Source organism: Talpa europaea (assembly GCF_964194135.1).
Source record: "Talpa europaea genome assembly, chromosome: 10".
Classification (NCBI taxonomy): domain Eukaryota; kingdom Metazoa; phylum Chordata; class Mammalia; order Eulipotyphla; family Talpidae; genus Talpa; species Talpa europaea.
Window position 1 is genome coordinate 74,822,498 of NC_140077.1, and position 143,317 is coordinate 74,965,814.

Below are 143,317 nucleotides of genomic sequence, written 5' to 3' on the forward strand. Positions count from 1 at the left end.
TTCCACCCATTCCCTCCTCTGTGCCCGGGGGGTTGGGGTGAGGGGGAAGCGCTCCGTTCTTGTCCCATCAGTGTCTGGGATGCTGCTGGTCTTGCAGGGCTGGAAGACTGTGAGGTGTACTATGCAGTCCACAGGGGCCCACAGTCCAGGTGAGAAGCACTATTGCCCACGGAGATCACTCACACCAAGCCCAGATGAGCGGCCCAGATGATGGGCTTGGGGAAGGGAGCTGAGTGAGGGGCCTAGCCAAGAAGCAGGGGCTAGAGATCACTTAAAAGGGAAGCAACATTTGTTAAGCACGCCTGGCACTGGCAGAATATATGTCGTTAAGGACAAGGCGTTGGTGCCAGGAAGACGTGGGTTTGAGACCCACATCTATCTCTTACCAGCTGTGTGGTCTTAGCCATAGAATTTCCTGTTCTGTAAACTTGTGATAAGATATCATGGTGTCCTGAAACTCTAACGAGCTATTGTATTCAGCATGAGCAGTGACTAGCACACATCATTCTCTATGAATTTTAGCCCTATTTAATCATAACCCTTATTAAAGGCCTCTAGATAAGGCTGGCTCATTATTCGTTCAAGGATGTCTACCTAGGGATATGAGATCAAGGGTGATCACACGGCCCGGTGTGAGAGTCCTGGGAGGCAGGAGACATCAACGAGACAGTCCAGAGACACAGGAGCTCCACAGGGTAGGGGGTGGGGTGCTCACAGCTGCAGAGGCCAGAAAGAAGTGCCCACCTGCCTTCCGATGATGGGGTGGGACAGGACTTCTCTGAGAGGTGGACTTGAGCTGGTGGGCGGAGGAGAGGGCACTGGAACCAAGTCAGGACGACTTCTGATGCCACACCATGGAGGTGATCTAGAGGTGGGGGGGGGGGTGCTGCGGAAAGTGGTTGTAGCACAGCAATGTAAGCAGAGGGCACTTAGGAGAGAAGTACCTGTGGAGCAGCAGGAAAGGCCCAGAGTAGAGTGACTCCTGGCCCGGAAGGAGAGGGGAAGGGAGGGGAGGAGAAGGGAAGGGAGGGAAGGGAGGGAAGGGAGGGAAGGGAGGGAAGGGAGGGAAGGGAGGTCAGCCCTGCCCGGGAGCCGGCTGCCTTTTCACCCCTTCCTTTCCTTTCTCCCTTGGCACAAGCTGCCCAAGGTCAGCCTCTATCACGCCTGTGGTTATGGACACAGACACCTGGTTACTGAGTCATTCAGGCAGATATTGACATCCCAGATGACAGCAGCTCTTCAAGTTATGAAAGATCAGAGATCATCTGGTATTTTTCTTTTCTTTCTGGCTTATTTCGCTGAGCATGATCCCTTCCAGTGCCATCCATGTTGCTGCAAATTGCATGTGTTTATCTTTTTTGAATGCTGAGTAATATTCCATGGTGTATATGTACCACATCTTCTTGATCCAGTCATCTATTTTTGGGCATTTGGGTTGTTTCCAAAGCTTAGCTATTGTAAATAGTGCTGCTATAAACATAGGGGTGCAGGTGCCCTTTGGAATTAATATTTCTGTGTCCTTTGGAATTTAGAAAACCTAAATAAGGAACCAGGAAAAAGACTAATTATAATAAAGTAAAAATCAAAATCAACAAGCAACTATAAACCAGAGACACACTACGGGGAGTGGGGGAGGAGGGAGGAGAATCAATACAAGGGGGGTGGGAATTGTACAGGGACTATAACCAAGATGAAAATGCATACGTTGTGCAAAAATGAAAAATGATGTAAAAAATATATAAAATTGGGCCTTCCTGGTGGCGCAAGGGGTTAAGCACCACACTATGAAGCAATCCGCATCCTCTGCAGCATGAATTCGATCCCTGGCTGGCCAGGGAGAAATGCACATGGTGAGGCAGACCTTTCCTGTCTCGCCCGCTGCTCCCCTCAGCAGTGTATTTCAGTCAGTCTGCCTGTTCTGTTCCCCACTCTGTCTCTGGTGAAACCTCTCCCCCCTTCTCTGGCCTGTACCCCAGCTCTTGTATGCATAAATACATAAATCTTTAATATATATATAATTAAAATATTACAAATATAATAATGCAAAATTTAAAAAAAGAAAGAAATACCAGAGCCAGTTGCACGTTGTCTTAAAACCAGGTTGTTTATTGGCACACACACACACACACACACGCACACTCGCACTCACACACACCCACACTCCTGCTCCCGAGGCATGGAGCCAGCACGGGGCTGAGAGGAACCTGACGGGAACCAAGCTGCTGAGGGGCTCGGGTCCTTGGTGACTCTCCAAATAAAAAAGGTATTGACTGTGAGGTCAGGGGCACACCAAGACCACAGCCTCCGGCCCTGTGACAGGGTCTCTGCTCCATGGGCTCCCTGCAGTGCTCCCCGAGCTGCCCTGAGTGGCCGCAGCCCCAGCTGTGCCTCTGACCTGACCAACATGATGGGGTGAGTTGCAGAGGGGAGGCCAGGGCTGCGTCTCCCCCTGAGCTAGCCCTTCGAGAGTCCCCGGAAGGAGTCAGATGGCCTCGGGTTCCCCACCTTCTCCCATCTTAGAATCTGGGGTTCCTCATAATCTTAGTATACATTGCCCAGGAATAGGGGCTCTTTCTCTTTGTCCGATTCATTTTCTGCTCAAGAACTGCTCCAGCTCTATCCCCAGCAGCCTGAGGGGAGGGAGCACTGACAGAGCAAAGCAGGCAGCGGCCTTGGCCTCACCTCGGGAGCCTCCCAGGCCCTCACTGGTGCACCTCTCCTGCACTGAAAAGCAGAAGGCTCTGAGCCTGGCACCACCCCACTCCTTCTGGACCGGGTGCTCTGGCCCATCACCCCACCTGCCACTCAGAACCCAAGATGATCAGGTTGCAGACCAACTGCTCAGCCGCCTGTAGGAGGGCACAGCCCTGGCCCCCTCCAGAAAACATGCTCCAGACACCTGTGCTCTCCTCCCACGTGGATGAAGCCCTGCGTGGCATCAACCACTCGCCATCAACTTGGATCCCAAACCCTTCCAGGCACCTTGTCAGGCTGAGGAAGTGAGAAGGAAGAGGGATGTCTTGGGCGTGACATTTCTACCAAACCAGGACCTTTATTCCTCACCCCAGTTGCCACCATGCAATTACATGGTGCAGGCTGGACAGGTCCCGGATTTGGAGGAGGCACCGTACCTGCACACCAACACAGCCTTGAACTCGGGTGGGTGATTTGGGGACAAGCAGGAGAATGACAGCTGTCACCAACACTGGATTTCTTGGACCTGGGACATGAGTCACTGACGGGGATACTTTATTTTCTTCCCAGGAGGTTGGGGGAAGGAAGCCTCAGACTATCTCTATCCCAAATTTTACTTTAGGGTCAATATATATTCAATCCACTCATCGGGTATATTCTTACAGGGCTGGGGTTCCTAAAGAAGTGGGGCAGAGGGGGACAGCAAGGAAGGGATGCTTGGGGGCACCGTTGGCAGTGCATGGTAAGCTCTGAGCTGCCCCAGAACCAGGATCCACGTAACCCCCTCTCCCGTCCGACCACAATGCCACTTATGGTTGGGCCAGGTGGCACTCCGGCTGCTCTCCGGCCACTGGCTCGCCCTCTAGCTGGCCTCCTACTGTCACCAGGCAGGAGGGCTGAGATTTCCCCTTCCTCAGCCTTGGCTCACAGCTCAGCAGCCACTTCTCGCAGATCCTTCCCAAACTCACATTTGGGATTCCACCTAAGCGGGGACCGGGAAGCTCCACCTGGCCTTCCTGCCAGCCTCGCCATCTTGGGTGCATGGGCCTGCTGCAGCCCTCCAAGCCCCAAGGTGGTCCCAGAGGCAGGTGTGCCAGCTGTGGAGATGAGTTGGGGGAGGGAAATACTGTGGGTGCCGAAACCAGATGTCAGGCCAATGGACACTGTCAGGAGGTGGACAGGGACCAGATGGCCAAGTAGCCCAAGCAAGGCAGAGTCTGATGCACCCCCTTCCGGAAGGGCCTTTCAGCCCTTGGCGAGGTGTCCTGGTCCCTGGTGGAGGTTGCAGCCCAGACCAGGGTAGGTCCAGAGACCAGGAAGGTGTCCCACCCACCAGGGTGTCTGTCCTCTCTCTCCTGCAGACTCCCAAGTATGGAACCTTGATGCCTCCAGGCCAGGAAGTCCAGCAAGTCCATGGGAGACGTAGAGAGGACGCAGAGTGGGCCTCGGGCTTGCCGAGGAAAGAAGGGGACGAGTATATTCTGAAGTCCAGGGCTACTGGAAAATCAGGAGACTTGGAGCCTGGGGCCAAGGGGAACGAGCTGGAGGGGTGGGAGCCGGTGAGTCTGTGAAACTCAGGAGGAGGAGGAAGCCGGCCTGGGCCAGGGCTAGTCCCGGAAGGCGGAGAGCATGTGTCCGTAGAGATAGTGGGAGTGAGCTGAGGGACAGAGAGACAGACAGACAGGCATCGCGCTGTGAGTTGGGACTCAGTCCCTGGAAGAGCGGTTTGCAAGGTGTGTGCGGGGGGGTGCTAGCCAGTGCAAAGCGTCCCAGGCCCCAGGTCGGAGGAAGCGGGAAGGGCAAGCCGGCAGCCAGCGAGCAGGACGCGAGCGGCAGGGCCAGCCAGCGTGGGGAGGCGTGCGCCCAGGCGGCAGCAGAGCGCCCGCGCCCACTTACCCCGAGCCACGGGCACACCCCGTCAGACCCGGGGCGGGAGGGGGGGTCAGCAGGAGTAAGTCCGAACCGTGGAGGTCTCCAGTCTCTGCGCCCCCGCCGTCCCGGCTGGGAGGATCGGCAGCCGCGGGAGAACACACAGAGCGCGGGTTAGTGCGCGCACGCTCGGGGCCTGCAGGCCGCGCCGGCCATGGCAGCGTTAGTGCAGCGGGGCGCCCAGGCTCCGCCGCGGGCCGCGGACCGCCAGCGCCCGCCCGCCCCCGAGCCCGGCTGCCGGCTGCCCCGGCAGGACTCAGGCTCCGGCTGGTCCCTGGCGCAGGTCGCCGCCCAGACCAGGCCCAGCCAGCCTGTCACTCACCTTCCGGCATGATCTTCTTTGGAGGGGTCGGGGGAGGCTGCAGGGGCCCCAGGGTTGACACGCGGAAGCCTGCGGGGAGCGTCTCCGCCGAGGCGCTGAGCATGCCTCCGTGGGGGTCCCGCGGCCGGAAGCGTTTCCTCCAGGAGGGCGCACGGCGGAACACCTTCTCCTCCCCCTGCACGGAGAGGACAGCTTGGGATGACCACCCCCACGCCTGGCCTGGAGGGAGGGCAGTCCTGACTGGGCCTGGGGGTTACCACCCCATCCCTTTAGAAAGAAGGTTACAAGATCGCGTGCCTTTTCTGGGCCTCAGTTGTTCTGCCTGTAAAATGAGTCAAGCTGAAAGAGATGACTTCTCTGGCCTCACGCGCAGCCAACTCCGTCTGTAGGTGGGATGGGGCCCCCTCTGGTGGCATCTATCGTCACTTACAGCTGAGCGCTGTTTCCCTGCCCAAAGTGGGCTTCGGATGGCCACTGACCTCTTCTCAGCTTCATCGGTGGAAGTGGTCACTGGCCAGTGCCCACCCACCCCTCCTGCCCATGGGGCCTGAGTCCTGCTGAAGCCCCAGGATGCCCGAAGAGCACTGGGTCAGGAGTCAGAAGACCTGGCTTCCATTTTTCTAGCTCTGAGACCCCATGCAAATCAAGAGCTCTAAGCTTTAGTTCCCTTATTTAAAACAGAATCATCATCTGATCTACCTGTTTCCAAGGCCTACCCCTAACGGGATCAGCAGATAGCCAGTCAGAGGCAGACTCCTCCATGGCACATGGTGGGCATCCCCCTGCCATCTGTCAGCCAAGTCTCCAAAATCAACAGCTCAGCCATAGGGTACGGGGGCCATCACCCCACAGGCTGCCCCTGTACACGAGCTTTCTTCAGAACATCCGCAGCCCTTCTGGCAGTCATGCCTAATGTCCATCCGCCCCCATGTTCTTGGAGCTGGTGCAGGCAGAGGGCTCCTGGCAGGAGTGAGCCACCACCCACCAGTTCTCTCCTCAACCACCCCTTCGAGCCCCAATCCCAGGCCAGCTGCTTGTGTACCCAGGAGGGTAAACGCTCCCATCAGTTCTTAGTACCATGGGCCTTACTTGTAAGAGTAGCATTTTTACATGTATTTATGAGATTATTTCATTAGCCCCCCATTCCTACTTCCTCTTCCCTTCCCCTCCCTTTCACATTCTAGGCTCCACAGACAGACACTGTGATCCTTTTTGTACCAATCAATGTCACCCCAGTCCCTGAGTAGTGCCTGGGGACACTGGGAGAACTAGGCAAGCATGTGTTAAATGAAGCCTGTAAGACTTCCCACCCCTGAGTGAAGCAGGAACTGTCCTCAGTGCTGCCCTCCCTGGGATCCTGTCATTAACCTAGCCCATGCACCCCGCCCCCCATTTCCACCTTCAGCCAAACCTAAGGATTTGCTTCTGTATTTCTCCTCTAATAATCAGATGTTCGTGTCCCCTCCTTCCTGTTTCCCATGAGTCCTGCTTTCCAACCAGGGAGAATTGGATGCAGCCCTCTAGGACCTTGAAGCCTGAGAAAGGAAACTGGGAAGCAGAACGGGCAGAGAGAAGAGGTGCAAGAGACAGCTCAGGTCACTGCGGATGTGCTAGGAGGTGGGGCAAGAAGCCAACCTTCAATCCCAGACGTCCCCCACCGCCCCCATCACCAAATTTCATCGTATTCCTCGCACCTAGCCTTCTCCTTTAAGCTTCTTACAAGAACAGGTCCTCGAGCCCCACACCTAGTATGTCACATGTCCCATAGCACTGCCAAGATGACGTCACCTGCTCGATAACTCCACCCCATATCTGAAGTCTGAGTGGCTAGGCAGCCCATGTGCTTCCAGGAGGCAGTGGGAGGGGATACAGGGTAGACAGCAGGTCAGACACACATTTGCTCCAGTCCTGCTATGCCACACAGAACCTAGGACAGCAGGCACGTCACCCCTATGAGGTACCCTCATCTGTAAGGTGAGCTCATAACCTGTTACCCATGAGGACAGTCGGAATACAGTGAGAGGGATGTCTCCATCCACTACCATATTCAAAGAACGATGGAGTACTACTCCGCAATCAAAAAAGACAAAGTCATGCCATATGCAGCAACACAGAAGGAAGAAGAGAGAGAAATACCAGATATTGTCACGTAGAGATCAAATATGGAGAAACCAAAGGATCAGACAAATACAAACTTTAAAACCAACCCTTGAAAGCTGACCATAGATCTGTGGCTTTCCGAGGGGGGAGGGGAGAATGGGGGGACAGGGTGGGGGACCATGGACTATGGGTGCTTTGGTCATGGGAGTTCTGTGGTGAAGGGAGACTCTTATACTGTCAAAACACTGGCAAGGATGTAAAATAATGGTATTTAAGTAACAAAAATAAATTTTAAAAAAAGAATACATTGGTTAGGATTGAAGGAATAAATAACCTTGCACATTAGAAAGCAGGGTACTGAAATACACGGGAGTCATTTCTCCAGACAGCATGAGAAAGCTAAGATCCTAGGTATGAGAGGAGCAAGTAGCAGGGTCCTTTGTCACAGGGACAGAGAGAACACTAGGACCTCTGAGAGTGGGGACAGCTGGGGGGTGGGGTGGGCACTAGCAGTTTATCTCCTTGATTGGAATATTCTCACGCCAAATGTCAAGGTACTTCTGTGAAGCCAAAGCTCTTCCACAAATTCAGTGTATTCCTGAGCATGTCCCATCCACTGAGGCACAGCAGTTATTCTACAAAGGTGGGTTTGGGTCCGGCTCAACCCAACAAAGAAGACACCCATGAATGGGGTCCCACAAGGAGACCCAGGGGACTACACAGAGGAATCAGTGGGGGCAGGGGTGGTGGTGAAAAGAGAGCTACCCAGAAAATGGAGATCGGAAACAATGATCTGACTGAAGATGGAGAAGCTAAAAATAAACTGTCTAGGCTCGTTTTTAACTTGTTTGGAGCCAAGGCACAGCTACGGCAAACCGGACAGGCAAGGGCAGGCAAGGTCGATAATAGGAAAGGGAGCAGGGAGGAGGGAGGAGGAGGAGGCGGGGCAAGGCGGGGTCTCAGGAAACAGGTGCATTTGGCAGGCATCTCTAACGGGAGTACGGAACTCAGGATGTCGTCCCAGACAGGATTCAGCCTGAACTCAAGGGGAGGCCTACCCATTTGCTCCAAAGGCAAATGGAGGGTACCTGGAGGGTAGAGGGGGGAACTTTAACTTGTTATGCATAACTTTAACTTGTTATGCAGACACAGAGTGAAACTGGGGAGGAAGCCAGGCTGATCGAAAACTGAGCCGTGTGTTTAGCTGTGTCAAATGGCTGAGGAACAAGACAGCAGACCAGTCATAGGCTGTCACCTGTCATATGGTGTCACTGTGCAACCTCACAGCTCTAGGAGGGCTGGGGATGTGATTGAGCAGGCTGCAGGTAAGCTGAGCTGATGACACTGAAGAGCTGGGGTCTGAGACATGAAGAAAATGCTAAGATCCAAAGAGATGACCTTTGGGGGAAACCTCTGACCCTGCATGGTTGGGGCAGGGGGCCACAGTCCTGGAAGATGCCGGAGGGAGAATATATAGGAGCCTTCAGCTTTTCTCACAAGGCAAGAGTTTCTAGTGACTTCCATGGCCATTGCTGGGCCTGGACACCCCAATGCCCTAACATCACACATATCCCTTGGCTCTCCACTTCAGGCAAATCCACCAATCGCCAGCCCAGGCAAAGCAGAACTCATGAACAATAACCCAGTGAATCAACAGTGAACAAACCCCAAAGTCCCCAATTCACAGCAGTGACTCACATCATCCAGCTTCCGGTCGGTGCCCAGAGCCAGCAGGTTGTTGAACTCTCTCTCCATCACCTGGCGTGCCTGGAGTCCACAGGGAGAGAGGGAGGGGGCGGGCATTAGTGACCTCTATGCCACCTCTCCCCTGCGCCCTAGGGTCCAAGAGCAGTTGGGGTTCTCAGTGCATTGAGCCCTAATATTAGCCCTGACACTGCTCCTTCAGGTGAACTTTAGAGTCCTCCTAGAAGTAAAGACTCATGAGTCTTTCAGATGGAGAAAATTAGAAAATTATCCCTTTTTTAAAAGTGGGATCACAGGACACATGGGTGGACAGGCTTCACCTACTGGAGGGAAAAGACATTTTGTCTATAAGGGAAAATCTTGCCTTCTTGCCTGCCTAGAGGGGTATATATACTAGTGGGCCATGGATAATAAGGATTTAACTTAATTCAACTGATGCAAACATAAGGTTCACGTCAAAATTTTAACTTAGGAAGATGGCTCAGTGGTGGATGGTGGTGGCCCCTGGGTTGAATGTGTACATGGAGACCTTCTCTGGGCCTCTTGGGAATTGAACTCTGTAGGGGATTTGAGAAATGCCAAAAACAGCAAAATTTTCAAAACTGCCACCAGATAATTTTAACCAATTTTAATGGATCCATCCCACCCGCGTCATGTCCCCTTCCCCTAATGGTGAAGCTAAGAATGTGCAGCCAAGTGAGAAAGGTTAGAAGATAATAGCAGTGTTTCTGCTGCTGCTTGTAGATGGCCCACAAGCCACGGACACTGGATGGTATTAAGATAGGGAAAACACAAGGCAGAAAACGAAGCACATTTGTGGGTGGAGAAAACCTCCATAAGGACAGCCTGTGTCAGTCCTGGAAATGGATCATTCTTATCAATAATCAGAAAAGAGCAGCCCAGTAAATTGTTAGCAATGCAGACACCACTCCCCTTGGTAGTGAAAGGTGAAGATGATGCTTAAACTTCAGAGACATCTCAAAGCTGTGAGCGAGCAAGGAGCCAGCAGGTGAGGCTGGAGGTGGGCAAGTATGGGAAATGCCTGGGGGGTAAGGCAGGCTCTTCTTAGAGCCCAAGGATCTGTGCTAGCCATCTGATTAGTCAGGGGGCTTACTGCAGGGAGCCTATAGGTCACACTCACCCTGTCTGCTGCGATCAACCCCAAAAGGCCAACATGCCACCCAGAATTTTGAGACAACACAGCTCTGCCCTCTCACAAGCCAAAATGCATCTGCTCCCGGAATAGCTCCGTAGCTCTGGTGGCTGAATTTCAAAAGAGACCTGACAGCTGCAAACAGTCCAGACAAGGGCAGCTAAAGTGATCAGGGGCTGGAGGCCCGTCTATATGAGGAAAGGCTAAAAGAATTAAGACCACCCCATCTGGAAAGACAAAGGCTGGAGCCCAGAGGCAACACAATCAGAGTTTATGAAATCACAAAAGTGAGAATTGGTCAAGCACAACATCCTTACCAAGTCTAGAAGATTATGTCGAGGTAGCGCCTGTCCCCAGGGAGAGGCCCGCAGGGCACATTTGGGACAAATAGAATCAGGAAGTGCTTACACCAGGTAGCAGGACTTCTAGAGTCCATTACCCACAGGAAGTGAGAAAGGCCAAACATATAAATAGGTTCAAGAGAATTTAGATATATTCTTGGAGGGCAACTCCATAACAATTATGAAATGTAATTTAAGGCGATGTCTGATCTTTTGAGCTGCTGACAGGGAGACAAAGACCCGGCTGGAGAGGCCCTGGCTGTGTGATTTGGTATATTTAGCTTTCTTAAGCCAGGAGGCCCAGGAGCAGATCCCTAGGGGTGAGACAGAGGAGAGACATGCTCTCTGGCTTCTTTGGACCCCAGGGTCAGTTGTCCTTCAAGAAATGTCAGATCAGGAAAAGACCTTGAGGGACAGGTAGGCACAGAGTTTTAGCTACCAAGAGAGGGTTGGGGAAAACAGAAGAGGGGTTTAAGAGTCTCAGGCCTGGGCGAGGTGCTAGGTGTGTTCCTTATGTGAAGGGCACTTGTTCCCTAGGGAACCTGGCTATGCACAGGGGCCCCCTGGAGGTAATCCCCTCCCACAGACCCCTAAGCCTGGGCATGTGGCACACATGCTGGCGAGAGCCGGTCACGGACGGATGGCAGGGGCACCCACCTGGGTGTTCTGCGTGGGGATCTGGAGCACCAGGGCCAGTGTGTTGTGGTCAAAGTTCTCGTCCAGGGCCAGTAGGGCCCCATGCACACCGCTCTCGTGCAGATTTCCAGCATAGTCCCGAAGCCCAATGGACTGGACCCAGTTAACCACCTGGTCGTTGGTCCAGACAAGCACATCTGGAGGATGGGGGGAAAGGACATGAAAAGACAGGTTGGACCAAGGCCCCTCCAAGGACAAAAGTGGAACTCCAAGGCCCTAGACCCTGCCCTCAGGCTCCCAACTTTACATGCCTCTCCCTGGCACCTGGGTGCCTGGAAAACCAGCACTACCCCATTCTATCCCTGCCAGCCTGCAGGACTCAGGGTCCAGTCAGCAGGCTCCCACTTTCTCCTCAAGCCCTTGCACAGACCACCCCCTACCCAGGCTAGAAGGCCCTCTTATTCCTCCCACCGAAAGGTCTTTTCTGAGACTGGCCCCTCTTTCCTGCCCAACTTCACTCAGATCCTGAATGCGGGGGCATGGGCTCACACCCGTCTAGAGCTGTCCCCAAGATTCAGCGCATTTGTCCAGTGGGTGTCCACTGTCTGGGGTGGGAGTGGGAGTGTTTCTTCTGGGCAGGGGCTCTTTCTTCTCCCCAGATGGTGACATCGCCCTCATCAGGCTGGAAGCTGCCTATGGTGGGGTCAGTAAGGCAGCCCTGCTCCCCCAAGATAGCTCCCACACCCTTTAGAGGAGGCTCCACTGAGCCCAACAAGCTTACCCTTGATCTCATGCTGGCTGTCCTCCCGCCTCTTCTCTAGTTCCTTCCGGTCATAATTCAGCCTCTTCAGACACATAATACCATACTGAAGACTGGATCTGCAGGCACACGGGCCCCTTGAGCCTCAGCGGGGCCACATTCCCACCACTTCAGCCCACGTCCAGCATGTCCCCCTACATCCTCCAGCAGAGAGCACCACCCAGCGCCTGTCCCTCCCCTCCCCATCCCCCGGCTTGCACATAACCCACTCCATGGCTGCTTCCCTCTCTGCCTTCTCCACATCCTTCCGCTGGCCAGGGTATGGACCTAATTGGCAAATACAAAGTTCTTTGAATGAAAGCAGCATGTCCTTTGTCTCCAGCTGCTGGAATACAAAGACTTTTACTACTTGCAAGTCAAAGAAAAAGCAAAAACATGAAATGAATCCTTATTTAGTATCCAAGATGTTATCCCCATGTCACTCAGAGACTTCACAGTGGTCTACAAAATGTTTCGTGATCTGCCCCTTGCCTGCCTGACCTATGCGGCAACTACTCTCCTCCCCTCTTCCTGCGGCAGCCACACCGGCCTCCCCTTGCTGTTCTTCAAACACAGCAGGCACAGGCAACATGCCTCAGGGCCTTTGCACAGGCTGCCCCCTTTGCCTGGATGGCTGCCCCCTCTGCCTGGATCCTTCTTCGAAGTCTGCTGAAGTGCCCTGTGTCTCCTTCAAGCCTCAGCTCAAATGTCACCTTGTCAGTTCAATAGTCACCTTGCCTGCCTGACTTAAAACCACAGCATCACCACTCCCAGCCCACACTCCCTATCACCCTTACCCTGGCCTAATTTTTTTCCCTGGTATTTTTTTATTCATTAACATATGACACATTATTGTCCCGGTTAGAAAGCAAGCACCATAAGGGCAGGAAGTTTTGTCATGAGGGCAAGCATGTTTTGTTCCGGATCTATCTCAAAGCCCTAGAATAGAGCTGGCACAAAATCGACATAATTCACATAAAGTACTAAAAATACTTAAACAGCACTAGGGCATAGTCAGGATACTGTAAATAAGCCAGAAGCACAGACTGTAGGTTAGAAGGGACCCCAGAGGCCAACTGCAGGAGACACCTCTGTCTCACCCTTCCAAGAACTGTGAACACTTGTGCCCGATCACCTCTGGGGATAGGGAATTCACAAGGTCTCCAGGCAGCTCATTCCTGTTGGGCACTTTCTCCTCACCTTGGACATTACACTGTCACTCAGGCTCTTTGGGTTTTGTCATGGGAAGAACACAAGTTTCTTCCAACTCTAACTACTTTCCACTCTATTGTTGAAGCCATTGCTTTGTAAGATTAAAACGTGCAGGGGGTCTCCCTGGTGGCGCAAGGGGTTAAGCGTCAGCACTATGAAGCTATCCGAAACTACTGCAGCACAAATTCGATCCCTGGCCAGGGAGGTGACCCACATGGTGCAGCAGACCTCTCCTGTCTCGCCCGCTGCTCCCCTCAGCAGTGTATTTCAGTCGATCCACCTGTTCTGTTTCTCGCTCTGTCTCTGGTGAATCCTCTCAATCCCCACACCTCTGGCCTATACCCCAGTTCTTGTATGCATAAATAAATAAATCTTTTTTAAAAAGAAAGGATTAAACCATGCAGATCATTTCCTCCTTTTCTTCCCTGAGTCCAACCAGACAGCCCTTCTGCCTACAACAGTCCCTCCTAGGGCAGACACCACCAGTATACCAGACACCCACTTTCCTGGGTCTGCAGGTACCCACTCACTGCTCAAGCCACAGGCTTAAGCCTTGGTCCCTTCAGAGGGCAGGAAGACACACTACCTGCTTCCTGGATATGCCTTCTGTCTAGTCTCAATCTCACTTATTATACTTGTCAGTCCGGTTCCTGTAACTTTCAAATCTGTCGCACAGCACAGCCACAATATAAAGGCCTTTAAGTCAGATCAAGCTGGGTTTGAATGAGGCTCTGCCACCGTCCTGCTGGGTGGCAGTCAGCCTAAATGAGCTGAGTCCTACCTCTCTTGAGAGCTGCTGTGAGCATTAAAAGTGATACTGCATGGAAGGGCACAGCCCAGCCCCTGGAACATCATGGGCACTCAGCAAGGGCGCCGCTACTAGGAGGACATTTCTGATTGTTGAGTGTGCTTGTTCTCCCTTGAAACAGGAGACGCTCAAGGAGAACCTGCTCGACAAAATGTTGTTCTAAGGAAAGAGCTCCGAGCTAGGTGTCAAGAAGGAAGGATGTTGGCTCATTCTGTACATTCCTGGTTGGCACCTGACCTCTATTGGGTGGGTTTCCCTCTCTGTAAATTATTTTTTTAATTTATTTATTTATGCATACAAGAGCTGGCTGGGGTACAGGCCAGAGATGAGGGGGATGAAAGGATTCACCAGAGACAGAGTGGGGAACAGAACAGGCAGACTGACTGAAATACACTGCTGAGGGGAGCAGCGGGCGAGACAGGAGAGGTCTGCTGCACCATGTGGGTTGCTCCCTGGCCAGGGATCAAACTCGTGCTGCAGAGGCTGCGGATTGCTTCTTAGTGCAGTGCTTAACCCCTTGCACCACCAGGGAGGCCCTGTAAATTATTTTTTTTTTAAGATAGGCCTTACTTGTCACAAAAATATAATTTTTAAAAATGTTTACAGACCTAAGAACATACTTAGGAAATGTCAAGTGGAATAAAAGCAGGTTTTTATATAGTTGAGGAAAGGAATGTGGAGAAGCTTTAGAAACTCTGAAGTCATCAAAATTCAGAGTTGACTCTGGAACCATTTGTGCAGCTGGGAGTCCCTCCTGGGCTTGGGCAGAGGGTCAAGGGGGGATTTTCATAAAGCTGGGTGGGGCCAGGCCGACTGGTCCCCCAGCAGCCTGGTTCATCCTGGCTCTCACCAGCCCTGTCAGTCACCGGGGAGGGAACAGGTGCAGCTCAGCCTGCAGCCTCCCCAACAAAGACAAAAGATTCCCTTTCAGCCCAGTGGGAGGGAGGACACAGCTGGGAGTCCCAGAGCAAAAGGCTCTGCTGTGCCGAGGCAAGAGAACTGGACTCGGGACCTGTCGTCCCTGGACGACTCTGGCTAGTTGGATCTATTCAGATTGACATCTTTAAGGAATGGCTGGGCAGTCATTTATACCCAGCACACCCGTGTGTTTGTGTCTGGAGAGACCAGGGGACAGCCGCAAAGCCCCAGAGAACCTTAAATGCCACACTGCAGCCTCACCCCAGCTCCCACCTCTGTCCCATTATCCACTCAAGGCAAAAGACCTGGCTCAAATAGCAGCCTATGCGACTTGAAATTGGATGTTAAAAGGGACTTCCTAAGATCTGCCAGAACCATTACCACCCACCTTGCGCTCAAACCCAAATGCCTACTGGGTTAACTGGAATGAGCCGAGCAGGTAGGAGGAGGTGGGAGAGCCTGGGGACACCACCCGGCTTGGGGGCTGCCGCCATCCAGCTCCAGCTGCCTGTCTCATGCTAGAATATGTCAACAGAGCTTTCAATTCTTCAAGAGAAGCCAGACATCCAGAATTTTGTGCAAAATTTCCTAGTGTTTAAATACTGGCAACTGATCACAATTTTTAAATACTGTCTGGGCCAAACAAAACACATCAGTGGGCCAAATTCTGCCCACGGCCTACCAGTTGGGGACTGTGCTACACTTTAACAGAAAATCTTTTCAGCGGAAGGAGGAGGACTGGATGACATCCTGTGCAAATGGACGGGGATTCAACACTGAGGGGCCCGGATCTGGGGTAACGGCATGGCAGGTGTCCAGAAAGAACTTTCCTCTCAACTTGGAGGAATCAGACCCCTAAATCTGACTGTGGGTTGAGTTTGAGTCTTCTCAGGGCAAAGGCAATAAGTAATGAAATTCAGACCTGGGAGCAAGTTTCCAAGAAAGTGAGGCTAAAAGAAATGACTTTGTATCGCAAAGGTTGGAGGCGAAAGCATCAAATCCTCAAATTGCAGATGAGGGCCTCCCTGGTAGTGCAAGGGGTTAAGACGCAACCTATGAAGCAATCCGCAGCCTCTGCAGTACAAGTTCGATCCTCAGCCGGCCAGGGAGCAACCCACATGCGCAGCAGACCTCTCCTGACTGGCCTGCTGCTCCCCTCAGCAGTGTACTTTGGTCAGTCTGCCTGTTCTGTTCCCCGCTCTGTCTCTGTTAAATCCTCTCAGCCCCTACACCTCTGGCCTGTACCCCAGCTCTTGTATGTATAAATAAAAATAAATCTTTAAAAAAAAACTACATAAAATCTATAAAAGAGAAATTTCATAAAATCAACTACATTAAAATCTTTGTTTAAAAAAAAAAAAAATTGCAGGGCCTCCCCGGTGGCGCAGCGGTTGAGCGCTGGGCTGCGAAGCTGCCTACAGCCTCTGCAGCGCCGGTTCGATCCCCGGCCACTGACGAGGGTCCCACATGGCGCGCAGACCTCTCCTGCCGCCCGCTGCTCCCCTCAGCAGTGTACTTCGGTCCTTCTGCCTGTTCTGCTCCCCGCTCTGGCTCTGGTGAATTCTCTCACCTTACCGTGCTTCTGACTGTAACCAGTGCTTGTATAAATAAATAAATAAAATTAAAAAAAAAAAAAAAAGCTATGTTACTTTAAAAAAAAAAAAAATTGCAGATGAAATGAGGACTCAGCTTTCCCAAGAGGGTGACTGTTACCCCCAGACCTAGCCATGGACAGAGGTGGGTGCCTCTACTGTGTGCTGGGCCGGGCCCCCGCTGCGCTCACCGGTGGAAGCTGTCCACCATCTTCAGGTGCACCCGCAGGTCCTTCTTGGTCAGATGGTCGAGCATGCGCGCGTCCACCAGGCACTCCATGAAGTAGCTGCGGTACTGGGGGAGCCCCAGGCTGGGAAGCCACTCGTTCCCGATCCACTCGTGGTTCATGTCTCCGTAGGCTAGGGTCTGCAGGAACGAGACAGCGGAAGCTGTGGGGGGAAGAAGGCTGTGCCAGCAGGGCACAGCTCCATCTTCCATGGCAGGTCAATCAAATTTCAGCTTATTTTCACCAAGGGGCTGGTAGCAGTGGGAGGTGGGGATTTTAAATGGAACTTCTCAATGCCCTGAAATGATATGGTTCCACTCACATATCAATTATCTACACTAATGAACAGAAGCCACTATCAGGCAGCAGATAATCGGAAATCCCTCCTGTTGGCTCTTGAAAGCATGTGTGTTGTCACCCAGCAGCCTCGCCTTTCTGATTCTGTCAGCCTCAAGCCCGCTGAGCCCAGGGGACAGGCTTCATTACAGAGGACCTGAAGAGCAGCAGAGGAAGCCAGTCTCACTTGAGACACCGGCCTCACCGTCCACGGGGCACTGGGCAGTGTCCAAAGGCAAAAACATAAAGAAGTGTGTTCTGCCTCCACACACATGCTCCCCCCAGGGGTGAGTTTTCCATCATGCCATTAAAAATATTTTAGCAGGGTGTCCCTAGTGGTGCAAGGAGTTAAGCACTGCACTATGAAGCAATCCACAGCCTCTACAGGACGAGTTCGAACCCCGGCCAGGGAACAACCCACATGGCGCAGCAGACCTCTCCTGTCTCACCCGCGGCTCCTCTCAGCAGTGTACTTCAGTCAGTCTGCCTGTTTTGTTCCCCTTTCTGTCTCTGGTGAATCCTCTCAAACCGCCCCCCAACCCCCGCATCTCTGGCCTGTACCCCAGCTCTTGCAAGCATAAACAAATAAATCTTTTAAAAAAAAGATCTTTAGCATTTTTTACAATTACAATGTATATTTCTTTAACACCATATATTGTTAACTTTGCTTGCTTTATTTTTTTTTTTTTGAGTTTTAGTATAGAATTCTATGAGTCTTTGGGACTTGTCTCTTTCACTTCACATTGTATTTCTAAGATTCATCCACTTCCTGTGCTGAATAGGGTTTGACTGTGTGACGACACCACAGCTGATTTGTCTCATCTCCTGCGGATACACCTCTCCCTGTTAGGCATCAACAGTGCAGCTCCCTGCTACCTGACACACTGGCCATTTATCTGTCCATTTGTTTACCAGCTGTCTCTCCCCTAGAACACAAGACCCAGGAGGGCTTAGTTTGTTCACTACTGTATCCAGAGAGCTAGAAATGCCCAATACCTAGTAGACACTCGATAAATATTTGCTCACTAAATAAATGAATGAATGAAAGACCTTTGCTCGGTGCACCAGGGGTGTCCCCAAGGACCCAGAAAAGAAGAGGATTAACACCAAATTAAGGCTCATCGTTCTTGGGAAAAGAGATAAGCTGAATGAAAGAGGTAGACCTGCTGGGGGCACAGCCCGAGTAGCGCTCCCCACCTGCCACCCTGAGAAACCAGAACAAGTAGCTAAAGGGTAATGGAGGGAAGGGTCTGCAGGAGGAGGAAGGAACCTGTGTCTATGGCTCTTCATGGAAGAGGGACACAAACAGACACAAAAAGTCTGCAGGGAGCAAAACTGCGGGGAGAATACTGTCCTGAACTCCTGAGAGTTGGTTCTGAACAAGGAGGGGTCTTACCTGAGCCCAGCTGCCCTCCTCACTGTCCTAGCAGGAACGAGTGCAGCATGTCAGGGGAAACAGGCAAAGTCAAGGACCAGGCAGCCTCCAACCAGACCCCATAAGATGAGGGAACAGACAGCCCATTACTTGGGCAGGGGAGTAGGGAAAGGTTGTTGGGATGAGTAAAAGAGATCAGCGGGCTGTTGCAGGTGCCCACATTTTCAGTGACAGGGGGGCAAATGCAGGGGTGGCCACCCCTCACTTCCATTCTTCCCAGCTTGGCTGGGAACCAGCAAGGTGCAGGCCTCCCTATCCTTCCCTATTCCTCCATCAAGGGTCAAGCTCAGGGACAGGGACTGAGGCTTCAGGCCCATGGCAGAGCAACATGCCCCAAGCCCAGATCTTCACTGCAGCGCACCAGTGGCCTAGGATATGCCTGCCATCCCTGGAGTAGGCCGCCAACACACACACACACACACACACACACACACACACACTCAAAAACTGTGTCACATCTCATTTCTTTGGCATCAAGTTTCCACCCTGAAAACAGAACCCAGTCACATGTCAGGGATGTCAACCTCATATTAGATCACCTGCAGCGCCCTCTGGGTCCCCACACCTTCCCCTTCCCCTTGTGGGACTCACCAGCCCTAACACCAGACCTGGGGCCCAGGGTCCGACTCACTGTTTTAGTGGATGTTGCCAGAGTTTCCATCTCTTCATGGGTGACCCAGACGTTCCCGGAAGACTGTAGGCAGAGGGGAAACTTAGCTGGTCTTCTGTGCGGGTCCCCAGGATCCTTTTCTGGCTGGGAGCCCCAAGTACAAGGACAAAGCTCCCCTCCCAAGTCCTCCCACGAGCCAGGTCAGGACTCTGCACACCGTCTAGCTCCGAGCAACTCTCCTTTATCATTGTACCCACACTGCTTAGCACATTGCCTGTCACAAGATAGTGTCCAACCAATGTTTCCTGAATGAATGAATGGTGTGGATCTGGAATGAGGGCTGACCCCAGTCATAGAGATGAACTATGATAGAAGCTTTTACCCTGGGGGACCAGGGTATAGTCTGCAGTCCACAAGGAAAAGTCTGGAAAATCAGGACAATTCACAAGTACCCTACTCCCTCTGCTTCCTCCAATCTGGCAACAATATAGAGACCCAAAAATCCTGTTCCAGAAACTTCCCCAGAGATCGAGAACCGTTGGCAGAACTAGAATGGGAAGATGGGGCCCAGAGGTGGTATGTAGGAGGCAGAACTAGGCCTCCTAGAGTCAAGGCCACTCTTCATGGACCCCAGGTGGAGTCCCCGTGGGATGGGAGGGCTGGGGGAGGACTCAATGCTACCATCTCCCCAAAGCCCAGGAGAGATGTGAACACCGCACTGGGGTCTCTGAAAATGTCCAGCTGAGAGAGTGGCCACTCACCGTCCTGGAGGTGGGGGGTGCCGAGGGGCTGGTGAGGGACACCATCTCCTGGATGGCCAGCCGGAGCTTGAGCCGGTGCAGGGCGTTGCTGATGCCGATCTCACGCTGGATCTCCGTGTCCGACAGGGCTGACATGATGGCGCCGCTCTTAACGTTGGCTCGGCAGGCTGCCACATACCAGGCAGGCATCCCCACCCAGAGCTGCAGACAGAGGGCAGGGGTGGTAATTCAGCCCCTTGCCCAAGACCTGGACTCTGCCACCAAGAGCAGAATCGCAAACGCAGACCAGCGGAACTGTGTAGGGGACCATCCTCAAAGGCCTCTTTCCCATCTTCTGGATGAGACATCTGAGGCCTGGGAGGATGAAGGGATTTTCCTAATGTAATATAGTGATTTGCTCCGGGGGCGAGCCCACAGAAAAGCGAACTGCCTGTGGGCATCTTACAGCTCAGTAAAAGTTAGTGTGCCTTATGCAAACAGCTACCCATAGGCCTCCACAAGCAATACCAGTTCTGCACCCCAAAGTAACTGAGGGTGTCTGTGGGAGGAGGGGCTACGTGCTATGCGTGCCACCCATGCACTCATGGGGAGACGCACGGAGAAAGCTCCGGGGACACCATCCCTTGCCTGAGGAGTCCTCATCTCAACATGCACATCCTTCCCGCCCCACCCCAGAGTGGACTGCCCTTGGCCAGCCTTACCTCCAGCCAAGAGACCACAGTAGGGCCGTCCCACTGGGCAAAGGGCATTCCTTTCCTGCGGGCATCTTCAAGCAGCTGGTGCCTGGCAGGAAGAAAGACAAGAGGCCCAAAGTCTCCTCTTCTCTCTCAACCATGCTTACTCCCGGGGACCACAGGCTGTGCTGGGGCTGGCCTCCCCACCCTTGCCCCCCACCTGGGACTGCCACCTCTGCTCTATACCTAAAGCAAGACATGGGCAGAAACATGTCTCCATTCCCAGAGGGCTAGGGGCTCTTTGTTTGCACTTGGGCTGACACACAGACACTTCAGTCTGCTCTGCCAGAGACTCTCCCCGCATCCCCGTCCCCTTCTCCCGAGCCATCATCCTAAGAACCACACTGTGTCCACATGGACCAGGCCAGCTCAGTTCTGGTAGGGCCTCACTGGGTTCTGGCTGCCTGAGCTCAGTCCCATGGCAGCCCAGGGGAAGGACAGTGGGTAGGGGGCTAGGCTCCCCCGGTAGACCCTGGCCTGTGGCTCCTACTTCTTCTTCAGCCGCCGGTCCTTCTCTGCCTGGGTTCCCAGCTTGGCAGGCACCATGGGCTCCTGCAGACTGAGCTCCGAGTCGGTGAGCAGAACTAGAAGGAGAGAGATGCCACGTCAGCCGGGCGCTCTGCTCCTGTTCCCTTGGCCTTTGTCAGCACTGGGGCACAGACCAGCAGGAGGCTCCCCCAACCCAGAGGGCACGACAGACCCAGTCATTATTTCTGGAGCCCCTGCTCCATGCTCCTGCATCCAAGTGGTCCCAGAGTGGCATCATGTGGGCCACCCCCAGCCCAGAGAGTGTCCCCATGAAGCCTCAGCCCAGGAGGTATCTGCCAGCTGGTAAATCGACACCATGCCACTAGAGTGGCAGCAGAATCCTAGACAGAACTTATTCCTCCTCCAAACTCAGGGGCAGACGCCAGTGGGCTACAAGGCCCAGAGAAGGCCACATCAGCCTGGGTCAGGGGAGCAGAAAGGGCACGCTGTGTCCTGGCCCCTTCCTCGGGGTGTGCTCACTTCCCCAAAAGGGAACACGCACAGCTCAGTCCTCTTCCACTGGGCATCTCCTGACCCAGTCCCAGAACCCTGCAGAATTCATTGATGCCTGGTCACTCCCTGCAAGCCCAAGAGGCAGGGGGTATAGGTAACCCAGAAACCCATGCAAGATACTCTGGTAGGCATGTTGGTTTCAGCCTGGTGTGGGGAATACAGGAAATCACACATAACGCTTTCTTACTGACAGGGCCTGCTCAGCTCGAGCACCCCCTTCTGTGACGGGCCCTACTCTCCACAGCAGTGGGCTGGGGCCAGGACGGCCCACCTCACTCCAACTGAGGCCCCCACACATCCTGAGCAGAGATCCTTTCTGACAACAACAATTTCTCCTCCTCCTCCCTCCTCCTGCTCCTCCCTCCCCTCCTCTTCTATCAGCTAACTCTGTACTAATTCACACCTTCCGGAGATGAAGGTTATTTATGCATCCGGGTTTAAAGGTTTCTCTCTTCTGGTAGATCAGGTTCCTTCCCTGCATCAAGAAGTACCTGCCTGGGGGGGCTTCAACCCCCTTCAGGGCAGACCCTGGCGAGTGTGCCCAGCCCAGTGGGCCCAAATCTACCCCCACCTCTCTACCCCCTCTCTTCCCTTCTCTGAACAGACTCAACTGTACACAAAACTCTCACATCCATGAACCTGCCTTTCTTATAAGCCCCTTCCCTCTTGGCTAACTCCTATTTGGCCCTCAAGCTTCAGCCCAGGAGTTCAGTCCTGGCAGAGGAATCCAATCCTGTCAGCCCAGCACTCAGGACTCAGTCCCAGCCTGGGCCTGTGCCCATATGACATTGTTTCGAAATCATCTCTATTTTTCCCTTTTCATTAGACACTGGACTTGAAGGAATGGACTGCTCCCCAACACCCAATACTAAGGCTTGTCTACAACAGTTAATAAACATTGAACAAATGACTGGATAGATGAAGGAAAGAGAAGAGGGAGGAAAGAACAAAGGAATGGGGAAGAGAGAGGAAGACAGCTAAAGTGGACGGTACAAGGACCCCTGCCACCCATGAACTTGAACTTCGCATTAGCACATAGGTGAAAGAGATGCCCCTGCATAACGTCTACAAAGCCCTACTTAGGCATTATGATATTTTGAGTCCTGCAGGCAAGATGCACTAGAAATAAGTTCTAATCAAGAACTGACTCTCCGAAAGGAAGAACAGACCTTTCTCCCGAGGTCCGATGCACAGTGTGTCAGAAAACCTCCAAGTCACAAGAAAGCTCAGAGGTCCACTCTTTCGCTGCATATAATAGGAACCCCTTGGGCAGGGAACCAAGTAAACAGCCATCCGTCTGCTTCCCAACGCTCCTAGCACACTCCCAGCGGCAGAGCTGACCCCCTCTGAGGCTACTTCTCACTGTGATTAGCGCTAACAGAAACTTGCTTCTGAGCTGATGTCTGCCTGTCTGTGGCTTCCACCCACTGGGCCCAGGGAGGCAGGCAGAGGAGGCCAGATCAGACACCCTCCCGCTTCCGGCTCCCTACCCACACCCATTGGCTAGGAAGAGGAAAGAGACCCTGGCCCGTGGCTCCATCCCGGCTCAGCTGGATCAGCCTGCCCTTCTCCTTCTTCCCGAACAGCCGGCCGAGCGATGACTTGATGCCCTTGCGCTTGGCGCCCTTGTGCAAGGAGTCCTGGCTGCTGTTGCTGCTGCTGGGGTTGCTGCCCTGATCTTCCAAAGCACTACAGGGTGGGAGGTGGGGGCGGGGTGAGAAGAAACATAATTACAACGGGAGGGAGAGAAGGAGGGCACACCTCTGGAGGACTCAGACACTGGGTCTGGGGGGGGAGGAGGGTACTACAATCAGCAGATACCCAAAGGAGATCCAGGACTGTCCTCCCCGAATGGCATTTCTGAGAGAAGTGAGACATTCAGAGTCCCTGGAGGCGTGAGATGCAGGGAGGGACAAGGCGAGCTTGGGGACGGAAACTCGAGGTGGTGCCTGTTCACCTACCTCTTGCCTTCTTCCTGGCTCAGGGCTGGGTGGCCAAGCTTCTCTAGCCGCAGCGTCCTGGGTGAGGAAGGAGGAGAAGTCTCACATTTTATGGTGGCTTTATCCTCTCGGTTCTCTTCCCGAGACACTGGCGACTGAACAGACAGTGGAGCTGTCAGGGCATAGAGGGAGAGCTCCGGGGCCTGCCGACCCAGCCCAGACAGGCAGGAGGCCCTGAGGGCCTCGCTGAGTTCAGACTCAGGCTCAAGGGCCCAGGGAGAAGCCAAGGACAGGGCCCAGGAGAGTTAACCCGTCACTCCCTGGGTCACAGGCAGAACTCACCAGCAGCTTCCTCCTATGCTTCCTTAAGTCACTGGGCTGGAAGAGAGAGTGAAGGGCGAGCTCAGACTCACGCTATGGACGCCCAAAAGTCAACCCCAAGGGAGCCCAGTGGTCTTAGGATGAGAAGATAGGATTCAGTATCTCACACAGGCCTGCAAAGAATATCACAGCAGAAAAAAAAAAGCTGGCCTGAAAAGATAAATCGGGCTAGCTCTGGAAAAGAGATGTGGGCAGTGGGTGAGTTTCTTAAGCTTTCCATGCTTCTCCGAGGCTAGGGCAGGCAAGATACTACATAGGCCCTTTCCCAACCCAGAAGACACGGTGGCCGGACCTGCCAGGGTCCACGCATCCTGAGAAGCAGCAGTCCAGTCCAGCTGAGAGCGGGGGAGCTCTATCACACCCCAGCAACTCCCCGCAGTCACCCCCCAAAGTGGAGCCCAGTGATGACAACCCCAAGACTCTCACCAGGGTCATGACCCCCATGCGGTCCAGGTCCTGGGCAGCACTGCGGGAGGTAAGCTTGGGTGTCGAGCGGCCGCTGAGCGGTGGGGACGCGCTGGCCAGGGACAGGGCTGTCAGGGACGTGGGGATGGAACCGCGTTTGCGCAGTTGTGTTAGGTTCAGGGCCTCCATGCTGCCACTGGTCACGCGGGTCTCGATCTCCTCAGCACGGAGCTCTGTGGACTCTTTCTCTTCCTGGATCATTCTGGATGGCAAACAAAACCAAGCCAAGTCATTGACCCCAGTGAGGACCAGCAGGAGGCAGGGGCTGCGCTCACCACCCCATGACCCCAAGCAGAAGGCAATGCCCAGCTGAACCCCATTGTTTCTGGCATTGCCAGGACATAAAGGCCTGTTGGGCATGGCTGGTCCTTTTCCAGTGTCTTAGAAACATTTTTCTCTCTTTCTTGTTAGCTGGCAATTTAGAAAATGAAATAGAAACCGTCGTATGGAATACAAACCCAGAAGTCAGAATTCCTGACTTAACAAAAACAAAAGGGTGACCTTGGCCTGTTTCCAGCGTACACAAGGCAGGAGAGGTCTGAGCCAGCAGTTCCCAAACACAGGGCCTTTACCTGATGCCAACACTGAAGGAGTTTAGTCTGTTCCATGGCAAAATGAAAGAAATCACAATAGTGGTATATGGGGGAGGAGGGTACGCAGAGGAGAGTGCGTGCATACTCACACACATACACATGTGCACAAGTACTCACACTGACACAGAGATGCCAACTGTCACCAAGGGGCAGGACTTGACTTTATTCTAAAAGTATGTCTTTAGGGGTGTTAAAATGTTCTTTCTTTTGCAGAATGGTTGTGATGGGAAATGGCAGTTATCTTTAATGTTTTACTTTGTGGAATAAACATTGGCAGTCCTAATTAGTATCTGTGTATGTGCGTGTGCATGTGCATGTGTATGTGTGAGAGAGAGAGAGGGAGAGAGAGAGAGAGAGAGAGAGATATTTTCTTTTTGACTGGTCTATGAAATCCAGAGGTGTGCAAACCAGATGCCAAGAGAGCCCATGAAGCTATGATGTACTCTAGCTCAGAATTTTCCTTGCTGTTGGCCATGAACAGTATATAAAGCGGGGCAAAGTGCAAGCCTTGGTAACTTTCTCGCCACTGGTTTCTGTTTGATGCCTCATTAGGGGTGTGAGGCTTGGCAAAGGGACTGAACTTAAATCCAGGTTTAAATGCTGGCTCTGCTACTTGCTATGTGGCTTTAGGAAAATCTCTCGACGTCTCTGGCTTCTATTGCCTTCTCTGTAAGATGGAAATTATGCTGCTTCTCTCAGTGACTATGGCAAGGCTGACTATAACATTATAAAGTTCTCCACCGGAATAGTCAGTGGAAGCTACACTGTTAGTGATTATGCTGAACATGGTCTTCCAAGCCCCCTCACCAGCTCTGGGAGAGAAAATGAAGTCAATGTGAGGCCCTACCCTTCTCAGTCCAGAACCAGATTAGAACCTTGCCTGATGACCCACATGGGGCCATACAGGCCAACACCTGTAGGATTTTTCTTGCAAAGCCCAGAGGCAAAAGGGGCCTCCCTCCTCCAAGACAGCTCCCATTCCCTGGGCCCCTGCCTGACCTGATCTCCTCGTTGATGGCGTCCAGCTGCTCCTGTAGCATCATGGCCAGGGTCTGGGCGTCAGAGTGGCCACTGGGGGAGACAACATCCACAGAGCCCACCAGACCCCCTGGCTCATCCTCATCCACATCCGAGATTTCAGGGTCACTGTCGAAGGCAGTGGCAGCTGTGGGGGCCAGCACCCCAGGCAGTGGAGATGGCTCCCAGTCCTTAGCAAAGAAAGAGGGTAAAGGAGCAGTAATAAGACGTGCCAGACAGCTGGGGGCAGGCTCTTCTGCCCTCCAACAAGCTCTGGCATCTCCCGGGAGCCTGCTGTGACTGGCATCATGCAGGCCCCATCCCAGGCCCCCTGATTCTGAATCTGCATTTTTAACAAGATCCCTGGGTGGTTATCTGCACAGTACAGTGTAAGAAATGCTGCTCTAGATCAAGGAGTTAGACAGCACAGGGGTTGGGAACAGATTCAAGAGAGTCGTGGCCTTGCTTTAAATCACCCCTCTGCCCAATATTAGCAGCTAACTATTGAGAGGTTGTTTGATGTCTTTGTGCCTCAGTTTCTTTGTCAGTAAAATGGGGACAGCAGTAGTACTGACTTCACAGTATTTGTGAGGGCTGAATGAGGAACACATGCAACACACTTAGCACAAAGGAAACAGTATGGAAGGGCTCTATGTAATCAGGAGATGACTTCTCAGAAATCATCCTAACACCTCGTTATGCAAAGACCGGAACTGGCTGGGGGATCTGGAGGAGCAGGGGCAGGGGAGGGCGGGGACCAGGGATGGACAGGGGCGCTAACCCCACCTTCTGTGACCCAACCCCAGTTCCTCTCTGGGTTCTTTTCCAGCTCCTGAGAAGTTGCTGTGTTCTCATAAACAGAAAGACTGAAAAGGGTAAGGGATAAGAGAATAAGAGGTGCCTCTGACTGACTCCCCCATCACACTAGGGGTTTCCTCGGAGAAAGGGGCTCGTCCCCTTCTCTGCCCACGTCTCCTAGAGCCTAGAGCACGCAGAGGACGTGAGCCCAGGACAGAGCACGGTTAACAATTATGAGACTAGGAAGAAATTATAACTCCCCAAAAGACAAAAGTTGCTTACTGCTGCCCTTCCTCTTTCCTGTTGCCCGGGAATCTCCCCAGGCAGACGCAAGCGGACCCACCGCTGCTCCTCAGAAAACTTCAGTTGCCATCCCAAGGGCCAGTTAACCTGTCATTCCTCCCTCCTCTCCCCCATAAGCCACAGCATTGGATCCAGAAAGCTTTCCAACTCCAGCTTGCCCCTGTATCCCCCACCCCAGCTCCCGAAACGCACGCCTGCACACCCAGGCCCACGCTTCAGTGGGGCCTCAGGGACCGGCTGACGCCCGCCAGGCCCTACCTCTTGCCTACCAGGAGGCCGAGGTGAGGGGGGCCACAGCTGTTGCAGCTGACGATGGCCCCAACCCCAGGGCTGCAGCTGTCGTGGACACCAGGGAGGGCCGGGGGGATTTGCACCACACGCCAGCCGTCTGTGAAACTGGAGCCAGGCACGCGGCCGAACTGACCCCAAGCTCCCTGGGGAGACCCCCCCTACACTCCCCTCAGCCCCTCACCTTGGAAGACTCCTCCCGCAGGGCTGAGTAGCGGCGGTGCAGTCCCGGGGGCACGTGGGAGAACCGCACGTCCGCTGCGCTGCCCACGTGTGACCTTGAGTGGGGTGGGGAGGAGAGACGAGCCCTGAGGACTGGGAGCCCCAGCTCACACCCACTGTGCCCAAACTGGTAAGGGAGCTTCAGCTTGGAGAAGTCTTAGCAGGACCTAGAGCTGTCGCAAAAGTCTGAAGGGTGGCCATGTAGCGAGACGTTAGGGTTATTCTCAGGTGCGCCAGGGGTCAGAGGGACCCACTTCTAGGGAGCAGCTTTCCGTTTAACACAAGAAGGATTTGGAGTTGGTTTGGTGGCTGTGAAAAAGCTAAGCCCTTCTGAAGAGGATTCAGTGGAATTGAGACCCCCTGGCCATCTGACAAGAATGGTGCGGCGCTGAGAGGGGTATGGGGGTGACCTGTGAAGGCCCCTCTAATTCTGAGGGACTTGGTTCCTTGCTCATCTTCCCAGCAACCTTCCTTGGCTCTCCCCATTGCCTAGACTGTGCATCTGCCCCAAACTCAACCCAGACAAATGATCTGTAGGAAACTCCAGCGTCCAGACACTGTCAGCGACGTGTGCTACAGAAACCACTGGTCACCCCAAAGGCCATCTCAACTCTGAGATGTCAGGAGCTCTGGAGTATCTGGAAGGCTCCCCTGGTGACACCTCTCCCCTCCCCAGGAGGATACCTTGAAGGAACCCAGAGCGAAGGGGTAGGTATGAATTCCACATGGATTACACAAGGTGGCTGGAGGGAGAGGGCATTTTCTGCTTATCCCCCTTTTCTCCCCTGTAGCTCAGTCTCAACTCCACGATGGGGCCAGTGTTCTGCAGTCAAAGTCAACATTCCCCAACCATCAAGGAAAGCAAGCAGAGGCAAAAGCTTGGGGGGCTTTGGGCCATGTCTTATTAGTTAGGGGTTTGGTCTCTGCTGCACGACCTACAGGAAAGAAGAAGTAGGAGGCACCCCAATTACTGTTTTCTGCTCCATTCCCTGATTCTCTCCATATAATAATCCCTGAGGGGCTTGAAGAAGGTACTTAAGTCTCTCCCGCCCCAGACAGCCACAGGCTTCTCTTCAAGTGCATCGTCCCTTTGGTAATTCGAGCCCTACCTCTCCATGTACACATTTCCTCTCTTCATGGCAGCTGATCCCCACTTCCCTGGTATAGCAAGAGCACAGCCAAAGGGCTCAAGGATTCGGATCTAAGAGACTTTGGTTTGGAGAGAAAACAGCCAGGACCATGGACCTGGAGCCACATCACCCACATCAGTCTCCCAGGTCTTCACCTGCCTCTCCGGGCACAGAACTGAGGGCTGGCTCCAGGTCTGAGTTCAATGCCAGTTGCTTCTTCGCAAATGTGTAGAAAAAGATCCAAGAACCTCCCTTACAAAGTGGACCTAATTTGAGCACTAGCTAGAAAGCTCTGCTCACCATCTCTTAAAATGTTTTCAGGAGAAAGGAGATCTCAACTTTATGAGCGGTATGGCAATTCAGCCTCCAACAGTCAGGAAGTTTCTGGGGTCTCCTTTCAGTCTCTCCTGCTGCATTCCTGCTTGCGGCCTATTTCCCAAACCTAGGTGGCCCTCGATTCTCACACAGCGATGCTTCAGAGCTCTAAAGACAGTGTCTCAAAAGAACTAGAGTGAAGTAGATGCTCTCCTGGGCCTCTCCTGCCCCTGGGACACGAGTGAGCATCTAACTCAGCAGACCCCTCTCCAGGGCACACCGTCTGTCAAGGAAGTGGACCCTGGCCTGTGTCCTACAGCGCCCGAGAAGGAGCAGCCTCTGTTTTGCATGCCCCTTAGCTTCCCTCAGAGGATAGCTGCTCCCTTCTAACCTGCCCAAGTGAGCTGAGGAACTCTGACCAAGTTATCCAAGCCTCAGTGTCCCACCCTGAACAGGAGCAGGACCCCAAGGTCCAGGCCATCTTTGGTGGGAGGAAGTTTCCTACCTCAGGGTCCATCCAGACCCCGTCCCAGCACCTAGCCTCCCGCGCTCCAGTACCTGGAGTGGACGCCATCCACAAACGGCCCCCCTCGACCCTTCAGCTGGTCCACCTCTTGGCGCAGCTTCTCAATCTCTTCAGACAGGCGGCCCTGTGCCAGGCAGACCCAGGGTGGGGGTGGGGGCCAAGGAGGGGCAGAGAGGGGAGAGAGGGACAAAGAGGACAGCAGAGTTGGGGAGAAGCAGAAGAACACACTGCAAAGTCCAAAGCCAGGGGCCCAAGGCCAGGCCCACTGACGGCATCAAAAGAGAAGCAGTCCAAGGGGAAAGTGAGCAGAAGGGTCTGCGGGGGGCAGGCAGAGGGGCAGAGCCAGGAGAGGGGTCTGTGGGGAAGGACTCTACGGGAACAGGCCTGCGGAGCCCTCACCACCACACAAGTGCATGGCAAAGGAGGCGTGGCCCCCCGGAATCCTGTAGAGCCCTTCGCTGGGCTCTGCCTGTCTGATGCCCACCTATGCCCTGTGCTCTGGCTCTGGATCTCTTTACATGTGGCTGGAGACACATCTGCTGTGACACTCTAGTGAGGATGAGTGAAATAACGTATATTGGGGATTAACAAATGGGCTGCGCAGTGCTGGGGCTCAGAGCTGCTGCGTGAGAAACAGGCTTGCTCACAGCAAGCCCAGCCCTCCCAGGATGGCTGTGCAGGCCGCAGCTGGGTACCTTGTGATGATGCTGCTCCTCAATCTGCCGCTGGGAGCTCTCCAGTTCCTGGATCAAGGTGTTCTAGGGGAGAAGGGCTGTGAGCCATGGCCCTTGCCTGGCTCCTCAAGTCCCGCTCGACCCCCACCCTGTCCCCCGCGGTCATAATGACCTTCAAATCTGTCCATTTAGCCCCATCTCCCCAACCCTGCCCACGCTCCAGGCCCACTACCTTCTCCCTATCCAGCACCTTCCCTCCAGGCTCCACCCACCTCTCACCCGCCCCGCCCTTCCTGCAACCCGCCCACCAAGCAGCCCCGCCCACCCAGTGCCCAGCACCTTCTCCTCCAGGGCGGCCATGCGCTCTTTGAGGTGGAGCTGCAGGCGCTCGTTAGACTCGCTAAGCAGTCGGTCAACGGTGTCTGACAGCCGCTTATTGTGGTCCTCGTTCATCTTCTCCCGCTGGCGCACCTGCACAGCCAGCCCACCTCGCACCAGGTGCCCAGGACCCTCTTACAGCACCTCTGGGCAGAGGGTCTGCCCCACTCGCCTGTCCCCTTGTCTCGTCCTCCCAGAAACCCTCTCTCCAGTGCGTTGACCGCCCCCTCCAGCACCTCAGTGTCAGCCCCAGGCCAGGCCCTGCCCCTGTCCCACTCCTGCATCCCCACTCCCCTCCTCGCAGACCTCTTGGGACAGAGCCCTGAGGGTAGGGAGGGGGCCCTGGAGCCCAGCCCAGTGCCCTCACCCTGGCGAGCTCCTGGTTCTTCTCCTCCAGCTGCCCCTCCAGCTGCCGCAGGTGCTCCTCAATGTTGCCATGCCGCTCTTCAGCCTGGGGGCAGGGCTGGTCAGTACAGGCCTGCCCTCCTGCCAGGCCTTGCATACCAGCCACCCTGGGGTCAGGGTGCTCTCTGGGGACCAGGGCCTCGGGTAGCAATGAAGCCCAGCCCTCCACCTGTCATCTCGGAGCAGAATTGTCATCATCACTGACTTTCTTCCCAAGCACCCTGACCCCTGCCAAGTTTTCCCTGAGCTCCCTTCTTCCTGTTAAGGGCCTGGCCTAAAACATCCCAGTGCCAGCGAATCAAGACACTCTAAATTCTCCCCCATGATTCCAGAAAAAACTCCCTTTGAATACACTGCTGAGAGGAGCAGCAGGTGAGACAGGAGAGGTCTGCTGCGCCATGTGAGTTGCTCCCTGGCTGGCAGGGGATCGAACTCATGCTGCAGTGGCTGGTGAAAGCTTCATAGTACTGTCATAACCCCTGCGCTGCCGGGGAGGCCTGGTTTTGTATTCTTTAGATAGATATTCAGAAGTGGGATTTCTGCATCATATGATATTTCCATTTTTAGTTTTTTAAGGTGAGCCCAGATTAAAAATGGCAGTACCAGTTTACATTTCTACCAACAATGTATTAGAGTTCCCCTTTTCCTGCATTCCCTCCTGCATATGTTATTGGTGGGTGGCCTTTTCAATGTATACCAGTCTCACAAGTGTGAGATAATAACTCATTGTGGATTTCATTTGTGTCTTCTTTACTAAAGTATTAAAAAAAAAAAAAAACTCCCTTTGAAAGCATAAGCTACCATGAATCTCATCTGTGCTGGACCTGCTGGACCAGCACTAAGATGGACCCAAGCATGGCTGCCTGGGTTCATATCCCAGCCCCCTTCTTCCCAGCTGTGTGACCCTTGGCAGTTTACTCAACTGCAAATTGTGGATAAAAACAGCACCTAGAGGGCCTCCCCTGGTGGCGCAAGCGGTTGAGCACCGGGCTATGAAACTATCCGCAGCCTCTGCAGCACAAGTTCGATTCCTGCTGGCCAGTGAGGGTCCCACATGGCGCAGCAGAACTCTCCTGTCGTGCCCACTGCTCCCCTCAGCAGTGTATTTCGTCAGTCTGCCTGTTCTGTTCCCCACTCTGTCTCTGATGAATCCTCTCACCCTCCCGTGCATCTGGCCTGTACTGTGGTTCTTGTATAAATAAATAAATAAATCTTTAAAAAAAAAAAAAAAACAGCACCTAGACCCACTGAACCACTGCAGGGAGACGACCCACAGTGAACACAGGATCCAACAGGCACACAACAAATGTCATTACTGGCCAGGTAGAGGGGTCTTCCCTTTTGTTAACAGATCTCCAGGGATGGAGACCCTATTGTTTCTGCTGTCAGAATATTCCAAACCATCACAGGTCTGACAGTCAGGAACCCCTCCTATAGCACCCCCACCATGATTCACTTGAATGTATTCATTATTTCATCTTGGCAGACACTAGGGCTGACTGCTTGGCACCCCACACAACATGCTCTGCTGCTCTTTAGACCCAGCCCTTCATTCCCAGCCTGGGGAGACCTTGGAGACCCCTGGGCCAGCCTCAGCATTACAGAGATAGCAACAGAAGCCCAATTTGGAAGAGAAGGACCTTTCCCAGGTCAGAGCCTCCAGCGAGAGAAGCAGACGTGGCCCTGGGTCCACCAAGGAACAGGCTGGCTAGAGCTTCCATCCCCAGGGCCCCAAGCTGCTGCAGTGACAGGCTATCCAGCCCTGTTCCCCGAAGGCTCCAGGCCTCCTGCTTGCTAAATACTGGCTTCCTGGTCTCCATGGTTGGGGTGGGGAAGGGAGGTGGCTATAATAAACCTACATGAGGTGCCCAAAAGGGAAGCTGTAAACTCCCCTAATTCTCTTGATCCATTCACCATATTTCCATGTTCATGCATTTTCCTAGTTCTTCCAGAATTAACTGTTTTCAGTCTGTCCATCTCTTAGGAATTATCACTCCATGAAGCTAACTATCCATTGGGTAAAATCCTAATTCTAAAGATGTAGGCTTGGGCCTCCCCGGTGGCGCAGCGGTTGAGCGCTGGGTTGCGAAGCCGCCCGCAGCCTCTGCAGTGCCGGTTCGATCCCCGGCTGCTCCCCGGCCACCAGAGGAGGGTCCCACATGGCGCGCAGACCTCTCCTGCCGCCCGCTGCTCCCCTCAGCAGTGTACTTCGGTCCTTCTGCCTGCTCTGCTCCCCGCTCTGGCTCTGGTGAATTCTCTCACCCTCCCGTGCTTCTGACTGTGCCCAGTGCTTGTATAAATAAATAAATAAATCTTTTTTAAAAATAAATAAATAAATAAATAAAGATGTAGGCTTCCAGTAAGCAAGGGTGGTTCCCACATCTAGAATGCTTCAGTTTGATCAAGAAAGATACATTCTGCCTAAATTCCCACCCCCATCCCTTCAGAGTAGATGAACTTTGATCATATCTCCTCTCGGATTTCATCGTTTCAGAGATGAAAGTTCTACTTTTCCACTCTTGATTTTAGCAAAAGGCAGTATTAACCACAACAGTGAGAGTGATCACCAAATACTTTGCATCAAGAGAGTCTTCTGCCTCTCAAAGCACCTTTACACCCTTTCTTAAGGACCTGTCACATCCCTGTGGGGTGATGAGGGCAAGGATTACTCCTCCAGCAGAGTCACAACACAGTGTGCTTCCTGGAGTCACACAGTGAGAAGTGGCTTTCTGGCTCCCAGCCCAGCAATCCTCCCACTCTCTACTCACTGCCTGCACAGAGCTGGGGGTCAGGGTGGGGCCGGGGGACAGGGCGGATTGCTGTTCCCCTAGCCCTCTTGCCTTGGTGAGGGCTGCAATCCTTTGGGCCAGCTCAGCCTCCACCTCGGGCAGTGTCTCCGCTTTGCGCATCGTCTGCTGCAGCTTCTGCTCTGCCACCTCCAGCAACTCCTGTAGGTGTCGGGCCTTCTCCTCACACTAGCAAGGTGGGGAGTAGGGGAGGAGAGTGGAGAGGGAGCACTGAGGCCTGCCCCACCTCCACCAGCCCCAATAGAGAGCAGGTGACAGGCCAAAGCAGCAAGGGACAACCTGGGTACCAGGCTGCTAGAGACCTTCCTTTTGCCCAAGTGACCTGCAGGATCCCCTGGGGCTCCTGGACACCAAAGGAAGACTCTGGTCTGGTCATCAGGCTCGCCCTACCCCCAGGTGACAGTTACCTGGCGGTGCAAGGACTCCTTATTGGCCAGCTCATTCTCCAGTTTGTCATTGAGGTCATGGATGGAGGTGGCCTCACGCTGAGCAGCCAGGTAGCGCTTCTCCAGGGTGGTGATACGCTCCTCCATGTCCTCCTTCTGGGCCAGAGCCTGAGTGGGGGAGGAGGGGGTGGGAAGGAAGGTCACCAGCACCTCCCTGCCCACTGGCTGCACCTCCCCAACACCTTGCTGGCTGTATCCCCTGCACAATGCCCTTTGACCTCTGACCTTGACCACTCTTCCCACCACTCCTCCCCTCATTGGATCCCTCCCCAGCCTTGGTGTGACCCTCCCTCCACCCAGGCATCTAAGCAGCACCCCACAGGTGCCCAAGGCCCACATCTGGCGAGCCGGGGACAGGACAGGCCCTGGCTCACCTCCCGGAGGTCCCTCTGGTGCTTGCTGCTCAGCTCCTCTGACTTGATGAGGTCCCGGCGGGCCGTGCCCAGGTCCTCCTCGAGCTCAGCCACGGCTGCTGTCAGGGTGACCAGTCGCTCCCGGGTCTGGCTCAACTCGAAGTTCTGCTTCTCCAGCAGCTCCTGCAGCTCCTCCACCCGGCCAGCATCATCCTCCAGGGACAGTGTGTCACCAGTCAGCCACCAGCGCCCAGGGCACCAACTCCTCTGCCCCAGGCAGGCACTGGGGGACAGCACCCCCAGAGCCATCATCGTGCCTGGGGTCAGGGTGCACCTCCAGGCATGCTGGCCTGCCTCAGGGCCCCAGGCACGATGCCCAAACACCTCTGCTCGGTCTGTATATCTCTTGAAAAACAATAGTCTCTGGTGTCTCAGCCTCATAACCCAGAAAGGGGCATGACTGGGGGAACAAAACCGCAGAGAGAGAAGGTCTTGCCTGAAGCAGGGAGATGGCACCTGACAGTTCAAGTACATTATGTGCCTAGCAGTGCACTAGGAACTATAACAAAAATCTACAGATTTTCTTTTTTTGCAGATAGGGTAGGGGAAAGCAAGAAGGTGAAGTGGGGATTTTGGAGAAAGCTCTACATTTAATTCAAGCAGTTACCCTACTGAACTAAGGCAGGACAGGATCTGTCTGGGGGATACGTGCACCCCATATGCAGCCCCCCATGACTCACCTTCCACAGGCGTTTCGGGCCTAGCTCCACCGCCCCCTCCTCTTCTGCCATTCCGTCCCGAACCCCTGCCCCCTGCTGTAGGGCAGACACCTGTAGGCAGAGTCCCCAGGGCAGTGAGTCCAAGGAAAGAGAATTCCTATATATTCCTGACCCATCTGAGTCTCCCACCTCCAGGGAACCTTGGCTAACAGTATCCAGCCAAGAGAGGGGGTGGTGTCTGCTGAGGGACAAAGGGGTAAAGCAGTCTTGGCTCCCAGGAGCTGCTTACCTGCTGGTGGGCCCCTGCCAGTTGCTCTTCCAAAGTGGTAACTCGCTCCAGGGCTGCCCGGAGTCGCTCTCGCACCTGCCCAAGGTGAGGGAAGATGGAGGACAAAACAGGGACCCCACTGGATTCAGGCGGAGAAGCCTGGGCTGGGTCCCCACTGGTGGTCACGAGGCAAAGAGAAGGATCTGCCAGGAGGCACGTTTTTGAAAGGGAACCTAACAGAACACCTGGGAACCAGCCAGTGGCCGGAGGGAGCCAGTTGGGAAGCTAGAAGGAGGCTTTTCCCTAGACACAGGATGCAGAACTTGCAGAGACACACATGGCGGACGCCCACAAAGCCTGGCTGGCCGTGGGGAGGGCCAGATGGTAGGTCAGGCTGGTACCTTCTCATCCAGGGCCTTGTGGTGCTCAAATAGCGACTTGAGGGCCTTCAGCACCTCCACCTCACTGGAGACCCCGGAGGGGGACTGGGCCTGGCGCTTCACCACAGTCATGCGCAGTGACCGCTCGTGGCGGGACACCAGGCACTCCAGGTGTTCCAGAAGCAACTGGCAGGAAGCAGGGAAGGCAAGAGAGGGAGGGTGGTGAGCACGTGCCCAGAAGCCGAATGGACCACACGATGGCCAAGCAGACAAGAGCACAGCCACGCAAACTCCTGTTCAACAGCAAAATGCTTCCATGGTGGTAAGCAGCCACGGCCCCAGATGAGCACAGCCTAAGTCCTGAGCCCCGGCTCTGCCTCTCTCCCAGGACCCTGACCTTCCTATGACCCCCAACGGCAGGTGAGAAGCCCAGCACTGGGGGTTGAAGGATGTGCCGCCCCTGGGACATCAGGCAGAAAGAAGTAAGGAAGAGGCGGCGGGGTGGGGGGTGGGAGGGTTGCCAGCCTGGTGATGCCTGCTCCCCAGATCAAGGGTTTCAGCCCCATACACATACCAGGTCACCCCAGGTCACCCCCGCTTACCCTTGTGTTATTCCGCTCTGCTTTCAGCTCTGATATCTCTTCCTCCCGCTCTAGAAGCTGCTCCCGACACATGCTCAGCTCCCGGGTTAAGGTGGCAAATTCCTGAAAACCCCAAGTCCCCTCAGTGCTTGGAGATTCACCCCCTAAGCTGTGTCCTACATGCCCAAATCAGTGGTGGACACTCTCACGCATCCCTACTACCACCACCTGCCCCCAGAAAAATCCCTCTCCATCCACACAACAGGGCGGTGAACCCACAGCGGGCTGTGCTTCTGGCGGGAGGGCGGGGGGGGGGGGCATCTCTGGGTCCTCATGCATTGCAGAACTGCGTGGGGTGCAAGGGAGTGGGTGGGGTACAAGGGAATGACTTGGACTTGAAGGGGAGCAGTCGTGAGTGCGCGGCAGTCAACAAGCATTTTGCATTTGTTTCCCCCATAATTCGATGCCCTTTCCCTTTAGAACCCGAGGGCAGTTCCCTGCCCTGGGCTGGGCTGGTCCAGAGACCAGTGGCTCTTAGAGGAGGAGGAAAGGAGACTCTCCTGCCTGTGCAAGCTGCAGGTGGTGGGTGAAAGGCAGACTGACAGATGTACCTAGTGGGAGCTACAGAGTCCGCAGACCTGCCCAGTGGGCCATGGGGTTCAGCTATGGCTTCTGGGGGCCCTGAACACTCAGTCCAGAGCGGCTTCTAGTTCCTGATGCCAGGGCACTTGCCTGCTTTCCCAAATAGCCTGCTCAGAGGATCCCTCCTGCCCCTCCACCCCAGGTCTGGACACCCTAAAAGACCTGCCCAGCCCGCCACCTCCTCAGAACTAGCACAGTAGGGAGAGGCTGGCCACACAGCTGTAAGCCCCGTGCACCCTGTTTGTTTAGTGAAGCATCACCTTGTTCCAAAAGGGTTTTCAGATGAGTGGGCCAAGCTCTGTGGACATGTGGGGTCTGGGACGGAACGGTGGCACAGCCCTCCCTAACAGGAGTTTCCCTCACACACCAAGGCTTCTCGACTGAAGGGAGCAATTCTGAAGTCATCCCCTCTTATCACCCCTGCGCAGGCAAAGATGGCAGGGAATATTGGGGGGAGGGGAAGCAGAGATGCCAGAGTCTGAGAAGCCACGGACCTCCTGATTACTGCTTTGGTATCGAGGCCATGGCCAAAGGCAGTTAGGCATTTTATACCCTAGAAGGCCAGGCCTGGCTCAGTCCTGCTGCACTCCAAAGCTTACACACACACACATACGGGCCCAGGCATGAATCGATGGCTCACCCCAGCCCATGCCAGGGCACCACCACCACGGGCCAGTTTGCTCCCCTCTCCTGCCCTCACTCTTAGTTGCTGCCACGTTTCCCCACCCCAGGATGCCTCCCCAATTCTGGCCCATCTGATACCTTGCTGCCAGGGGGCTCTCCCAAACCACAGTTCTGCCAACAATGTGAAATACAAACTTCTCATCCTGGGTTTCTCACCCTAAGACCTAATCCACCAGGGAACCAATGAGCCCTCCTACCACCACACCTTTGCTCCCCACCTGGAAAGCCCTGTCACAATGATGAAATCACATGTACCTTTCAAAGGACACGCCTCCTTGGGTGTGGCCAGAGCCCCCAGTGGAATGCTCTCTCCCTCTGAATACCTTTCATTCTGTGGTTAGCAACTCCAGGGCCCACCAGCCAACCTCCAATCCCATGAGCACCGACCATGCACCAGGTCCCATGCCAGTCAAAAGCCACAATGCCCACCCTCACAAAGCCCCCAGTGCAGGCCTGGTACCACACCTCAGCTCTGCAGGGTCGTTGTGTGACCTCAGACAAGTTCTGAAACCCCTGTGCCTCGACTCTCTGCTCTGTAACATGGGGTAGAGGCCTCCCTTGAGTGTCGTATGAGGATGAAACCAGGAGACATATGGACAGCACTGGGCCCATGCCCATGCCAGGCAGCTACATTTATGGCCAATGCCGTCTAACAACCCCGTGGGCCCTCTCATCCTCCTCCAGGTTCTCATCCAGTCATCAGGTCTGTGGCTTACTCCTTTCTAGTCTCTGAGCTCCTGGGCACAGGAAGCCACTTGTTCACACCAGGGCTTGTTCAGGGCCTCATGCGCTGTGGAAGACAAGCCGCTCTCCTGCTCCAACTTCATCATATACATATTGATGAAGCATCACAAGAATCTGCCCCTCCCCCCAACTATCACTCCTGGACCCCCCTTCTTAGGCCAAGGGCCTGGGTTTGAGCCTGGAGCTGCCTCAATCCTCAGGGCTGCCTCCCTCACCCAGCAGCTCCCCTGTTGGGTGGCCACTCGCAATTTCCTAATCTCCAACTTCAGTCTCATCCTCTGTAATGATAATGAAACTCTAATTTTCTCCTTCATAGAGATGATGGTCACAACAGTGCTGACTTCATAGCTGTAAGAATTCAGTGAGCTACTAAGTGCTTATTACACAGAAATAAGCAGTGACTAGCATTGCCCACAGTAGTGGACTGACAAGCTCAAGGCAGGTGTAGGATGCCTGGTTTCCAGATTTAGCTCCGCCTATAAATTCCTGTGTGGCTTTCTTGTTTCTCTCATCTGTGCAGCAAGACAGGGGGATTAGATGATCTCCCCTCTCTACTCTGAGTCCCACTGGCCACCTCCTAGATCTGGGTGTGCAGCCGCCAGCACAGAGGGGTCTTTCCAGTCTAGGGTGCCACCTGCTGGCTGAATGGGCTCACTGCAGCCGGGTACTGTGGCTGGATTTTCTTCCTGCATCAAATTCCATCCATTTCTCCAGGTCAAGCCAGCTCCAGGCTGAGGAGCTTGGGAGTGGCAGGGAAAGGATTTGTGTAGGGAGATGACGGGAAGTAAAAGCTCTGTGAATGCCATTTTTGATATGCAAACAGGTGCAGATGAGCCGAGGGCCCAGAGGATGCTGGGTTCAGCAGGGCTGCTGGAGGGATGGGGTGGGGGAGGTGCCAGTCTTACCTGGGGAAGGGCGGAGTTCAGGTGGCGCTGGAGCTGGTCCCGCTCATGCAGGGCATCCTGGAGCCGGCTCTGCGTGGCTGCCAAGGTTTCCTGACTCTCCCGAAGAGACTCTAGCAACTTCTCCCGCTCATCCAGCATGTTCACCATCAGCTGCTCAAAGTTGGCATCAGCATCGGCACCATGGGGGGGCCCTAAGGGGTCCCCCTCGTTGATTGTGGGCATCACCTCACACATGGTGGAGGTGGGCAGGACCTTCTCAGAGTCAGGGGACCAGGGAGGGGTTCACAGGGTTGGCACCTCCAGGGGGACCCAGGGCATGGGCCTCAGAGTGGGCAGTGCCAGGCAAGTGGATGGATGGGCAGGGGTTTCTCCCATGGCAATAGTGACTCTTGTTCTAAAAGGGGCCTGGTGCCTGGAGCGCCACTGTAGAATGGAGCCAGAGGGCCTGGCTTAACCTCGCAGGGCTGGAACCAGGTGCCCTCTGTCCCCAGACGAGCGGGCAGCAGCCAAGTGTGGCCATGACAGGCAGGGAGAGCAGGGCTGGAGGAGCCTCTGGACGGAGCGTCGGAGCCTGGCAGAGTCCCAGCTGGGGCTAGCGACACCCATGGTTTCTGAAGAGCAGTGGTCTGTGGGTGAAGAGACTGCTGTGAGACCAGCTGAGTGGAGAAGGGCATCAGGGGAGGGGCAAGGGGAGGAGGCAGGACCTGGACCAGGAGGCGGGGGAGGAGAGGGCAGTGTTGGCATACACCCCTCCTTGGACTTACTCAGATGGGGCGGGCCTGAGTCCTCCCGGGGAGCCCACCTGCCCACTGCCCTGCCCGCTGCCGTGGCCTCTGCCTCCCCCTCCCCGCCTGTCAGAAGTGCCGCCGCAGTGGAGTGGTTCCCCACCCACGTGGCTAACTGGCCAAATATAGAAATGATTCAGTCAGCGGCAGGGGAGCAGCAGGCAGGCTGCCCAGAGTCCTCCTGAGGCCGGGGGTGGGAGAGTGGGAGGAGAGGAAATCGGGTGTCTGGCCCCTCCTCCCCAACATTCAGATCGAGGTGAGCACAGAAGGGGTTCAAGGGCTCTTAGGTATGGGGCCCACGCCAGGTAGACTCCGCTGGCATGGCAGGGGCTGGGCACTGGAGCGGGCAGAGAGCCCTGCCTGCTCTAGGTCATGGTTCAGAGAAGAGGCTCTGGCCCGAGTGGCCCCCCACTCCTGAAACCTGGCACCTGCAGGCTTCCATTCTGAATTCACAGCCTGCCACCTCCGGGTTGGGGCAGGCACTGAGTGATGCAGATGAGCCAGGGTCAGGTGGCGCAGGGCTGTGGCATGGGTGGCCTGCTCCTGGCTGGGAATCATCGCCCTCCATGTAATTGCCCATGAGTGGCACTGCCAGCCGTCACTAACCAGGGCAGTTAGCATGTGCTCAGCCTGGCATGGGGAAGTCCAGTGGTCAGAACAAAGGAAGGTGTAACAGGACAGGCAACACGCAGCTGGGGGTTCTCTGGCTCCCACAGGCTTCCAACTTCCGTGCCCATTCCTGGAAGGCCCCACCTCGGTCAGTCTTCAGAGGGCAATGTCTTCAGAGCTCTGTGGCCTGGCATGGAGGGGAAGCACCACACAGGGATGGGCACACGATGCTCCCTAAATACTACCTGCCTGCCTTTCCCCCTCGCATCCGGGAGACATAGAGGCAGCTTCTTCTGTACCCTTTAAGTGGCAGATAAAGCAACAGGCAGACTGGGAGGGTCAGCGTGGACAGGAGGCACTGGGATCCTGCGTGGGGTAAGAGGTCAGACATGGGGTGGCCCCACTCTTCCTCCCCTCGCCACCGGACTCCCAGCCTATGGCAGGGCTGACCTCGGTGGGGGAACCAGAGAAAGGCCAAGTCCTTGGCACATGAACCCAGTGGTCCTCCCCAGCCCACAGCCCTGATGATCCAGGAGATGGGGAGGGGGCAGAGAGCAAGCCTGCGGAAGAGTGTGGGCTTGGATCAGATAACAGGGCACCAGCTTGAGAGTTCCAGAGTTCACACCCACAGTCATTCCCAGAAGGCCCAATAGTTCAAGAAGGCAGGTGTGTGCACACACGCATGTGTGCACACCTGCACGCGCTCAAGCACAGAGGCAAGCATGGGAACACGAAGGCCTGGCACATACACCCATGTGGCCACAGACATGCTCCCAAACACAGAAACTGAACTCAGACTCTGATCCTGGGGCTTCTGCCCCCCACACTGGACAGCTTATGGTCGGGAGGCTACAGAGGTGAAAAGTAGCAGCCTGCTGGGTACCATACCTGCCCCTAGCACTATTGCTGCCGAGCAGCCCACGCCACCACCCCACTCTGCCCCACAAAGCAGCTGGGAGCAGAGGGAGGGGCTGCTACCCCAGTCTAGCCTTCTCGCTGCTGCTAATAACAGCAATTCCGTGGGTTCTGCAACCCGCTGTCCCCAGGCCCCTCCACCCTGAATGCTCCAAGCCATGAGGTCAGAACCCACGTGGCCCCACCATAATCTCAGAACTCATCAACACCCAGGCCCTCATCCCCTCCCGCTATCCCCACCCTGCCCCGCGAGAAGAGAGAGCAGACAAGATGGCCAAACTGGTGCACAGAAGACACTGTCCTTTGGAGCAGAGATAGTGTGTCCTGGGAACGGCCTCAGCCAGCAGGCCCCAGGCAGCCTGCAACATAGTATATAGAAGCCCGGAACTAGCTCCGAGGAGACCAGCTGGGTGACCTTGGGCTTGTGAGTGCCTGCTGAGGCCTCTGCTATAAGATGGGGCAAGCGACCCATTTTGCCACCTTAGGGGGATGCAATTGTAGATAAACACCTTGGAAAAGCAGAAAGCATCCTCCCCCTGCAGGGGAATGAATTACCTCAGTGGAGGGCAAAGGCAGGTGGGGTATTTCAAGTTCCTAACAGGAAAAAGGCTGAGAAGAAGCCTGCTGTGTGAGGTGCCAGCTATTTGGTCCAACTTGGCCTCCCCAAGTTTTCCGGGTCCTTCTGGCAACTGAGAATTGGCTTTAGCACCACCAGCTCCTTCCCAGCCTCCTTCCAAACCAGGTGGCAGGTAGCAAGTGTGCTTCCCGAAGTAAGAAGTACCCGCCCCACCCCCACCCCGGCTCCCTCCCCCCCCCCCCCCAGAGCTGGCTGAAGATGCCTGTACCCCACCCCCACCTGCCTACACAGACGGAATGAGCAGGGTGGGGGGGCTCCAGGACAACCAGGCGGGACACCTGGCTCCTTCTGACTCCAGGGCCTTCTTTAAATAGCGCAATTATCATCATCTCAACCTAACAGAAGCCTCCTCAACTCCTGCACTATTTCTAAGTAACACTCACAGGTCCTGATTCAGAGGCGAAAGCTACCAGCCCCCAAAGCAAGTGGTTGCGAGGGGCTTTGCCGGTAAGGAGTGTGGGCAGGCTGTGAAGCAACAGAACAGGCCTTGAGAGCCAAGCAGGCTGGGGGCAAAGGGGGAGCCCAGGCCTCTGCTGTTGTGAATACAGAAGGGGCAAACTCTGAGGCCTCTTTGGCTCCCCAAAAGTCACCCCCATCTTTTCCTAACAAACAGGAGGGGTAGGTACTCGGGTTTAAGACTCTGGCTGGCCACGTACCCACAGGCGGCCTCCCTGCTGCCTGACCAGATGGCGGGCCCTGTGGTGGGGAGCTCGCTGGTGAGGACCAAGCTGCTGCCCCAAGGAGGCCAGAGGGCCAGGCCGAAAGCTAGGCAAAGAGGGAAGCTGAGGGGGGCCCTTCCAGAGAGAAGAGATGAGAAAGGAACCGATCTTACTGGTGGAAGGGGATGCGCCGAGGAGATCGGGAGGGAGTTGGACACGCAGGATGTAATAATATCTGACATGACAGCACCAGGACCTACTCCGTATTTACCACAGGCCAGGTGCAGTGTCGGGGGCCAGGTATTGACTTTAATTCTCACAGTTCCTGGCAAGGAAGATGTAACTATTTTTCCCATTCCACAGATGTGAGGACTGGGACTCCAAGTCACGTAACCAAGTCTCCCAGCCAGGCAGGGAATGACTGGGATTCAGTTCCAGTCTGTGTGACTCCAAAGGGAGGCGGGAAGGGGGGAGAAGAGGGAGAGCGTACGTGATGCCTCCAGACACCACGTCTACTCCCAGGGCCCAGGCACCTGGGCCGTGGCCTTCTCGCCCTCATCCAGGGCAAGGTGGCCTGAGGACAACTCAGCTCGGCCTCCTTTCAGTGCCTCCTTGGCCTGGAGGACAGCTTCTGCCCGGCAACCACCCTGGTCTCAGGCGGCCAGTGCCCCGTTGGGAGTGATTCATCCACCACCCACCCAAACCCCCAACCTGCCAGCTGGCTCCATACTGAGCCAGTTCCCTGAGTGCCCACCCACACCACACTCCCTCAGCACCCTCACCTGTGGAGCCTCCAGGAACTCTCAGACCAGTAGAATGAAGTACAGCTGCCCATCCCCTCTCAGGCTGCCCACATCTCCTTCCCTCTAACCCTTCACCTCCTTGTCTCCCTGTCCAGCTCACCACCCCCAGAGGCTTGAGCTCACTCATCCTTCCCTCCAAAAGCCCAGCTGAGCCTCTCTGACCCTTGCCTGTCAGGCTCCCAGAGCCCACCGATGGCCCCTGAGTTTCTGCCACCTCACCCGGCCTGCCTGCCTCCTTTCCATGCCAGTCTAGGGGACTTCTGATCACCCTCTCAAGCTCACTCAAACACGCTCCCCTAGAGCCTTTCTGATTCCCCCTCCCCCACAATAGGTAAGACCAGCCCTTCCACAGCCCCAGCTCAGCCTCGGCACATCCCACCTGAAGACTGCAGGTAAGAACTACATTCTAGTATCCTTAGAGGCGATGGCACATCCAGGGAACTTAACCAATATGTGTGGCAGGGTCACACACGGGGCAGTCTGTCCCTGACCCCCCTAAGGAGGGGGCTCTCCAAAATAGATGAGGAAACAGGACCCCTCAGACAGCAAGCTGCACACTCAAAGCGCTGAGCTCAGGCCCAACAGGCACTGGGGGCGGCCTGACCCCTGAAGCTCCCTGGGCCCACTCTAAGTTCAATAAGAAAACCACAAATCCCGACTAGCTCCCGGAAGTCATTCTCAGAGCAAAATCTCCTGGAAAAGCTCTACTTACAGTTTCTCACAAATCCCTCCTACAAGAGCATCCAGTACCCTGGGCCCTGAAAGGCCAGCAACGAGACTTTCTCCCTGGGCTTCAAGTTCCCAAATCTGCAAGAAGAAAGTCATAACACACTCTAGAGATCACACCGCTTGGCATGAGGGGCAAGGCCATAGAGACACAAAGGTGTCCTAAGAAGTCTAGAATGCTCCCACACAGGGACCTCGGCCAGCCAGGCACCCAACTTCCTAGGGTGAACATATGCAAGTGGACATAGGTGGAGTCCCTTTCACCCAGCATGCTCCCCGACCTGAAGCCCAACAGGCCAACTAACTCCAGTTGCTCCCCTGGAGTTAGTTACAAGCTACTTCTTCCCAAGACCTATCACTTGGGTTAACATACAACTTAGCGTCTGATCCAGGATCCCCCTCTGTGAACAGAGGCTCCTAACAAGCCCCTGAGGTGTGAGGGGAGGCCGTCGCAGCACGCCTAGCCATGTGTCCAACCTCCCCATCGCCACCCCAGGAGGACTGACATTAAAGGCCAGCGGGGAGAGGAGGACAAGTCTGTGCAACTCCAACAGAGCCCCTCTTGTGAAATACTCCAAATAATAGCCATCCAACTACCTCTTTAAATCAAGGCAGAGATTTGCAAGCTGGACTGGATGACAAAGTACCTTCAGGGACAGCCTGAGCTGGAAAAGGACAAGAGGGGAGACAAAAGCAAGGGCTCTGAACTCCCTTTCTTCCTTTAATCTCACCAATTCCAAATCTGTCGATTTTACTGGACATCTGATTAAGGTTTCCATTGTATCAAAGGGCTCAACAAAAAGAGAGGTTGGAAATTCCTGGTTTAAGAATTGGCTCCAGAGGCCCCAGCTAAAAATAAGCACATGTTCTCTATGGGAGGCAGCGCCTCAATGCAATGGAGCCACAAACCTGGGGAGCCCGCAATGACACTGGGGCCCACCACCTGTCTTCCACACTCTGAATGACTAGCAGGGGTCATATGTTTACACAAGCCAAGGGATCGGGCTGCTCCTGTGACCCCAGCCCACGGCTTTGGCTGAAATCACATCACTAAATGCAGTAATGACAGCAGCCTGCTAATCAGAGCCGTTAGCGTTTACATATGTCCTCAGATAATGTTTGACAAGGAGAAAACAAAGTCATTGGTACGTCCATGAAGAATAAAAATTCTCAAAACTATAAGTCCATGTGGGACAAAGATGAGTCCTCTTGATCCTCTTGATATAGAAAAAATTGCTCAGAAGACTCTACATAGAGACCAGCCCAGGCGATCAGAGAGACATCACGCGGCAGAAAACACAACGGCCCAGGGGCAAAGGGACTGAAGGGGTGAGCTGGCAGGCACCAGAGTGCAGAAGATCCAGGGAAGTGGTGTCACCAAAAGTGTGTGTATGTTCATGGTGAGAGTGTGGTGTACATGTGTGAGTGTGTAAATAGCAGTGAGGCTGTGTGATCATGAGGCTTGGGACTGTGCAGGCCTGGTCAGGAGGATGCACGTGTGAGTGTGTGCACAGCGGGAGGGCGAATGTGTGAGGTCATGCACATGCACCTGGGAGTCATGAAATCATGTATAAGAGTGCGGGGGCCACAAGAGCTTCTGCATGAATGTGAGCATGAAAACATATCACTGGTCATGAAAGCATGTGAGAGAATGCGTGGTCTTGAACCTGTGTGAGAATGTGCAAGAGGGAGAAGGATGAGGATGGTAATGGAAGAAGGTAAATTCTACTCATTTCAGAAGCTCTGCCCAAACAAGGGTCAAAGGTGCATTGGTGGTTCAGTGGTAGAATTCTTGCCTGCCGCCAAACAAGGGTCAAAAATTTAGGGTCCTCCATAACTGGTCTGGTGGGAGCTGAGGTGGAGGAACTGGGCCCAGCCCACCCTCCCTACTCACCGACATCCACCAAGACTGCCTGCACCACGGGTCGTCCCAAACCCAGAACGCCATGTGCATGGGAGCTGGTCCAGCCACTCCCTGAACCTCCCAGGACCTCCATTCCCATGGACCAGCCTGGGCCAAGCCCCGGTCTGGCCTCTCTTCCCAGGCCAAGCCCTGGCCTGATCTCTCTCCCCAGACCTACTCTCAGCATCTCTCCTCCAAGCCAAACAGGTGAGCTGCCAAGGAGCTCTACCATCCAGTGCCCACCTCCACCCAGACCCCTTCCCTGGCACTGCAGATTCCTACCTGGAAGTGGTCTCTGAGATTGTGGAGGTCAACCTCACACCCTGCGTGGACTTCCTTCCACAACATCCCTGTCGATTCAGTCTTAGCTGGAGAACCCTTTAGAAACAAGGAGCTCACGACTGAGAAGTCCTTTTATTTTTTTAAAGATTTATTTACTTATGCATACAAGAACTGGGGTACAGGCCAGTGATGTAGGGGATGAGAGGATTCACCAGAAGTGGGGAACAGAACAGGTGAATCCACTGAAATACACTGCAGAGGGGAGCAGCGGACAAGACAGGAGAGGTCTGCTGTGCCATGTGGGTAGCTCCCTGGCTGACCGGAGATCGAACTTGTGCTGCAGAGGCTGCGGACAGCTTCAGAGTGCTGAGATATAACCCTTTGTGCCATCAGCGAAGGCCCCTACTGAGAAGTCCTCTCTAAGGAAACTTTATCTTAAATTGAATGAAAACCTCTTTCCCCTTTGAAATAAGTCATCTATCTGAAGACAATGAGGACATACACTGAATTCATGAGGGTTCAATTCTGCTAAGCAGGAAGGCCTCTAAATGCAACCCAGTTATTTTATCTGACACTTAAGTACAAAGTTACACTGTACAAAAAATTATATTGTACAATCATACACATTTAAATCACTGAGCGCATTATATATTTATGTAATTGATATACAATGTGTACTATATCTGAATATTAATATTACATTCAGAGTTATAAGCCTAAACCCATATGCCATGTTTTATGGGAGATTTAGGAATGTTCACTTTACAGCCTATGGAATCTAACTCCCCAATGAGATGTTCCACCACTGCACAGGGTCCCCAGGGGCTCCTCTGCTCCTGGTTAGATATTTCTAGTTGCAAGGAGGCCCTGCTTCATTGAACCCAGGGGATCAGAAGACTGATCTCTTCAATTCAATCCGACAGTCACTCGTTGAGTAGATTTTCACGAATCCAATACTGAGCTAGTAATTGTTATAGACACAAAAAACATGTAAGATATGTCTCAACCCTCAAGAAGTTCCCAGCCCACCTGAGAAAACAAAGATGCACAAGGAACGGTTTGAAAGCAGCACAGAGTAGCACACGACGGAGCATTCCAGGCCTGGCCCCGGCGGGGGATCAAGGCGAGCGCCACTTGGAGTTGGACCAATTGAATTAACTAGTGGCAGTTTCTGCTCCAGCTCTCTCAGAATGAAGCAGCCCCCCCTAGGCCTCTCAGTCCTTGACTGGCAAACAGGAAACAGTTCTGTGCTACAACTGCCTTCACCCAGGAGGCAGAAGACACCGGAGGGAGGCTGGAGTGCAGCAGCCACGACTCTGAATGCTGAGCAAGGAGCAGGGCAGCGATCCGGCTTCCTGTGTGATGGGTGAGTCAGCGGCCAAGACGAAGGGAGTCCCCAGGTTCTGCCTGAGTAGCCCAGCCCCCACGACTCTCCCAGTTCCCTCAGGCCCCTCCCAGCGCAGCGAGGTGAGGGTCCTGAGAAGCAGCCCCTCTCCATGCACTGAGCACCCTAGCAGTCCAAACCTGTTAGTCTACTGACCACCCAGAGTGCATCGCTCTGGTGAGCCTGCACCTCATGCCCTCCAGAGCTAATTATAGGTCAGTGAGCAAGCAGGCAGAAAGGGGGCTGATGGTGACTGCATGTGGCTGCAATATACACTCACCCTCCCTCTGCCCCCACTGCCCCCTCTCCGTTTCACCCAGTTTTCTGCCTGGGACCTAGACTCTTGAGGTGGCTTTCACTCCCTCAGCCTGCTCTTGTCCACACTCCAACTCCCCTCTAGCGTGCGCACGCGCACACACACCCATTCATGCCACTGGGAAACCACACCTGATTTCTATAGCAACCCATACACCAACCAACATGTTGGGACCTAAAGCCCCAGTGGCGTGTATCCCTGTATTAAAAGCCCCCTTGACACCCAGCTCCCCTGCCCTGCTGGGCATCACCCCTGCCTTATTCCAGCAGAGCCTGACTCCTCCGTCCCCCCCTTGCTCTCACCCAGCTATCCTCCGAGGCTCTGAAAGACCCACAAGCAATCCCTGACAACTCTTCAACTCATGATTTCAGAAATCGACTCAGAGACCCAGGAGCCTGGCTGCCTGCTCTGCCCCTCTGGGCCCTCCTTACCACCCAGCTGCTCACACACTCCAGGGTTCTGACATCATGAAATGCTCGGCAGCACACGCCCAGATAGCACTGGGTGAGAGCTCCCTTCCACGCCCCCTTCCCCCACACTCTTCTGTCTTCCAGAGATGGCGTCTCCCGCTCCTCCGGCTTCTACTGAATTCTTGGCCCCCAGAAAACCATTGTGCTATTCTTCATCTCATTATTTTGAGATACTCTTTATCCCAGGCAGCCTCCACAGGCCTCAGAACAAAGTCCTAAAAAATAACCAGGGGATATCATTCAAATTGGTCCTTTTTCTAAGGCAGCTTCCCTTGGGAGTACCTGGCTAGTTAACACTGGCAAGGTGTGAGTGGGTTGGAATCCAGTTCAGACAGTTCTTTGAAAACATGTGGACACGGTTCCTTTGCTACTCCAATATCCATGTGACAGAACTGTGTGTTGGGGCTGGGGCTGGGGCTGGGGGGATGACAGAGTGCCTACTGCCTGCATCTTTCAGCTGCCCCATGACCCTAAATTGCCTTCAGAAGAGCCAGCATCTAGCAGAGTGTTTGGCATAGTAGGTGTCCAATAAGTGTTTGCTGGATATTGAACAAAGTACGAGGTAGCAGTTCCAACACCTATGGAAAGACTGAGGCAACTCCCTAAAACCTGGCCCTTCAAACACCCCCAGGAGGGGATCATGCTAAGCAGAATCTCCTTAACCAGCCAGTGCCAGGTAGAACAGCAGCCTTGACTGTCCTGCCCCTCTGATGGACACCACCAGCACACCTCTCCTCGAAGGTGACATCACACCTAGTGGCATGTTGTCCTCATCCCTCCTCCTTCTCCAAGAAAACCACCCACACCATGTTTCCAAGTCCTCAACCCGACCTCTCTCCCACCCACCACCAAAACCTGCAGTATGTGTTGGTCGAAAGTCATGTCTCCACTCCCTGCTCTGCTCTGAAATCTCTATTCCACCTTTTTTCAGTTGCGACCACCCTCCCCTCACCCCCTCCAGATCCCGGGCTGGCCACTCCTCCACCCCACTTCCCTGGCACTGCGTAGACGGGGTGTTTCTGGCACAGCCTGAGACTGGCAGTTCTAGGAACGGAGAGCTAGCGATGGTTAGAAGGGCAACATAGGACCCCGGAAGCTCGAAGACCTCCGTCCCCCTCGTGCCCAAAGGGGAGGGGACCTGGCCCAGGAGCTAAGAGGCGCTTCTTCTCTGACTCTCCTGGAGGGGAGATGGGGGCGCAGTCCATCCAGTCCCCACCCGGAGACTTGCCAACTCAGCCCCCCTCCTCCGAGACTGATGGGAGGTGAGGGCGAACTCCACGCCCTCCCCACAAATCGGGCACAGCCCCCCCATCTCCACCCCCAAGGGCACAGACACTGCAAAGGCCAGTGAGGGGAGGCAAAGGGAGCAGGATCGATAACTGCCGGAAACCACACATCCCGAGTATAAGGGGGCTGTTTTCCAGGACGCCCTAGACAGTGACCCCCTCAACCCAAAACTGTGAGGGGGTGCCGGAGGCACCCTACCCCGCGACCCCAGCTCTGGACGCTCACCTGCCTGCTGTCGCGGTAGGCCGGGCAGCTCGGTTCGGAGGCAGCAGGGAGTCTCCCCCGACTGGGGGAGCTCGACGCGACCTAGCGATCCCAGCCGGCGCCGAGGTAGCTGCAGCCTCCGCCAGCGCCGAAGCGCTGGGCCTCCAGGCCCCGCCCCGTCCCTCCGCTGATAGGCCCTGACCCACCCCTGGGGGCGGGGCCTGGCTGACTCTCCCGGGGCCACGCCCCCGCCCCGGTTGACGAAAGAGCGGCTTTGGTCTCCGCGCCATCTTGGTTCGGCCCTACGTGGTGGGTGAGGCCAGGTTTACCCAACAGGGATAAGTCTCAGGGCCCAGTGGTGCCATGGCGCCTTCCCAGTGGGGCACCGCGTTCATTCTCTCCCTGCCTTGTATTCACCCTTGTCCCCAGTGTAACCACTTGTTCCCTAAATTGGCCTGTGCTGGCCTCCTAATTGCTGCCAATGGCTTGTCACTCTCCACATCTACTCTCACACCCATTCCTTTCCCTTTGGTTGCACCCACTTTTTAGGTGGAGAAACTTGAAATCTAGACTCTTTTCTGTAGGATGCACTTTAATGAATCATGCCGCTCGCCTTCAGGCTCCTGGCTGTGCTCACACTGTTACTATAAAATGTCGATTATATATACATAGTATGTAGACAGTCTCAAAGCCAAAACTCCTGACAAATTTTAGTTGAATCTCTCCACTTTCCTGAATTGCTCCTTACCCTGTCCCTGTGGCTATTAATGTATCTTTCCCATCTGGTTTGTGAAGCTTCATCACAGTGCCTACTCAAAGCCTTTACAATATCCAGTAAGCACTGCTAGAAGTGTGAAGAATTTTTATATACATGCAACTTGTACATATTTATAGACATACACATCATCTATATCATCAACAAATAATGTAGTTGAGATTAGTGGCACATATCACTAATTTTTTTCCCCTTTGTCCCAATATAGTCATCATTTGGCTTAGTTTCCTTGTATCTTTGGCAGAAAGCAGGAGAATCCAAGTATTTGATTCTGACTTACTTGGGGGTAAGAATTGAAGCTAAATTTCTTATTTCGTTTGCCCCTCAGAGCAAAGTCTAAGTATATAATAAGGAAGTGAAAACTGCAAAGCCATTTTTAACCTGTTGAGAAAGTTCCAACCCTTCTAGATGTAGTTTGGGGTTCTTATCAAAAGAAAATCTGAGTCCTTTTACATACTTTACTAATAAAACATGAATCACCCTAGAAAAGACACCCAATGCAGAGGGAAGGCCAATACTACAATAACTTTTGATTATACACTTTACCAAATGTTTTTCAACATTATGCTAAGGACAGAAGATATTATGTAATATATCTATCATCATTCATGGAGTTTGACACAAAAACTCAGAAATTGAGTCAGAACACATGAAGCCAAATTTATTTCACTCTCCTTTTAAATTCCTAAGTTGGGGACACAAATCCAGCAGGACTACGCCTTCCTGCTTCCTGGCATCGTTAGTTCAGGGACTAGAGATTCTGAGTTTCTCCTCCTGCCTCAAAGAAAGAACTCTGGATTACAGAGATCTGCAAGGTGCTTACTGTCCTTGGGGTTTTTTATTTTTACCATTTTAAAAGCCCAAATTCTGTTTTTCATGACCCAGGCTTATTTTCTGTGTGAACAGCTTTAGTACCACCCTCAGTGTGGGTAAGGTTAGCTGTTAACTGCAGTATTAAGCAGATGCTTCCCAAGACTATTCTTTAAATAGCAAGGGTAAGGATGGTGAGGAACAAAACAATACACTAATTTAGCAGTTTAGCTCATACAACTGCCCCCATAAGATACTTATGTTTAAAGACTATTGTCTTGATCCCACCTCATGGCAACATCCAGATAGTATCTAGCTCACTGGTTAGTTTGGGGAAGGAGTTGGTGGCAGAAGAGAGAGGAGAAGCAAAAAACTTGAGCAGAAAAACAACAAAAGCCACCATGGTCCCTGTCTTAGAGTATATCAGCTATGGCAAGTTGTGTGACTAGCAGGAGGACATCTGTACTCCTACAGGGACGATCGTGCAGGCTCCCGTAGGCACACACGGTAACAGGCAGCACAGGGCAGAGTAGTCATGAAGTACTGATGGTTCAGAAGGTTGGTTTTAACAGGGGATGCATTTTTATTTAAATAACTTTCAGTAAAATAAATGCCTTTCTAACAGCTCAATGAAAATACACTATCCTTCCTACAATAACTTTCTTGCCTCGTTTTACAATATACTTATACTGAAAAGATTCTTTCATCTTACATACCTTTTAGGCTGACTAGGGATAACGTACATCATAATCAAATCTTTACTCACACTTTTACGGGTTTACCTCTGTATTTTCTGCATGCTCACTTTTTTCTACCACAAGAAAAGTGAGACTGACATTTTTAATTATGTTATAGCATAAAGACCTGGGTTGGAATTCTGGCCATTTACTGGCTATTCTGGGCTTGGCTAGATCACTAATTGAGTTTTCTCAACCAAAAAAATGGGAATAGTTATCACCTACCTTGCAGAACAGTGAGAATTAGAGGTTTTACACTTGATCTTAGCCAAAAGGCCGAGAAGCGATGAGAGAATTAGAGATTTTATGTAAAGTTCTTAGTAAAGTACCAAGGTCACAAAATCATTATCATCACTACTACATCTCATGCAAAAAAATATCTAAAATCCAAAATTGGCAAAAGAATATTTACGCAATAAATATCCAAAGATTATTTTTAAAAAAAGATACACAAGTCAGTCTTTTAAGATTCTGAAAACCCTGTCACCTGCTTTATTTCTGGAGAAGAGAAAGGGAGAAGAGAAAATATTCACTTGAATTTGAGGGGCAGCTAAATTGGAAGCAATAGTAGCAACAATTTTAGACCTCTAAGATTCCTCTGATCCATAAGATTATGCTGTAACTTCCTTGTTTGAGATTCAAGAGTTAATTTTTCCCTAGAGCAAGACCATTTCTTTTTGCTAGGATGAAAGAACGAAGAACAAACTCAATAGCACCAAATGCAGTTAAAGCAGAAAATAGGGCCAAGATTCTCCTTTCAAATACAAATTTTCACATTAAAATGTTTATAAATCAGTTGTTTTTCCTCTTGATTCAACCCTTCTCCTTCCCCTAACAGGAGCCCAGGAACCTGAAGAGCATATGCATCACTAACCAGATATACAAGCCAGGCACCCCTTCCAAACTGGAATCTGATACTAATGGACTGGCCTAGCTCAGGGCTGCACTCAGGGACAGGAAGCAGGAACTACGCTCTCAGAGAGAATGGGTACTGAGGATGCCACCAGTCAAAGAGCCGGACGCTGTGCACTGGGTCCAGGATGACTTGCACACCCTGTTCACTGCGCAGTTTCCGACCACCATGGACAGGAGAATCTTGGAACACCAGTCTCACTCGATGATGCCGCATGTCTGTGCTTACATTGATAGTAAACTGGGAAGAAAAAGCAAATGCAGAACCAAATTAAACAACCTTGTTTTCCTACAGCTCCCTCTAAAATGAGACCGTCTACATGTAAATTACACTGGTTAGGCCACAGGTAATCTCTAAGTTATAATACCAGCACCTTTGCAAAGATAAAAATAAAGAGTGGTTCTCATAAGCTCTTAGCTTTATATATTTAAACTATGCTAAAGAAAATCTCACAAATGGCATCCACACATATATTACCATCAAAGCCAGTTGTTAAAGATTTGATTAGAAGTATAGGAGATGATGACCTGAACAGATTCAGATGAAATATTGTTGAGCAAGTCAAGCAAGAGACACGAAACATATATCTGATGACATTTTTTGGTAAAATAAAACACAAAGTCTCTAAATATCTTTGTGTAGGTCTGTCTAGAATGGTATGAGTAGATAACCAGGTAATTAATATAGCTTAACCTAGATAGGGAAAGTGTCTACCATTAAAGTAGCATATATAACATAATCTCAGTCATGCAAAGTCATTTGAGAAAGTGGATGTATACACATACATATAAACAGATATGTTACAGCATTTTCCCATAAGGTTAACTACAGTTATAGGATAATGGAAGTCTAAATCGCCTTTACTTTCTCAGTGTATGTTTGTATTACTTAAATTCTTTACACACGGTACGCATTATTTATTCACTTTTTAAAAATCAAGTTATTTTCAGTGTGTTAAGAGGAACCCTACATATCTCTGAGCTTAAGTCTAAGATACAGAAAAGATAAATTACACGAACTCTCCAGTTAATCCAGTTAAGAAATTTTAAAAAACTGGAAAGTATTCCAGAGGCATATATGTCATTTTAATCTAAGTCCTTGCTAAGCCTTAGTCAGACCATCACACAAAGGACAGCGCTGGTTTAACATTTTAACACTCCATTTATATCACACACATATGCACGTTTCAAGGTCCTGACATGCCATGCTCGTGTATGGCTTTCATCACTGGCCCTTCATCATTATATGTTTCTCAAACACTAATGACCGCTACGCAGGAGATGCAAAACCATCCCCTTTACTACAGAGAAGGAAACAGAAGTAAAATATCCTTACACATAATTAACTTCTTACACATAATTAACTTATCCTTACACATAATTAACAAATTTCTGTTTCCTAATATGCAAGTATGCTTACAGTCTTTTGACATTCTTCTTCAAAGACTTCTTCCTTGATGGTTAAATTTACAAATTTCTTTCAAACCTAAGTCTGTGAAAGAGCTGAGGATGATATTTTGAGTCCCCACTTACCAGGGTAAATATCATTCCCATGACAATTGGAATAAAGATGAAATTGAGGGTAGTGACCTGCAGAAGGCAGCAGTCCTGGTCTGGGTTGGTATGAACATCTTCATACTGAATAGGAGGCTGCAACCCTCCCACACATTTGCTCTTTAATCTAGGGGACTGAAGAGAATTGAGAATTAATCTGATAGCTCAAAGGAATTGTTAATGGCACTAAGATTTCACCAAGGGAAACCAAACGGCTCCACTGTTCCGTGTGGCCTCCTCTCTATACATGTATCAGTTTCTCTATAGATCAGAAGAGCTGCCCTCTGAAAGGAGGGAAACACATTTGGATGAGCAATGTGACAGTGGGTACATGCTTCATTTAGACGGTATTTCCTGCCATCTGGCAAGAAATGGAAATTATAAGCTCTCTGAGAGGCTCTCCAATGTTTGAAAGATCGCAAATTCCTTGTGACTTGTCAGACTCCAAAGAACACCTGCTGCACAAAGGAAGGGGCGCAGAAGCGACCGCCTCCTTCCAGGCACCATGAGGGACGCAAGTCCCAGAACTAGAGGAAATACCAGCATTCACTTTCTTGCAGCTTATACACGGCTAACACTGCTGCTCAGGCCCTCCCAGAAAGATCCTATGGTAGCCTTTCTACTAACATCTAATGGACATTTAGATTCTGAACATCTTATTAAAGCAAATGGTCAGAGGCAAATTCTTCCCTGGAACCGTGTTTTTTGAAAAAATATGACTTACTTTAATTACAAACTTATCTGTTACTCACCAGCAGCCAAGTGAGGAGTAACTAATCATATGTGTAATGTATCTCACCAGTGATCTACTAAGGAGAGGAGACCAGTGCAAGAAATGAGCCTGCTGAATGTAAGTAGAAACATGCAAAACAGATCTTTACTGTGGCCAAGATCTCAGACACAGTCCAGGCAGAGATAGGGGTTTGGCTATTTTTTCCCCAATTACCTCAGTTACCCATATTAAAATTATTGTTTACAGACAATAATTGAACACCAAAAACAATTTAGGCAAATAACTTCAACACATTCGTAAGTTTTTCTTTTCCCCACTTTAAAGTCTTCAAATATGTAGAAAAGTTAATAAAGGTCATGCAATAATCTCCTGTACACTTTCCACCACTGAATACCTTATGACGTTTGCTTTCCCCTACTTCTCATTTTAGATACATCTATAAAAACATACATTCTGTTGGGGTTGGGAATACAAAAGCATTTGAAATAAACAGTGACATCCTACCCTCATGCAGTTTAGCTAAAGACATTTATATACAAACACAGTATCATTATTACATATAAGAAAATTACTAAGTTCAAATTTCTTTGTTTCACAAATATCCTTTTTTGTTCCCTGAACCAGAACACACTCAAGGTTTACTCTGCACTAAGCTATTACATCTTTTGTCTCTCTCATATAGAATAAGTCCTCCTTTCTTTTCTTTTCATGGCATTATTTTAAGTTTTGATGTGGATTATTTGATTTTAGTATGATAATGTTATGCCTGGTAAAATGTATTAATGGTATTTGAAAAACAAAGAGAAGATACAACTACAAACCTGTTTTTTGAACTTGAAGTTGAATTCCCACATTGGTTCCTGTCTGTTCCCAACAATCTTTCTGCACCAGAAAAGTAAGCACTGTAAGAAAATAAAAATAAAACAAACCAAAAAATAATAACAAATAAAAGAGAAAAAAGTAATCAAAATAAGGAAACAAAAAATAATCAGCAAAAACCTTTCTGTTTGACAGCTCTAAAGTCAGCCATAGTCCCAATGTTGAGATCTTACTTTGGCACAAATAGAAACCCCCCAATTTGACAGTGGTGAAAAGAGACAATCCCAGGGCTACCCAATAAAAGAGGGACCAACGTAAGTCAACCTCAGACTGAGGTCGACCCCTATTGTTCTTATCTTTAAAGACAGAAACTCGGTCTCTGGAGACTGGGGCATTCTGATTCAGCAGGCCGATCCTCTATGTTAAAATATAAGGGCAGCCAATAGCCACCAGGCAAGATGATAACAAAGCCATAAGGCAGGCAGAGACAGCCCGCCCTGTGACAGGAGCAAGCCACTCAGGACATACTGGGAGCAGACAGCCAGTGTGAAAAGCACAGAGTTGGGCTGAATTCAGTCTAGAGTAAGTCCCTCAGTGAAAGTCAGGCTACAGCTAGGGTTAAGCACAAGAAGTTAAGTACCTCCCAGGGGATAAGGGGTGGGTCGTCCGCCGTGCCAGCTGCCCTTCAGACATGCCCTGTACGTCCTGCTGTTCCATCAACAATAATGGGCTTGGCTTTAAGGGGCAAACACTTCTGCTGCCATCACAACGGCTCCAGTGTCCCACACAAGCTATGCTACTGAAAAGAGAGAGAGGGAGAATCAAATACGAAAAGCTGGAGTCCAGGAACATGGGACAACTTCTTTTAGGCATGCTGGCAACTCCCTGAATGCCATGCGATTGTGATTATACAAATGGCAAGGCCATGCATGGGAAACCTGCCACTGCAGGTCCCACATCTTCTCCAGAAGAGCTCTAACAAGGCACCAAAGAAGCAGCCAGGTGGCCTGGGGTTACTATCTGGGTTAAGACTTTAGTTATCACCGCCTTGGCTTTTCATAGTCCACTTTTTGTTAATAAACTGATAAGAACATGAAGACATGATATATTAGATTTAGGCAGTAGCACTTGCATTGTGCACTGGAGCCGCTAGGATGTGTCAAGCATGAGGAGTTTGCCCGATGCTGCTCTGCTCCCAGCAACTGATTCGCACCTGGCATGGTTAGCTTTGGGATGATCCCACTCACCAGTTAGTCTGATACTATCAAATGTTTCTAAGGAAGGGAAATTGTAAATGTGAAATAATATACTGTCCACTCATATTACAAGCAGAAGCAGCTGCTGGGTGAAATTCCACTCGCCCAACATTCTACTCCTGCCCCCAAATCCATCTTAAACTGAACTCTGCCAAAGGCCCTGACCACCTCAGTTTGCAACCTTGGGAGGAACCTTGATAAACTGAAAACAACTGTTCGCTTTTAAGTCAATACACATCAGGTAGATTATCCCACTAGAGGTAAAATAAATAAGAATTATTATATAACATCCAAAGCATAAAACAAAATGTAACAGGAAGTGCTACTGAACACCAGAGTTTGGACAGGAACAGAATAATAAAAACTACCCACAAGCTCTAAAGATATCAAATTTAGACAATGGTAGCAGTTGAATGAGAAAAAGGCTGAGCTATCAGCTTGCCTAAATAATCACATCTGCCATTAACAGTCTAGAGGGTCATTTACCCAGTATTTCATTGTGGAGGAGACAAGGAGATAATTCAACCCAAGGCTAACAGACCTATTTACAAATCAGAGGAATGTGAAAAACTTGAATACAGTGTATGAATATAAACAACTAGGGGAATCCTGAGATCAAGAAATCTAGAACACAAGAAAAATTTTTGAGCACTAAGGTCTATGAGTGCGAGTACCTTCTAGTCTCTGAGATGACCTACTCCACTGGCCTGGCAATCGCGGGCCCTTAGCAAGTGCTAAAGGAGTAAAGTCTACATCAGAAACTTTTAAGCAGTTCAACAAGAAAGGGGAATTCCAAATTGAAGGTCTATTAGAAAGAAAAAATTAGTGAGTTGTTTGTGCTAAATCTTTTTATCACAATTTAAAGCACCTTTTAAGAATTAGTTTATATCCATCATGAGTTGTGCTTTTCCTAACCCAAGCCATCAAAACAATCTAAGGTGGTACAATGTACAGTGCATGAAAATAAATTAAAAAGAATAAGGAATATGCTAAAAGCACAAGAAAGCTTTAAGATAAAGGTAACATAAGCCAGCCCAGCACAGCAGGAATATCTCAGAGAAGTGAAACGCTTGTGCCCTGAAAGTTTACAGTAGACCCCTATCAGCCTGGTACCAACAGCCCTCCCCTCCCCATCAAAGAAGCTGGCGAGAAGCCACGACAATAGGCCCATCACACAAGAGCCCATTAGTTAAACCCCAGCACTAATTCTTACTTACTTTGGAATTCTTCAATGTGCTGGGAGTACTTTCTGGAATGGCTGGATTCTTGGAGATTCGAGCAGCAAAGGGCTCATACATATGGTACAGAGATCGGATCACACAGGCCCGGAGACAGCGCAGCTTCTCCATTGACTCTGGTCGCAGACGCAAAGGCAGGGAGGCATCCAGCGTGTAGTGCCTGAAACACGACACATTACTCCTACCAACATGTGACCAGCCTCTCCTGCTCCAGGTCATTCTTGAAGGATCCCGATTCTCTGTATGAATTCTACTGTGCTCCTGGGGCCAGTAGCTAGCTTGTCCCCACTGCTGTCTCTCATACACAAATCACCACCTCCTTCACCTCTCAGCTACTTTTGCTTCTATGCTATGCAAAACCCAGTTCATATGTATCTTGTAATCCCTCACTTCTATGTCCATTTCTACATTTCAAACCCTCACTATGTCACTGTAAAAAAAGGGCAAGTCTCTGACTTGACATCAATACAAAACACTGCAGTTGCTCAAAAAGAACCTGGACCAGGAAGGAGCCACCAGGTTCTCCAGGCACCTGTCTCAGCAGGTCCCCTCCCAAGTTCCTCAACAGCCTCACAACAGTGTGTAATCTCCACTAACTTCTGACCCCAGTATCAAAAGTTAGCCCTCTCACTAACCACGTAATTCACTCTCTTCTCACCACTACACCTGGAGCAAGTACAAAAACCATAATACTTCAAAATGACTAGAAATTTAAGAACAACTAATCAGTTGGAAAGATAAGTAGATAGGCAACTACAGTTTTTGAAAATTTAAGATAAACCTCTGAAGAAAGCCTAAGACAGTTCTTTTTGAGACCTGATTCAGCAAGCCTTTTTGCTGAAAGTGGATACTGGATAGGGAAGGGGGTGGGGGACAGTCACAGGGAAGACAATTACCTGCATGAATTAATAACATAAATTTTAAATTAGACAGGGGTTCAAGGAGTCCAAAGCTAGGCTCATGCCCAGGCATGGAGTAGAGAAAGTGAAAAGAAGTCACCATCCAGGGAGTAGCTTCAAATCACACACAGCAATGAAATCAGCTACACAGATAACAGAGTGAGCTCTCTGTGGTCGCACCTTCGGTACAACCTGGTCCAAAATGCAGCAGTGCAAGTGACAGTCCAGGCATTCTTACAAATCAGAGAAAAATTCACAATGTCCTCAGGACGGATATAGGAGGCCAGCAACAGCCAAATATCCATGGGATACTCTTCTCCTCCAGCCCCATCCAGGTCTTCTGAAACAGAGAAAAGAACTACAACCTTTAACCTTCTACCACATGCACATATAAAGAACCCCAATGATTCCAATTCTCCCAGAGCTTGCACCATTAAGAAAAAGGTTTTAAATAGTCCAAGGAACCCCTTCAAACTCATCATTTCCCACTTTATTCTAGCTACTGAAAACTGATGCCCAAATAAGTCTAGTTCTTTTTTTTATAAGTTTTTATTATTTTTTTAATAGAGGCATGTTTTTTATTTATTTATTTGTTTGTTTGTTTGTTTATACATGCACTGGGTACAGTCAGAAGCGCGGGAGGGTGAGAGAATTCACCAGAGCCAGAGCGGGGAGCAGAGCAGACAGAGGGACCGAGGTACACTGCTGAGGGGAGCAGCGGGCGGCAGGAGAGGTCTGCGCGCCATGTGGGACCCTCCTCCGGTGACCAGGGAGCAGCCGGGGATCGAACCGCCGCAGAGGCGGCGGGCAGCTTCGCAACCCAGCGATCATCCGTTGCGCCACCGGGGAGGCCCATAAGTCTAGTTCTTAAAGCCTTTGGCAGTTATTTACATACTATTTTTAAGTCTTTAAAGTATACAATTGTATACATTATGTTATTCAACTTTAAAAATTCCTCAGTGGAAATAAGGAAAATATTACACTGCCCATTTTACTAAAAAGAAAACAGAACCTGGGGCCTCTCTGGTAGCGCAAGGGGTTAAGAAGTCAGCACTATGAAGCAATCCACAGCTACTGCAGCACAAGTTCAATCCCCGGCCAGGGAGGTGACCCACATGGTGCAGCAGACCTCTCCTGGCTCACCTACTGCTCCCCTCAGCAGTATATTTCAGTAGATCCGCCTGTTCTGCTCCCAACTCTGTCTCTGGTGAATCCTCTCAACCCCCCACACCTCTGGCCTGTACCCCAGTTCTTGTATGCATAAATAAATCAATCTTAAAAAAAAAAAAAAAAAGAACCTTGCCACTTAAGTCAAGGCAAAAACTACCCAGATTTCTGAATCCAAATTCTAGCTTTGCATTATAAACTCTGCCCTTGATTTCACTCACATGTCCCTACCCACCAAGCATCTTCTTTAGTTCAGCCTTTTAAAAAACAAAACTGATGTTACGGTAATATGAGAAAACCTCAAAGTGCAAACCAAATTAAAAAACAGGCAAGTTACATGCATTTTCAGTACTCAATAACTGCCTGAAATATATTTTTCTTCTCAGTTTCTCCTTACTTCATTACCAGTGTGACTTATGATCCCCATGACAGGCATTCACGGGAATACTCTAACAACCCACCCCCACCTCCTCCCCCTCCTCCAGACCTCATTAGGGATCATTCTTTTGACCCAAAGATCTATTATACATCTCCGGTCCAAGTGAAAACTCACACTACAAAAAGATACCTGAATATGGGCTAACACTAAACTTATTTAACTTTTAATTAAGACCTAGTCACAGAACTATCGTAAAACCAGTTTTCTTCTTTCTTTTTCCTGGGAAAAAAGCCCCTACCCCACCTCCTTAAAGTTGCCTCTGCTTTTCCAGCTAACTGCTTCCTGCAGCTTTACGACCCAAATCAGGCTCCTGTATCTGGTGTACATAACAGAGTCCAATGTCTCTAGAACAACATCCTTTCCTGGTTCCTAGCCCTCCTTGTAAACCCTACTAACACTCAAGTTAGCCTACCATGTTGAGGCCCTACTTCTTCTCACATTAACTCTCTCTCTCGGAAAGAGAAGGCAAATGACTTATAAGTACTTCCTCCACTGAGACCCAGAAGTACTTTCACAAAGTAGAGTGTTATTTAAAATGGTCCATTTTTAGGGACAAAGCTTAGTTATTACTGAAGAATTCAGCATTCTAAGCATACTGAGGAAATTTTAAATGTGGGAATCAGCAGAGGAAACCTTCATGGAAAGAATGTCCTTCTGAGAGAGATAAAAAATTGTGATAGACACAGGTCGAGAAGAAAGTACTCCAAGAGATATAAAATGCTAATGTGAAGCAGGTACTTAGAAAAACAAAGTACATGTGAGGTCAAAAGAGAGACAAATTCTAATAAGATTTTTTGATATTTAGTTAAATTATAATTAATTTTTTAACTTTGATATTAAAAACTATTAACTTTTTTTTTTTTTAGTTACCATAACGGTTTTTCTTTTAAAGAGTATTTACCTTTTGGAAATAGCTACCAAAATGCTTATAGAGATAATGATATAATATCTGGAAACGGTCTCAAAATAATCCAGGGTTGTTGGAATGTGGGTATGGGAGAGTAATAGTTGAAATAAAATTAACCACAAGTTGATAATTTTCAAGGTGGGTAGTAGCTAACAGGATTTGTTATACTCTTCTCTCTTCTCTTGTATGTTTCATTAAAACAAGCTAAAAGAAAGGGAATAAGAGAGGGGTAAAGTGGAGCAATTCAAAGATAAATTATGGTTTTCACAGCTTGTAAGCCACAAATCATGTATCTTACAAGAGACTGGCATCCTGAATACATAAAGAACTCTTACAACTCAGTAAAAAAAAGATAAACAACCAAATTTCAGAATAAGTGAAGGATCTGAATAGACATTTCTTCAAAGAAGATATACAAATGGCCAATAAGCACAGGAAAAGATGCTCATCATTAGCTATCAGAGAAATATCAAATCACAACCATGAGCAACCACTTCACAACCACTAGGACAGCTACAATTTCAAAAGTCAAATAGTAAGTGTTGGTGAAGATGTGGAAAAACTGGAACTCTCACATACTGATAGTGAGAATAAAAACTGGAAATCTCAGAAAGCAGTATGTCAACTCCTCAGAGTTAAACACAGAATTATCATATGGGATTCAGCAATTTCACTCCTACCCAACAGAAATGAAAAATATGTCCACACAAAAATTTGTCCAGGAGTGTTCACAGCAGTATTATTCATAACTGTCGAATACAAAGCAATAGAGAGGAAGTACTGATACATGCTGTGATGTGGATGAACCCTGAATATAAGTGAAGTATCACTTATACTAATGAAAGAAGTTAAACAAAAAAGTCCACATAATGTTCACAAAATATTCAGAACAGGTAAACAGAGACCAAAAACAGGTTGGGAGAGGGGCACACACTGAAACTTGAAAGGAAATGAAGAATGATGCTAGTAAAAATGAGCTTTCACTTTGGGGTGATAGCAATGTTCTAAGTTTAAATCATGTTGCTGACTAAACATCTCTGTTAACTCTGGGAGAACCCTGAAACCACTAAACTGTACACTTTAAAGGAGTGCATTTTATCTTAATAGTTTAAAAAGCCTGTAACCATTCTGTGGAAAAAATAATAAACATAAACCAAGATAAATCGCTAATAGAATGGAGATGGTAAGTAGGAAAGTCAAGAAAGAAATGAAGGATGAGGAAAGTTAACATTAACCTTGAGGTTCTGGAAAAAGAGTGGTATTACTGACAGTAGCTGGTATCATTACAGAGCAATATCAGTTGATAAATTTATTGATTTTAATATTTTAACAAACACAAATATGTTACCTAATTCTCAAGTAGATGTGAAAGTTCTGGTAGATCTGCAACCAAAATACGCTTATTTATTACCTAACTTTCCCCTAACTCTAGCTGATCATGAAAACTACTTTAAGAATAGCTACCCTGAGCGCTACCTCAAAAGAGTCTGATTCATTAAGTCCAAATGATGGCTTGGAACATATATACTATTAGTCTACTTTTCTTTCTTTCATTCGTGAAACTTTTATCACCACTAAGTTATAAACATCACATACTTTTCTATTTCCCACAGAACCCATTAGACAAAAAGCATACATTAATAATTGCAAAGCACTTAAAAGCCCATGATAATATCTAATTTTAGTTGAAATGAACCTGGTTATATATAATCCACATATTCAGGCCAACATTTTTTGTAACATTAAGAAAAATGACATGTTTTCAATGAATGGCTCTTATAGTCAAGTTCACAGCTCTGAAATCTGCTGACTCTTGCCAATCTCCTTTCCTCTCAAATTTAAACAAAAGTAATAAGCCCTGGTGTATTAAACTCTGTCCCATTACTAAGTGCCAGTGTGCTACTGAGAGAGCAAAAGCTTCAAGTTATCACCACAGACAGGACTAATAATCCAAAGGAGAGCAAACTCTGTACCTTTGTGTCTCTTGCTCTTCTTTTTTCTGGAGATGGTTCTCTCATGGATACTCTCCTCCTGGGCATCCATCTCATCACTGCTGTCAATGATGTCACACGACTCACCAGCTACAGAAAGAGCTTCCACCGCAGGAACCTGGGAGGCTTCCAAGCCACAAAGAGATTTTACTAGAAGAAAATAAGGGGAGAAAGAGATGGCAGAGTCCCATGCAGAAATACAAATAGTAAGAATATCAGCATCCATGTGGGAAAGGAAAAGGTGGAGAAAAAAGGAAAAGCATTGAGTCTGCTGAAGAAAACAGAATCTAAAAAGAAAATAATTTCAGCATTTTAAACACAAAACAAGTGGAAAACAATGGGCAAAACTGCAGAAACTGACTCTACAATGGCCAACCTCAGACCTTAAGAAAAACGGAATGCATTATTCTTTATACATTCTCTTCACTATAGTACATTCTTCTTACACAATAAAGATTGGATGACAAAAACAAAAGGTGAGTGCTAGTCTCATCCGCCTAAATTCTAAGAAGTGATGTTTGAAAGGAACCAAATCCAATTTAGCCCCATTCATGAGCTGGAAACAGAAGATGTCATAAAAACACAAGTTTTTTTGCTTGAATGCAAAAAGCAAGGGGAAAGGAAACACAATCACACCCAGCTTACAGACAAGGAAGCAAAATGCCCAGTAAGAAAAGCATATATGTCAACTACAGGGGAAAGGTGAGTAAACAAGAAGCCGTGGTAACAAGAGTAAGCAGATTTTTCTTTAACGCAAAAAACAGAAAAAGAATGTCCTACAGAAACTGCTTCTCCTCTGAACTAAGCCTGCCTCTCCCCCGATGAAATGAGCAAGCGCTGAGAAAAGCAAACACTGTTATGGGAAGTACCCAAAGGTTTGCAAGAAAAACACGGTGGCCTAATTCCGGCAAAAGAAACACCTAGCTCTGTCTCCGCGGCCTGGGGCTGAAAAGACGGCTCGGAAGCTTACCTTCCTGCTGGACAGCATTGGCCACGGCCTTCTTAACTCGCCCAGACCTCACGACGGCCGGATCCGAATTGGCATAATCCGCCACGGTCACTGAAGCAGACAGGAATCATTGCAGAGCACGCAAAAGCCCGCTCCCCCGCCCCAGCCCTCGGGGGAGGAGGCCTTGCCTTCTCAGAGGCCCCTCGGCCAGGCCTCCTCCCCACCGCCGGCTCCGGCTCAGCCGCACGTTCCCCGCCGGCAGGAGAGCGCCCGCCTCGGAGCCGTCCAGCCCCCGCCGCCCCCGCCCCCTCGCCCACCTCGTCCCGAGCAGGCGTCGTGGGCCCGGAACTTGAGTCGCTTCCCTCTCTTGGGCATGGCGACCGGATCGGGGCGAGGCCGGCCTAGCGGGCCGGGACCCCGGGCCATGTCTCGGGCCGGGGAGCCGGCTCCGGGAGCCGCGGGGTAGCTCCGCCCGGCTCCGCGGCCATCCCGCTCCGGCGGCCGCAGCTCTCGCGAGGACTGAGGCCCGGGCTCCGAGTCGCGCGAGCGGCGACGCGCCCCCTCGGAAGCCTGTCGCTGCCTGGGCTACAGATACGTCATCACCTTGCGCCGCGGCCCCGCCGGGGCCTGGGTCCTCTCGGGGCACGTAGCTGTGGTTTGGGAAGTGAGGGTTTCGCCGCGCCTGACGTGAGGTGGTTGATGTTTTAGAGCCGTAAGCCACTCCGCGTGGATTAGAGCTAAGTCCACACCCTGGGTGTCCCCGATTTTTCCACGGCCCCTTCTGTCCCCATTCTAGGTTCCCTTGAGCACACAATTGCACGTACATTATCATCTTGCCCTGGACGCTGAGCTAGTATCACCAGTACGAATAACTGGTTTGATTTCCACAGTTACGTTCTTTGTCCTAACTTCCTTGCAGCTCCCGAAAGGTGCTAATCCCTAGCTTGAGAGCATAGCGTTTAGGGACCAGGCATCCACCTAAAATATTTCGAAGACTCCTGTTTGTAATTACCGAAAACATATAGATTGACTAAGAGCAAACCGAGTCGTTTACTAACATTGTATAACAGACTATTATCAGAGGTCGTTCTAATAGGTTGGAATCAATTAGGAATTATAATTGAAGCTGAATATAATTTATTATGGTTGTCAATTATTCAAAATTTATCTAAAATCAACATGAAACAAGGGCCTAGAAGACTTAACTAAAAGAAAATCTTTTAAAGTGTTTCCAATATATATATATATAATTCAGGTTTGTAGTCCAGTTCAAAATGCAGATGGTAAGCACTAAGCCTTCTCGTTTCACAATGTTATGAATAAAAAATTCATAAGGCCCACAATCATGCAGATTTCTGTTCATGTGGCACCCTGTGGAAACATTAAAGCATTGGGACTCTGAAGGAAATCAAAAATCGAGACAAAACCCATTAATATGCCATAACTATGGCAAACTTTTAACTGAAATTTTCTCTCATTTTCAATATTTTAATTATTTACTTATTTCATTGCAATTGGAATGAAAGAAATGCCTATACCAAACTGTTTATTTCATCTTTCAAATGTTCAAGAATAAGAACATCTTAAGCCTGGGCAGGGGTTAAAGTCTCAAACAATGAAGCTATCAACAGCTGCTGCATCATGAGTTAGATCTGGCCAGGGAGCTGACCCACATGGCCAGCAGACCCCTCTGTCTTGCCTGCTGCTTCCCTCAGCAGTATATTTCAGTAAATCTACCTGTTCTGTTGCCCACTCTGTCTGGTGAGAGCACACAAAAGCACTCTCACTCACCGCCCGCCTCCCACCCTTGGCCTACACCCCAGTTCTTGTATGCATAAATAAAAATAAATATTTTTCTTTAATCCTAAGGCCTCTCAGACTCTTAAATACTTTGGCCACTTTAGTGAAACAAAATACCCATAGAACTGTTACTCCACCTTTTATTCAAAATGCTACAATTTTTAACTAGTGACCTGTTAGCTGCCAAACCCAAAGGTACAGTTCTTTCTAAAAAGTTGTAAAAGTTACTAAAAGAGCTGTTATATTTAAATGCAGATTGTATCTAGTCATTAGCCACCCTACTTGGAAGAGGGTATAAGGAGGATGTTATTCTGAAATCCTTGTCCTCAACAAAGTGGAAAATTTAAGGACAATATATAAATATATGATAGCACTGGCATGATCTCTTTTTATGTACATCCTATTTTGGGTGTATTAAATTGTCCCTTATTTTGTGCTTATAGTAAATGATGGTGCTGGTATATGCTTTTTAAGATCCTTTCTTGTCAAAATTTAAAGGTGGTTCTTTGCCATCTTCTTTTAAATTTCAGTAGCCTGTGAAATCCTAAAGCCTAGAAACTATTGCTTTGTGTACAGTGGGAAATTATTCCTTCTCATTTAAATATATAACAGTGGAATTTTCTATTGGCGATAGTACAGTATAATAAAGCAATGTAGAAAAATAATAAAGTGTGAATTCTGAAGCCAGACTTATGTGTGTTCAACAAACATCTCTGCCACTTATTTACATGATTTTGGAAAAGTTAATCTCTGTGGTCTTACTTTTCTTATCTAAAAATTAAAGGTAGGGCCTCCCCGGTGGCGCAGCGGTTGAGCGCTGGGTTGCAAAGCTGCCGGCAGCCTCTGCAGCACCGTTGGATCCCCGGCTGCTCCCCGGCCACCGGAGGAGGGTCCCACATAGCGCGCAGACCTCTCCTGCCGCCCACTGCTCCCCTCAGCAGTGTACTTCGGTCCTTCTGCCTGTTCTGCTCCCCCTCTGGCTCTGGTGAATTCTCTCACCCTCCCGCACTTCTGACTGTACTCAGTGTTTGTAAAAATAAATAAATCTTTTTTTAAAAAAATCTAAAAATTAAAGGTAATAATAAGATCTGAATGCGTAAAAAGTAGTTAAAATAGTAAAATCCAAATGGCAGCTATTTTGCAGTGGTAGTGATGATTAAAATTGTGATGGTTGTTATTTAACGACACCTGAGGTGACTAATTCCTTTTTTGCTTCTACTGCAAGAAAAGGAAAAAGCATGGGAGAGTCAGAAGACATCCCATTCTCACTGATTAAAATACTAGAAGACTAACTGACATTTAATGAGTACTTAGCATACAAGTGGCAGAGCCAGAATTCTCACTGAGGACTGTCTGGCCCATATATAAAACTATTATACTATTCTGCCTCTAAAGTGAAGACAACCATACTAAACTCTGCCTCTGAATAGTAATAGTCTAAACATGTGAAATTGAACAGTGGCTAAGATGGAGAAAATATGTAAGTTAGAAAATAAACTGAAAGTGTACTTAAACAATGAATTTCTATGATATGCCAAAGCTGTGGACAAGATCTGAGAACAATCTGATTCAAAAGAAGACTCAGTAGTACTAGAAATGTGTATTAAATCTGGAGAAAACTGCTTGTGACTGGCTTTGTAGATACCTTATTTAAAATATAGTACATGATAAAATAGTTAAGTTCAAACAGAGACTGAGTGTTTTTCAGTTAAACATAATTACAGAGTAACCTAGTAATGGGGAGCAGAGATTCTAGAAATAAGCTAGTTTTGAATCCCTGTTCCCCTTTTAATAATTGCATGACCTTGTAGGTAAGAAAAAAACTTGTCTCTACCCTCTTAAATTAAGTCCTGGAATCCTGTATATTAAACTGGCAAAAGACAGATTAGAAGGACGAGGACCTCAGAGACAAACAATATCTCAGAAGTGGTTAGAATTGCTTTTTTATATATATGTATCTTAATAGGTAAAGTGGGGAGGAGAAAGGCCTGGAAAAAACACTTGTTTGAAAGATAGATGGGTTTTCAGAACAAATGGGAGATAAGGTTTGTGATAGTATTTCTCTATCTTCCATATGAGTGGTCTTTCCCTCTCCACAGGGTAATAAAATCCACCTAGATAAAGGATTTGAGGTATATTTTATTCACATTCTCCCTTCTAGGAGTATCTACCCTGAAGAGGAATTTATGGCAACTTCATTACTGCTTTTAGTCAAATAAGGGCAAGTCTGAGAAGCCTTATTTCCCTTGTTGTCCGTTGATCACCAAATGTCTTTACTTTAAACTAATATTTATACCAAAGTGGCATGTTTTGGGTTGAAGTAGTCTCATCTCCTTCAGCCTCAAACAATTTACTTAATCCCATGCAAATTCTGTTTGCTTATCTATAAAATGGACATAATAGTATCCAATTCAGAATTAGTGTGAGAATTAAATGAGATAATATATGGAAAGTTCTTAGATCAGCACCTGGTACATAATAAACACTCAGGAAACGTTATTTTATTTGCTACACTTATTATTATTTACATTATTATTATACATTATTATTATACTTATTATACATTATTATTATTTGCTACACTTACAACTAGAACCTTATTTTGGTTTGAATCAGTTCTCAACTTTGGTGACATAATAAACTCCCTGGTAGAATTGAATTACCAGTGCCTAGCCCACACCCAAAGTTTCCTATTTAATAGTGCAGTCTGGGCACCAACATTTTGAAAACTGTATGCCCAGATAACTTTAATATTCAGCCCAAATATTAAGCCACAGGTTTAGGCCAAGGACTATGAAACTAGGGCTACAGACTAAATCTGACCGATGCTTGTTGTTGAAGATAAGATTTATTGGCACACACCCATACCTACTTGTTTATGAATAATCTGTGGCAGCTTTTACTCTACAAGGTCAATTGAGTAATTGTGGCAAAGATCATATGACAAGTATGGCAAGTATGTCTTCTGCTCATTTAGAATGAAGAGCTGGGCAACCTACACCACATGGGGGCAGTATAACCTCACTACAGGAACAAGATTTTAGGGAACAATAAAACTTGAAAATTGACTGCAAAACTAAATACACCAGGAATTAGAGAACTATATATATATATATATTCCTATCTATCCGTCTATCTATATATCTGTCTGTCTGTCTACCTAGCTTCCTACTTACCTATCTTTCGTACCTAATAAGACTCTCTCTAGTTTCCAAACATGCACAAGTCTGTTCTATCTTGAAAACATCTGTGACAAGAACTGCTCCCGCCTCTTACACCATTCACAACAATGCAAGTGGCAGAACCAGAATTCAAAATGAATATTTGCCCATAGTCTCTGTTTATTCAGTACCTAGTCATTTTTTGGGTCTCCGAACTCTGGCTTCAAAATTCACCCATTCATTGGAACATTACTCTTCAGTGTCGCCACTGACCTCCTAACTGCACTTTCTGAGTTCTCTCTCTCCTTGTATTTCTATGGCGAGCCTATCCTTTTTGAAGCCATCCTCTAGACGACACTCCATTTTCTTGGTTCTCTTGCTTGGACCACTCTCACAGTGAAGAAGTTTTTGTTTGTTTTTTTTTTTTTTTTCTCCTATAAACGTGTGTTCTCTTGCTATGTTCTGTTTAGGAGCAAGTAGGTCTGTTTTGTGCTTTTATATGTTGTTATTAACCCCATAAGGTATGGACATCAGATTGCCAACTTACAAGGGGCATGACCATGGTTTCACATGAAATGAGGTCACATAAAAAGGAATTGCTATTAATTAAAGGGGTTTGAGGAAGCATCATGTCCAAAGGGCAAACCAGAGGGAGGAAGGGGGAACAGTCTCCCTTAGCCTCACAATCTCATACTTCATGACCCAGTGAACATTCAAAGCCACAACTTAAAGACTGAACTTAGGAATCTTTATACTATACCCTCTATTAGGGAATGCCTGCTCCATCCCTTAGCACTTTGGGTAACATAACACCATGGGATTAGGAAAAAAAAAAAAAAAAAGGAGCCCCATTGCTAGCTACAAACACTCTACATGCATCTTGCTGTAATTAGCTCAGAGCTCTGAGAATTATGCCTAAAATTCCTGAAGCTAACCCACACTGTAGCTACTGCATCACCACTGCCAGCATGCCAGAAAATATTTACACCAGACTCTCCCCAGATAATTTGCTTTTGTCCCACGTACTACTATAGATGGAACGCTGTTTCTGATTTGCAAAAGTCTCTTAATAGGTAAATTTTTTTTGTCTTGTACTTGGCAAGGGAAGTGGAGCCAAATAACAGGCCTTTTTAGTGGTCTCACCCATAAAACATGGCTAAAATAGCATCTTCCTCTGACCAGTCAGAGGGAGGGGTCAGAGGAAGGATGGTTGCTTACCTATCACACCAATCAATTGTTTCTTCCTTCCTATGATAAAGTAAAAGAAACTGTTCTATGAGTCCGTTTTCAGGAAAGCTTGCACTAGAACCAAGCTAGAGCTATTGCATATAAAAGCACTTTGAAATGCTGACCTCATTTTCCCCTTGACCCTTAGACTTTCTTGGCTAAAAACCCACAACTACATTATTACCTAAATGACTCAAACCTACTTTACCTCAGACGTCAGCTCACATTCTCTGCAAGTCGAAAGCAACCTCCCTGTCCAGCTTTGTAATCAGAATCTTAGTTAATACTCCAGGAGATGTTTTTGAACTTGAAATAAAGAAACTAATCCTGGCATTTTAAGTATGACTGAATGATACTCCTGGTTTTAAGGAATTGCTTTCCTGTCAAGTGGATTAGGTTAGTACAGTATCTAAGAAACCTTATCTTACAAAAAGAATGAAACAAACTCTCCAAGAATTACATGAGATATAGGGACATATTTCCTAGATTTCTGACTTAGACTAGGTTTTCTGTGTTCCAATTACAATTCCTCTTGAGATCCAACTGTATCCCTTCCTTTGTTTTCAAGTGACACCCTTGATGTCTTAAGCTGCTTTGAGTTGTTTCTTTCTATTTGTAAGTAAAGAATCCTAAATCCCCTTGCTCTCTAAGCCTAAAACCTGCTTGTACCAACTTGCAGTAGATATTCATTCCGCAAGCCATTGACTTCCCCAACAGAGGGAGGGCAACACACTCTGGGAACAATATTTTAAAATATTGATGCAGCTTCCGCAGGAACATCCAACAGGATGGACTGCAACATAAACAGATCACCAACATTCTGAGTCATCTCCACAGACCTAAGATTTTGATGAATTTGCATCTTTTGGCATTAGCCAAAAGGACCTTCAGACACAAGACCTTGTATTTTTTCCAGGATTAATTACTGCATTTCTCATGCCCCCCTAGAAAGGACAGTTGTCATCTGTCTTGATGACTGTGTGTGTGTGTGTGTGTGTGTGTGTGTGTGTGTGTGTGTGTAGAAGAACTGGGGTGTAGGTCAGAGGTGCCGGAGGTGAGAGGATTCACCAGAGACAGAGTGGAGAGCAGAACAGGTGCGCATTTACTGAAATACACTGCTGAGGGGAGCAGCAGGTGAGACAGGAGTGGTCCGCTGCACCAGGTGGGTCATCTCCCTGGTGGGGCATTGAAACTCAGGTCGTAGTGGGGAGAGTGCTGAGACTTAATCCCTAGCCACCAGGGAGGACCCTTGGTGACATCCTGATTTCTATGCTGTGGGATATATCACCTCTGAGATCACCTTAAGAAATGGACATTTAAGAGTCCAAACGTAGAGTTCCTGAACAATTTCCTATCTTTCTAAGCTGTCCACATGAAGCTGGGCATTTTAACAATAGTCCTGAAGTAGCAATTATTCAGATAATCAAGACTGCCCAATAATTTTCAGAGAATAGTGGATATAAACAGCAAGCACCAATTCTTTGCTTAGTGAACCCAAAGACCAATAGATAAAAGAGAGAGTAGTTTATCTGACAGTAGTATTTGACAATAGTAGGGACTGTCTCGCTCCTTTAATTCAACCTTGCCCTAACTTGACCAGGCTGACCCAACAAGGTACTTCTAACTCCAGATAGAGTCATAAAATGGTCTCTGAGCCCGCTTCGCCAGAACCACAAGCTTCATCTCTGAATCTGGAATGCCAGGACCCATAGAGGTAACCCCACCTAGAAATAATGCTGTCTATTGCTTATTTTTATAAGTTTCAGTTGACACATTTTTTTACTTTTAGAATTAGTTTCTTTGTGGCTACTTGGTTCTAATATCTGCCTATTTTGTTTCATAATCTTTTATTCTAGCTTTTGTGATAGAGATAAATAAAATTCCTTTATCTTCTTTAAGGTTCTTAAATATACTCATTCAAAGCCCTGTTTTGATTGCTCAATTGTTACTTTTACTCAGGAGTGAATTCTTCTATTTGTTGAACTTGTTGGCTATCTTTGATCATAGTCTTTGACTTTGTGGTTAGCAAGCACACTTGAGGTAGTTCCTCTGTCTTTCCTTCAAATATTAGTGTTTTATTAAATACCTGGTTACTAATAGTTTAGTCAAGTTGATATATTAAAATTAGCCATTACTCCAATAACAAGACTTCTTATAGAATTACAGTAATCAGATACTGTGCTATTGGCAAAAGTATAGACACATATTTCAATGAAACAGAAGAAAATATGCAGAAACAATCTCACACAGGAGTGGCCAGTTGATTTTTTTACAAAGATGTGGAGCAATTCAATGGGGAAAAGATTTTTCTCATTAACAAAGGTGTCAGGACAACTGAACATGAAAAAAAAATGAATCTTGATCTAAACCTCATACCTTATATAAAAGTTAACTCAAAAAGTATTATAAAATATAAAATGTAAAGCTCTTAAAATATTTAGGAGAAACCCTTCGATATCTGGGGTAAATAGTTCTTAAACATAACATCAAAACCTTCATCCATAAAACAAGAAAACTGATAAATTGGTCTTTATCAAAATGAAACTTTCAGTCTGCAAAAGACACTGTTTTAAAGAATGATAACCAACTATCTATTGAGAGAAAATATTAACAATTCATATAGCTAACAAAGGGCTTGAACAAAGTCCTTTGAGTAGCAATTATTTAGGCATCTCCATGCCTGTGAAGAACTCTCAAGACTTTAACAGAAAAACTACAAAGAACCCAATCTTTAAAAGGCGGAAGGGTTGGGGCCTCTCTGGTGGGGCGCAAGGGGTTAAGATGCAACCAGGGCTGTCTGCAGCCACCGCAGCACGAGTTCGTTCCCCGGCCAGGGAGCTACCCACATGGCGCAGCAGACCTCTCCTGTCTTGCCCGCTGCTCTCCTCAGCAGTGTACTTCGGTCCATCTGCCTGTTCTGTTCCCCACTCTGTCTCTGGTGAATCCTCTCACCCCTACACCTCTGGCCTGTAACCCAGTTCTTGTATGCATAAATAAATAAATCTAGGGAAAAAAAAGAGGGAAGCGTTAAACTGACACTTCAACAAAAAAGGGTCCACAGAAAGCAGATAAGCACATGAAAACATGTTCAAAGGATGTCAGTAAAGATATATAAATTAAAATCAAGATGAAATACAGTTATACAACTACTAAAATGACTAAAATAAAAAGTACTTGTAATACCAAGTGCTGACAAGGATGCAGAGCAACTAGAACTTTCATGCATTGCTAGTTCAGATGCAAAATGACACAAAATTTAGCAGTTTCTCAAAAACATATGTGTACTTTTATTATCCAAAAGTCATACCCATGGACCAAAATCTATTTTTATACAAAAGTCTATAGGTGAATGTTTCTTGGACCTCTATTTGTAACTGCCAAAAACCATTAATAATCCAAATGACCTTTATAAGTGATTAGATAAACAAACTTTAATAATAGAGTTTAATATTAAGTTTAATACTAAGTTTAATATTACTCAGTGATAAAAAGCAATTTTCTTCTCAATCTCAAAGACATTTTGCTAAATGAAAGGAGTCAGTCTTAAAAGGTTACATACTATGATTCCATTTTTATGGAATTCTAAAAGAAAACCAAGCTACAATAATGAAGAACAGATAATAGATTGCCAGAGGCTAGGAGTGGGGAGAGGGTGTGATACCAGGAAAGCACCAAGGAGTTTTGGGAGGGTAATGGGACTGTTCTGTATATTGATTGTGGTGACCATTTCACAAACCTATGCCTGTGTTAACACTCACATAACTGCATACCCATAAAGCCCATGTTTTCATATGATCATTTAAAATTTATCATTAAAATATGACTGTCAGAAGAACAAAAAGGAGCAAACTGAACCTGTGAACAATGTCCTGAATGAACTCCATTCCTTGACCTATTTGAAGACTACACTCTCATCTCCATGTCTGTGAGATCTCAGGTGCCAGGAACTACAACTCCCAGCATCCCATGAACCTGACTTCCTGAATGAAGGACTGCTGGGAACTAGGAGCAGAGTTTAGTGGCCACACTTCATATGCTGACCACATGCCTGCTCTCACTCTCTTGCTTTTCAGTTTTCACTTGCTCTGGAAAGAGACACATAGAAGGAGATGTGGCAAGACATAAAGAGACACTTGGGAGAGATATTTGGAAGGGACATCTGGATGAGAGACACTGTGGAGGCTGCCCCTGGTCCTTGGCAGAGAAAATAGCAGCTGTTTTCTTGATGTGCTATATTTTAAATTTTAAGTATCTCCTGGCCCAGCTCTCTGGGACCTGCCTAACCCCCTTCTTGTGGTTCTTTGTCGGAAGGTCCCTTAGACTTGTGGCAAGCTTTCAGGGCTTAGCAGCCCCTTCTCGAGCCAAGCCTACTTGGCAGGACATTTGCCCGCAAGGGAATTGTTAAAATTTGGAGTTTTATTGGGAAAATACTATTTGAAATCCTTTTTGTCTCTTTCTATGCACAGCAAGTCTATTAAAAACCTATAACACTAAGATTATACTTCCTTTGCCTTTGTGCACATGGATGTCTGAATCCTTCTTAGGATGTGCACCCCTTAATAGTTTGGGGTCCTTGGGTAACTTTAGTTATGTGCTAACATGACAACATGAAAAAAAAAAACAGAAAAGGACTAAAAATCCATAACTAAGTTCCTACACTTGTTACAGTATATGTATCAAGGCAGTGTAGCATTAAGACTCAAAACAGGGAAACCTCCCTGGTGGCCTAGGGATTAAGTCTCAGTGCTGTCACCACTATGGCCTAAGATCAATCCCTGGCCAGGGAGCTACCAACATGGAGCAGCAGACCTCTCTTATCTCACCCTCTGTTCCCCTCAGTAGTATATTTCAGTAGTTCCACCTGTTCTGCTACCAACTCTGTCTCTGGTGAATTCTTTCACACCCCATACCTCTGGCCTACACCCCAGTTCTTCTATGCAAAAATAAATAACCTTTTTTTTTTTTTAAAAAAAAAAAAAGAGGGCTCAAAACACATTACATTGATTAAGTATACTGATCAGGCTAGCAGTGTCATCCTGCTCCATGCTGTCATTCAGAGATCCAGGTTCTTTTTTTATCAGCAAGAGGATAATATTAACCTCAACACTGAAAGGTGATCATGGCCATGTCTGTGATGGGAGCTCAGAGTATAAAATGTAGGATGGAAGTTTTCATGAGGTCAAAAACCAAAGGTGGAGGCAGAAAGGATTATTGGTTGTTACAGAAAGCCAATCCAATCCAACCCCAAGCAGAAAATTCCAGAGTAATTCCATCAAAAAACTATACAAGGATACCCCTTGCTCTGGCAAAAGACAACTCTCTAAGACTGCTGCCCACCTGTGTCTATGCAGACATCTTTTTCGTCATAAATTTGCCATGAGCCACTGAATAGAGACACTGCTGAATTCATTCTCAGAGGGACCCAAGAACCCCACATACCAAACCCCAACATCAGCAACCAGACCACAGGAAGGGGTAAAGAGGAGAAGTGGTGAGTAAGAAGTTTCTCTTAAATCCATGAGTCACAAGGCTTATTATTGCCTTCTGGTTCACTAAGAAGAACTTAGTCAAGTAACTTCAAGAGAAGGTAAAAAAATACATAGTCTCCGGCTAACTAAAGTTCTGTGATGATTAAAGAAAAGAAAAATGAATTGGGAGGACAATCAACACATTGTTAACATCCAACTCTAACCATCTAAATAGACACACCCATTATTTTTCTCCCACTTCACACTCATTTATTCAGTTCAAAAAAGATAATTCAAGGTCCCACCCAGTTACTGTAACTAATTCAAAGCTCAAAATGTCCCCATGACGGTCAGTACTGTTTGCCATGTCGCGAGATGGCTTCTTAGAGTTCAATTTTAGCAGGCAGGCTAAAGGGTACTGAACAGGGTGGTCCCCAGGAAAAGGGGAAGTTCTGGGTTCCCTGCTCCACCCAAGGAGGGTGGAGCTGAGCAGGGAGGAGAAGAAGCTGGAGAGGAGACTGAGGAAGGAAGGAAGCAGGATGGGGAGCCAGAAGGAGACCTGGAGGACGCACGTGGAGCAGAGAGACATGTGAAGAAACTGTCCTTGGCTTTTGGCCCTGGACTGGTTGAAACAGACATGGGTGGAAGACCCACAGGGAGGTTAACAATGGCAGCTTTTATCTTGATTTTTGATTTTACTCTTTTCCTCCCAAACTTGTCTGGCTATTTCTGACTCTTTTCTGTGGGTCCCCATTAAAAGTTGCTTTGGACTTGTGGCAGGCTTTCAGGCCTTGCTCTAGGCCAATCCCGTTTGGCTGGACTTTTACCCACGAGGGGACAGGTAACTTTGGATGCTTGATTTAGAAACTTTGTCTTTTCTGTATTGTTCACTAATTGTACTAAATTTCCTTTCCATTAAAGGAAATTTTGTCTTGATGCGGTGTATGGCAGAACCTATTTAGAGCAGGCAGGTTTGGGGGTTCTGGGGTGCCCCTCTCCCTGACCTGTAACAGTACTGTTACAGGGCAGCCCCGATATAAAACGGGTTGCCTGAATGTGGGTCCTCACTCACGCACTTAAAAGGGACTTATCAATACTCTACTGCAGGCACACACAAAAGGTTAATAAAAGATTTATTTACAAGGGAAGGGGAAATGAGGAAATGTACAACTCAGGGATAAAAGAGGGAGATAAAGTCTTAAATGAGTCCTACCAGTACTGCCAACATGGAATCCCAAATGGCATGCTGAGAGCTGGCGGCGAGCCAAGAGCTGTGAAGCCAAGAGGAGAGAGACCCCAAGGCCCATGTGTCTGTTTTTTTTTTTTTTTAAAGATTTATTTATTTATACAAGAACCAGGGCACAGGCCAGATGTGTGGGAGGATGAGATGATTCACCAGAGACAAAGCAGGGAACAGAACAGGCAGACCGACTGAAACACACTGCTGAGGGGAGCAGCGGGCGAGACAAGAGAGGTCTGCCCTGCCATGTGGGATTCTCCCCAGCCGGCCAGGATCGGACCCGCACCACGGAGGCTGCGGACAGCTTCACAGTGCAGCGCTCAACCACGTGCGCCACCAAGGAGGCCCATGTCTGGTTTTTATACCAAACCTGGCTGCTTAACTCCACCCTCAGGTCCCAGCAACCTTCCCTTTGGTGGTGATGGGATTTGTCTTTCCCAATGTCCTGATGGCTTTGGTCTGGAGTGGGGGTGGAGTCCACAAAGCCTGTATGGAATTAACTCAGGACATCCTTTCCCCCTAACAGTACCACAAGGCCCCCAAACTTGCATGCTCTAAAAAGGTTCTGCCATCAAACACGCAAAGACAAAGCATACTCCTAGTGCAAAAGAACTTTAATAGGAAAGAACTTTAATAGATTAGTGTGCATAGTGAGGAAAAAAGAAAGGGGATCTAGCTTTCCAATTAAACACCCAAAGTTACCCATCCTCTAGTGGGTAAACCCAAACAGACTTGGGCCAAAGCAGGGCCACTGAGGCCCAAAAGCTTACCACAAGTCTAAGGCACCTTCTGGCAGGGAACCATAGACAAGGGACAGAAGGGCCCAGGCAAGTCTGAGACAAAAGGCGCAAAATCCAAGTACAAATCAAGGTAACAGCTGCCATTACCAGCCTCCCCACAAGTTTCTCACCCATTTCTCTTCCAAGTGTCTCTGTGTGTTTCTCCTCCTAATCCCCCAAATCCCTATGGCAAGCAGGTGGGCCTTCTTTTTCTCATGTCTCTGTTCCACCTGCCTCCTCCAAGCTTTCTCTCTAAGACTCTTCCAGAGTCTTCAACTTCTCCACTCAGTTCCACCCTTTATTAGGTGAGCAGGGAACACAGAGCCTCCCCTTTCTATGGAGATTACATTGTTACAAAAGAAGATGACAAGATAAAGAGAAGGGAGATTTTTGAGGAAAAAGGATAGCTGTCTGAGATAAGTGGGAATTGGAAATTGCCAGGGAAACTGAAAACAATACATTTGTAGAGCTAGGCTTATCACTTCCCCAAGCCTTATAAGAAATTTCCACACTTGCTAAATTCTTTTGTCTGAATGACTCTTCTGGGGGAACTTCTGAGCAACTTGACCTCTGTGGTCATAAAGTCAGACCTCAGTCCACTGGTCTCATTATGATTCAAGATGTTCAATCGATGTTAAAAAAGGTTGGATGTAACCATTAGGATTTTGAATTGTTTTTACTCTTTTCTTGTAACTGACTCAACATTTTACCATATTTCTGATAGGTAAAATACCAATAACTGTTTTTATTTGGAGATAAATGAAGCACATCTACGTCCATAGTCAAGGGCTAGGTCAAAATCCAGGAAACTGATAGCAAAACTTCCTCCCCTGGGGATTCAAGGAGCTGGTGGTTGGGGTGAGTCTGGAGTGGTAAACAGGCCTCATTCAGGGAGAACAATGGTTGTCAAGGAGGTTGTCACCTGAAAGCAGTGAACAAGTTTGTCTTGCCTCAGAGGATGCATATTCTGATCCCATACCCTCCCCACCAAACATATTTTTTTTTTGACTTTCAGGAAAATTATGAACATTCAAGAGTGTGAAGTTGTTACTGTGCAACCAGAAAAATAATTAAAGGTCTCAGATGGAACTACACCTCCAGTCAAGGTGAGGAGATATATGTTAGATACGTAGGTATGATAGAAATATATATGTGAGAAAGAAATATATGTATATTGTCTCCCAAAACTCCTGGGGCAATGGAAGGCTCATGTCAGAAAGGCAGATTATCTCTGAATCTCTCTGACTTGATTCCATTCATAGCCTACTTTAGATCCTTAATAAGTACCCATGTTAGCAGTGTTCTCTAGAGAAACAAAATTAATAGGATATGTAGACATATATAGGAAGGAATTTATTTTGTGGGATTAAAACATGTTATTATAAGGCCTCCCCTGGTGGCACAGCAGTTGAGTGCTGGGCTGCGAAGCTGCCCCCGCAGCCTCTGCAGCGCCGGTTCAATCCCAGGCCACCGGCAAGTGTCCCACATGGCATGCAGACCTCTCCTGCTGCTCCCCTCAGCAGTATATTTGTCAGTCTGCCTGTTCTGCTCCCCGCTCTGGCTCTGGTGAATTCTCTCACCCTCCCGTGCTTCTGATTGTACCCAGTGCTTGTATAAATAAATAAATCTTCAAAACAAACAAACAAACAAAACATGTTATTATAGAGACTCCGAAGTCCCACAATATATAATCCAGCTATCTATAAGCTGGAGAGCCAGGAATGCCCATAGTGTGGTTCCATTACAAAACTGGAGGTCTGATAACCAGGGGAGCCTATGGTGTGATCCCCATCGTGTTCAAAGGCCTGACAATCAAGAGTGCTGATGTCTGTGGCAGAAGACCGATGTCCCAGCTCAACAGAGGGCAGATCAGCATAAGCATGTGCAAGAAGAATAAGAGAGAGAATATTTGAAGAAATATTGGCTAGAGTCTCCCCAAATTTAATGAAATACATGAATACAAACATGCAAGAAGTGCAACAAATTCCAAATTCCAAAGAAATCCACACCAAGACACATTGTAGTCAAATTTCCAAAAGCCGAAACAGAGAACCTTGAAAGCAGCAAGACAGAATCAAATCATCACGTACAAGTGACAGCCTTAATAAGATAACAATAGATTTCCCATCAAAATCTGAAATGGGGTCAGTACCCTTAGGACACCTGTCACATGTTGACTGAGGCTGTCTATGTGAGCCATTTGTGCTAATGTCCTGAGTACTTGCCTTTCAAGTGATAATGCCATGAATCGACTTCCAGCTCACAAGTTGAACAGATCACAGCAGTTACTATTGTGACTGGGAGGGCTGCAATTAGTTATGCATGTTACAAAAGATTTTATGGTAAAGATCATCGCAACAAATCCATGACCAACTTTCACATTCAGAAAGAAACCCCCAAGACAGTACATGATTTTCACGTGGAGGATTTGGGAAATGAAGCTGTGTGCTGCTGCTTGTGGGAGGTCCAAAAGTTCCTATTCTGTGCTGGCTCTGATATAAAACACAGTAAAGAGTGGGGATAACGTGGAACCTCTGACATTAAGAAAAAAAATACTTAAATGGACAGTCTTGAAGCCGCAAACCAATTGCCTTGATGTTACTTGACTGTTTAATTAGCATGACCACCACTCACTTCCCCTGGGTCTTAGATGTAGTATCTTGCAAAAGGCAGCATTCATATTTATGACTTATTGAGCCACTGGGGTGCACATTGTTTAAATAAAAAGAACAACTTAAAACCAACCTCATATCCTATGGGTTATTTTGGTCTTCTAAGGTTCCATTTATTTACAATAAGATAATAACATTAGACTGTAGTTGTATGTTGAAATAACACATTAAATCTAGATTTTTCTTAAAAAACTAAAAATGAAAATATTATATTACCCAGCATTTCCACTTTTGGGCATCTATCAAAACTATGAAACCATCAATACAAAAACCCATATATTCCAAGATGTTCATAGCAGCATTATTTGCAATAACTAGGACTTGGAAGCAGCCTAAATGCCCATCAGTAGATGATTGGATCAAGAAGATATGGTCTATCCACACTATGGATTACTACTCAGCCACAATGAAAGATTAAATGAAGCCATTTTCAATAAAATGGAGGGAATTTGAGAGAATTGTGCAGTAAATAAATGCAGAACGATGATAACAAATACTGGCCATTTACACAGCAGATGATTTGATACAGTAAAATACTTACAGGGCCTCCCCGGTGGCGCAGCGGTTGAGCGCTGGGTTGCGAAGCTGCCCGCCGCCTCTGCGGCGCCGGTTCGATCCCCAGCTGCTCCCCGGCCACCAGAGGAGGGTCCCACATGGCGCGCAGACCTCTCCTGCCGCCCGCTGCTCCCCTCAGCAGTGTGCTTCGGTCCTTCTGCCTGCTCTGCTCCCCGCTCTGGCTCTGGTGAATTCTCTCACCCTCCCGCGCTTCTGACTGTACCCAGTGCATGTATAAACAAAAACAAACAAACAAATAAATAAATAAAACATGCCTCTATTTAAAAATAAATAAATAAATAAATAAAATACTTACAAAAACTAGTGAGTATCAGTAAACTCTGTGAGGGTTCTGAGGTTAAGGGGGGTAGGGAAAAGGACAAGAAGATACAAGGACTGGTGTGTGAATGGGAGAGAAGAATAGCACAAAGAAATATTCTAATTTACTTTTGAATCCTTTTTTGAATCACTTAGAGTTCATTCAAACACATGCTTTTCCTGGACCAACCTGGGCTTAAGTAATCTCTTGAGTGGTAAATGACCCAGATCCTTGAGAACTTGCTATATTTCAAAATAATGTTTACCTAAGGATTAAAGAAAATATCAACTTGTAGAAGTCCTTAGAAAGTTTTGAATTAGTGTTTATTGTTTGGGTAAATACCCAGAAGTGGGATTACTGGATCATGTGGTAGTTTTATTTTTAATTTTTTTTAATTTTTTTTTAAAGAGGCACACATTATTTATTTATTTATTTATTATTTGTCTGTTTGTTTATACATGCACTGGGTACAGTCAGAAGCGCGGGAGGGTGAGAGGATTCACCAGAGCCAGAGTGGGGAAGAATAGAGGCAGACTGATGAAGTACACTGCTGAGGGGAGCAGCGGGCGGCAGGAGAGGTCTGCGCGCCATGTGGGACCCTCCTCCGGTGGCCGGGGAGCAGCCGGGGATCGAACCGGCGCTGCAGAGGCCGCGGGCAGCTTCGCACGCAACCCAGCGCTCAACCGCCGCGCCACCGGGGAGGCCCATTTATTTTTAATTTTTTGAGGACCCTCCATACTGTTTTCTATAGTGGTTGCACCAATTTACATCCCTTCCCCCCGCCCCCTGCCAAGAGTGCAGGAGGATTCCTTTTTCTCCATGTCCTGGCCAACACTTACTATTTGCTGACGTTTTGATAATAACCATCCTAACCAGTGTGAGGTGAAATCCCATTGCGGTTTTGACTTATATTTCCCTAATCAGCGATATAGGTCATCTGTATATCTTCTTTGGTGAAATGCCTATTTAGAGTCTCTACCCATTTTTTCAATCAAGTTATATGATTTTTTAATCTTTAAGTTGTATGAATTCTTCATATATTTTGGATATTAACCCCCTCTCTGAAATGAGTTTTGTAAATAGCTTCTCCCATTCAGCAGACTGCTTTTCTTTTTGACAATGGTTTCTTTCATTAGGCAGATTTTTTAGTTTGATGTTGCCCCCCCCCCAATTTTTAAAGATATTTTTTTTTGTTTCTTGTGTTATTGGAGACAAATCACAGAAACAGTACAAAGCTCGATGTCAACGAATGTATTATGTTTTCTTCTGTGCCTCTTATGATTTTTGTACATATTCAAATCTCTAATCCATTTGGATTAAATTTTGCATATGTTATACAATAGTGGTGTGATTTCATTCTTTAGCATATGGCTGTCTAGTTTTCCCAGTACGATTTATCAAAGTGACTTTCCTTTATCTATTATTTGTTCTTGCCTCCTTTGTCATAAATTAGTTTATGATTTAGCAGTTGTGCTCTTTTTCTGTGTGGTTTTATTTCTTGGTTCTCAATTCTATTCCATTCTTTGTGTGCCATATTAATTCCAATGCTATGTTTTGATTACTGTAGCTTTGCATTATAATTTGAAATCAGAAAACATGATATTTCCATTATTGTTTCTGCTATTTGAGGTCTTTTAGGTTTTTTGTTCTATTTCTGTGAAGAATATCATTGGGATCTTAATAGGGATTGTGTTGAATATATAGCTTTAGGTAAAATGAACATTTTGACAATGTTGAGTCTGCTAATAAATGAGCATGGGCTATCTTTCCATTTCTTGTGTCTTCTTCAATTTCTCTCATCAGCACCTTATAGTTTTCAATGTACAGGGCCTTCACTTCCTTGGTTAAATTTATTCCTAAGTATTTTGGGTTTTTTTTTTTTTTTAAGATTTATTTATTTATTTATACAAGCACTGGGTAGAGTCAGAAGCACGGGAGGGGGCCTCCCCGGTGGCGCAGCGGTTGAGCGCTGGGTTGCGAAGCTGCCCGCGGCCTCTGCGGCGCCGGTTCGATCCCCGGCTGCTCCCCGGCCACTGGAGGAGGGTCCCACATGGCGCGCAGACCTCTCCTGCCGCCCGCTGCTCCCCTCAGCAGTGTCCTTCGGTCCTTCTGCCTGCTCTGCTCCCTGCTCTGGCTCTGGTGAATTCTCTCGCCCTCCCGCGCTTCTGACTGTGCCCAGTGCATGTATAAACCAAAAACAAACAAACAAACAAAAAATAAATAAATAAATAAATAAGACATGCCTCTAGAAAATTAAAAAAAAAAAAAAAAAAAGAAGCACGGGAGGGTGAGAGAATTCACCAGAGCCAGAGCAGGGAGCAGAACAGACAGACTGAGGAAATACACTGCTGAGGGGAGCAGCGGGCGGCAGGAGAGGTCTGCGCGCCATGTGGGACCCTCCCCTGGCTGCCAGGGATAGAACCAGCGCTGCAGAGGTGGTGGGCAGTTTCCCAACCCAGCGCTCAACCGCTGAGCCACGGGGGAGGCCCCAGTATTTTGTTCTTTTTGATGCAGTTGTAAATGACAGTTGTAAATTGTTTTAATTATCTCTCTTCTGCTAGTTCATTGTTTGCATATAGAAATGCAATAATTTTTGTCTATTGATTTTGTAGCCTGCAACTTTACTGTATTTATTTATTATTTTTGACAATTTTTTTTGTGGAGTCTTCAGCATTTTCTACATATAATGTGATATCATCTGCAAATAGTAACAACTTTACTTCTTCCTTTCTTTTTTTTTAATGGTTTATTTATTTTTTTCTTTTTTAATAGAGGCATGTTTATTTATTTATTTATTTGTTTTTTGTTTATACAAGCACTGGGTACAGTCAGAAGCGCGGGAGGGTGAGAGAATTCACCAGAGCCAGAGCGGGGAGCAGAGCAGGCAGAAGGACCGAAGGACACTGCTGAGGGGAGCAGGGGGCGGCAGGAGAGGTCCGCGCGCCATGTGGGACCCTCCTCCGGTGGCCGGGGAGCAGCCGGGGATCGAACCGGCGCCGCAGAGGCCGCGGGCAGCTTCGCAACTCAGTGCTCAACCGCTGCACCACCGGGGAGGCCCTTTACTTCTTCCTTTCTAATCTGGACAACTTTTATCTCTTTCTCTTGCCTAAGTGCTCTGACAAGGACTTCCATTACTTTGCTAAATAATAGTGGTGAGAATGGTCATCCTTGTTTTTTTTTTCCTTAGAAGAAAAGCATTCAGTTTTTCCCCAATGAGTATGATGTTAGCTATGTGTTTCTCACGAATGGTCTTTACAACTTTAGGTATATTTTTCTACCCCATTTTCTTCTATGCCTGTTATAAATGGATACTGAATTTTATCAAATGCTTTTTCTACATCTATTGAGTTTTTTTTGTTGTTGTAAAGATTTTATATATTTAATACAAGAACTGGAGTACAGGTCAGAGGCGCGGGATGGTGAGAGAATTCACCAGAGGGAGAGCAGGGAGCGAGACAGGCAGACCTGACCTAAGGCACTGCTGAGGGGAGCAGTGGGCGAGGCAGGAGAGGTCTGTCACACGGATGTGGGATTCTCCCTGGCTGGCCGGGAATTGAACCCATGCTGCAGAGGCTGCGGACAGCTTCACAGCTTGGCGCTCAACCCGCTGCGCCACCAGGGAGGCCCTATTTTGTTGTGAATCTAAAACTGCTCTAAAAATAGTCATTAAAATGCTATTTATACTAGTATACTTTCTTAATTCATAAAAATATTTATTACTGTTAAATGAAAACTGTTCTCAATGGTATGCGAATTGCAGACATCTGATATATATTCAAGGATCACAGGTTGAGAAACAGCTGTCCAAGCTCCCAAACCCACACTATGAGAGATTTCTTCTGGAGACTCATCATTATTGCGACAGTCATGATGTTACCAATCATCTTTTTCATTAAAGGAAACCCCTTTGACACTACAATATTCCTGTCCACAGTGAGTATCAGAAAGCATGGGTGGGGCAAAGTTGAATCCCTGGACTGAAAAAAAGGAGACATTACCTAAGTGTCTGCGTGAAATTGTTAGCAACAGAGACATTCAAAGAAGAAAAATAATAACGTTGGAGGACCCATGCATCATTGAGGCAATAAGGGGTGTAGCACTGGAGGAGAGAATTCGGGGCTGGAAATGATGTTTATTTAGTGATTCAGCAAAACTGACCTTCTCTACCCTACCCATGCCCTTTCTTTTTTTTAACAGCAATAAGTAGAATACTAAGTAGAAATAATAAGTAGAATACTAAGGTAGAAAATATTTTCTTTGTTTAGTACTTTCCTATTTTGAAAATTTCCCTTGATTTCCAAGTTATACATTTTGCCCCATTTTTATGTAATAGGATCCTGAACCTGGGTGTAGTTAAGTCATTTGTCCTAGTCAAGAAATTTCTAAGGAGCTGAGAAAATCCCACCATAACCCAGGAAATACAAATAAGAAAAGGGAGAGTGGTGGATGAATTTGAATTTGAACTCGAATTTCTAATGGGAAGGAGTTTAGATTGGGGCACTGGAGTGGTATTGTTGTAGAGCAACCTCGATACAAAACGGGGTGCCTGACTGTGGGTCCTCACCCGCGCGCTTAAAAGGACTTATCAATGCTCTACTGCAGGCACACGTGAAAGGTTAATAAAAGGTTTATTTACAAGGGAAGGGGAAATGAGGAAATGCACAGCTCTGGGAGAAAAGTGGGAGACAAAGTTTTAAATGAGTCCTACCCAATCCGCCGATCAGGAATCCCAAAATGGCGCTCTGAGAGCTGGCCGCCAGCCAGGAGCCGTGAAGCCGGGAGGCGAGTGATCGCGAGCCAGAGAGACCCCAAGGCCCACTTGTCTGGTTTTTATATCCAACCTGGCTGCCCAACTCCACCCTCAGGTCCCAGCCATCTTCCCCTTGGTGGTGATGGGATTTGTCTTTCCCAATGTCTTGATGCTTTAGTCTGGAGTGGGGGTGGGGTCCACAAAGCCTGCATGGGATTAAATCAGGACATCATTTCCCCCTAACAGTATGACCTTGTCTCATAGCTCTCACACCTAACACATTTTGTCCGTTATGGGATTGAATAACTCATGTCAGAGGGGTGATTGTGGATGAAGACCGGCATAGATGCCACAGTCTCATTCCCTGCATATCATTCAGGGGAGCTAGAGAAAGCTCAGTTCCTTTCACCCCAGGACCCACAACCTATACAGGAAGTCCTAGCATCAAACATTTTTAGACAATAAGGAAGAAACTGAAGGGAACTCTGAGCCAGCTGCCCTGTATCCTGGAGATGTTTTATTATGTTATGCAAAAGGGAATCCACCCAGCATTATCCCCAAAGGGCATGAATCATAGAGCTGAAACTTAACTTTTTTTCTCAGGAAGAAAAGGAGGCACTAGCCTTGCAGAGAGCCCAGATGCAGATCAGCCCTGGCAGAGCAAAGCACCTGGAAACCTTCAAAGATATGCAGGAAAACTCTGGATCACTCACAAATGTGAATCCCCATATTTTGCTTGGCGAGCCCCCTGTGGAGAAAAGTGAGTATGTACAAGAGGTACAGAATGTGCAGGGGCAAATCAGGAAAGAGGAGAGAGAGAAGACAGATGAAAAGGAAAAGTGATCTATGACAGCATTTGACACAGATCACTCTCTTCTTTCAAAACTTTCTCAACTGCCTCCAGAACCTCACACTCTTGTTTTTCTCCAACTTCACTGGTAGATTCTCAATTTCCCTCTGGCTGATCTTCTTTCTCCACATGTGATGTTGATGTACCCAAGGATTCAGTCCTTGTTTAGACTGTCTTAGTGATCTCGTTCAGCCCTACAGCCGTAAAGACCATCTTTATGCCACTATAACTCTCAAAATTCAAGCTCCAGCCTAGATCAGTCTGTGGTGCTCACATACCCCTGGCATGGTAACCCTGCTGGCATCCTAAGTCTGTGTCTAAAGAATATGTAGCCTTTTATCTGTCAGGAACTTGTGATTCTCTTTGCTGAAATAGACTTATTGGCACTGTGCACCCTCCTGAGGTCCAACTAGGACACTCACTTCTTTTGTTTTTATGATGAAAAAAATCATATTTAGAATTAGCCAGCTGGACTCAGCTTAGATGATCCCAATTTTGTTGGCAACATCCAAAAGCATCACTGTCAGGAGCCAGTCGAACACACACCTTCTCCTCTCCATCAGGTCTGATCAGGGTGTTGACCTTGGCCGCGTCAATGTCACAGAGCTTCTTCACAGCCCATTGGATCTGGTGCTAGTTGCCTGACCTCCACCATGAATACAAGGGTGGTATTGTCCTCCATCTTCCTCATGGCTGAGTCGGTATCAAGGGGACCTTGATGATGTCACAGTGGTCAAGCTTGTTTCTCCCCGGGGTGCTCTTCTGAGGTGCCTTCAGCATCGCAGTGTCTGGGGCCCCAGGAAGGTGGGTGATGTGTGGGTCTTCTTGTTCTTGTGACTGTGAGCATGTTTCAGCACTGCTTTTTTTGGCTTTAAAAGCTTGTTCTTTGGCTTCAGCTTTAGAAGGAACAGAAACTTCCTTTACTTAAGACACCATCTTTGTAAAAAATGAGGAACCTCATTTGATTCCCCATATGTTGCAATCGTATTTGATAAGAAAAAAATAAATCTTGAGACAAAATAAGGTCTTTTTTTCTTTTTTGAGACTTCCTAAATAATAACAAAACAAAACAAAAACAAATAGACAATTATAAATCAGAGACATCCTGCAGGGAAGGAGGAGGGAGAGGGATCAGAGGGAGGGAGGGAGGAGCACAGGGGACTGAGGTGACGGTGCATAGGTGCATTGGTGAAGGAAATTCTGTGGGGACTACACCTGAGGGGTGCGGAGAAGGGAAGAAAACATTGTTTAAAAATGAACAGTGAGGACCTCCCCGGTAGCGCAGCTGTTGAGCACTGGGTTGCGATGCTGTTCGCAGCCTCTGCAGCGCCGGTTCAATCCCCAGCCGCTGGTGAGGGTCCCACAAGGCATGCAGACCTCTCCTGCCGCCCGCTGCTCCCCTCAGCAGTGTATTTCAGTCCTTCTGCCTGCTCCGTTCCCTGCTCTGGCTCTGGGGAATCCTCTCACCCTCCCGCGCTTCTGACTGTACCCAGTGCTTGTATAAAAAAATAAAATAAAAATGAACAATGATGTAAAAAATATATAAATAAAAAGAAAATTTTTAAAAATAAAGGAAAAAAATAAATTGCAAGCCTATTTTTCTTTAACTTCTTTGAGGACAACTGGAATAGCTATTAGAAAATACATGCCTGATAATTCCAACATCAATCTCTCTGAGGACTGATTTAATATATTTGAAATGCTCTTCAATTCCCTGTTTCCTCTGGTAACTTCTATTTCTGGAGTGCTCCTGGTTGACTTCTTTCTCTTCCATTATGTTGGTGATTCATGGTTCCTATTTAGATCCGAGGGGCTACAATGAACAGCGTATTTCTCCCGTCTAAATAAACATCCCTGATTGCCTCTCTGTGAAAGGGGGCTGTGAGCGTGGAAACCTCATTAGATTGCCAAAGGGCGGTGATGCAAGGAACAAGTAAGGAACGTGGGCAGTTGGTCTTCTGAGAGATGTGTCCCCCCACCTCTTCTAAAAGAGCCCTGAGTCCTTTGGAGCATTTCTACATTTTTTGCTTATACACACTCTGGCAACCTCAAAATTTTTGAACGTCTGATAGGCCCACCATACCCAGAGCTTCCCGGTAGATGAAAACGCCCTGGGAGCCATGTAGCCCCTTCCCCCGCTGGTCCCCAACTCTGGCCGGGAGTGCTTGGCTTAGAGTCTGAAGCCAACCCCAGGACCCACACACCAGGCTTCAGGTATTTAGACAGAAACCCTTCAGACTTTAGCCTTGGAATGGATATTGCCACCCCAGGCCCTTGGTGGTCACTGATCCCTGGTTCTGGAAACAAGTGTCAGGGTGAGCATAAGTGTCAGGGTGAGCATCCCAGGGCCCAGTGCTTTGATTTGGTGACTCTGAACTCTGGGGCTTTTGGTAGGAAGTTGAGTATGTGTGTCTTAGGATGGTGAATTCTTCCATTTAGATTTCTCCACTAATCCTTTTCCGTATTCTATCTTCTGGGAATTCTTCAAATCCTGGGGTTCTCGCCTGGCACTCTTTCTATTTTTCAATGGGATTTTGGGTGGGAGGAGACATAGATGCAAAAGTTTTTAGTTTATCATTTTTATCTCTCCCACGATACTTTTCAAAAGGTAGTGTTTTTTTTAACTGACAATTTGTAACCTGATAGTAGCTCATAATATCATGGATACTCAGTTCTGTGGAAGAGAAAATGTGAAATTACTAACACACGAAGTTGGCATGTGGAAAGACCTAGGAGAGTATCCTAATCTCACCCATAGCGACTTTTCTTCACTTTCTCACTTTTCTTCACTTCCCTCAGGTGATAATGGTCCTCTTTTTCTCCCCAATCCTAGAACTGCTGACCATAGGGATTTCCTCAGTGCAGCACCCCAGAAGGAGCTCCCTCTTGGACACCCTGCAATCTCTCTTCTCTGTTTCCTCCTCATCGGAGCAGAAACACTTTATTGTTCTGGTACACCTAGCATATGCTGACCGCAAGTGGCTTGGTCAAATGAGCGCCAGCATCTCAACCCTCTTTAAACCATACATCCAGGCTGGACAGCTAGTACTGATCAATAGTCCTCTTAAAAGCTACCTTCCCTTGAAGAAACGTAAGAAAAACTGGAATGGCAACCCTGCCTATGTAGCTTTCTACTCCAAGCAGAACATGGATTATGCCTTCCTCATGAACTTTGCTGCCCCGTACTCTGACTATTTCCTGATGATGGCCGATGGTGTACAATGTGCCCCTGGATTTGTCACCCAGATAGCTACTACTGTGTCTGCCTGGGAGTACAAGCCATGGGTGACTCTGGAGTTCTCTCAGCTGCCCTTCACTGGAAAACTCTTTCGTACTAGAGACCTCCCAAGCTTTGCTCATTTCCTTCTCCTCTTCTACCAAGATATGCCCTATGGCTCCCTCCTCATCCATTTTCATGACCTCATGCAACAAGCACCAATCCAATTCTTCCCTTCTCTCTTCCAGGACAGGGGTAATTTCTCCTCCTTTGGAAAAACATCTAATAGCCTCAATGATGAAGAATTTGAAGAAAATGACATTGGTTCTCCAAGCAACCCTGCTGCCTCCGTCTACACTAACCTAAAGGCTACCAATGACACTGTCCCCATGAACGCCTACAGCTTGAATGGGACTTACTTTTCTAGCAAGGAGGTGGAAGTTGGCAGCCATCTGACAGTGGTTTTGGACAAACCTGCCCAAGTGTTCCAAGTTCAAGTCCTGACTGACTCTCACCTAAAAGATGAGAACCAGCTGAAAGAGGGACAAGTAGAACTGGGCTTTGATGCTACTAATAGAATCACTGACTGTGATGACTATATTCTGCTGGGGCTTCTGATAAATGGCACCCTGAATAAGAGGGTTTTATATAATGAGTCTGGGAAGAAGGTGAAATGTGTGAGATTGCTTGTGACAGCCACTTCACCCTCTGAAATAATATTCAGGCACATCAACCTCTGGATTAACTGAAGTTTAAGAGTATATGAAGAAACCACTGAGAGTTCTGAGAGTGGCTAGGTTGAAAGAGTCTACGGAGTTTCTTTTAACAAACATTAAAGTATTGAACTTGGCCAGGGAGACCTCATTGTTAGGTACTTTCAAGGTTATCAATACATAAGATTGAGCATGTTGATAGGCTAAGTGAAGGTAACATCTTCTAGGTCCCAGAGAGCCATGGGCAGGTGAAGTGGGCTTGTTAAACCCTTCCCTGATTTTCTTTTTTTTTTTTTTTAAGATTTATTTATACAAGAAGTGGGGCACAGGCCAGAGGTGCAGGAGGGTGAAAGGATTCACCAGAGACAGAACGGGGAGCAGAACAGACAGATGGACCGAAAGCACTGCTGAGGGGAGCAGCAGGCCAGACAGAAGAGGTCTGCTGTGCCGTGTGGGAATCTCCCTGGCCAACAGGGTAGTCAAACCTGCACTGCAGAGGTTGCGGACAGCTTCACAGCGTGGCGCTCAACCCACTGCACCACCAAGGAGGCCCCTTCCCTGATTTTCTATCCAAAAGGATCTACCATCCAAAATTGTCTCCTTGGATTAAGAACACCAAACTTCTAGAAACAAGAACTTGTGGGTAGGACTGACTGATGCTCCTGTCACAAGACTCAAGCAGTGCAAGAAAGAGACAGAAGATCTTTCATCAAACAAGAAATGGGTTAATTAAAAGCTGAATGGTGGCCTCCCTAGTGGTGCAAGGGGTTGGGACACAACCTGTGAAGCTGTCTGCAGCTACTGCAGCACGAGTTCAATCCCCGGCCAGGGAGCTACTCACATGGCGCAGAAGACCTCTCCTGGCTCACCTGCTGCTCCCCTCAGTGGTGTATTTCAGTCTGCCTGTTCTGTTCCCCATTCTGTCTCTGGTGAATTCTCTTGCCCCCACATTTCTGACCTGTACCCCAGTTATTGTATGCATAAACGGATAAATCTTAAAAAATAAATAAATAAATAAAGCTGAATGGGCTATGTGACCACAAAGATAGATTGGCCAAGAGAGGAACATTTTCTCTGTGATCTTATTTTTTCATGGAAGGTAGTGAGTCATTCACTTGATAACCATTTATTGGGAACCTTTTATGGTTAAGCAGAATCCTCTTCTACATGAACTCCCAATATGCCAGGATAGTTTTTGAATAGTATCAAAGTTATTGAAAAATAATTTGCTGTGATTTCTAATAGTTCCTATTTCCAGCATCATCTTATCTCTGGGACTATAGGGAAATTGAATTTTTCTGATAGGAAAAACATTGGACATTTTATCAACGTGTTTTTAGCCCATTTTGCTATGAGATCTTTATTCCCAGAAAAATCTGAGCACCGAATCTGGAACCCTGAGTCTTAAATTCATATATAATATGCAGTGTCTAAGCAGAGATTTTCAGTAACTTGAGATCCATAATCCAAAAAGGCAAGGAGAAAGAAAGAGGAAAGGACCAATTTAAGAGGAATATTTGGGTAAAGCTCAAATATAAAGCCAGGTAGTGTGGCCAAGGGATTTTGGTCAATGTGGATAGAAATAAAGAATTTGGGGGCCTCCCTGGTGGTGCAGGGGTTGAAGATAGCACTATCAAGCTATCGCTAGTCACTGCCGCAGGAGTTTGATCCCCAGCCGGCCCGGGAGCTACCCACATGGCGCAACAGACCTCTCCTGTCTTGCCCACTGCTTCCCTCAGCAGTGTATTTCAGTAGATCTACCTGTTCTGCTCCCCAATCTGTCTCTGGTGAATCCTCTCAACCACCCCCGCACCTCTGGTTTACACCCCAGTTCTTGTATGCATAAATAAATAAATCTTTAAAAAAAATGGAGAATTTGGAAACAGGACAATGGGATAATGATGATGAAAACAAGAAGGATGTGGGAAAAACAGGATGGGAGGTAGAAGCTTTGAGAGCCTCAGGTGCAAGGGCTGCGGCAAGAGAATGTGGCAGCCATAAAAAGTACTCTTCAAATTTCCTGCTACAAGCACCATGATTGACTGACAGTCCCACTGCTGCCCTGTAGATCCACCATAGTGTTGGTGCCAAAGCCACAATTGCCGCCAAATGCTCCCTATCAATGGCAACCACAGTGGGGGTACCACATAAGGCCCATTCTGAAAACATGGGCCCATCCTCAGCTGGTGAGGTTTGCTCGAGGGTGCCCCATAAGCCTATGCAAAACTTTCTCAGAACCAAACTATAGTCTTAGACCCTTCATGGTCAATCCTTCCTTTTCTGTCAACATCCACAGTTTTCAGATCTTCACCCTTATTTGAGGCCTCTCCCCATCTTCACCTTCCCCCTCCATTAGTAAATCTCCCTCCACCAATAAATCTCTTGTATATCTAATCCCATTTTGGTATCATCTTGGTAGGTATGAATTAACGAAGGGGCACTAAGAGTGGGAAAATAGTAAGACAAGGATTTGGGGTTGGCTTGCTCATGACCCTCAAGAACACATGAAAATAGAGGTTAAAATTAAGTTGATATGAAATATTATCACTACAGGAGAAATAAACAGTCAGACAATAAGGCTGATATTTAACAACTACAGCCAAGAAAAGGCAAAAAGGAAGGAGCAAGTGGATTTGGACTTTCACACAGGTAAAAATTTGTAACCCTTCATGGTTCCTGGACCTGAGGTAATTTTCAGATCCATGTGCATTAATAGAAGAAATGACCAGGCCTCTAGAAGGAAAGACCTGTATCATGTTTATCCTGTAATTATTTCCCAGTTTTTTCTCCCAAGGGACCTAAAGTCATTTACTTGAGTAATTGAACAACTGGGAAGGTGAGGGTGGAGGGTACTCAGACATATTCTCGAGGGTTGGACATAAGATCTGAGTTGATACTGATATCCAGAGATTCAAAAGTCAGGCAAGGCCAGCAGCAGCCCATCAAAAATAAAAATGGTACATCTTGGATGCAGCAGGACCAGCAGGTGTGAGTAAGCTGTGTTAATAGGCAGCCTGGACTCCCACGTCACTTGGCATGCTCCCATGTCATCCAGCTTGGTTACATCATGCTGTTACTCAGCTCACACCTGTGGCCATATGGAAAATTCCATATGGCTAGCTGAAGGATAGGGAAAAGGCCCAAGTTTGATTTACATGTAGGTATGCTCAATACATGAGTATAAGCTGAAAATGGACAGTGACTGAATTACAGCCATATTAAGGGGTGACTTTAAAAGACATAGAGAAGGAAAATCTTCCCATTGGGCAGAGAGCTAGACTGTGTACCTGGTCATTCATGATTCCTGGGCAAGAGCCAAAAGTCTGGCTGTCCAATCAGGGGCCTTGAAGGGAAGGACTAAAGGGATGCCAAGGACTGGAGTAAAGGAATGTGGATGGACATATGGGCGTGGGTACAGTGTGAAGTTTTCTGCTTCACATGTTGTGCACACCAAGTCTCATGGAGGGGGCTCTGAACAACAAAGTGGACACATGGCTCAGGCAGTTGACATCAGGCACCCAGAAGTGGGAAAGTGAGCTCTAGAGTGGAATATCCTAAGGCACTTGGGCCAAGGATGGAGTCAGAGTCTAGATAGATAAATACTAATGCCCCTGGCCCAAGGCAGGAGCCGAGGAGCATCTTCCAATAGCAAACACTTAATAAAATTTCCTTCTCTTTACTACTCTTAATTTCCTCTCCTCATCTTTAATGTGAGGATAAAAAACATGCCAACAGTATTTCCAAGTATTTAATAAGAACACATTAACAAATGACTTCCATCACCATTATCACCGCATCTGGCATGTAAGTTGTTCAGTAAATATTCTCTCTCTTGGAGGATTTGGTTTTGGGTCTCTTTGTTTGCATTAAATCAGAAGTGGTGCTTGAAAGTATTGGAAACTGGGTGAAACAAACATCCTTCAATCAAGCACGAGTCCCAGAAATAGCACAAGGTCTTAGAAGGTCCCTGCTGTGCCAGCTCTTAACACTTAGTTTTTGAGTTCTTGGGAGGCCTGAGTCCTCTCAGAGAAGGGATCCAGATGGCTAGGACATTGGGGCACACCCACTGCTTACTAACTGCTTGTAACTTGGTAAACATCAACCCTGTATTACTCATAAGAGTCTTCACATCAAATTTCTCAGATCATATTCTATTGCTTCCTGCCCACCCAAAATTAAGATCATCTAATGTGCCCTTTCAGACTCACCTAAAATATTCCCAGTACACACTCAAATTCTAACTTAAATGTTAACTACTTTGTGAAGCCTTCCCTGATTATCCTGAGACAAAGTTAATAACATCTGTCTGCTTCTTACATAATAGTTTATGATGAACTCAATGATAGCACTTCTTTCAGTCAAGAAAAGTATTAAGGACCTCCCTGGTGGCACAGGGGGTTAAGATGCAACCTATGAAGCTGTCCCCAGTCACTGCAGCACGAGTCTGATCCCCAGCCAGGGAGCTGCCCACATGGCGCAGCAGACCTCTCCTGACTCACCCGCTGCTCCCATCAGCAGTGATTTTCAGTCAGTCTGCCTGTTCTGTTCCCCACTCTGTCTCTGGTGAATCCTCTCACCCCCCACACCTCTGGCCTGTACTCTGCCTCTTGTATGCATAAATAAATAAATCTTAAAAAAAAAAAAAGAAATGGGGCCTCCCTGGTGGCGCAAGGGGTTAAGCACCCCACAATGAAGCTGTCCGCAGCCTATGCAGCATGAGTTTAATGCCCAGCCAGCCAGGGAGCAACCTACATGGCGCAGCAGACCTCTCCTATCTCGCCCACTGCTCCTCTCAGCAGTGTATTTCAGTCAGTCTGCCTGTTCTGTTCCCCACTCTGTCTCTGGTGAATCCTTTCACCCCCCACATTTCTGGCCTGCACTCCAGCTCTTGTATGCATAAATAAATAAATCTTTAAAAAAAAATGACAGGTATTGGTGCAGATGTGGAGAAAAGGGAATCCGTTCACGATGGGTGGGAATGTAAATTGGTGCAGCCACCATGGAAAACAGTATATAGGTTCCACAAACACTTAAAAATAGAGCCACCGTATGAAACAGCAGTTCAATTTGGGTGTATATAGCCAAAGGAAATGAAATCTGTATCTCAAAAAGATATAGGCAAGCTATGTTTATTGCAGCATTCTTCACAATAACCATGATAGAGAAACAACCTAAATGTCCACTGATAGCTGAATGGATAAAGACAATGATTTGTATATACACAAAGAAACATTATTCAGCATTGAAAAAAGAGGAAATCCCGCCATTTTCTACAACTTGAAGCAAATAAGGTTGGAGAACACTGTGCCAAATGAAATAAGTCAGACACAGAAAGACAAATACTGCATGAGTTCCTTTGTATAAGAAATCTAAAATAGCCAAACTCATTATGGAAGCAGATTAGAATAGGGTTGCCAGGGACTGGGGAAAGGGAGAAGTGGGGAGCTCTTAGTCAAAGAGTATAGTTTCAGTTACACAAGATTAAGTTCTGGGGATTTACTGTAGAGTGATGAGACTATAGTTAAAAATACTTCATTGCAATGGCCACAGGCATATGAAAAAATGTTCAACATCCCTTATCGTCGGGGAAACGCAAATCAAAAACACAAAGAGGCACCACCTTACACCACTAAGAATGGCACATATTAAAAAACCTAGCAACAACAAATGTTGGTGAGGATGTGGTGAAAAAGGAACTCTCCTGCACTGCTGGTGGGAGTGCAAACTGGTCCAGCCACTAGGGAAAGCTGTGTGGAGGTTCTTCAGTCTACTAAAAATGGAGCTACCATACCACCCTGCAATTCCACTCCTAGGGATCTACCCAAAGGACACAAAAACATTGATTCAAAAGAACACCTGTACACCTATGTTTATTGCAGCACTATTTACAATAGGTAAAACCTGAAAACAACCCAAATCCCCAAAAATAGATGACTGGATCAAGAAGATGTGGTACATATACACAATGGAATACTATTCAGCAATCAAAAAAGATAAACTCATGCCATTTATAGCAATATGGATGAAGCTAGAAGGAATTATGCTCAGTGAAATAAGCCAGAAGGAAAAAGAAAAATATCAGATGGTTTCACTTATAGGAAGAAATTAGGGGAACCAAATAAGACATCAGGGGAAAAAATAATAACAAAACAAAACACAACAAAACAAAACAAAAACAAACAGACAACTGTAAGCCAGAGACATCCTGCAGGGGAGGAGGAGGGAGAGGGATCAGAGGGAGGGAGGGAGGAGCACAGGGGACTGAGGTGATGGTGCATGGGTGCATTGGGGAAGGAAATTTTATGGGGATTACACTTGGAGGGGGGGAAGCAAGCATTGTTTAAAAATGAGCAATGTGGGCTTCCCCGGTGGCGCAGCAGTTGAGCGTTGGGTTGCGAAGCTGCCCTCAGCCTCTGCGGCACCGGTTCGATACCCGGCTGCTCCCCGGCCACCAGAGGAGGGTCCCACATGGCGCGCAGACCTCTCCCGCCGCCCGCTGCTCCCCTCAGCAGTGTACTTCGGTCCTTCTGCCTGCTCTGCTCCCCGCTCTGGCTCTGGTGAATTCTCTCACCCTCCCGCGCTTCTGACTGTACCCAGTGCATGTATAAACAAACGAACAAATAAATAAATAAAACATGCCTCTATTAAAAAAAAATTTTAAAAAAAATGAGCAATGATGTAAAATATATGTATAAATAAAGATAAAAATGTATTGCATATATGAAATTTGCTAAGAAAGTAACTCAAATGTGGCAACTTTATTTTGGTAACTATGTGAGGTGATAGATATGTTATTAGATTGGTATTTAGATTGATAGATATGTTATTTAGAGTGTAGTGATTGGTTCATAATGTAAATGTTTATCAAGACATCAAGATATAGATTTAAATATATACAGTTTATGTCAAATATACCTGAGTAAAGTTGTGGGTGGGGGAACTAACACTAAAAATTCTAGAAGTGAATATAAAAATATCTTTGCAGCCTAGTAGTATATATTATTTCTTAAACCAGACCAAAAAAAATCAGACCATAAAAGAAAGAAATAACAGATTGACCATTGAAATTATATATAACCCTTACTGCAAAAAAAAAAAAAGTGTTCTAGATCCTCTCTAGCCATCTTAACTTCAATATAAAATTTTCAAAAGTTTCTCTCTTTTTGCCTGCTTGTTATTTGGTCTTAAGAGGGGAAAGAGGGAAAATTGAGAGAGGATTTGAAGAGGGGAAGGGAAGGCAAGGAGAAAGGTTTTAGTTCAAAGAAGTTATATCCTGAAGGAAAACTAGAGCTTTTAAATACATGGTCTCATGGAAACAACATTCTTATGATAAAGAAAATGTGATGTTTGTGTGTGTGTGTGTGTGTGTGTGTGTGTGTTTATACCATCGTATGTGGTGGAATATTATTCAACCAAAAAAAGAAGGGAGGGGCCTCCCTGGTGGTGTAGGGGTTAGTCTCAGGGCTATCACTGCCACAGCCTGAGTTCAATCCCCAGCCAGGGAGAAACCCACATGACAGAGCAGAACTCTCCTGTCTCATCCGCTGCTCCCCTCAGCAGCGTATTTCAGTAGATCCACTTGTTGTGCTCCCCACTCTGCCTCTGGTGAATCCTCTCACACCCCACCCCCCCCCATCACCTCTAGCCTACATCCCAGCTCTTGTATGCATAAATAAATAAAAATTGGAAAAAAAAGGGAATTCTGACTTTTGCCCCAACATGGATGGGTCTTGAGGGCATTATGCTAAATGAAATAAGTCGGGCAGAGAAAGACAAATACTATGATCTTACTTAGATGTGGAATCTTAAAAAAAAAAAACAAAAAAACAAGCAACTCATAGAAAAGGGGATCAGGTCTGTGGTTACCAGTGGCAGAGGGTAGGAGGAGAGGGAACTGGATAAAGTTACAAACTTCTGGTGTGAGATAAAGAAGTGTTGGGATATAAAGTACAACTACATTTAAAACTACACTGTGGTATGTTTGAAGGTTGCTAAGAGTAAATTTTTAAACCTCTCATCACAAGGACATTTTTTTTTCCTTTCCTGGACCTCTATGAAGTAAAGGCATAGGGTGTGGTAGTGATCATTTCACAATACATATACGTCAAGTCGACATGTTGTAACCTAAAATTTAGCATGTGGTAGGTCAATTAAATCTCAGAACTGAAAGAAAAAAACAGTACTTATTAGCAATATCTCACCCCACATCTAGGTTCTATTTCTCATATTTAAAAAAGCTAAATTAACAAAACTAAACCCATTAAGAGAATATGCCATTTTTTATCTTCTTTCTTAGTGAAAGGCCAGTCTACATTTTGCCTAGTGCCAGCCTGGAAGGGAGGGGTGGGAGAGGGAAAAAAAGATGTGGAGATGCACTCTTGGTAATGACAAAGAGCAGATAAAGGGAAGAAAGGAAACTTCAGAGGCCCACTGGGAGGTTCTGGGTTCACGAAAGAACTGGAGATTTGAGGACCAATTTGTGGTGACTAAAAGACTCACCAAGCAGCACAAGGAGACAGCAGCAGGGGATGGGAGTTGGGGGGGGGGGCGGTTAGGAATGGAAGCAATGACTTCTCCATGTACCATCTGGGAGGCCCATCAACAGGGGAAGGAGTTATTCAAAACCTACCCTTGCCAATTTGATTCAACTGACAGCTAATTGCCAACTGTCTGGATTTGAGATGACTAGAAAGCTGGCTTTAAAACTTTGTCTCCACCTTACACAGACACAGGTGCTTGACTGAGGCTGGAGTGGTGAGCAACTCCCCATTCAGGGTGAACAATGGTTGTCAAGCAGGGTCTCCTGGGAGGGAGACTGCTTTCTGCTACCTCAGAAGAGCCAGTCAGGGACCCCTCCTGCAACATTAAAGTTTTTCTTTTGATTTCTTTGTTAAACCCTCAAGCAATATTTTCTGTTAGATACAAAGACTCAGGTGGATATAGCACTCAAATACGGTAAAGACTCACATGATTGGAAATTTCTAGTCACTTTCAGGTTCCATCCTTCTTACCTGTCCAGCACTGGGGAGATATCCAGCTTTCTCTGCTCCTTCTGACTTCATTCAAAACCTCCTAATCTGCCTAACATAATCCTGGAAACAATCAGACAAAAAAGTAAGTGGGGAGCTAGTGGATGAAATCTAATTTATTAGTCATTGACACCTGTGTAGAGACTTTGGCTTGAGTTTGAAATTTGGGGAAGGGAGTGATTAATAACTAGTCATTGATTTCCTCTTCTTGGAGACACATCTTTGGTTGCTTCTCTTCTCCAAGAGTGGATAAAAGAAAGAAGCTACTATAATTTCACCTGGAAATCCAGGCAGGAGGTGAAGAAGGTAGAGATTGGACAGTATCAAGCTCCTTGGTCTTTGTATTTTCTTAGATGGTGACAAGCAGGGGAGAAGGGCCCGAGTGGGTCAGAAAAGGTTAAGGAGGGCCTCCCCGGTGGTGCAGGGGGGTTGAGGGCAGTGCTGTGAAGCTGTCCACAGCCTTTGCAGCATGGGTTCGATTCCCGGTCAGCCAGGGAGATACCCACAGGATGCAGCAGACCTCTCCTGTCTTGCTCACTGCTCCCCTCAGCAGTGCTTTAGGTCCATCTGCCTGCTCTGCTCCCCACTATGTTTCTGGTGAATCCTCTCACCCTCCCACGCCTCTGGCCTGTACCCCAGCTCTTGTATAACTAAATAAAATGAAAGAAGGAAGGAAGGAAGGAAGGAAGGAAGGAAGGAAGGAAGGAAGGAAGGAAGGAAGGAAGGAAGGAAGGAAGGAAGGAAGGAAGGAAGGAAGGAAGGAAGGAAGAAAGAAAGAAAGAAAGAAAGAAAGAAAGAAAGAAAGAAAGAAAGAAAGAAAGAAAGAAAGAAAGAAAGAGAAAGAAAGAAAGAAAGAAAGAAAGAAAAGGTTAAGGAAATCATTTGGCAGTGGTGTCCAGGAGGAAAGATGGGGCAAGGAAGTGGGAGGTCCCAGGCAGGAGGAAATCTTCCTGACACTTGTCCACAGGATGACTCAGGATCCTTGCCCTGCTTCCATTTCTTTGCAGAGCTACACCAGGCCAAGACCATGCAGCACTGCCTGTGGTCATACATCATAATTGCTGTGTCCTTAATCTTTCTGAGCTTCTTCTTCCAAGAGAATAACGAAGAGTATCTTGACTACAGTGTGTCATTGGTAAGTACAACAATCGAGTTGCACTATATGACAATTCCTCAGTCGTGGAGGGGACTTTTCCAGGTATGCAAACATTCTAGAATCACCACAGAAGTTTAAGAAGAAGGCAGATGTAGAGAAAAGATACTGAACTAGCTTTGAAACAGGTACAAGATTTAAATAAAGACAAGGAGGTTAAGATCAGGAACAATACAAGGATGTCCTCTCTCACTACTGCTCTTCAATATAATATTGGAGGTCCTAGCCCAAGCAATAAGACAAGAGAAAGACATACAAGGAATCCAAATAGGGAAATAAGAAGTAAAACTATCACTATTTGCAGACGCTATGATAATATACATAGAGAACCCTAAAAGCTCCACAGAAAAATTACTCAAAATAGTCAACCTTTTTAGTAAAGTAGCAGGATACAAAATCAACACACAAAAAGCAATAGCCTTCCTATACACAAACAATCTGAAGAAGAAGAAATCAAGAAAATCATCCCTTCTATAATTAAAACAATAAAACCAAATACTTGGGAAGAAACCTAACAAAAGAGGTGAAGGACCTATACAAAGAAAATTATAAAACACTGTTAAAAGAAATAGAAGAAGACACAAAGAAATGGAAAGACATCCCCTCTCATGGATTGGAAGAATTAACATTATTAAAATGGCCATCCTACCAAAAGCAATATAGAGATTCAATGCTATTCCAAAAAAAAAATCTCAATGACATTCTTCAAAGAAATAGAACAAATACTAATGAAATTCATACAGAACCATCAAAAAACCACAAATAGCCAAGCCCTACTGATGAAAACAAAAGAGAAAGGAGGTATCACACTTCCAAACTTCAAGCTGTACTATAAAGCCAAAATAATTAAAACAGTTTGGTATTGGAACAAAAACAGACACATAGACCAATGGAACCAAATAGAGAGCCCAGAAATAAAGCCACACTTATATGGACAACTAACCTTTGACAAAGGAGCAAAGTATGCAATGGAACATGGACAGTTTGCTCAATAAATGGTGCTGGGAAAACTGGACCACTACATGCAAAAAATAAAACCAGACCACTACCTCTCACCATGCACAAAAATCAACTCAAAATGGATAAAAGTCCTGGACATAAGAACTGAAATCATAAAATATATAGAAGAAAATGTAGGTAAAACACTACAAAGCATACATCTCAGTAACATCTTTATTTTTTTTAATATCTTTTAAAGATTTATTTATTTATGCATACAAGAGCTGGGGTACAGGCCAGAGATGTGGGGGGCAGTGAGAGGATTCACCAGAGACAGAGTGGGGAGCAGAACAGGCAGATGTACTGAAGTGCAAACTGCTGAGCAGCAGGCAAGTCAGGAGAGGCCTGCTGCGCCATGTGGGTTGTTCCCTGGCTGGCCAGGGGATCGAACTCGTGCTGTAGTGGCTGCGCACAGTTTCATAGGTTGCATCTTAACTCCTTGTGCCACCAGGGAGGCCCTCAATAACATCTTTAAAGACTCATCACCCAAAGTAAAGAATGTCAAGGAAAAGATAAACACCTGGGATTACATCAAACTGAAAATCTTCTGTACAGCAAAAGAGACATTAACCAAAACAGAGAGACACCCCACTGATTGGGGAAAAAAAATTGTACTCCATACGACTGATAAGGGACTGATAACAAAGATATACAAAGAACTCACACAACTCAACAAAAACAAAGTAAACAATCCAGTCAAGAAATGGGCAGAAGAACTTAAAAGACATTTCTCCAAAGAGGAATGCAAATGGCCAACAGACATATGAAAAAATGTTCAACATCCCTTATCATCGGGGAAATGCACATCAAAACCACAAAGAGGCACTACCTGACACCACTAAGAATGGCACATATCAAAAAACTAGCAATAACAAATGTTGGCAAGGATGGGGTGAAGAAGGAACTCTCCTACATTGCTGGTGGGAGTGCAAACTGGTCCAACCACTATGGAGAGCTGTCTGGGTGTTCCTCAGTCTACTAAAAATGGAGCTACCACATGATCCGGCAATTCCACTGCTAGGGATCTACCCAAAGGACACAAAAACATTGATTCAAAAGACCACCTGTACACCTATGTTTATTGCAGCACTATTTACAATAGGTAAAACCTGAAAACAACCCAAATCCCCAAAAATAGATGACTGGATCAAGAAGATGTGGTACATATACACAATGGAATACTATTCAGCAATCAAAAAAGATAAACTCATGCCATTCGCAGCAGCATGGATGGAGTTAGAAGGAATTATGCTCAGTGAAATAAGCCAGAAGGAAAAAGAAAAATATCAGATAGCTTCACTTATGGCATAAATATAGAGGAACCAAATAAGACATCAGTGTAAAAAAAAATAATAACAATACAAAACACAACAAAGCAAAAACAGACAATTATAAATCAGAGACATCCTGCAGGGGAGGAGGAGGGAGAGGGATCAGAGGGAGGGAGGGAGGAGCACAGGGGACTGAGGTGATGGTGCACGGGTGCATTGGGGAAGGAAATTCCATGGAGACTACACCTGAGGGGGTGGGGAAGCAAATATTGTTTAAAAATGAACAATGTAAAAAAATTTTAAAAAGTTAATGGAAGGATAGGGAAAGGAAAGGGAAAGGGAAGGGGAGGGGAGGGGAGGGGAAGGGAGGGGAGGGGAGAGAAGGATGGAAGGAGGAAAAGGAGGAAGAGAGGCATTTTAAGTGTGGAGAGAACAACACACAAGACACTTCTTGCAAACCAGGTTGACGAGTGGGCCTAGCGGCAGTAATGCCTGCCTAGGTGCCAGCTAGTTTCCTCACCAGAGCCTGCATGAGAGATGTTACCCTTCCAGTCCTTACGTGAAGGGATTGAGACTCAGAGCCCTAGAGTAATTTCCTAAGCATAGAACATCTGCAAGTGGCAAAGACCAAATCCAATACAGGCCACGCGGAGGTTCTGGTGTAAACATTCTTTCCTAAATGCCTCAGACGAGCTAGAGAAAGGCAAGCAGGTGGGTGTGGGAAGTGGCTCAGTGTGCGTGGTCAGAACTGAAGAAAAGGGAAACCCGTAGCATGGAGGGGCCGTGTGTGATTCCCTAAAGGGCAGGACAATTCACTGGTCTTCAGCACCCCGCACAGTGTAAACTGAGGCAGGTGACTCTTGCAGTCTGACAATGGTACAGAAATTAGATGGGGGGCATGGTGGGGCAGACAACTTTTTACTCTACGTAAGCCCAGGGCTTTCCTGCGGACACACCACACAAGATTAGGGAGTCCCACTTCCTTGACTCCAGGGTCCACCACACCTTCTGGAAGGCCCAGGATGAGATGGGGATAATGGTTAACTGAGCTTTGACACTCAGTCTCTCTGGTGACTAACAAGTGGATCTGCCCTTCAATTGTCTCCAGAAATCTAGGGCTGAACCTCAGAGCTGATGTGTATTCCATTCTCAGGAGGAAGAAAAGAAGAAAATAGTTTGGCAGCTACATAAGGAGCTAGTCACTAACGAAAGCAAGAATCATCTAGAGACCTTCAAGGAGATGCAGAAAAACTCCCCTTTACTCCAACATGCTAACTACAAACTCCTGGCTGGAGCTCCTCCCTGGAAAAAGAGTGAGTACATGGGAGGGAGTGGTTAGACTGGGAGAAGGTCAGACAAGACAGTCTTGCAAGAACAAGACAAGTGGGTAACAAGGAAGAGTGAGCTGGCAACCGGTAAGGAAAGGAGGGCACTCTGAGAGGAGCATGTTAGGGAATTTGGTGCAGGTTATAATCCTGAGTATATTTTCTCCCCACCTGCTGCCCCCTTGAATGACTAACAGAATGAAGAATCCATAGCCACCCACAAAGGAGCCCCCCCCCATAATGAAACTCATTCATGGCAGGTCCCCAGGGAGGACAGTACAGGGTAGGAGAAGGGGAGGGAGCCCTGGTAGAGGGCAAACAGGGTTGATGGATGTGGACGCACTGTACACTAGGTTACCAGAACTTGGGGTTCACTTAGGCCCCTGGAGATCCCCTAATCCACATGTGGCTGATTCATAGCAGCTAAAATAACTCTTAGGTCAAGGCCAGGCTGAGATCAATTGCCAAGCCAGTCAATTTACCTTTGGAACAAGGAAGCCTTCCCCATCAGAGAGAGCCCTGTCCTTCATAAAGATTCCCCCTTCAGCCTTTCACAGCAGCGATCTAATAAAACCACTTCACAACTTCCGAGGGGACACTCACCTCTTATCTGGACCACACTATCCCTGGACAAGGAAATGCGAATTTGTCACAGGTATTGACATTAAGGGGAAGACCAGGGAGAAGAGATCTAGGAAGTCTTCACCTCCTTGGAGTGCTAAAAATTCCCTATCTCTCCCCCACCCCCAGAGCTGCTGACGGTGGGGATTTCCTCAGTGAGGCATCCTTCAGAGAGCTACCTCCTGGACACTCTGAAGTCCCTGTTTGAAGGTTCCACAGAATCTGAGCTGAACTGCATTGTGGTGCTGGTCCACCTGTCAGTCCCTGACTCTGAGTTGCTCGGCCAAGTGATTGCCAATATCCAAAGCCTTTTCAAAGCACATCTCGAGGCCCACAGGCTGCTTGTGATACAAGGTCATCTTGGTGCCTCTCCTTCCCTAGGAGATCTGAAGAGCGCCAGGAACTCCTCACACTGCGAGGCACTTTACTCCAGGCAGAAAGTCAGTTACTCCCTGCTCATGAACTTCGCCATCAACATCTCAGAATACTTTCTGATGCTTGAAGATAATATTCGCTGTGCCCCCAAGTTTGTGTCCACCATCTACTGGACATTATTAGCCTGGAAAGATCTACCTTGGGTAATCCTGGAGTTCTCCAGTCTGAGTTTCTCCGGGAAAGTTTTCCACACCCATGACCTCCACCGCCTGGCGTCTTTCTTCCTCCTCTTGCAGCGGGACATTCCCACTCACTCACTTCTCTCTGAATTCCAGCTCCTCTTGGCCCAAAGTGTCCCAATTCGTTTCAGTCCCTCTGTCTTCTACCACTGGGACAATTATTCTGTGTTCCAGGACACGTGCTTTCCCGTGCAGGAGGAAAAGATCTTCGGTGAACCAGACAACCCCAGTGCCAGTGTCCTCACTGACATGATGACAATATCCAACATTATTCCAGATTATGCATATTTTCTGAACAAGGACTGCTTTTCTACCCTCGATGCTGTAAGAGGCAACTACTTGACTGTGGTTTTTGAAAGGCCACAAAATGTGATCCGGATAGAGGTGCTGACGGGTTCTGAAGAACAAAAGCAGTACCAGATGCAACACGGGCAAGTAGAACTGGGCTATGATCCCCTCAAGAATGCCAAAGGCTGTGCTCGCTATAGTCTGCTGGGGCCCCTGGTTGAAGGAAATTTGGATCAGAGGGTGTTTTATGAAACAGATTCTGTGGAGGAGCTGAGTTGCATACGACTGCTCGTGCTAGCATCTCAGGAGTCTTTGCTCCTGATCAGGCAGATCAAAGTCTGGACTCAGAATGAGGAAGAAGAGACTTCGAGGGAAAAGGAAATTCTGCCTGATGGGGTTTGAGGATGAAATCTACATGGTTGGCAAGAAATAAAGCTAGAAATTTAACAAGGCCTGCTCATTCCAAGGGTTACAGGACAGGGAGAGGGGCACCCCAGAACCCTCAGACCTGCCTGCTCTAAGTAGGTTCTGCCATCGGCCACAAGACTAAACATATAAGACCTTTAATGGTTACCCATCCCCTCGAGTGTAAATGCCAGCCAAATAGGGTTGGCCCAAAGCAGGGGCAGTGAGGGCTGAAACACTGCCATGTGGCTGAGACACAGTCTGGCAGTGACCCATAGAAGAGGGTCAGAAACAGGCAGACAAGTCTGGGAGGAAAAGAGCAACATCAAAGCCAAGAAAAAAGCTGCCATTGTCACCTCCCCACAGGTCTCTCATCTATCCCACATCTATTTCAACCAGCCTAGGACCAAAAAAGCAAGAGCAGCTTCTTCATATGTCTCTACTCCCTGTGCCTCCTCCAGGTCTCCTTCTAGCTCCCCATCCTGCTTCCTTCCTTCCCCAGTCTCCTCTCCAGCTTCTCCTCCTCCCTGCTCAGCTCCACCCTCCTTTGGGTGGGGCAGGGAATCTGGAACCTCCCCTTTTCCGGGGACCACCGCGTCGTCGGGTGACCATGTAATTTATTGTCCAAACTGGAACATTCCTAAGAGTAAAAGGAAGCACTATAAAAATTATACTAGAGTGGGCCTCCCCGGTGGCGCAGCGGTTGAGCGCTGGCTTGCGAAGCTGCCCGCTGCCTCTGTGGTGCTGGTTCGATCCCCGGCTGCTCCCTGGCCACCAGAGGAGGGTCCCACATGGCGTGCAGACCTCTCCTGCCGCCCGCTGCTCCCCTCAGCAGTGTACTTCGGTCCTTCTGCCTGCTCTGCTCCCCGCTCTGGCTCTGGTGAATTCTCTCACCCTCCCGTGCTTCTGACTGTACCCAGTGCATGTATAAACAAAATAAACAAACAAAACAAACAAATAAATAAACATGCCTCTATTAAAAAAAAAAAAAAATTATACTAGAGTAATAGTTGTAATCTAGGACTGTCTCAGGCGAGCTGAGATGCCTGGTTATCCTAACGCTGACTTTTATAGTCTACTTAAGTCTGATGAGGGGCAGAGACAAAACAATATTCTTCTGATTTCCAAGGGTCAGAGAGGGAATCACCAAGAACTGTCTTGGTTCTCGTCTACATGCAACTATAACACCTTAAGGTCTTTCCATGAAGGAATTGCTGCTCTATCTACAGCTGCGATGGGTTTGGTAGTATGATGACATAGGTGGTGACATTGGCTCAAATCTGTATATTTGACTTAATCTGTTCAGGTTTCTGTAGTAGGATACCATAGTCTGGGTGGCTTATAAACAACAAAAATTTATTTCTCTCAATTCCAAAAAATGGGAAGTCCAATATCAAGTGCTGGCAGATTCAATGCCTAGTGAAAGTCCACTTCCTGGCTCATTTATGACCATCACTGTGTTCTCATATGGCAAAAGGGGTAAAGGAACTCCTTGGTTTCTTTTTTAAGGTCACCTAATCCCATTCATAAAGGCTCTGCCCACATGGCCAAATCACATCCCAAGGACCCCACCTCCTAATATCAACACTTTGAGAGTTAGGATTTCAACATATGAATTGGGAGGCTGGCAGGTAGACAAATATGGGCCACTGCAGGACCCAAACCTCCAATGCTCCAGGGTTGACACCTTGTTGGAGCAAAGCTTGCTCAGCCAGGATTCAGGAAGGAGCAATTCAAGTTTCTGTGAATCCCCTAGAAGGCTGTGAAAATTTTGGTATGAATTCATATGTAGATTTTTCTGAGGAGATAATATGTTCATCAAAGCATTGAAATGTTCGTATCTACCTCTGAAAAGTTAAGAATAGTGAAACTAGCAGCTGTAAACATCTTTTGAGTGTAGAAACAATCTGTCACAACAGAAATATTTCTATATCCATTGGGAAAATTAGAAATTAGGGTTACATGTTCTTTTATGATCCACTCAACAAATATTTGGGTATAGACTTATGACTGAGTGCTGTTAAAGACGGTGTGAATAATAAATTAACCAAACAAGGGACTTATCAAAAATCAGCCATTAAAATAAAATGTAGGTGTAAATACAGGTGTCAGTTTCCTCTGAATTGATTACTAAAGTTTATGAATCCCCATAAAAACACAGATGAGGGGTTCTGTCATTTTTTCATCTTGAAATTTTTCCTAAAATGAAATGTATGGAAAAAATATTTTAGGATAAGCAGTTGTCTCTCACTAGAATATTTATCCTCCCATTTCATTAAAAATGGAATTACAACAGAGGAGACTATGTACACACCTAAAAAAGAACAAAAAAATCCATGTGTTTGCCATTTGGGTTAACCAATAGGATGAAAGCAAAGTCTTCAGGTAAGGTTTCCGTTAAAAAAACCCAAGAGGGGCCTTAGTTGGCTGAAAGGCAAAAATCTCTTCAGCTTTGGATGAGACTCAACAAAAACAAAGAAAATAATCCAGTCCAAAAATGGACAGAAGAGCTAAAAAGAAACTTCTCTGAAGAGGAAATGCAAATGGCCAACAGGCATATGAAAAAATGTTCAACATCACTTGTAATCAGGGAAATGCAAATCAAAACTACAATGAGATACCATCTTACACCAGTGAGAATGGCACATGTTGAAAAAAACTAGCAACAACAAATGTTGGCGAGGTTGTAGAGAAAAAGGAACTCTCTTGCACTGCTGGTGGGAGTGCAAACTGGTCCAACCACTATGGAGAGCTGTGTGGAGATTTCTTGAACTACTAAACATAGAGCTTCCATATGATCCAGCAATTCCACTACTAGGTATTTACCCAAATGACACAGAAACATTAATTCCAAAGGGCATCTGCATGCCTATGTTTATAGCAGCACTATTTACAATAGCTAAGCTATGGAAACAACCCAAATGCCCAAAAATAGATGACTGGACCAAGAAGATGTGGTGCATATACACAATGGAATATTACTCAGCAATCAAAAAAAGATAAACACATGCAGTTTGCAGCAACATGGATGGCGCTGGAAGGGATCATGCTCAGCGAAATAAGTCAGAAAGAAAAAGAAAAATACCATATGGTCTCACTCATAGCAGGAATCTAGAAAACTTAAATAAGAGACCAGGAAAAAGACTAATCAATACAATCCTCTCACCCTCCTGTGCATCTGGCCTGTACCCCCATTCTTGTATAAATAAATAAATCTTTAAAAAAAACTTTTTTTTTAATAAATTTTATTGTTATATTCCCCATACAATTGCAGCCCCCCCATTCTGACCCCAATCCCTCCCCTCCCACCCCCGCCCCCCTAAAAGTGTCTCTGGTTCATAGTTTTTTGTTGATTTTGATTTTCACTTTCTTATAGTTATTCATTTTCCTGGTCCCTTATTTAAGTTTTCTAGATTCCTGCTATGAGTGAGACCATCCGGTATTTTTCTTTTTCTTTTTGGCTTATTTCGCTGAGCATGATCCCTTCCAGCGCCATCCATGTTGCTGCAAATTGCATGTGTTTATCTTTTTTGAATGCTGAGTAATATTCCATGGTATATATGTACCACATCTTCTTGATCCAGTCATCTATTTTTGGGCATTTGGGTTGTTTCCAAAGCTTAGCTATTGTAAACAGTGCTGCTATAAACATAGGGGTGCAGGTGTTCTTTGGAATTGATGTTTCTGTGTCCTTTGGGTAAATACCTAGGAGTGGAATTGCTGGATCATATGGAAGCTCTATGTTTAGTAGGTCCAGAAATCTCCATACAGCTTTCCACAGTGGTTGGACCAGTTTGCACTCCCACCAACAGTGCAGAAGAGTTCCTTTTTCTCCACACCCTCGCCAACATTTGTTGTTGCTAGTTTTTTTAATATGTGCCATTCTCACTGGTGTAAGATGGTATCTCATGGTAGTTTTGATTTGCATTTCCCTGATGACAAGTGATGTTGAACATTTTTTCATATGCCTGTTGGCCATTTGCATTTCCTCTTCAGAGAAGTTTCTTTTAAGCTCTTCTGCCCATTTTTTGACTGGATTATTTTCTTTGTTGTTGTTGAGTCTCATCAGCTCTTTGCAGATTTTTGTGATCAGTCCTTTATCATTAGTGTTGGGTGCAAAAATGTTCTCCCAGTTGGTGGGGTTTCTCTTTGTTTTTGTTATTGTCTCTTTTGCTGTGCAAAAGCTCTTTAATTTGATGTAGTCCCAGCTGTTTATCTTTGCCTTCACTATCACTGCTTTGGGTGATGTGTCTGTAAAGATGTCTTTGATGTGCAAATCACGTAGTGTTTCGCCTATATTTCCTTCTATATATTTTATGGTTTCAGGTCTTATGTCTAGTTCTTTAATCCATTTTGAGTTGATTTTTGTGTATGGTGTGAGGTGGTGGTCAAGCTTCATTCTTTTGCATGTAGCGACCCAGTTTTCCCAGCACCATTTATTGAACAAACTTTCTTTGCTCCAATGCATATTCTTTGCTCCTTTGTCAAAGATTAGTTGACCATAAATCTGTGGGTTTATTTCTGGATTTTCTATTCAATTCCATTGGTCTGTATGTCTGTTCTTGTTCCAATACCATGCAGTTTTGATGATTATGGCTTTGTAGTATAGTTTGAAGTCTGGGAGTCTGATGCCTCCATTCCCTTCTTTTTTTTTCAGGAGAGCTTTGGCTATTCGGGGTTTTTGGTGATTCCATATGAATTTCATCAATAATTGTTCTATTTCTTTGAAGAATGACATTGAAATTTTGATTGGAATAGCATTGAATCTGTATATTGCTTTTGGAAGGATGGCCATTTTAATAATGTTTATTCTTCCAATCCATGAGCAGGGGATGTCTCTCCATTTCTTTGTGTCTTCTTCTATTTCTTTTAACAGTGTTTTATAGTTTTCTTTGTATAGGTCCTTTACCTCTTTTGTTAGATTTATTCCCAAATATTTGATTTTTTTTGTTTCAATAACAAAAGGGATGGTCTTTTTGATTTCTTCTTCTTCAGATTTATTGTTTGTGTATAGGAAGGCTACTAACTTTTGCGTGTTGATTTTGTATCCTGCCACTTTACTGAACTGATTGATGAGTTGAATTAGCTTTTCTATGGAGTTTTTGGGGTTCTCTATGTATAATATCATATCGTCTGCAAATAGTGATAGTTTGACTTCTTCTTTTCCTATTTGGATTCCTTGGATGTCTTTCTCTTGTCTTATTGCCCTGGCTAGGACTTCCAGTATTATATTGAAAAGCAATGGTGAGAGTGGACATCCTTGTCTTGTTCCAGATCTTAATGGAATTGCTTTCAGCTTTTCACCATTGAGAATGATACTGGCTGTTGGCTTGTCATAGATGGCCTTTATGATGTTGAGGTATGTTCCTTGTATCCCAAGAATTTCAAGGGCTTTTATCATGAATGGGTGTTGCACTTTGTCGAAAGCTTTCTCAGCATCTATTGATATTATCATATGGTTTTTATATTTCTTTTTGTTGATGTGTTGGATAACGTTGATTGATTTTCGGATGTTAAACCATCCTTGTGCCCCTGGAATGAATCCAACTTGGTCGTGGTGAATTATCTTATGGATACATTGTTGGATTCTGATAGCTAAAATTTTATTGAGGATTTTTGCATCAGTGTTCATTAGGGAGATTGGCCTGTAGTTTTCCTTTTTTGTGTTGTCCTTGTTCGGTTTTGGTATTAGTGTAATGTTGGCTTCATAAAACGTGTTTGGTATTGTCCCTTCCTTCTCAATTTTTTGGAAGAGTTTGTGAAGGATAGGCACTAATTCGTCTCTGAATGTTTGGTAGAATTCATTTGTAAATCCATCAGGTCCTGGGCTTTTGTTTTTGGGGAGGTTTTTTATTACCATTTCAATTTCGCTAATTGTAATTGGTCTGTTTAGGTGTTCTATTTCTTCTTTATCTAGCTTTGGGTGATTGTAGAGTTGTAGGAATTTGTCCATCTCCTCTAGATTGTTAAACTTGTTTCCATATAACTGTTCATAGTAGTTACTGATTATTCTTTTGATTTCTGCTGTGTCCGTTGTGATTTCTCCTCTTTCATTGATGATCCTGTTTATTTGTGCTTTCTCCCTTTTAAAAAAAAAACTTTTTAAAAAATTTTAAAAAATCAACATTCAAGTTGGCACTGCCTTTCATTCCCTCCCCCCACCCCAGATGCCTGGAAAAGGCAAATGCAAATATTTCAGAGGAAACTAAGACTCTGAGAATCTTTGAAAAGTTCTAAAATAATAAGTTCACAGTAAAAAAAAAATCACAAAACACACAAGGAAATAGGCTTCAAAATGGAACAGTCTAAGTGAAAGAAATGTGCAGCTAGTAAGATGTAAACTGCCCACATCCTGCCTGAACAGCTAGGTTGGATCCCAGGCTGAGGTGCCACAGAATCCTGTCGAAACAGGTGATCTAAATCATGGACTAGCAGTTCTACTTTTCATTCTGATCAAACAACTTGGTCCCCCCACACTGACCATAAGTTGCCACGTTAGCCAAAAAGCTTTAGATTATGGCTGGTGATTATCGCACAGTTTCCTGGAGGGAGTAGGCTGAGAGCCCACATGCACAGTCTGTTCCTCCCGGGCATTGCCCCACCCTGATCCAGGCATGGAGCTGCTCTCCAACACCTGCTTCGCGGACCTACACTTGCCTCCTAACTCCCTCCGAGAGGCCAAGCTAAATTCTCCGTTCCAAGAAAAAGAAAAAATATTGGATGGTTTCACTTGTAGGAGGCACGTAGAGGATCCAAATAAGGGATCGGGGGTAAAAAAAAGTTATTATAATAAAGTGAAAATTAAAATCAATAAACACCTATAAACCAGATACATTCTGCAGGGGGAGAAGGGAGTAGGATCAAAACAGGGATGGCAAGAACACAAGGGACCACGGTGATGGTTCACAGGTGAATGGGTGGTGGGAATTTCATGGGGACTATAACCAAGATGAGAAAGCATATATTGTACAAAAATGAAGAATGATGTAAAAAATATATAAAATAAAAATAATAATAACAAAATAAAAAATAAATTCTCCCTTCCAGCACTGGTTCTCTTGTGCATGAGTCTCTAATAAAGACTTGCCTGGTTCAACTACATCTAGTGCTGTCTGGTGAATTCTTTCTCAAGAGGGCAAAGGATCCCCCTTTGGGGGTCACAAAAGAGGTAACAATAATGGTATACTTGGTAACAATAATGGGAATCAGAATTTTAAAAATAATGAATCAGAGTGTAAACAAAATATGAAATTTCCTGGGGACCCACCCCCTGGTCTAGTAGGAAAGATAGCGAAGTCATTGTTACAGGTTCCACCCATACAAGGCGGTCTTTTCAGACAAAAAAAGGCTCTAACAATGAGTACCCAGCATATGCTCCTTTGCAGCGCATGCTTCAGAGAGGAGGAGAATAAATCGAGCCTTCCTCTGGCATTAATATAGCTCTAGATCAGGGCAATTTAGAACCAACACCCCCCCCCCATTAATGTCAATCAATGGCTCACTGTTTTTTGCCTATATAAACAAAATTCAATATAAACAAAATATAAACAAAATTCAAACTTGTGTTTGGAGGAACAGTTTCAACAGAATAAAATCTGTTGGACTGCTTCCTGGGTTCAAATTCTCACTTTGATTATCTAATAAACTCTTCATCTACTTTTTTTTAAGATTTGTTTTTATTTATGCATCCAAAAACTGGGGTACAAGCCAGAGGTGTGGGAGGTAAGAGGACTCACCAGAGACAGAGTGGGGAACAAAGCAGGCAGATTGACTGAAAAACACTGCTGAAGGGAGTAGCAGGCGAGACAGGAGAGGTCTGCTGCACCATGTGGACAGATTCCTGGCCAGCCGGGGATCGAACCCATGCTGCAGAGGCTGCGGATAGCCCCACAGTGCTGTGCTCAACCCCTTGCGCCAGCAGGGAGGCCCTCATCGTTTTTCAGTTAACAAGAGCTAAAACAACTTCAAATATTGGGGGTCTCCCTGGTGGCCTAGGGATTAAGTCTCAGTGGCACTATCACTGCTAAGGCCTGAGTTGGATCCCTGGCCAGCCAGGGAGCTCACCCACATGGCGCAGCAGCCCTCTCCTGTCTTGCCCGCTGCTCCCCTCAGCAGTGTATTTCAGTCAGTCTGCCTGTTCTGCCCCCCCCCTCTGTTTCTGTTTAATCCTTTCACTCTCTGCACCTCTGGCCTACATCCCAGTTCATCTATGCATAAATAAATAAATCTTAAAAAACAAAAGACTTCAAATATTGGAAATAGCAGACACAGAATTTTTTTAAAAAATTGATTTTATTAAAACTAAAAGAACTGAAAATATGAGTAAACAGCAAATGACTAGAAAAAATGATCAAGAATATTTGTAAAACAGAACTCTTACAGAGATAAAAGATGTAAGTGCTCACTTCCATAGCACGATACTAAAATTGGAACAATACAGAGGAGATTAGCATGGCCCCTGCACAAGGATAGCATGTAAATTTTGAAGTGTTCCGTGCTTTAAAAAGAGAGATGAAAGAATAATAATTGAAATGTAAATCCCAATGGAGGGACATCCAGCAAGACGGTGGAAGGGTGAAGACACTGGACTCGCCACCTACACATGTTTACACACACAAATGAACACGACTGTCACTGAGGACCAGCAGATGAGCAATGTGTGTATAAAGAGCAACCGCCCAGCAGAGTGGACAGGTAAAATGGAAATGTGATGGTGTTTAGAGCATCGCCCATGCAGCACAGTCCCAGAAAGCCTCTCTTTTGTTGCCTGCTGAAGGCCTCATGCCTACATTGGGACTTTAGGACCCCAGGACTGCAATGCGCACATAGTCAAGTGCAGGAATGAGGTTTCTACCTCTAGAAAACTCTACGAGTGGACAGAACTCCGGAGCAAAGGCAGACACGACACAGCCAGGGAGCAGCCAGGCACCGGCTCCATGCAGTGAAACCCCTGCCTCTGGCGTGGAGAGACACTGGCAGTGGGCTTTCCTGGCAACCACCAGTGTGGGGTCTGTGTAAGATGGTGATTGTCAGCTTGAGTTTGTGACTTTTGTGTGTGAACAGACAGAGCCCTAACTGTTGGGAAAGACTAGACCAGCTCACTTTTGTTTCCATACAGAAGCGGCTCTTCTCTGTAACTGACAGTAATGTCACACAAAATACCCGCTTCACCCCTGTGGGGCCAGGCCAGGATAACAACTATATAGGATGCCAGTAACTCGAGTTCAAATACCTGGGTACTGGCAACAGGAACAAGTGCCTCGGGGTAAGTTTCTGCACCTGAAAGGCCAGGGAACAACCAATCCCCTATCAGGACAACACACATGCCCCACCCCACCCCCCCTGCAGCAACTCTATCCAACTACCGTCCCTCCTGGCGCTATGACCATTGAAAGGGGATTGAGAGAGGTCTGCAGCGGAGGCACGCTTTTGTGGAAGGCACCTGCAAACCGTGAGAAACACACTCCCATCATGGATCTGTAACCAGAACCAGGACAGATGCCTGTCCACAGAAAGAACAAGCAACTCTCAGACTATTCTGCTCCTTCCCACAACCCAGAAAGGAAAGAAAATCTGCCAGAGAATCCACATACCAGAGCTGACCCACAGCTGAGAGGCTGATGCTAGCCCAGAATTATCTGGGACACTAACTATGGAACAGGTCTAGGAAGAGGAGTCACTGTAGAGGAGACATGCACGCATGCACACACACATACAATGTGGGCATCTATGGCACTTCAGGGAGCATGAACTCTTGGGGTTTGCTAGCAGCAACCTCCTTGTACCAAGCTGCCCCAGCTCCTACCTCCTACTCCCTGTGGGCACTAGACCTCAGTCATCTGAACAGGTGCCAAGGCATTAGTCTGTGAAACTGATACCGGAATTGTAGGTTTTCAGGCCTATTCTCCTAGGCAGGCACAGATCCCAGGCTGCAGGGGCAGCACTGAGTCCCAGCCACTAGACCACCTGGGGTTGCTGTTTCATGAAGCCGTAGCAGGAACTTCGCAGATGCTCAGGCAAGCAAGCAAGAAGAGGCAGGTTTGTTTAGAGAAAGAAAGAGTTTATTGAGGAGAAAAGAAACAGAAATAAAGTGGGACTCCCAGGCCATGGAACCAGGCCAGGGAGGGGCAAGGAAGGAGAAGTGGAGTCGTGTCTCAGGGAATACAGACCTTCTTTCCCCAATTATTCTAAAGCTCCACCAGTCTCTTTGTGATTGGTTAGTGCTTGGTGCTCTCACTCACTGCCTAAATGTTTCTGTGCCCAGAATTAAGTCTCTGTGTCCAAGCGCTTATCTTTTTTTCTTCATTGCCCTCTATTTGGAATGTCTTGTTGACCCTAAGGTCATAAAGTAAGTCCCTAATGTCATAAGTCCTGGGGTGTTTGATTAGTACCCTTTGGAATTTGTGGCCCTTAACTCTCCTGAAGTCCCTGCACTGTCCTTGAGGCTGCCTATTTATCCTTAACTTGCCCTAGGATTCAAAACAATGGACACCAAGGATCCCAGGTAAACCAAGGGTTCTATCCTACAACCTATAAATGCCCTACAAGGCAAATTCACCAAGCCAAGAAAAGAAAGCTCTTTATCTCAACTCATATAAACTAAAAGTGAGGAACATATCAAAAACGATAGAACAAAAAGCCGTGAAAAAAAGTCCAAATCTGGCAGAACCATGAAACTTATCTGATAAGGAGCTCAAGGTAACAGTTATAACTGTGCTTATCAAAATTAGAAAAATAATGAACAAAAGCAGAAATACAGGGTAGAGAAAACATGAGGATGCTTCAAACAGAATTAATGGTCTTTGAAAATTCTGTAACTTGCAAAGAATTCTCATGACCACCAGGGGTAGTGAAAATTAACATGACCTCTTGGGAAAACTGGCAGTGTTTACTGCAACCATATGTCTGTCTACTTAGGATGAGGCACATATATATCCTGTTATATATATCCACTCCTAGATATATACAACAGAAATACAAGTGCAAAAGCACATGTCCAATAACGTATATGGAGCACAATTTATAGTAGCCACAAATTCCAGGTAACCAAAGGGATATCATCAGTAGAATGGACAAATAAAGTTGGTCCAGTCACGCAATGGAATACTAGTCAGTCGTGAAAAATGAACAAATGGTCATCACATTATGTCATCACAAATATAATGCCAAAGAAGCTGACACAAAGAAGTGATAGTACAGATAAACCCTTATAAAGGGTGAAATTAATTTGTTGTGTGAGATCTGGGTAACAATTACTGTTGTAGGGGAGAATTAGGGTGTAGGCCAGAGGCACAGGGGTGAAAGAGCAGAGAACAGAAAAGGAAGATTTATTGAAATACACTTTTCAGAAGCAGCAGGTGAGATAGGAGAGGTCTGCTGGACAGAGAGATGTGCTTGAGGCTCTATTTATACTCCATGCATCATTGGTTAGGGTGACTGGTTTTGGGTGTGTCCTGACTCATCAGCTTAAGGGATCATCAGCTTAGCAGCCCGGTTCCCATGGCAGCCCCATCCACTCCCTTTATCCATTCAAGCCTCCCAAACTTGCTTGCTGAGCAAGGAGTGGGGACTTATTTTTTGGATTTAGTAAAGATCCAGGACAGTTACTTCTGAGTGGTAGAAAATGGGAGTGCGCATAGAGGCAGCTGAAGTCCTGATTTTTTTTACATTTTATTTCTTTTTTTTTTAAGATATATTAATTTATTTATATAAGCACTGGGTACAGTCAGAAGTGCAGGAGGGTGAGAGAATTCACCAGAGCCAGAGGGGAGAGCAGAGCAGGCAGACTGATGAAGTACACTGCTGAGGGGAGCAGCGGATGGCAGGAGAGGACTGTGCACCATGTGGGACCCTCACCCGGTGGCCAGGGATCGAACCAGCTCTGCAGAGGCTGCAGGTAGCTTCACAGCACAGCGCTCAACAGCCACGCCACCGGGGAGGCCCTTACATTTTATTTCTTAATCCAAGTGGGTGTGATCTCTTGGTGGAAAGTCATTGATACCTGCATATTAGGAGGCAAAACATAATTAGATTTAATTTACAACAGGGAGAGGAAAACTGGAAGCAACTCTTTAGGGGAGCTCTGCTGCAAAAGTAGGGGGAAAATAGAATGAGTAAATTGGCAGAGGAAATGAAGACAAGGTAGTTTGCTTTCTATTTTTAAGAATGCCAATGGTAACAATCCAGTTGAGAGTGAAAAGTTTGACGTAGACAATAGAATTACTGCCCTCCTATTGTTACAGGGCAACCCCGATATAAAACGGGTTGCCTGACTGTGGGTCTTCACCTGCGTGCTTAAAAAGGACTTATAAATACTCAACTGCAGGCACACAAAAAAGGTTAATAAAAGGTTTATTTACAAAAGAAAGGGAAAATGAAGAAATGAATAACTCAGGGAGAAAAAGAGGGAGATAAACTCATGAATGCGTCCTACCGGTTCCTCTGACTTGGAATCCCAATGGCACACTGACAGCTGGCGAAGAGCCAAGAGCCATGAGGCCACAGGCACAACCCAAGGCATGTGTCTGGTTTTACACCAAACCTGGCTGCTTAACCCCACTGTCAGATCCCAGCAGCCATCCCTTTGGTGATGATGGGATTTGTCATTCCCAATGTCTTGATGGCTTTGGTCTGGAGTGGGGGCGGGGCCCACAAAACCTGTATGGAGTTTGCTCAGGCATCCTTTCCCCCTAACACTATCTTCAATTAGATGTTGGAGGGTGTGACCTGGTGCCTAAGCAGAGCAAATGTTTTCAGATTAGGATTAATCAATGGTAACAGGTGGGGAGGCAGAGTATGTGGGTGCAGACTCTGGCGGGTGGGTAGAAGCAGTGCAATGTGTCTTCAGAAATTCTCTTCTGATTGCTACAAATTTTCAGTGAAAAAAGAAACAAATGCATCAGCTGAGGACGGAGGAAGAGGTGTTGGAAGCCAAGACAACAGAGAAGATGGTAAATATTCTACAACAGTAAAAGAGAGAATGGCCTAGGGCAGTTCTACCATAGCATTATGGCCCCACTCTGGTTCAGGATCAGGAATTCAAGTGACCCTGATCAACATGGCTGTGCATGACTCCCAGCCATGGGCGGCCGAAGAGGTTCAGGTTCAGGATGGACCAAGAAAACTGACCATTATATTTATTTATTTATTTATTTATTTATTTATTTATTTATTTATAAGGATTTATTATTTATTTATACAAGCACTGGGTACAGTCAGAAGCGTGGGAGGGTGAGAGAATTCACCAGAGCCAGAGCGGGAAGCAGAACAGGCAGAAGGACCGAAGCACACTGCTGAGGGGAGCAGCGGGCGCAGCAGGAGAGGTCTGCGCACCATGTGGGACCCTCTCCGGTGGCTGGGGATCGAACCGGCGCTGCAGAGGCTGTGGGCCACTTCGCAGCCCAGCACTCAACTGCTGCGCCACCAGGGGAGGCCCTGACCATTATATTTAAATAGACCATTGGTTATGAGTTCACCAAAATTATACAATGCACTGAGAGAGGCAAAGAAGGTACAAGCATGTGCAAGGTATGACCGTGGGGATGGGCCACTGGATTCCATCTATGTAAGCATGGGGGATGGACATCAAGGAAGGAGGTATAGTCAAGCAGGAAATAATTCACAGTACAGGTGAGTACACAGTGTCAGTGATGTCTTCTCAAACACAGGAGAGCCCAGCTACCATTCATGTTTGTCAACAACTTTTTTTTTTTTAAAGATTTATTTTTATTTATTTATACATGCACTGGGTACAGTCAGAAGCACGGGAGGGTGAGAGAATTCACGAGAGCCGGAGCGGGGAGCAGAGCAGGCAGAAGGACCGAAGTACACTGCTGAGGGGAGCAGCGGGCGGCAGGAGAGGTCTGCGCGCCATGTGGGACCCTCCTCTGGTGGCCGGGGAGCAGCCTGGGATCGAACCGGCACTGCAGAGGCTGCAGGCAGCATCGCAACCCAGCGCTCAACCGCTGCGCCACCGGGGAGGCCCGTTTGTCAACAACTTTATACAAGAACCTGGGACCATCTCTCCCCTGAAAATAATCCTGCAACTGCACCTGCAGATATTACCAAAAGCAAAATAAAACCATGCAAAGCAATCCCAAAGTGCCTTAAGCAGCCTCTCTCAATGACACTGGCCTTTTCTAGAATGGCCACGTCATTTGCAAATATCATTGGGCTGAAAAATGAAGATTTGAGAGCAGAATACAAAGCACAATGAATTCACAACTGAATTAAAAGCACAGCTTTGCCCGTTGGGAAAGTTATTTGCACTGCCTTTTTTATTTCTAATGTGGGAATAAAAATAATTTGTACTGCTGGGTTTATGGGGATTGAATTAGTTGATTCATGAAAGACACTTAGAGAGTAACAAGCATACACTACAGGTTCATTTATTTTAGCTACCACTATCATTCATATGATTGTAAATGATTAAAATCATTATTTAAATTAGTTTAATATCATTACTTAAAGAAAACTAATTCTGTTGCAATAATACAATCTAACCACTATCTACAGCTGCCAGCTCACTTGCCATCCACCAGCCATCCCACACTCCTCACTCCCCATCCGACCATTTCTCCCTGGACTCTAACAAATCACAATGTTCAAAGGGGCATGAAGAACCTGGTTTTGATTCAGACCATTACCCTTAGCAATTACTGAACTAGCACCACTCCAAATGAGCAGTAGGCAGGAAAGCAAAGATTACAGAAACGTTTGGGGGGGTGGTGGTGGGGAGAAATGATTGATCTCAGTAATTTCCAGAGCTCTTTCTGTGCCCATGCAAGACCTTAATCCTCCCCAGGCATTTGCTCCTCACTCCCAGCTGTGCCATTCCAGAAGAGATAGAAATACAGTTGAAACACAAGCATGGCATTTTCTGGAGGGAGGGGGCATGTTGCGGGCTATTTCAAATAACAAAGAATGACAAAGGCTAGAACTAAGGTAAAAATAAAGTGAGATAACAAAGAAATGCTTGGTTTTGCTTCCGCAGTTCTATCTTTCATATGAAGGTAGAATATAAACTTTTTTGTCCCAGCCTCCGACATCCCATTGTTTCCTGACCCTGTCAACAGCAGTTCCAAACCCAGGGGCCACTTGACAATGATGTCAGGAGATATGTGGGGTTGTCACAACTGGGGGATGCTACTGACATCTAGTGTGAAGAGAAGGAGGAAGCCACTAAGCAAACGACAACAGACGGAACAGTCCCCAACAACAAGGAATTAGCCCACCTAAAACTATCATGAGTGTCAAGCTTGAGAAACATACTCTTCCATGAATCAGAAGCAGCACTTGTGACAGGTTTACTTTTAAACTTTCTTTTTAAGCAGAAAGTATCAAAATTAGGTAAGGAGAGAATCCATTTATCAAACGGTAGGTGAATTAAAAACAAACAAAAAAAAAAAACCCTTTCATCCCCGAAAGGTAGAACAAGTCAATGAAGAAATTGTGGTACATAAAATATGTCTAGAAAAGGTGTTAGGGTGTTAAGGTGTTAGGGGAGCAGCTGCTGAGCCAGGGGTGAGGCTCACGGCCAGCTCTATGGAGAAAGAAGTCCCCCACTGTTCCCCCCATAAATGGGTCAAGCTTCCTCACCACATGCAGGTCCCGCTTCACCAGCAGACACCTCCTGGGGTGACCAGATGGCATCTAGCCACGTGCTGGCCAGTATATTCTCTTTTCCTTTTTTTTTCTCTCTCTCTGTTCTCCTTTTTTCTCACTTCCTATCTAAGTAAATTCTTTTTGTTTCTCTTTGTGTGTCAGTTTTTGGGTGTCCTCCAGTGTTCTGAAGCATGCACGTGTGGACTCACAAACTGGGTCATTCCTCTTTCCCCCAAGGTTGCCCCAGACAAAAGGACAATATTTATAAATGTGAAATCTTGAAGAATTTCTTCTAGGATCTCTTTTAACACTTTATAATGATCTTTACCTTTGGATTGGTAGGTTTTGTTAAATAGAAGGTTTTCTTTGGGGTTTTGTATGTAAGGATACATGGATCCTTAAAGTGACTCCACCCACCCCTGATAAATCTAAGACCTTTTCTCTTAAACCCTGCCCAATCAGGATGTTGCTTCTATCACCCAACCAAAACAGCTCTTGTTAAGTTTTCTGATGACCTCCAGGTTGCACATTTTGAGATCTGTCAGTTTTTAAAGGCATGAGATTTCCAAGCACTGAGCCCAGATCATTTCATCAGTAAAGTGTGACCATGTAATCCCCAAGCAGGCAAGGTTCCAGTTTCTCTGCCCCAACTAACGAAGGGTGGGGCTAAGCAGTGAGAAGAAGTCAGAAAGGAATTGGGAGAAAAGACAGGGAAGAGAGAAGACTTGGAGGAAGCATGTGGCCAGGGAGACATGGGAACAAGCTGCACTTGCTTCTTAGACTTGGACTTGCACCAGGGACTTGGTGGACATGGACGGAGATACTTGAAAGAGACGTGGGTGGAGACGCGTTGGAAGGCTGACAGTGGCAGCTTTATCTTGACTTGTACTTTGATTTTGTCCCGTTCCTTCCAGACTTGCCTGGTCTCTTCTGCCCCTTTCCCACCAGAAGTTGCCCTAAACTGTGGCAGGCTTTCAGGCCTCAGTAGTCTTGCTTTGGGCCAACCCTCTTTGGCTGGGCATTTACCCACAAAGGGATGGGTAACTTTGAATATTTAATTAGAAACTATTATCTTCTCTTCTCTCTATTGCAGACCAATTGTTAGGGGGACTTAAATTTTTTTTCTATTGAAGGTCTTACACACTAAGAGTATGTTTTGTCTTTATGCGGCAAATGGCAGAACCCATTTAGAGCAGGCAGGTTTGTGGGTCTGCTCCCGGGGTGCCCCTCCTTTTGCCCGCTAACAAAAGGTCAAGAAGAAGAAGGAGAACCAGCAAAGGTGAAAAAGAGTAGACAGAGAAGTGTGGTGTGAAGAAAGTATAATGCTGCCCGTAGGCCACATAAAAGCTGACTTGATCATGGGTCAGTGGCTTTGGCAGTGGAGATGAGGTGAAACAGCAATACAATGGGCATGAGGAAAGCAGCCCCACTACCCCTCCCCCTAATTCTGTTTCTCCAGACACAGCTACTTTCAAGTCTTTTAACGATTTCTTCTCGTATTTTGGGGGTTTTTTGCCCCCATATTTCTAAATAAGACATTTAACCTACCACGCACATTAAAATACATTTTAAAACATATTAGTTTATATACAGTTCTTTGCCATGACAATTAAGGTGTTAGCCCTTTTATGCAATTGCACAAATATTATGTGAAGTTCCATGCTTTCGTTACAGTTCCATCAGTGACTATGTTGTGGTGTTTTTATAAAGTATCCACTGCTGAACAACTAAATTGTTGGGAACCAGTTCTCCAAGGCATTTCTCCACATCTCAGGATCTCTTTTCAAGAAAATGTGTACAACAGACAGCCTTAGAAGCTAGAGCCAGTGTCTTTCTCCTGAGCAGATGATTTGTTTATAAAGGGGAGATTATAAAAGGAAGATTTGTTTATAAAGACAGTGACTCTCTCAGGAGAGACTTAGAGACAAGTTCTCCAGAGACACTGCAGAATAATTTGATCCCTTTTCCCTCCCCAGACAAGATTTGTTTCCAAACCAGGATAATAAGGATAATGTCTCCCTGTGGGGCTAAGGTTGGGCAGTCTGAGAGCAGAGCAGTCCCCTTGCAGGATTGGGGACTTCCTAAGCTTAGCATTTCCGGGTTGTGATACCAAGAGCCATGCTCTGATCAGCTTCTTCCCATGACTCTCCCCCATAAATTCTTCATTGGGACTGGGGGAGAAGGGTATGCCAGAAGGGTATGCCATGTTCATATTGAAAAATTAACCCTATTTAAATGAGGTTGGGGTTAGGAAGGAAGAGATCACACATTCCTAAATCAGCAACCTGCAGGATCCAACAGGTTTTGCATCTCCCATGAGAAATGTTTCCTCCTGGTTAGAACCCAGGAGGATGTCCTTCAGGGGTTATTTAGGGACTTGCCAGCCTTGGGACCATGGAAGTGCATGTGGGTCTCATCTCATCACGTTGCACTACTCTCCAATCTGCCTGCTCTACTGTTGTTTGTTTCCAAACACACCCATTTTGTTATTGGAATAACTGAGTGCTTTTGCTCGAGGTCAACAGGAATAAAGGTCTCTTTGTTTCCTTACCAACTGGATTTATGGAAGTGTGACAGGTGACTCTCCCAAAGTCACTGTACTTGAGGACTGCTGATCACTTAACAGTCATAGTCTATGATAATATTTTGTTTTTTTAAGATTTATTTTATTTACTTATGCATACAAGAGCTGGGGTGTAGGCTGGAGGTGTTGGGTGGGGTGAGAGGATTCACCAAAGACAGACTGGGGAGCAGAACAGGCAGATCCACTGAAATACACCGCTGAAAGGAGCACGGGGTGAAACAGGAGAGGTCTGCTGCGCCATATGGGTCAGCTCCCTGCCTGGAGCTCTAATGCTTGCTGAGTGGCTACAGATAGCTTCAGAGTGCTAAGACTTAACCCCTTGCACCACCAGGGAGGCCCTATGATTGTATTTTCTTTTGCATATAATTTTTTCCTGGAGCTAATAGTTACCTCTTTTACTATATGCACTGCTCCAGGCACTTGGGATGCACGTGAATATACCATGCTGACTACCTTGCTGGAGCTCACATACTAAAAGGGAAGACGTTGAACAGAAGTGTGATGCAAGACACAGCAGGGGTGAATGGGGTAAAGAAATCCCATGGTGTGACTGAAGCTATTAAAGGACTATCCTGGCTCCTGTGTTGAGGGTGGACTGAGAAGAACAAGGATGGAAGCAGAGTCAAAGAGGTTGCTTCAGCAGGAATACAAGCAACAGAAGATGGCAGTCAGGATAAGAGTGGTGGTGGTGGTGATGGTAAGAAGTGTCAGGTTTCGAACACATCTATTGAATGGAATCATGACTATTTCCCATTATTGGTTGTAGGGTATAGAGAGGCATAAGGGCAACTTCAGTGTTTCTGTCTGAGTAACAGGGAACGTGGCGTTTCCATCCACCAAAATGACAAGAAGAGATTTCTTTATATGTCTTTTGAGAAAATTTGATAATTTTTTCATAAGTCTTGCTCCTTCTTTGTTGATATTAATATACTAAACTATTAATGTAATATTTAGTTTTATATTTAGTAAATTACAGTGTAATGAACTCTTCATGGTTTAACTTCAATTTGTATTCTCAAACCTTGAATTTTCTCATTATTTATAATAGTGAGCCCATTGAATTATCTATGCAGAAATATATTATATGCCAGTAATGGCTATTTTGTCATTTCAATTCTTATTCCCATTTATTTTACTTATTTTTTTGGATTGGCTAGGACAGAAATCAACAAACTATGGCCTGCATGTCAAATATTGTCTACTCACTACAAGTTTTATTGTAACACGGTCACTTTCATACATTTATGTATCATCTGTGGCTGCTTTTCTGCTACTACAGAAAAATAAAATAGTTGCAACACAGACTGTATGTTCTTAAATATTTAATATCTGACCCAAACAGAAAAAGTTTGTTAATTCCTGGGTTAAGATTATCAATACCCTATTAAATAATAGCATCGATTACAGATATTGAGTTGTACTTGATTAATGGAAATGTACTTAATACATGATGTTTGCAGTAGGATTTTTTTATATAATCTTCATCGAGTTAAGGAAGTTCTCACCAGGTCCTAGTTTCCAAAGAGTTATGGGGTTGAACATTCTAGTAAATTTTTTTTTGTACTCAAGTGCTGTTAATATGCAGAATTTTGTAAATAGAATGGGTAAAGCATCTTTGCATTCCTGAGATAAACCCAACGTGATTATAGTTCCTTAATTTTTTTTTTTTTTGAAGATTTATTTATTTATTTATACAAGCACTGGGTACAGTCAGAAGCACGGGAGGGTGAGAGAATTCACCAGAGCCAGAGCAGGGAACAGAACAGGCAGACTGATGAAACACACTGCTGAGGGGAGCAGCGGGCATGGCAGGAGGTCTGTCACGCCATGTGGGACCCTCGCCTGCGGCCGGGAATCTAACCAGTGCTGCAGAGGCTGCGGGCAGCTTCTCAGCCCAGGGCTCAACCGCTGCGCCACCAGGGGAAGCCCTAGTTCCTTAATTTTTTAAATAAATATTGGCTATGATTTGTTACTACTTTTTTTTTTAAAGATTTATTTATTTATTTGTTTGTTTATTTATGCAATATCCGGGGTACAGACCAGATGTGCAGGAGGGTGAGAGGATTCACCAGAGACAGAGTGGGGAACAAAACAGGCAGACTGATGAAATACACTGCTGAGGGGAGCAATGGGCAAGACAGGAGAGGTCTGCCACACCATGTGGGATTCTCGCCGGCCGGCCGGGATCGAACCCTATGCTGCAGAGGCTGCGGACAGCTTCACAGTGCGTCACTCAACCACCTGCACCACCAGGGAGGCCCCATTACTACGTTATGAAAGAATTTTAAATCTATGTTCATAGAGACTGGACAAAAAGTTGATCAAACTACTGTACATTCTGATTGTGGTGGTTATACAAATCTATATATGTGCTATAATTCATAGAATTGTACATTAAAATATATTTTAATATGGACAAAGTAAAATGCTAAAAAATGAGACAATTGGAACTGTGAATATTGACAAAGTGGTTGGTGAAATTAAATAAATCTTGTTAATTATTTTCAGGTAAAATAATGGTATCATGACTATTTTTAAGTTCTTATTGTTTTAGAGAAGGACACTAAAATATTTAAGGACAAAAATATGTGCTGTATGGGACTTCCTTAAAAATAATACTGGAGAGAGGAAACAAATAAAATAAGCCTGGCCATGAGTTAACAATCGTAGGAGATGGGTGATGGGTACGTGGAACTTCATTGTACTAGAGCTGTTTATAAAGGGGGTGTGGGATGTTAACCTTCAACATCAGGCTGCCTGGCATCCAGCTGCTTTTCCATTTATTAGTCATCTTTGGTCAAGTTACTTATTTGTCCTAAACTTGTTTCCCCATCCATAAAATCAAGATATTAGTGATAACATCCATCTCACAGATTGTTGTCAGGATTAAGTGGATGTTGTCAGAATACATGAAAAGCAATTTACCTAGAACTAAGTACTTTAGAAGGACTCAATAAATGTTAATTTTTTATTGTCTTTGCTATTACATTTCTCAGTCCAATTCCTCCATGCCACTATATAAGCAGGTCTTTTCCCCACTCTCCTCACTCTCCTCCTATCATATCTTAAAAGGACCACTGTGTTTCACAGCCTAATACAGAATGATGAACTATATCTTTGAAATTCTACTTTCCCCTCATACTACACTACGTGTACTGCTCTTCTTCTATTATTTATCAAGGAAGGAATCATACACTTTAAAGGTTGAATTGAAAAATCCATAAACGAAGGGTTACTGTGACTCCCCCGAGGGAAGCTCAACTGCTGGATGACACTATTAGAACCACAGAATCTGAGATAGGAAAGACCTGTCAGAGCAGCTGCCCCTTCAAGGCAGCAGTGCTCCCCAACCTCCCTAACGCCTCCATTTTTAGGACTCAGGCACTCACCCATGGTTACTGAGACCACACAGTTAAGGTTTCCAGGACAAGCCCAATTGCAAACACTCTGAGTCATGGTTCCCAGTCACGTACTCTTACTAGTTAAAGTGTGCTGTTTGGGGGTTCAGGAAATACAATTGCTCAGAGAGGCCTGAGTTATAGTTATACACTCCTTTTTTCCATGTGTCTCTCTCTTATTATACCTTCTATCCAGCAAAGGGAAGAGTCTAGAACCTCTCCAACCATAACCGGGCAGTGGCAGCGATCAACAGTGTGGCTTCTTAGGCCAGCAGTGGACATGTCAGAAGCACTAGAACATTATCTCCTTAGTCTCTCAGAGCAGAAAAGTGCAGGTGCCCTCTCTCCTCTCCTCCCCAACTCTCCCTCCAGATGGGTACCCACCCCACTAAAATACACCTTGCCTCGCCTCAGGAAGGTATACTGGCTGCTTCAAAAACTCAAAGCAGGGGATATTTTCAGCTAGCCCAGGAGAAAAGGAAAACAAACCTTTTGTATCGTTTCACACAGGTTGCCAACTGCAACTGAAACCTGGCTCCACTGTCCCCGGAGTCCTTACACTTTCAGGTATCGTATGGACTGTGCAGGTTTCACCTACCGCTCTGCATCGAAAGGCAAGTGTCGATCTGGCTGAGAAACTTCATATAAGAAGAAAACAATCTTGGCAAATGAGGGGTTCAAGTAGCTCTCCAAGGCTATTTCGGACTCCCCCCGTCCTGTGCTTCTGCAGCCAACAGAGCGCAGCCCTAAAATCCTGAGTGTCTGCTGACTTACTAGAGTAGCTGACATCTGTTGATTTGTTTGCTCTATGAGAGGCAGTGCACTAAGCAGGTGACGGTCTCACTGAAGTCCCACAATCCCCCTATGAACTAGAGTGTCACGGTATGCGTCCATCTGCAGGTAAGGAATCAGGGGAGTTGAGTGAGTTACCCAAAGTCACAGGGCCAGTGAGCTCTGGAGGTGGGGCTCTTACTCAGCACAGCCTGCCTCAGAGCCCAGGTCTCTGACCCTGAGCACAGAAGAACCCAGATCTGGACCAGAGACTTTAATTGGACCCAAAAGAAGCCAGTGAGAGGCCCCTGTGGCCTCACGTCCCGGGCCAGGAAATACAGTTGTCTCGCTGCTGTTCATTCCTTACAGAGACTCCACCGGGCTGCGCATTTCCCTGGTTGCAATTCAGCCTGTTGAAACACTACATTATGTCTAATTTCGGCCCCTTTTGCTCTAATGTGAACCTGTCTCTGACCCAACGCTAGCTAACTCTCTGTTTAGCCTTCGCCGGCTCAGAAATTCCCAGACACCCCCGCCCCGCCGCCCCCACTCGGCGTAATTCCCAGTTTGCCAACGCTCCCGTCCTGTCCGGGGATAAGCTGATCCAAGCGGCCGGCCCCATAAGCCTAGGGAGGAGGGGGCTGGACCTGCAGTCCTAAGCGACCTTGGGTTCGCACGGGGCAGCGGGGCTGGGGCCGGCGTCTAGGGGGGCGCGGGTGGGGCGCAGCCGCTCCGCCCGCCGGCCCCGCCCCGCGCCGGGCCCGCCTCCTGCCCACCCCGCGGCGCATTGTGGGATCTGTCAGTGGGCCCGGAGGTGGAGGACGCACGGTCCGGTCATGGGGCTCCAGCCGGTGAGACCCTCGCGCCGGACCTTGTACCAGGGGACTCCGCCGCATCTGGTTCTGGGCACTGGGCTCCGGACCAGGGGCGCTCACCGCCGACCCCGCCCTGCAGGGCTCTGCATCCGCCCGGATGCCGGGGTCCCGGTACCGCCTGTTCTGGCCGGGACCCTGCCCAGCTTACCCCTCTGGCCTTGGCTTGCTCCAGCGCTAGAATTCGGGATCGCTACCCCTGGGGCGTAACGGGACGGTCGCTACCTAAGCCCCGGGCTCTTCTCCAGCGCGGTGGTCACGCTGCCTCCTTTACCCACAGAGCCCAATCCTGCTGGCCTCCCTGGGGGTGGGGCTGCTGACTCTGCTAGGCCTAGCGGTGGGATCCTACTTGTTTCGGAAGAGGTCCCGCCGGTCGCCCATCACGCTCCTGGACCCGAATGAAAAGTACCTGCTGCGACTGCTGGACAAGACGGTAAACTGCAGAGAGAGGGGGTGGGCTAGAGGAGGGTGCCGGCGTTCCCCTCCGGGTATGAAGCGCACAGCATCATTTTGGTTGGGCCCCTACGGACTTGGCTGCCTCAGACCTCCCTGGTGAAACACTTGTGTCCTCCATCCTCCAGACCGTGAGTCACAACACCAAGAGGTTCCGCTTTGCCCTGCCCACCGCCCAACACACTCTGGGGCTGCCTGTGGGTAAGGAGAATGTGGAGTGGGCTCCTTTCCCTGGTATCCTAAGAGGGTGAGTCCCCTTCTGGGGTCTCCTGAAACTCGCTGCTTCAACTATTGCCTCCACACCCCGAGTCCCCTTCACTATCTAGCCATGGGTCCTCCAGGCTGTGAGGTGCCTCTGGCCCCCAGACATCTTTCCACTCACCAACCTTCCCTTCTTCCTGCAGAATCTGCTCATATCTCCCCCTGAGCAAACACTACTCTCCCCATCGCCCAGCCCCTCAGCTCGCCTGGCAGTAATTGATGAGTTTCCCCAATGTGGGTTTTTGAGGGATCCAAGTGGGGGCTGAAAGGGATGAATCCCCCCTGCTTGGTAGTACACTGGGCCACAGTGAGAAGCAAGATGCCCTTGTTCTCTCAAATCCCCCTGAGTATTTTCAAGGCAGCAGGTGTGTGGCACACCCATGAGCAGCCTCTGATGTAGCTCTCCACGTGGTCCCCAGGCCAACATGTCTACCTTTCTGCCCGAATTGATGGCAGCCTGGTCATCAGGCCATACACTCCTGTCACCAGTGATGAAGATCAAGGCTATGTGGATCTTGTTATCAAGGTAAGGGGGTGGGAAGGAACCCCAGGAGCTCCTAACCCTATTCTTTCTGGGATTTGTAGAAGCTTTCAGAATTTGTTTGACAGCAGATGCATATCCTCTGTGGGTGAAAAAGGTGTGTGGACTGGGAAGAGGCAGCACACTTGTAACCCTTGACCCCAGCTTCTAGGGGGTTCAGGCAACATGCTATGATCAGGACAGCCAATGAAGTTCTCTGCCATTAATGAAGACTCACAGTCTAAGTGAATTTGCAGTGGGGGGAGGCTGGGGAGATCCATCGAGAGCAGCTCTGCCTTTCACTCTCCCAGCCCAAGCTTTTATTAAAGATATGAACAAAGGAACATGAAAATAGCATGCAATTATGTTTATTCTTATACAAATTAATAAGTTACTGCTGAAAACAACCTTTTCTAGTTAGTAGGGAACATGCACACAAACCAGTACATCCTCAGAGAACAGGAGATAATTCTGGGAATAAGTTCTGTTTGCAGAACTTCTAATGTCCTGTAACTCCATCTGCAGAGTAAACAGGTCTTCTCCAAAAACCCCAGCTGCCTTCAGGGCAGCAGGCTCCCAACAGAAACAATGGGCTCAGAGGCCAGGAACATTCTGAATATTTCCCTTTCTGTCTTATCAGGTCTACCTGAAGGGTGTGCACCCCAAATTTCCTGAGGGAGGAAAGATGTCTCAGTACCTGGATAGCCTGAGGATTGGGGATGTGGTAGAGTTCCGAGGGCCAAGTGGCTTGCTCACTTACACCGGGAAAGGTAATGGCCCTCTTCGGCCGGTGACTGCCCCCCACTTCTTCAGTGCCACACAGTGTGGCCGTGCGTATGAGTGCACACATGCAAGGGCCAGAGCTGCCTTTCCTTTCAACACAGCACTGGTATTACAGAAAGGCAGGTTTCTCAGCCCCATTTCCACAAGGATCAGTTCTCCATCCACTGGAATTCTCCAGCTGCGACAGCTGGGGCGATCGCTAAAGCAAACATGCCTCTGTCCCTCCCTCAAAGAATCGCCCTTCAGACTGAACAAGAGAGAGCAGAGATCGCTTTCAGCCCTTCTCATGGGCATAGCTGGGTGCATTAGCAAGTCTCTGGAGCTCCTCTGTGCCACTGCAAAAGTAGACTTATACCTGGCCCCATGCCTGCCACCCTCACCAGGGAGCAGCCCTCTGCCAGAGGCAGCTGATGACTCACTGTGTGGCTCTACGCAGATGGGTAGTTAATAACACAGGACAGACAGCCCTGGCTCCATTGTCACTCAAGTGTGCTATTGTCAGGGTTGGCTCAACCCAAACCTCCACTGAAGCCGCAGGGTCAGATTTCATAGCAGCTGCTAAGCTGGCCTGGGACGTGGTCTTAATTCTACATTTGTTTTCTTAGTTTCCTATTTTAACTTTCTTCTTCCACCCCTCTCTTTACTTGCCCTTTAGGGAACTTTAGCATTCAGCCCAACAAAAAGTCTCCTCCAGAACTGCGAGTGGCAAAGAAGCTGGGAATGATTGCTGGCGGGACAGGTATAAGTCACTTGAGGGGTCATTCTCTGCCACCATTGTTGTGTCCATGAAAACTGCCAAGTGGCCCTAAGAAGGTTTGGCAGCCATAGCCAAGCTGTCAATTAGGGTGTTCCTAGCAATGCCTAGAGCTTCCGGAATCTGAAAAACAACACTAGGATGAGGTAGAAACCCCCAAAACTGTTTTTGGTTTTTTTTTAAAGAGGCATGTATTTTATTTATTTATTTGTTTGTTTGTTTGTTTATACAAGCATTGGGTACAGTCAGAAGTGCAGGAGGGTGAGAGAATTCACCAGAGCCAGAGCTGGGAGCAGAGCAGGCAGAAGGACCGAAGTACACTGCTGAGAGGAGCAGCGGGCGGCAGGAGAGGTCTGCGCGCCATGTGGGACCCTCCTCTGGTGGCCGGGGAGCAGCCGGGGATCGAACCGGCACCGCACAGGCCGCGGGCAGCTTCGCAACCCAGCGCTCAACCGCTGCGCCACCGGGGAGGCCCCCAAAAAATGTTTTTAACTGATGAAATGAGAGAAATAAATTAGGTGGGCTGTCCCATGACATTAAGTTAAATGGATCTAATAATTTTAGGCATAGAAAGGATAGGAATAGGCGAATCAAGAAGAAAGGAAATCAACAGTGGACTCTTCTATATATTTAATACTATGTTAGTGACTTTATACGCGGATTTAGCCTTCCCCTTTACAGGTGAGAAAATGGAGGTTCAGAGAGGGTAAGTAGTTTCCATAGGGTTATTGGCAATGGCCAGAGGCAGGATCAGGACCCAGCTCTGCCTGATTCCAAAGCACACACATTTACCCTGCAAGTCCAGTGTTGCAGAACCCCCATCACCAAATCAACAAGTACTTCAAGTTATCTTGTGACCATGGATCCTAGTCCAAGAGGGACTTTCAGAGGAAAAAGGACTTCAGCAACATGAACTTACATGAATGTTGAGCATCTCCACAACTCATCTACCAGATATGAAATTTAGTGAGTTGGAGTGAAGGGCATATCTGTCCAGAAACCTAGGTAGTGAGAACTATGGGGTAAGACTGAGAATTAAGATGTTAAAGGAATGATGAAAGGATTGATCAGTTAAGGAGCTGGGGCAGGAGAGACTGCGGCCACCAATCTCCCTATGGGTATCTTTATGCAGGAATAACCCCGATGCTACAGTTGATCCGGGCCATCCTGAAAGACCCTGAAGATCCCACCCAGTGCTTTCTGCTTTTTGCCAACCAGGTTGGTGGCATGTTTTCCTCTGTCCTGGCACTTCAAAGTGGTTGTGTAGGTAGGGCTGATGTGCGGCACTAATGGGCAGAACTGACCCATGGCTTCTTCTAGCCTGTGTCCAAGGGTCTCTATGCAAAGGAAAGGGCCCTACAATAAGGACAGAGCAGCGATCTCAATTCCTTCCCTGGTCCCAAGGAAAGAAGAACAGAAAACATTTAAGGAGTGTAGTCCTGAGTACCGAAACTTGGCTATTTTTAGTTAAATATTTTACCTTTATTCCTTCATGCTATATAAACAAAGGCTGTTTCCCTCACCTTCCCCTCATCCTAACTCCCTAAAAGTCTTGCTCACTCCCTAGAACTTCACCATTATTTTTCACTCCCGGTTGAAAAATTGTTAGAGCAGAAAATTTTTTTTGAGTGGCCTCAAAAACATTCCTAAAAACTTTGCTACCCCTTCTCATTTTCGTTTCAGACTGAAAATGACATAATCTTACGGGAAGATTTGGAGGAACTACAGGCCCAGTATCCCAATCGCATGAAGCTCTGGTTTACTCTGGATCATCCACCAAAAGGTACCCTCCCCATTTCTGGACGTCCCTAAACCAGGGCCTTTCCCCTCTGTGAGTTCTGGCTGCAGTGAAACCAGCTCTCCCTGGCACTGCCAAACTCCCAAGTGAGTAGACATGGGGGTCTTCTGGGCTGGTGCCTGTTTACCTGGGGGGGGGGGGAAGGGATGTCTGTGCTGCTGGGGCAGATTGAGTATCCAGCTGCTACAGCTGGATGGCTTCTGAGGTGCCTTTGGGGTCCTCCCCCTGCCCCACCTATGGGCTCTACAACCCCTGTCAGCTTGGGCCTGGAGCATCAGTTCTTTCCTCTCCCCTCTGCTTCAGATTGGACCTACAGCAAAGGCTTCGTCACCGCCGACATGATCCGCCAGCACCTGCCAGCCCCAGGGGATGATGTGCTGCTGCTGCTGTGCGGGCCTCCCCCGATGGTGCAGCTGGCCTGCCATCCCAACTTGGACAAACTGGGCTACTCACAAAAGATGCGATTTACCTACTGAGCATCCCCTAGTCTCCCGGTCCCACTTCCCGCAACTGTCCCCAATCAGTACTCAAATGCTATAAGCCTTTCCTGAGAATTCCAGCCTTTTGGTCTCACTCTGGACCTAAAATCTAGATGGCGCTTGCAGGGACAACATCCTTGTGGCCATGGAAAAGGGTCAAGTCCAAGTCATTCACTGGAAGGGCCCCTTTGATAAAAAGTCCTGGTCAGGCCTATGGAATAATCTCTTCCGTGAGTCAGAAAGAAGGAAGCCTGGGAAGGAAAGGGAAAGAGAAAGGAAAGAAAAGGAAAAAAAACATTTATTCCAAGACTACTGGCCCCTCGAGGGCATTGCACTAGTCTGTGATGCAAGGAAAAGCAATGTAATGGGTTCTACTTAATATTCATGCTTAACCCACAGCAGATTTTGAACGTGTGAGCACAAGTTGAGCAGAATCATAGAGGTAGCCTTATAGAGACTGCAGGAAAAGAAGAAATGGTTTCTGCAGATCTCCAACCCCTCAGAGAAGGAATCTGAAATATGTATGTGTGTGTCTGTCTCTCTGCCCCTGCCCAGGCTGGAGGCAATGCCTACCCAAAGTGTAAGACTGCGCTGTGGCAGGAACCTCTGGCTACACAAATAAATGGGGCTGAGGCCCCTGTGTCATACCTCAGGGGTTGTTGTGTCTGGGGTCCTTGTTTCCAAGGTTTTTCATGCCCTGCTATCTTGGGAGGGAGGGTTTCCCCAGCGCAAAATTTCGGCCAGGGCTTCCAAAGAGCCTTTCAGCCATCATGTACTGTGTGCTGAAATGTGATCTGCCGCCAAGCTCAGTGATCATCTTAGCAGCTGTCTCAGCAGAGCCAGAAGCTCAGCTTCTCCCTGGAAGCTCTTAGGGTGGGGGAAGAACACATTAGAGGGGGTGCTTTTGAGCCAAGTACCTCTCACTGTGTTCCCTTGTCTCGGCCATTCTTCTGTCTCTTGTCCATTCCTTCACCATATTTATCCTTCAGGGTAACTGGCTAACAAAGCAAAGTTTCATCTTTCTGTTTGGAAGAGAAGCCTTCTCCTTTAAAAAGTAACCTGACATCACCAGCCCCAGCCAGACATGTTGGTGCCTGAACAGAGTTGTCCCCGCACCCCCAGCTCCTCTGTCCTGACTGCCCTTCTCTGCTGTGCCTGCATCACCCAGTCCACTCCCTTCTCCCTAGGGAAGCTTCTTCAGATCTTTCTTGTTAGTCTCATTGGGACAGAACAATGCATCAGCCTCTGGAGGAAAGTTGACATTGTTTTTCTGCATGGAATTACGTTTTGATTTCCAAGGTGCTCCTGAAAGCTTTTCCAACTCAGAATTCACGTCTCCACTGGGTTGTCTTCCGTAAATTCTGTTGTTGGTATTCCAATAAACACTTCTTGGTTTTCGAGTATGCATACAGGAAGGGCTGTTCTCTATGAGTCACAGTCTTGGACTCTTCACCTACAGAAAGAAAAACCTTGCTTGGGGTTATTGGATTGAGACAGTGAAGCATCGCAGCAAAGAGAATTTCCCACATGGAAGCTTATATTCCTTATTTTGCACAGATTTCTGCCTTGTCCACTCAACATATGAACATTTATTAAGGACCTGCCATGTGCACTGCGCTAGACCCTGAGGATATAATCATGACCAAGACTGATCTTAGATCCCAAAAAACTCACAGTCTAAAATATGATTAGACATGTGACAAATCATTACAACACGGTGTGATTTAGCTTATAGTAGTAAACAAGGTTCAGATGGGAAGTTGAGAAATATTTAGGGGAGAAAGAACAGAAAGAGAATTCATATTTTTAAGTTAACAGTCATGTATGTACCAGGTACTGTGCTAAGTACTCAGTTCTTAGGACAATTAAAGATTTGCCAAAGATCATACAGGTTGGCAGAACCTGAATATGAACTTAGGGTTATCTTAGTTCAAAGCCAAACCTAGAACTAGCTCTTCAGCATTTTCAGCAGAGAATGAGGGAAGAGCAATCCAACAGAAGGATCAGCATATGCAAAAGCCTGGAGGAATGAGACCCTGTATTTGCAAAACTAGGAGAAGCTCATTGAGGACCAAGATACCAGAGGGAAAGTGCAGGAAGATGAGATTGAAGAATAGGTTAGATCTAGAATAGGTTCAATCTAATAGGTTAGATTGAAGAATAGGTGGAGAGCCTTGTAACACCATGCTGAAGAAACTTGAACTAATACTGTGGATGATGGAAATTTCTGCATTTTATACAGCAGACAATGCAACAAGAGCTAACATTTCTGAAGCACTGACCATTTGCCAGGGATCTCACTAGGTGCCTGCTTTATTACTTAATTCTGACAATCAGTGAAACAGTACTATCTTATCCCCATTTTTCAGATAAGGTCATTGTCATTTGGAGGGGTTTAGTAATGCATCATCAGCTGCCCAGAGCCCAAAATTTTAACCAGAACCAAGAGAATTAACCCCATTGCCAGAGGCATCCATATGTCATAATAAATAACCCCTCTGCATTACAATAGCACTAGGAATGTGCTATCCTGAGAGGACCAGAAGACTGTCAGTCCCTCCAATCCTTGTCTGTGTTCTGTGGTTCTGATGCGGGCCCCACCACTGTAAGCATCTCCTAGACAGGCACTCCAGGTGCCACCACTCTGACACAAAGTGGCATCAAGAGCTGTAACAGGGGGGCCCTCCCTGATGGCCCAGGTGTTAAGTCTCGGTGCTATCCCCGCTACTGCCTGAGTTCCTGAGTTCGATCCCCACAGGGAGCTGACCCACATATGGCCCAACATCTCTCTCCCGTCTAGCTGCTGCTTCCCTCCGCAGTGTATTTCCGTAGATCTGCCTGCTCTGCTACACTATCTCTGGCCTACACTCCAGTTCCCATACACAAAAATAAATATTTTTAAAAGATCTTTAAAAAAAAAAAAGCGCTGGAACAGGGAGTTTTCAAGCAAGAAATAATACCCGATTCTAACAACTAATAACAGGAGTCAAAACGAAGTCTAGCTCAGTGTCTGGCACATGATAGGTCCTCAACAATGACCTGTGACAGTGAGGAAGGGGCGGTGGGGCTGCAGAAGGGGTAAGCGCTTGGGAGATAAAACGCCTGGTGCGGGTACAGCCGCGGCGCAGCGCGAGGCGCGCGGCGGGGAATCGGGCATTCCTCCGCGAGGCCGGGCCTGCTCCCCAGCAATTGCTCCTCCGCGCGGCGCGGCTCGCGACGTCAGGGCGTGGTCCTTCCCGAGACCGCGCCGAGCCGAGTTTACCCCCCGCGCGGAGCAGGGGGGCGGGGCCTGCCGCGGGGCCCTGGGCGCGCGGGCGGCCCCAGCCCGGGGGCGGGGCGACGAGGGGCGGGCCCGCGGCGGGGGCGTGGCCGGGGCGCGGCCGCGCTGGGGACGCGGGGGAAGGCCCGGGAGGCGGGGCGAGGAGCGCGGGAGGAGGTGACGCGGCCGCGGAGGTGACGCCGTGTGGTCGCGCGCCCCTTCCGGCGCGGGGAGGGCGCTGACGATCCGGGGCCGCTCGGCCGCAGGCCGCCTCCAACGCCGCGGGATGTAGCGCCGGGGACCGCGGCCCCCAGCAGAGCCTCCCGCCCGACTGTGAGTTTCCCGGGGCGGACGCCGCGAGCGGGTGGGAGGAACTCGGCCGGAGCGCTGGGACCCCCGAGGACCTTCGGCCGGGGCCAGAGACTGGGCAGCCGGGTAGGGTGGGAGGTGACCCGCTCACAAGTCCCGAGGGCCGAGACCCCCTGCCTCGGAGACGGCCGGGCTCCCCCCACAAACCCAGGGGTCTGGGTTGTAAACATTTCCGGCCCCTCCTACTGCGCGCCGCCTCCGAGGCGGCTTCTGAAGCAGTTTCAGTGCGGAGGACCGGGCTGCGCGTCCCCTGCTGTGCCCCGGCTGCCGGCTGCCCTGGTGAGTGCTTGTGTTCCCAGCCGCGCCGGGGGTGGAGACGGATTCGGGCTCTGACTCCGGACGGGACAGACCAGAGCTGAGCCTGCTCGGGAGGCCGCCGCGCGAGCTTGGAGAGGAGGGGGATGCGGGCCTGGGTCCTAGACTGCCTCTCAGCAGGGAGCCCACGCCTTCGGTGGCCTGCGGAGCCCTAAGGTTCCTCGACCGGCAGGTCCACGGTGACCGTGGACCCCCCACCACCTTGACGGGTGAGGAGGGGACGTTGGTGGACAATTGACTGGCTTAAGGTAGTTCAGAAGCTGAAACTGAGCAAAATCTAAACTACTTTGCGGCGAAACGAAATTTCCTTTCACTTAGAAATCGCACATTGATGTTTGCCAGCTTGTGTTTGGGATTTGGGGTTTTCAAGCCTTCAGTTTTTCAGGGAAAAAAAACAGATGTTTCATCACAGTTTCTGGTGCTTCGGGGGTGAATGGGAAACTGACCAGGCGAATTTCAGTTTACACAGTTTCAGGTGTCAGAGGAGCAATAAGAGGCCCACACAATGCTTTACTTATCCATAGTGTTACCTCCAAGTATTTAGAAGACAGGCTAGAAAACACAGCAGGAGATAGACAGGCTGCCACGACTCAAATCAAGAAATCAAGCTCAAAGCTGATCATGGCTGATTCTTTTCTGAAATGAAATTGTGGAATCTGTTTACCACTTTTCTCTCTTGATAAGGATTGGGTCACCTGTGCTGGTGCAACTGCTGATGCTGAGGTTTTTATATTATCTATACTGTACTAGGAATTTAGACTGGGCGGTGCTAAACAGAGTGCAATGTCAGGATAGCAGTTCCCAGCTTGCAGCCACTTCACTCAGTTTCTTTATTCCAGAAATAACTTATGTGTTCCCATATAGTGGCTGGCACTTGGGCAATCAATCTTAAAACCTGATGTGTTTCTGAAAGTTCATCCTAGGGTAGACCTCCACAAAATTGTCCCTTATTGCAGAGCAAATTCTGAAAGCACTCTGTCCACCGTGGCCAAGAAATCACATGATTCCCAAGGGATTTAAAAGAAAATTAATCGACCCCTTTGCCTCCAAGTAGGAAAGAATCAAAGATGAGTATCAGGAAGCAACATAAATACAGTATGCTCCCCGTTGCTGATGCATAAGGTACACCACGTTAGCTAGGCTTTTAGGCCATCTTCATTTTCTGCAGTCTGGCCTCATTTTACCTTTCCAAGACTCCCATATGAAAAAGTACCCTGGGATCTTTTTCTTTCATGTCTGCCTTGGTTCACACATGGTACCCTCCTGAAATGCCCTGCTCCTGTCTCTGCCTATCAAGAGCCTTTCTTAAAATTTTCTACAAACCTTTCCTCATCATTCCAACTAAAATTGAGGTTTTCTGCTTACTTTCTCCAACACTTCATGGCATTTAGTCTTGAGATGTTAGAAAATAAAAATGATTTCCCTCTTAAAATAGGCCAGCAACCATGTCTAACTACTCTTTGTCTCATGTCTAGCCACAATGTCACACATACCTATTGTGAATCACAATAGGTATTCTCATCCGGATAAAGGATAGAGTTTGCACTTCTTTATAGGTCAGTAAATTTGTTCTCTATTTCCCTAGGAAAATTTTTTACTCTTGTAATATTAAGCTAACAAACGCTTAACATTCTTGCTGCATTATCCAGACCCATGCATTTATGAACTAAACATCTTTAGTCTAGAGCTTTATTAATCTAGAGCTTTATTAATTTTGGTGGGCTTTTTTTTTTTTTTTTCTGGTTCTGATACTATCAGAGTTATTACATTTTGTCCTTAATGCCCATTTGTTCCTGATATTGCCCAAGGAGCTTTGTACTTCTCACTATACACAAAGTTAATTCCCTTTTCTGCTCAGAAACGTTGGGGGTGTGATTAATGTTTATAAAGTTTGTAGCTATCTTGGATTGCAGAGATCCTTGAACGGGCCCTCTAACTAAACCAGTTCCAAGTGATTGGCTTTTAGGCATGTACCTAGTTTACTTTTGTTTTATTGGGCTTTCTGAAGTATACAGAGATCATTAAAATGTGTAACTGTATTGACCATATATCTGTAATGTATTTGAAAGCCGGGTATTAAAAAATAGGAACTCTTTCATATACCTATTTACTGTTTACTGTGTGTGTGCATGTACATGGGTGTTGGTTATGGCATTTGAAAAGCTTATGTCTTTTGTTGGAGGCTAAAAAGATCTCTTCTGTAGGGATAGCTTTTACTGGAAAAGAGTTGCAAAGGAAGTTAGATTGTGATTTTCCACTTCAGACTCTTAAATGAGACTTGGCATCAGATAGGAAAGCTGAGGCCTCATTACAGCATTTTGGTTATTTTCAAACATAGGTCTTTGCCTTGCCTTACTTTCCCCCAGCAGTGCAGTGCTGTGAAACCACCTTTCCCAGCAAAGGGAGTATATACTTTGAGAAAATGTAACTGTGTTGTCTTTGCTGCTAGACTGGTTTCACTCGGAAAGGTCAGTGTTGAAGTAGACATAGAGCCTGCTCTTGGAATTTCTAAGAGGCGAGGGAGCTCAGATTTGAAATTGAAGATGGAAACTCAGTGGTGAAAATAATGTAATATATACAGATGTTGATTTATAATGTTTCCTATACAGTGAAACCTATACAATGTTATAAACTTCAATTAAAAGCAAAAAACTCCAAGAAGTGTTGTGCTTGGACTCCAGAGAAGGCATGTGAGACAACCGAGAAAACTTGGGAACTGGTTCAGAGAATAAATGTCTCAAACAACTGCACGGGAAATAAACTCTCCTGCTAACTGGCTGGTGATTAAGAATCAGTCCTTCCCCAAGTTTGACACTGGATTACCTTATTTACAGGAGCACAAATAACCTCTCTGCCGCCACAGCTTTATTCTCTAATATTCCAGGTTTATCCAGTTGGGAAGCTTAGTGGTAAAGATTTATTAGCTTGAGTTAAAGAAATCCCATCAAAAATGCATTCAGTGGAGTTTGGCTCAATTATAAATTGCTATATTGGGTGTGGTGAGTTTGAGGGGAAATGTGTTTCCTCTAAAACACATGAGTTGGTAGAAAGCTGGTAAAAAGTTGAATTATATTTGGCTTTCCTGAGTGTTCCCAGACTCAGTCTAGTACCTTAGGGGTTTGTGCTGATTTTATATAATAGAGGGAGAAAAAACCCACTT

The 143,317-nt window shown here is 47.2% G+C and overlaps 5 protein-coding genes across 19 annotated transcripts; 3 read left to right on the top strand and 2 right to left on the bottom strand.

Annotated features, from left to right (window-relative positions):
* Window positions 1-4,301: 4,301 nt before the first annotated feature.
* On the bottom strand, window positions 4,302-39,550 carry PPFIA4 (PTPRF interacting protein alpha 4; the record flags this gene model as incomplete). Of its 11 annotated transcripts, none has more annotated exons than XM_084246334.1 (29): window positions 4,302-4,351; window positions 4,946-5,120; window positions 8,744-8,812; window positions 10,901-11,076; window positions 11,661-11,758; window positions 16,400-16,575; window positions 18,168-18,194; window positions 18,838-18,900; window positions 19,578-19,778; window positions 20,279-20,360; window positions 20,802-20,895; window positions 22,875-23,041; window positions 23,314-23,447; window positions 23,635-23,670; window positions 24,100-24,340; window positions 25,731-25,939; window positions 27,322-27,415; window positions 29,363-29,454; window positions 30,026-30,088; window positions 30,344-30,475; window positions 30,750-30,833; window positions 33,628-33,735; window positions 34,002-34,148; window positions 34,415-34,606; window positions 35,134-35,223; window positions 35,402-35,476; window positions 35,782-35,946; window positions 36,363-36,464; window positions 39,317-39,550. In XM_084246334.1, 29 exons carry the CDS (start codon window positions 39,548-39,550, stop codon window positions 4,302-4,304), a joined length of 3,576 nt encoding a protein of 1,191 aa, XP_084102460.1. The 11 variants fall into 11 exon arrangements, with proteins under 11 accessions (XP_084102460.1, XP_084102456.1, XP_084102465.1 ...); XM_084246330.1 differs by having other exon boundaries at window positions 33,628-33,762; XM_084246339.1 differs by lacking the exon at window positions 33,628-33,735.
* A 14,035-nt stretch (window positions 39,551-53,585) lies between these two features.
* On the bottom strand, window positions 53,586-65,960 carry TMEM183A (transmembrane protein 183A; the record flags this gene model as incomplete). 4 transcript variants are annotated; one of them, XM_084245301.1, is made up of 8 exons in its annotated part: window positions 65,800-65,960; window positions 65,504-65,593; window positions 64,516-64,683; window positions 60,210-60,366; window positions 59,110-59,290; window positions 56,639-56,719; window positions 55,064-55,219; window positions 53,586-53,771 (listed from the first exon to the last, which is right to left on the bottom strand). In XM_084245301.1, exons 1-8 carry the CDS (start codon window positions 65,906-65,908, stop codon window positions 53,586-53,588), a joined length of 1,128 nt encoding a protein of 375 aa, XP_084101427.1. In that variant the 5' UTR covers window positions 65,909-65,960. The 4 variants fall into 4 exon arrangements, with proteins under 4 accessions (XP_084101427.1, XP_084101426.1, XP_084101429.1 ...); XM_084245300.1 differs by having other exon boundaries at window positions 60,210-60,369; XM_084245303.1 differs by lacking the exon at window positions 65,504-65,593.
* Window positions 65,961-86,528: 20,568 nt separating this feature from the next.
* On the top strand, window positions 86,529-92,642 carry LOC311178385 (alpha-1,6-mannosyl-glycoprotein 4-beta-N-acetylglucosaminyltransferase-like; the record flags this gene model as incomplete). Its single annotated transcript, XM_084244928.1, has 3 exons — window positions 86,529-86,636; window positions 88,057-88,213; window positions 91,137-92,642. The coding sequence occupies 3 exons, from the start codon at window positions 86,529-86,531 to the stop codon at window positions 92,267-92,269; spliced, it is 1,398 nt and encodes a 465-aa protein (XP_084101054.1). The 3' UTR covers window positions 92,270-92,642.
* A 9,541-nt stretch (window positions 92,643-102,183) lies between these two features.
* Window positions 102,184-107,935, top strand: LOC311178799 (alpha-1,3-mannosyl-glycoprotein 4-beta-N-acetylglucosaminyltransferase-like protein MGAT4E; the record flags this gene model as incomplete). The annotated part of the gene is made up of 3 exons (XM_084245531.1): window positions 102,184-102,397; window positions 105,839-105,998; window positions 106,761-107,935. Exons 1-3 carry the CDS (start codon window positions 102,290-102,292, stop codon window positions 107,933-107,935), a joined length of 1,443 nt encoding a protein of 480 aa, XP_084101657.1. The 5' UTR covers window positions 102,184-102,289.
* Window positions 107,936-131,130: 23,195 nt separating this feature from the next.
* On the top strand, window positions 131,131-136,211 carry CYB5R1 (cytochrome b5 reductase 1; the record flags this gene model as incomplete). 2 transcript variants are annotated; one of them, XM_084246341.1, is made up of 9 exons in its annotated part: window positions 131,131-131,208; window positions 131,447-131,599; window positions 131,748-131,820; window positions 132,300-132,406; window positions 133,041-133,170; window positions 133,839-133,922; window positions 135,070-135,155; window positions 135,621-135,720; window positions 136,039-136,211. In XM_084246341.1, 9 exons carry the CDS (start codon window positions 131,131-131,133, stop codon window positions 136,209-136,211), a joined length of 984 nt encoding a protein of 327 aa, XP_084102467.1. The 2 variants fall into 2 exon arrangements, with proteins under 2 accessions (XP_084102467.1, XP_084102468.1); XM_084246342.1 differs by having other exon boundaries at window positions 131,131-131,145.
* Between the last annotated feature and the right edge of the window lie 7,106 nt (window positions 136,212-143,317).